Source organism: Etheostoma spectabile, unplaced genomic scaffold (genome assembly GCF_008692095.1).
Source record: "Etheostoma spectabile isolate EspeVRDwgs_2016 unplaced genomic scaffold, UIUC_Espe_1.0 scaffold00569391, whole genome shotgun sequence".
Classification (NCBI taxonomy): Eukaryota; Metazoa; Chordata; class Actinopteri; order Perciformes; family Percidae; genus Etheostoma; species Etheostoma spectabile.
The window spans coordinates 1-104,893 of record NW_022605104.1 but is presented as its reverse complement, the minus strand read 5'-3'; the positions used below and the strand labels follow the sequence as shown (position 1 = coordinate 104,893).

At 41.9% G+C, this 104,893-nt stretch overlaps 3 protein-coding genes and 3 non-coding genes across 7 annotated transcripts; 2 read left to right on the top strand and 4 right to left on the bottom strand.

The window, feature by feature from the left end:
* Positions 1-10,431: 10,431 nt before the first annotated feature.
* On the bottom strand, positions 10,432-68,109 carry LOC116684925 (zinc finger protein 658B-like). Its single transcript, XM_032510299.1, has 4 exons — positions 67,979-68,109; positions 63,249-63,940; positions 27,827-28,244; positions 10,432-12,425 (listed from the first exon to the last, which is right to left on the bottom strand). The coding sequence occupies exons 1-4, from the start codon at positions 68,069-68,071 to the stop codon at positions 11,799-11,801; spliced, it is 1,830 nt and encodes a 609-aa protein (XP_032366190.1). The 5' UTR covers positions 68,072-68,109; the 3' UTR covers positions 10,432-11,798.
* trnaq-uug (transfer RNA glutamine (anticodon UUG)) lies at positions 45,562-45,633 on the top strand. Its single transcript has one exon. It is a non-coding gene; the product is annotated as a tRNA-Gln (tRNA).
* LOC116684926 (complement C1q-like protein 4) lies at positions 46,470-49,680 on the bottom strand. 2 transcript variants are annotated; one of them, XM_032510300.1, is made up of 4 exons: positions 49,419-49,680; positions 48,570-48,641; positions 47,832-47,963; positions 46,470-46,953 (listed from the first exon to the last, which is right to left on the bottom strand). In XM_032510300.1, the coding sequence occupies exons 1-4, from the start codon at positions 49,573-49,575 to the stop codon at positions 46,676-46,678; spliced, it is 639 nt and encodes a 212-aa protein (XP_032366191.1). In that variant the 5' UTR covers positions 49,576-49,680; the 3' UTR covers positions 46,470-46,675. The 2 variants fall into 2 exon arrangements, with proteins under 2 accessions (XP_032366191.1, XP_032366193.1); XM_032510302.1 differs by lacking the exon at positions 48,570-48,641 and having other exon boundaries at positions 46,527-46,953; positions 49,419-49,677.
* A 693-nt stretch (positions 68,110-68,802) lies between the features above and the next one.
* On the top strand, positions 68,803-104,491 carry LOC116684927 (zinc finger protein 431-like; the record flags this gene model as incomplete). Its single annotated transcript, XM_032510303.1, has 4 exons — positions 68,803-69,078; positions 80,144-80,218; positions 83,139-83,265; positions 104,363-104,491. Coding segments are annotated over exons 1-4 (607 nt in total), but the record flags the coding sequence as incomplete, so codon positions are not given.
* Positions 88,818-88,899, bottom strand: trnal-aag (transfer RNA leucine (anticodon AAG)). The gene has a single exon. It is a non-coding gene; the product is annotated as a tRNA-Leu (tRNA).
* Positions 89,252-89,368, bottom strand: LOC116684928 (U5 spliceosomal RNA). The gene has a single exon (XR_004330874.1). It is a non-coding gene; the product is annotated as a U5 spliceosomal RNA (small nuclear RNA).
* Positions 104,492-104,893: the final 402 nt, after the last annotated feature.

Below are 104,893 nucleotides of genomic sequence, written 5' to 3'. Positions count from 1 at the left end.
ACATACACACAGATACACATACAGACACAGAACACAACACACACACACACACACACACACACAGACCAAATTGGGGGGCAAGTAGCTCAGTCCGTTTGGAGTTGGGCGGGACCCAGAGGGTTGCTGGTTCAAGTCCCCGTACGACCAGAGTCGTGGTGGTGGGCTGGTAGCTGGAGAGGTCCATGTTCACCTCCTGGGCACTGCCAAGGTGCTCTGGGAGCAAGGCACCGAACCCCCAACTACTCGGGGTTCTTCCATGGGCAGCCCCCCCCACTCTGACATCTCTCCATTAGTGCATGTATAGGTACTGAGCATGGTGTGTGTAGTTCAGGCCTTTGTGTAATGTTGTAATAACAACAGAGTGTAAATTGTAATTAACTAATAAAGTTTACTTCATGCACACACACAGATACATACATGGTTGTAGACTGGTGTAAGGACGTTGATTCTGGGTAGAGATCAGCTGATGAATAAAGACGTAGTGTTTGGTAAGAGAAGAAGAAGATCAGCTGATGAGATAAAGATGTCTTGGTTGGTAAGAGAAGAAGAAGATCAGCTGATGACGAGCGCTGCCATGGCAACCTAACGGCCACATCCGGCATGGAGATGTCAGCCGACGCAGGGACGTCTACAGAGACGCTTAACAGAGTAGAATAAATACATATATACTGTATAAATATTTATATGTACATAGAAATATATATATATATATATATATATATATATATAAACGACTACAAAGTTCTTTTCTCAAATGCCCCGTGAACTGGAGCCTCATACACACACACACACACAAAAATACATAGACACACACACACACACACAAAAATACATACACAAACACACACACACAGACACACGCACACACACAAAAATACATATACACACACACACACACACACACATACACATGAATACATACACACATAAAATACATACACACACACATAAACACACATCCACATCCACATGAATACACACACAAATACACAAACGGACACACACACACACACAAAAACATACACACACATACACACATAAACATACACACACACACACACACGAATACACACACACACAAATACATACACACACATAAACACACACACACACACATGAATACATACACACACACACGATTACACAAACGGACAAACACACACACACACAGACGGCCTCCCAGAGCCCGCTGATTATTTTCGGTGCTTTATGTGCTTTTTACATTAAAAGTTCTCTTTATTGCTTTTTTTTACCTTTTATTGTCGTTTCTTTCCAACATGTTGGTTGCTTTATTATATTATGAACCTTTAGACAAACGTTAATGAGACGTACACTAATGAAGCATAATGAAGTAATACAGTTTTTTTGGATTGCTTACACACCAAAGTTAAAAGTAGTACACTATTAGCAAAACCTTACACTCAAGAAGCAAAACATCAGCCCATATTTGCACAACTATAAGCACATTGTCAACCTCACACTTGTTGCAAAACTCTACACAGTGATTTGCAAAACACTAAACACACTTAACATACATTACACACAAAAATCTATTAGGAAGTCACTTCCTTGCAATACCAAAGCACTGACTGTCAAATTACCGCACCTTCCAACCAACTGATTCAACACAGTCATCAGGTGTGCAAACACTTGTTTGCTTAATTGTAGACACACCAATCAGGTGTGTAAGCACTATAAAAAGCAGCAGGTGAGTTCATCGGTCTTCAAGCACAATGGAAAGAGTCAGAGAAATAGTTAGACGAGGTGGAGGTGGAGGTGGAGGTGGAGGTGGAGGTGGAGGACAAGGAGGAGGACAAGGACAAGGAGGAGGACGACAAGGAGGAGGAGAAGGACAAGGAGGAAGAGGAGGAAGGGGAGGAAGAGGAATCAACAGAGGAGGAATCAACGGAAGAGGAAGAGATGGAGGCCATGCTGGAGGTAGAGGAAGAGGAAGAGGAAGACAAGAAGGTGCTCAAAGAGGACCGAATCTGACAAATGAGATCCGTGCAACACTGGTTGACCACGTTGTCAACCCCGGCCTGACGCTGAGGGAGGCTGGACTGCGAGTACAGCCAAATCTAAGCCGATACACAGTGGCAAGTGTGATAAGAACATTGCGACTGGAAAATAGGTATTGTAAAAATATCATCACATCAAAAACATCTGCACGGTTTCAGCAACTGCTTACAGTACTGTATTCTATGCACTATCAGCACTTCTGTTACCTTTTCCTGTGAAATGACTGTACTATTGTTTACTGTTTTTTTCTCTACATAGGATTGAGGGTCAGGAACGACGAGGGGGAAGGCCTCCTATGTTCACAGAACAGCAAGAGAGGGAGATAGTAAACATGGTTTTGGCCAACAATGCTATAACCCTCAATCAGCTCCAAGCTAACATTGTCAATAACTACGTCGGTTTCAACAATATCCATCAGGTCTCAACATCAACACTGGCACGCATCCTAATAAAAAACCATATTCAAATGAAGCAAATTTATCGAGTGCCTTTCGAGCGCAATTCCGAAAGGGTGAAACGACTGCGGCATGATTATGTGGGCGGCTGTGGCTCAGTGGTAGAGCGGTTGCCTGCCAATCGGAAGGTTGGTGGTTCGATCCTCGCCCCTGCAGTCATTGTCGAAGTGTCCTTGGGCAAGACACTGAACCCCGAGTTGGCCCCGGTGCTGCGCATCGGAGTGTGAATGTGTATGAATGTTTATCTGATGAGCAGGTGGCACCTTGTACGGCAGCCCCGGCCACAGTGTACGAATGTGTGTGAATGGTGAATGTTTCCTGTAGATGTAAAAGCGCTTTGAGCAGTTGTTAAGACTGGAAAAGCGCTATATAAATACAGCACATTTACATTTACATTATGCAGAGGTATGTATTCACCTAAGCATTGTGATCTTGCATACTGTCTCATAATCTTTTACTGTACTGTAATATGTATACTAGATCTACACTGAACACAATTTTGCCTGACACTGTTCTTCAGAGAGTTTTACAAATGGATGGAGAGGAGATCCAGCATGAGTTCATCTACGTAGATGAGGCTGGGTTCAACCTGACGAGAACACGAAGGAGGGGAAGAAACATCATTGGCCACAGGGCTATAGTCAATGTCCCAGGGCAACGTGGGGGTAATATAACACTCTGTGCAGCCATTACACAGAATGGGTCCTCCACCGCCATGCCCATATGGGCCCTTACAACACAGCACTCATACTTACATTCTTGGACCAATTGCACACATAACAGCAGCAAATCAAATCGATCATATGCAATACATTGTTGTCTGGGACAATGTGTCTTTCCACCGCTCTGCTCTGGTTCAGAACTGGTTTCAGCAACATCCACATTTTACCGTCCTATATCTTCCACCATACTCTCCATTTCTCAACCCTATAGAAGAGTTTTCTCGGCATGGCGGTGGAAGGTATATGATCTCCGTCTCCAGGCTGAGGTACCCCTCATCCAAGCCATGGAGGAGGCCTGGGACCAGATGGAGGTAGCAGCAATGCAAGGATGGATTCGTCATTCAAGACGTTTCTTTCCAAGGTGTCTTGCTAATGACAACATTGCCTGCGATGTTGATGAAATTCTCTGGCCAGATCCAGCTAGGCGAAGAGACAATGTCTAGTGTTTTGTTTTTTACAGTACAATACGTAAAGTGACATTTTGTTACAGTATTATGAATCTCCATGTCAACATTTTGGTCGTGTTGAGAAATAAATGAGTTTCTTCAGTCTGCAACATTGGTCTTGTGTAGTGTTTGGTGAGTTTACATTATATTTGTACTTTGTTGATGGTAGCCAACTCTAATCATAGGGAAGTAGAAGTGCTAAAAGTGTTTTAGGTTTATCACAGCAGAGTGTAACTCGTGCAAACAGAGTATAGTAATGTGAAACGTGTGTGTTTCATATGGTAACAAAGTGTGGTTTTTAAACAGAAGTGTATAGTTTTTACAAGAGTGTTTAATTATGCAAAGGATCTGTAGTGTTTTGCTAGTTGGGTGTGTGGTTGTGCTAATTGTGTGTAGTGTTTTAAAAACACGGGCCCTGTTTTGAAAATCGTGCTTAAGCAATCCAAAAAAACTGTAAGTTAAGTGTAATGTCTTGTTTGTGTTGTAGTATCTATAGAGATTTGTGGTGTAGAATGGAACCATTGTCCTGTCTTTTATGTTTTATGAAACTTATTGCCGTCTGTCTTGGCAGGACTCCCTGGAAGAAGAGTTACTGTAGCTCAGTGGGATTGTTCCTGGTTAAATAAAGGTTAAATAAAAATAAAATGAATCTGTTATATGTCCAAACATTCCTCTCTTCATTACCGACATACTGGAAGTCGGCCATGTTTAATTGGATGCTCTCCAGTTATTGTTGTTTGGTAGATTAACATTATATTTTCCTACTTTGGGGACTTTTCATTTCATATTCTTTGTCTGACATTTTCTATTCCCTGTTTGTATTTTCTGTGACTGCATGTGGTTTTAAATCTGTTGGAGTTTCTTCAGACTAAAGCAAAGACACTGATGATGTCATCCAAAAGACACATAAAGGACAGCAACCTGTCTCCAGAGGACACTAAGGAATGACGGAGCAGCAGGAAACAGAGCAGCTCAAATACCAAACAATCTGATTTATTCATCTGAGTCGTAGAATAAGGCCAATGATTGACTTGTTTTAAATGTCTGGGAATGTGGAACAGCTCCATGCTGACTACCTGAAATAAAACAAGGCCACATGCTGATTACTGGGGACTTGATTTGATGGATTTATTCTTCCTGTTGTGTCTCTGTTTAAACTCCTAATTTAAAGGTAAAGTCAGCGTCCACTAAAGGTTGTGTTGTTGCTGCTGACAGACTCAGATTGTTATTCCAAGTGTGTGACAACATTATAGAGAGATAGATAGATAGATAGATAGATAGATATTTAGAAAACTTTACTGTCATTACACATGTACAGGTACACGGCAACGCAATACCGTTTGCTGTTTGGTGCTGTTTTTGCTCGTGGGCGAGTCTCTCGGTTTCAGAGGGTTAATCTTTAGGGTCATTGGTATGCAGGTCACTTGATGTAATACAAGCAAATACATAAGGCCCCACCCAACAGTTTTGTGATACGTGGCGTGCAACTGTATGTCAATGATGAAGCTTGTTGCTGTGACCAAGAAACCACCAGCAAAATGACTGATACATCATCAGTTCAAAAAATTTCTTGGATGCCAAATATTTGAATTCAACTCAAGAATCCAATTGACATGTAAGAACAATACAATGCACGTCCAGCTTCTACATTTCCGCATGAGTCAGCTTCCCCAATTTCTGAGTAACAGGAAAATAGCCTGATAAGCGTACATGTGCTGCTCAACTTCAAAAAGCCACAAAGCAAATGCTTGTGGCTTAAAGATCGAGCTCCCGCCCATAAAACATCAGACAGGCGTAGTCTCTGTGGCGCAATAGGTCAGAGCAGTCGGTTGTTAACCGAAAGGATGGTGGTTCAAGTCCACCCAGGGACGTTTGTTGCTTAAATAACCTGGAGTGAGCTGACTCTGGGATTAGTCCTTCTGCAGAAGACCATAGAGCAGCCCAAAGATAACACAAGTGACCTTATGTCTATCAGAAGGTACAGTTCTGCAAACCATATACATACTAATCTTTAAGGTCATCAGAGATGGGAAGTAACAAAGTACAAACACTTCATAACCGTACTCAACTTGGTTTTTCAGATATTTTTACTTTACTCTTTATTTTTTTGGCGACTTTTTACTTTTACTCCTTACATTTGAACATGAATATCGGTATTTTCTACTCCCTACTTTTTACAAAATTGGCTCGTTACTTTAGTTTTGTACTAAAGGTCGTAAATCAGGAGTGATCGTTAGTCCAAGTCGGAGAATAGCACGGAGACACGCCGCGAGCGGGCGTGCACGCCACACAGAGAAAAAAAGTGAGAGAAAAGAAAAAGAGAATAGCTGTCTGGAGGATTATCAGCTGAGATTGTGTGCGTCTTTGAGAACTGGAAGTCTTATAACTGATGTTGTCAGTTCATTTAAGCCTGTTGTTGTATTGGTCTATAGATCTGGCAAATTTAAAAGTTAGCTTGTTTGTGTTCTTCACCTGTTACCTAGGTTACACCTGTTACCTAGGTTACACCTGCCTGTTGATTCGATATAATGGTGATTGTTGATTGCCCTTGCTCATTAAGATAATGTAATTAATAGTGGGTTTATTGTTATTATTTACTAGCATATATGATTCCTATGCATTGTGTATGGTAGCCTTTACAATGTTGTTTATTTCTTTTTTTACCACACACACAGCCATAGCAGAGCTACCCCTCCCACCCCCATGTTCATACTGATGCTTGATTGTAATAAATAAAAAAATAAAAAATATATATATATATATATATATATATATATATAAAAAAAAAAAAAATAAAGCATCAACAGAGAGAAGTTGTCTCCGTCTGTGTTTTAACAGACACACCTGGGCCGAAGTTGGAAACCAGAATCAGCTTTAAATCCAGTCCTAATCTAGTTCTCACTAAATTTCAAATACTTTCAGTGTAGTTACCAATACAAAAATTAACATAATTGGATGGGAACATACACAGACTTCTCACAAAATAACACTTGAATTCATATCTTGCTACTTGGTCAGAATCTTATTAACCTGGAGTCCCAGTCTCTGTCAATATAAATAAGCTATATGTTTCATATATGTTTATATATGTTTTAGGCCTATTGGCAGACAGCCATTTACAATGTAGCCAATGGCATATAAAGAATAAAGAATAAAGAGTATTTTCTCCATGTCCACTGTAGTTTCTCAGCGTGCTCTGTCTGGTCCAGGTAGCTTTGTCATTCATTAGGCTACTTTTACTTTGATATTTTAAGTATATTGCTAAGCCTGTACTTTGGTACTTTAACTTGAGTAAAGAAGTTAAATCCGTACTTCTACTTTTACCAGAGTACTTGTTAACACAATTATCTGTTCTTCTACTTGAGCACGGGCAGTGAGTACTTTTGCCATCTCTGACGGCCTCTGTATTGTTCTGTTTAGAGTACGTATATATTGTGTGTATAGACTAGTGTGTATATTTTTTTGTTTTGGTTGTTTTGTGTTTTGTGACAGCACAGGGACACGGAGAGCTCTAGACCCGGTAGCAGCGGCACAACCCCCCATGAGCCCACCGCCAGAGTTGGTGGAATAGCAACCTAGCGTTAGCGAACTAACCAACCAGCCCGCTTATAAAAAAATACATTTGAATTTAAAAGGCACGGATTATACCCACTGATGGTGGTCCGTCCGTGGCTGCAAGACCTGGAGCTCACCGGCAGTGTTTGAGTTTGACTGTTAAAAGCGTGAAGGTAATTAAAAGGTATTTATTTATAAGCTGGGTTAGTTTTCTAACGCTAGCTTGCTAATCCACCAACACTAGTGGTGAGCGGGTCTGAAGCTATCCATGTCCGTCTGCAGCTGCAGGACCTGGAGCTCACCGCCAGTGTTTCAGTTTGACTGTTAAAAAGTGTTGAGATAATTAAAAGTATTTGTTTAGAAGCAGGCCGGCTGCTAGTTAGCCAATGCTAGCTTCCATGCTACATAAATAAGCAGAGCTGTCCCTCTCAGAAAAAAAACACAGGTAAAATTAAAAAAACACTACATAAACTTTGCTACCGTGTGTTTATTTAAACATAGGTACACCTACATGTAGGGTGACGAGATTGCAATATAAGCCTTTATATTAATATTAGCAGCGGAAGCGTGCTGGGCCCATAACCCAAAGGTTAATGGATCGAAACCATCTTCTGCTATTTCCTGTGCTTTGTATCAGCAGTAAGTATATATCCAGTCTGTTGATGTTTAACACAGCATGTGTTGCTGCAAGTGTCTGAAGTGAAATGTCTCCACCTGCTGAAGAGTAAACTTAATGGCATGTTGAGATTATTTCACCCATAAAAAAAGAAACTACAGTGCTCATACCTTTTATTCCCGCTGTAATACCCATAAAAACTGGAGTGTAATACAGTAAATATACTACACTACAGGTAATAAATACTGTAAATAGAAACTGTAAAACATGTACGTTTAAAGTGCTTGTTGTCCTGTCTAGCAGTTAGATTACCACAGGAGGTAATATCTTTAGCAAAGACTCTACCATAACACCTGCTGGAGATGCCAGGTCCTCATACATGTAAAGCATGAGCTCTACCACTGAGCTACATCCCCTGAAGATATTCAGATTTTTTTGAGTTTTTTCTGAGATAGACTTAGACTTATCTTTATTAATCCTTTTGGGATGACACTCGCAAGGAAATTGAAATATCACTGAATAAAAGAAGAAACCTGGGTAAAACATGTCATGTTAATGTTGTATATGGCTTCAAAACCTGTAAATGCAACTGCAGTGGCTGGAAGTCAAACCTGGGCAAAATGATTGCACTGCTATGGTATAAATTATAGTCGAAAAGTAACACACCTGTTGCCTTTCTGCTGGACAATACAACGTTCACTGCAAATCTTGTAACAGAGTGAAAATAAATGCTAAGATATACATTGGTGGAGACGGGTTGCTTCCAGTACCTATGAGATAACACAATATTGTTCGTAAAGGCACATCTGCAATTTGGTATAATGTGATGTGTCATTAGTTTGCTACCACTTTCGTTGTCAGCAGGATTTGATACTGCTCGGGAACACCTCAACGGATTTCTAGTCCATCACCTTAACCGGTCAGCCACAACAACCTGAAACACAGCACTATACCTCTTTGCAGAATTTTCATAAACTTTTCTATTGGTTAGAAGTAGTTACCAGAAAAGGGCAAAGTGCAAATCGTAGTGCACTGCCTGTGTCTGTGGATCCTCGTGGAGGCAGCTTAATTGATTGATATGGGCCCTTATTTGTACCATAACAGAGATCTAATATTTTATCAAATTAAGTTGGGCAAGTAACTTTTCTGGTTACTTCTTGACAAATAAAGCAACAAAAACTACTGCGATGGCTGGGAATCAAACCCAGGTCAACTGCTTGGAAGGCAGCTATGCTCACCACTATACCACCATCCCTGGACAAAGCAATGCTGACTGCAAATCTTGTCATCTGGGCATTGAGACTGAAAATAAATGCTCAGAGATGCATTGGTGGAGACGGGTTTCCAGTACCTATGAGATAATACAATGTTGTTCATGAAGGCACAACTGTGATTTGGTATAATGTGATCCCAAGGGAAAGGGGGGGCAATTCATTTTCCCAAGGGGCCACATGAGAAACAGGGGCTGTTGTGGAGGAAGTATCAAGGTAGTAAGTAGTAAAAGCTAAATGTACAATGTATATGTGACATGGAGGCCACTTGGAGAGATACCTGCTGCTGTACAAGTTGCTGATCTTTAGCTCATTAGATGGTCAGTTAGCTCCATCTAGTGGCCAGATAGTAGAACTCCATCATCTGATGGGGGACTTCTCTCACACTGACTGGCTCTGGGAACAGGTTGGACTGGTTCTGATGTCTCTCTGACTCTGAAGTTATGAAGATGTCACGGCGTCATCGGATCAAATGCACATCGACACCAGAAATTCATACGTTGTAGAATTATTCTATTAATGTCAAGAAGTAACACAGATGTAGAAGAAAGACATCCCTTTATACGTATATCCGGTGAGGGGAAATTCACATTGTTCACTCAGTTTGGTTCATTTAATACATACTGGACAGTGAGGTATTGGCAGAGGTGGAAAATAAGGAAATTCATTACTTATGTTACTGTATTGGACAGTTTTGTTGTGTATTTTTCAAGTAGTTTTTAAAATGTACTTGATTTTAAAGTGAAGGATTGTATTTTGCTACATTACAAATCCTATCGTTACTGAGTAAAAAGAAGTTTGACTAATGAAAAATGAAAGGTAGAAAAAAAATAAAAAATAAAAATCACACCGGCTATAACCACTACACCAGACCTGGGCATTTTTTTTGTGCCACTGTATGCAGCTTCTTCTTCTGTGGTTGCAAGGCGCAATTAAAAAGAAGTAGAAGAAGTGTAACGTGTGGGAGCGGTCGGACCCATGGATGCATTAAGAGAACGGTCTGACCCCTGTGGCGGCGAGCTGAGACCTGAATGGGAGACATTAACATGGACGGGAATCAGCTGTTATCCCTCAAAAACATCAGCTGATGGGAAAGAAAGAGAGGTCGATACAGAGCGCCGAGGTTTTAACCAAACATGGACGCATAACATCGCCACAACACTACGCCATTTTCTGAAGGGGAGTTTCTAGTTACTTTTCAGGTTTTTTCCCTTCTTGTCCAATGAAAACCACGTATCTCCAGATGTGTGTTGATGTTGAATGTTTGTGATAAACTGAAGTATGATGTCATAAGAGTGTCATAAAAAAGAATAAATCTGTAAAATAGGAATAAACTAAATGTCAAAGTTCAACTCAGTTCAGTTTATTTATGAAGAAGACAGATCAAATTAATAAAACAAATGATTATACATGGGTTAAAAATCCCAGAATTAGCCAAAAGCTCGCAACCCCCCCCCAAATCCAATCAGCTGTTTTCATGTGTCTAATGGGGCAGAAGGTCGATCCACAGTTAAAGTCTTAATGTCTCGCTGAATTTCCAACTGATTTTCCAGCGATGTACTACAAATGCCAGATATGTATTTATAACAGGGCTGCACAATTAATCAAAGTTTAATCATGATCACGATTTGGGCTTCCCGCAATCAAATCTGCGTAATCGAGCAATATTTTAAATACGTCACTCCGTTCATAGAACAATGCGATTTTTGTTGCAAAAGCCAATCTTCCGATTTGTAAACCACTGTCTGATCATGAGCCAATCAGAGTTGTTCCCTGCACCGCACAGCTTAGTTTCTACATGGAGACAGTCCCAGAGGACAGAGGGACGGGAGGAAAACTCAACAGATAGCAGTCGGTAATTAGTAATTAGCTCACAGGGCTCTAGGGTACTAGTGAGCATCTGTTAGCTCACAGGGCTGTAGGCTGCTAGTTGGTGTATGTTAGCTCACAGGACTCTAGGGTGCTAGTTAGTGTCTGTTAGCACACAGGGCTCTAGGGTGCTAGTTAGTGTCTGTTAGCTCACAGGGCCCTAGGGTGCTAGTTAGTGTCTGTTAGCTCACAGGGCTCTAGGGTGCTAGTTAGTGTCTGTTAGCTCACAGGGCCCTAGGGTGATAGTTAGTGTCTGTTAGCTCACAGGGCTCTAGGGTGCTAGTTAGTGTCTGTTAGCTCACAGGGCCCTAGGGTGATAGTTAGTGTCTGTTAGCTCACAGGCCTCTAGGGTGCTAGTTAGTGTCTGTTAGCTCACAGGCCTCTAGGGTGCTAGTTAGCTCACAGGGCTCTAGGGTGCTAGTTAGTTCACAGGGCTCTAGGGTGCTAGTTAGTGTCTGTTAGCTCACAGGGCCCTAGGGTGCTAGTTGGTGTCTGTTAGCTCATAGGGCTCTAGGGTACGGCTAACATTTTCCCAGGTCGCACCGGTGCACCTAATGTCCTCAAATCCACTGCCTCTCCACAAACTAAGCAAATCGATATGGTTTAATTTTCTTTTTAGATTATGTCTCTCACAGTGGACATGCACCTACGAGGACTATTTCAGACCCTCCATGATTTCTAAGTGGGAGAACTTACAAAATAGCAGGGTGTTCAAATACTTATTTTCCTCACTGTATCTATCTAGATACTGTTGATAGATAGTTATTGTTGTTTTTTCCTTGAAGCTGCACTTTCATGTGTCTCTTTGTAGCTTTGCTTATTTAAAGCTAACGTACTTGTTCAGACTATTTTGGCTTCTCTCCGGTGTGAACATGCTGGTGGACTACTAGGTTAACCCTCCTAGAAAAGATTTTACCACATAGATCACAGCTGTACGGCTTCTCTCCAGTGTGAATGCGGTGATGTCTTTTAAGGCTACTACTCCGAGAAAACACTTTCCCACATTGTTCACACCAGTACGGCTTCTCTCCAGTGTGAACATGCTGGTGTCCTTTAAGGTAACTACTCCGAGAAAACCTTTCCCCACAGTGTTCACACCAGAACGGCTTTTCTCCAGTGTGAATGCGCTGGTGACATTTAAGGTTACTATTCCGAGAAAACCTTTCCCCACAGTGTTCACACCAGAACGGCTTTTCTCCAGTGTGAATGCGCTGGTGTTCTTTAAGGTTAATACTCCAAAAAAAGGTTTTACCACATAGATCACAGCTGTACGGCTTCTCTCCAGTGTGAATGCACTGGTGACATTTAAAGCCACTTTTAAAAGTAAAGGTCTTGCCACATTGTTCACATCGGTACGGTTTCTCTCCGGTGTGAACACGTCGATGGATTACTAGGCCATCCCTCCTAGAAAAGGTTTTACTACATAGATCACAGCTGTACGGCTTCTCTCCAGTGTGAATGCGTTGATGTATCGTTAGGGTTTTCTTCAGTGTGAAAGCTGCCCCACATTGATCACAGCTGTGTAGATTGTCTCCAGTGTGAACTCTCTGATGAATCTTTAAAGATTCAGATGTTGTGAAGGCTTTGTCACAGTGTTGACAGTGGTGACATTTTGGTCTCTCACCTCTTCTCTGTTTCTATAGCAACAGACAAACAAAGCAAGAGACAGAGGGAGAGTTAATGAACAACCTTCTTAAACTCTGGACTTGATCTCACTCATTTTCACTCTTCATACAATAATTTGACAAAATGAAGGAAAATATGTGTTGGTTGCAGACATGTTATTATGGAAGTAAATTTAATGCTCATAAATTAAATAAGTTCCGAAATATTCAAAATTTTCCCGTTTCCTCATTCAAATGATTGGCAATTTAAAAACTAAATCATTTCCACTCTCTTCACTTTTACTTTCAGTTAAAAATGCCATGGTAACTTTAAAATAACACAAACCTTTCATACATTCTGGGTATTTTTCATCCATTAAATCCCATTCAAACCTTTTGAAATACACACATTAAAAGGTCTTCTGGTGGCAGACATGTTGCTATGGAAGCCATGGGGCTCAGTGTTTCCCACAGGTTGAGAGGGTAGTTATTAGTGCTGCACGATATCAGGAAAATATGTGATATGCCTTAACGTTGAATATCGATTTAATTATAAAACTTGTGATAAATGAACAGATATTAAAATGTAGCCTTAGTTCGGCAGCTTTCGGTATTTTTCTAAAATACAAATTGCTCGTTAAATTTTAAACAAATGACAAAAAAAAAAAAAAAAAAGAGTAGCCATGATGTGCTTTGTCAATTAAATAAGTTTTTTGGGTCAAACGGTTGAGCAGATAAAATACCCATAATACTTTACTTCATACAGAAAATGCCTGTTAACGCTCTGGGCCCTGAGGCCATTTTTACAGTTTAATTTCCGTCTGGATTTATTTTATAAAAAAGCTTGTAAAACATCAACCCTGTTGTCTACAGTCAAGATATGAACATCATTGTTTTTAGGACAAACTGGGTTATTGGAATATTTGGGTTGCAGTGAGGTCACTTGCATGTTAAAAATGGTTGTAGGGCCTTAAAGATAAATAAATAAATAAATAAATAAATAAATCTTCCAGATATGAATTGATATGACAGACATATAAGTAAAACCTAAGCCATTTTCCTTTCTAAAACACTTCTCATATGTCTTGGGAGTCACACTGTGAAGAAATAATCATTATAACTTATACAGTTGACAAAATACATGCATTTTTTCCAAAAAAGTCCAGACGTTTTGCTCTCATGACATTTACCTATGCCAATAATAACATAATAATGTCATATTTATTGATATTACACCCACAGCAATGTTATACAAGCAAATATGTGTCTAAATATTGCATTATTTTGCCTTCCATAGAGTATATAGGCATTTTTGTCCCCTCTGGCCTTCCATACAAGAGGGGTGCTTTTATCTCCCATATATGGGCATGCACTTCCTGAAAAATAGACGGGACAGACAGAGAGAGAGAGAGAGACCAGAGATTAGACGAACGATTCAGCGGCTAAATTGAGCCAAAACGCGATGAATTATGGACATAAAGTGGATCAATCTTGGATATAACAGTATGGATTTAAAGCCCAAAGAGGCTGAAGTTCCAGGCTGGATAGAAAATCCCCTGTAGAGGCTAGAAAGACCCGGAAAAGACCGCCGTAAAGCCGAAAACGTCAGGATTTAAACGAAACCGAAAGTGACTAAATCGCTTGTATCGTTTAAAAGTTATTAAACTATGAATCAGAGGTACTTTTTTACTCGTGGGCGAGTGTCTCGGGCTCAGAGGGTTAAATCACAGTAGGGAATATCTTTTTTTAAAGACTATTTTTTGGGCTTTTTCCTTTATGAAAGTAATAGTGGACAGACATGAAAGGGGGAGAGAGAAGGGGTATGAAATGCAGCACAGGGCCGCAGGTCGGACTCTAACCCGGTCCGCTGCAGGATTCAACCAACATGAGGCGAATGCTCTTGCTGGGGGGGCTAGAGGCCGCCTAAATCTTTTTTCATTTTTTGAAGTGTATTAATCCAGGTTTTGGGATTCCTAAAAATAGCCTACAACCAGACTCTGATGAAAGATGTTCGGGGAGCTTTCACAGCAGCGTCGCCCTGTTCTTTCAACGGTTTTATTAGGACAGTTCATCCCATTGCAAGACCACCAGCAGCATGCTACTAACAATAGAATAGGGTCCATTTTTTAATAAACATAACATTTCCTTCCATTGTTTTGCTGACGATGAACAAATCTATTTGCCTGTAAAAATCAATGATAAGGACACACTTCAGCCTTTGCTGAACTGCCTGAGGGATCTGAAAATATGGTTGGATCAGAATCTTTTCCGTCTCAATGACAATAAGACTGACATTGTAATGTTTGGTTATGCTGAACATTTTAGTGCATGTGTAGAAGTTCTTTAGGTTCCCATATTCGTCCTTTTACCAAGAATCTGGGTGTGAGTTTTTAAATTTGATAAACAGATTTGTTCTGTTGTTAAAACCACTTTCTTCCAGCTGAGACTTTGAGCTAAGGTCAAGCCTTACCTGTTGCACAATCACTTAGAAAGAGTCATATATGCATTATTACGTCTGGATTAGACTACTGTAACTCTTTGTGTGTTAGAGTGAATCGACTTTTAACGGGGACCAAGAAGCGTAACCACATTACACCTCTTTTGGCCCCGCTCCACTGGCTTCCTCTGTTTTAGGATTATTTTAAAATTGTATCGCTTATTTTCAAGGACTGAGGTCTTACAATCAGATTCTCCTCAATCTGCCCAGATCCAGGTTAAAAATTAAATTAAATTGAGGCACCTGTCTCTTGTCCGCTGCAAAAAAAGCACCGTTGTTTGGAAAGAAAATGTAATTTTTTTTTTAAACCTATTGGAAACTGAGCTTCTGACCTCAGGATGTGAGGTGGAAACAGAGCAAAAGATTTTTTATGTAAATGTAACATCACTCATAGTGACCACAATTATCACGATTTTTGGTATTATCACAATATTTTCAAAAGTGTGTTCAATATGTTCAGAAAGCACTGTTTATTATATTACAAAAATAAAGGCAATAGGCAAGAAGAACTATTGAAAACTGGCTGTTGAAACTCCGGCCCACTGTAGGAGGGGTAGGTTTATTTACAACTGCAACATGAAGTTAACTATGAAGTTGTATTTGACGTTACATGTGAAGTTGGAAGTGGTTCTGAAATATAAAATGATAATAATGCACTGTGAACATTATTTACCAAACTAAATGTTATAGCCACCGGCATATAACAAGAAACAATATGAAGAATTATATTAATTTCTCTGTATTGATTAACATAAATGTAACATATTGCCCAGTAACACAAACTGAGAAAAGCCTCATCTATTATGGCACACATATCCATAACGCAGCAAACAGTGTAATACACCTTTAACAGTGAAGCGCGGGGCTCCACAGGCTGGTCTGTTTACTGGTGATTACACGTTGCTAGGCAACAACCTGAACATCAACAACCTGAATATGGAGGCTGCGCAAGTCATATTAAACAATCTGAAAATCTATCAGCTACGCAATAAGAAATACAGCAACAGCAATAACATCAAGACAATCTCTCTGTCTCTGTGTGCGCGTGTGTGTCTCTCTCTATATGTGCGTGTGTGTGTGTGTCTCTCTCTCTCTCTCTCTTTGTGACAGCGTCTGTGTGCATTCATTAATATTGAGATTAGATTCCTGGTCTCTTCAGTCTGGAGTACCCTCTTTCTTTCACTCACCTCCTCCTTCTTCCTCGTGCTCCCTCGCTCCTCTGAGTCTCCCGATTCCTCCCTGACACCTTTCCTATTGCCCTCCTTCTTCTCCTCCTCCTCCTCGTGTCTCTGCAGGTACTCGGTGATAAGGTCCAGGTCCAGGTTGTCTTGTGGCTCCCATGTGTTCTCCTCACTGGAAAGGTGAGTGCAGACAGAAGAACATCTCCTCACACTTTGTTTTTTAGGAAATACATTCTCACTCTAGCTGCTAATTTGGATTATTCCTTTTATCTGTTGCCATGGTGTAAGGTTATTTGTATACGTATATGTGTATATATATATATATATATACACACACACACAATAATTATTAATACTCTAGACTCATACTTACTCTGAGAACCCCTTCCATTTCAGCAGAAACTCTACTCTTCCCTTCACCACTCTGCGGTCCAAAACCTTCTCCACCACATGCTCCTCTTCATCCTTTACTGCTGCAGGCTCCTCCTCCTCTTCCTCCTTCACTTCAGCAGGCTCCTCCTCCTCTTCCTTCTTCACTGCTGCAGGCTCCTCCTCCTCCTCTTCCTCCTTCACTTCGGCAGGCTCCTCCTCCTCTTCCTTCTTCACTGCTGCAGGCTCCTCCTCCTCTTCCTCCTTCACTTCAGCAGGCTCCTCCTCCTCTTCCTCCTTAACTGCTGCAGGCTCCTCCTCCTCCTCTTCCTCCTTCACTGCTGCAGGCTGCTCCTCCTCTTCCTCCTTCACTGCTGCAGGCTCCTCCTCCTCTTCCTTCTTCACTGCTGCAGGCTCCTCCTCCTCTTCCTCCTTAACTGCTGCAGGCTCCTCCTCCTCCTTCACTGCTGCAGGCTCCTCCTCCTCCTCTTCCTCCTTCACTGTTGCAGGCTCCTCCTCTTCCTCTTCCTCCTCCTTTCCTGCTCCGGTCGCCAGCTTGACGTCTGCCCCAAGGGGGTGGTTTCAAATTGAGTAACCGGGGTAACAAGTGATTTTCCTTGATTGGGGTTCACTACTTAACTCTCAGAGGAGAAACCCTGGAAAGCAGAATCACGGAGTCAGTGAGTGAGAGAACGAACCGCCGTCCTCGTCTCCAAATCTCTATTACAAATTCTCTGAAACACAAAAGCATAAAACAGTCCTCAACAACAACATTCCCCTCGTGGAAACATGTTTCACTTCAATTTAAGGACCGTAACACCATTTTCTTTACTCCCCATTTTTCAGTGGGCAAAATCTTCCACACTCAAATTAATAATAATAATAATAATAATATATTTTATTTATAACGCACTTTTCATTCCAAGGAATCTCAAAGTGCTACACAGGAGAGTAATAATAATAAAAACAATCAGCACAAAAATGCCTTTCTGAATAAAAAAGTCTTCAGTTCAGCTGAAAATAATATCAACCTTACTGTACCGTTTCAATAATAATATATATATATATATATATATATATATATATATATATATATCTCTTCTTTCTACCTCCGAAACTCCTCCATTATACTAATGTCATCATGGAAATCATTAACCCTCTTTGGCTGTAAATAAATATTCAAACGACTTCAGAGTCAAAACATGAACCATCATACCACCTGGGGACAATAGTTCAACTTATAATACATTCCTTCTCTAATACTCTGTAGAACTTTTAGGAGGAACTCCCCTTTAAGAGTTAAACAACATTTTAACATTAACAATCCTGTCAGGATACGTTAAAAACACGAAACAACTCATTACATAGTTAGCACCAATTAGCCTGTGCCTATGTTAATGTTAACTAGCATGTTAGTTAGCAGTAATTAGCCTGTGCCTATGTTAATGTTAACTAGCATGTTAGTTAGCAGTAATTAGCTTGTACCTATGTTAATGTTAACTAGCATGTTAGTTAGCAGTAATTAGCCTGAGCCTATGTTAATTTTAACTAGCATGTTAGTTAGCAGTATTTAGCCTGTGCCTATGTTAATTTTAACTAGCATGTTAGTTAGCAGTAATTAGCCTGAGCCTATGTTAATTTTAACTAGCATGTTAGTTAGCAGTAATTAGCCTGAGCCTATGTTAATTTTAACTAGCATGTTAGTTAGCAGTAATTAGCCTGAGCCTATGTTAATTTTAACTAGCCGGTTAGTTAGCAGTAATTAGCTTGAGCCTATGTTAATGTTAACTAGCATGTTAGTTAGCAGTATTTAGCCTGTGCCTATGTTAATGTTAACTATAATGTTAGTTAGCAGTAATAAGTCTATGTCTATGTTAATGTTAACTAGCCTGTTAGTTAGCAGTAATTAGCCTGTGCCTATGTTTATGTTACCTAGCATGTTAGTTAGCAGCAATTAGCCTATGTCTCTGTTAATGTTACCTAGCATGTTAGTTAGCAGTAATTAGCCTGTGCCTATGTTTATGTTACCTAGCATGTTAGTTAGCAGCAATTAGCCTGTGTCTTTGTTAATGTTACCTAGCATGTTAGTTAGCATTAATTAGCCTGTGTCTATGTTATCTCCTAACATATACCTACCTCTCCGTCTCTGCTGATTGGGAATGATTGAGATTTCTCTTGCACAGCTACCAGAAGACTTACAACTTTCAGACAGGTTGCGCACGTCACATTTACGTCATCAAGCTCAGTTGGAGGCTGCGCAGTAACGCTCAGCATCACCGGGAAAGAGCTTCTAATAGACTTTGTCGGTACACGACTATCACGCATGCGCATAAATACGTATCTGAAAACCCAGCTTTCTCCCTGCACTATTGGTAATACGCATGCGTCGGAAAACTTGACGGCCAAGCATTACAATGGACAGCTTTTTTCTTTTTTTCTTTTTATTAACAAAGGACATTTATATCGCCAGTATGTAAATAGTCAAAAGTTAATTCCAGAGGTGCATAGATTACAAATACATCCGAAAATGCTTCTCATCTTCATTCACCTTAAGTGAATGTAGCCTTGGCCAGGTGGGGTTGATGTCAGCAGGTGGTACCCATCGTTCATTGGGTGTTTCGACCCTTAACCACAACACCCTCCCGATGGTGGGTCGGCAGTGGTGGCCAAGTCACTGCCCATCTTCCCCTCCTGGCTTCCAGCTCAACTCCTCCCTCCTATTCCATAACCAGCAAGAGGCTTTTTCCGCTGCCTCCCCCATCCTGCGAGTTGCTGCCTTTTTCTCTTTCCCTGTCATTCCAATGGCTGTGAGCATTCTCCACACTGACTGAGCGGGAAATCCTCTGCAGCCGACCTCGACAGGGAACAGCCATGCCTGCCACCCTTTCCCCCTGCAGTCATGCAGAAGTTCTTGGTATTTGGAGCTCTTCCTTTCAAAGGCCTGTTCACAGCCCTCTTCCCATGGGACTGTAAGTTCTATGAGGATGATCTTTTTTTCCCCTTCAGACCACAGTACCACATCCGGCCTCAGGGTTGTCTGGACAACCTGGGGGAACTGCAGCCTTCCTCCCAGGTCAACCTTCATTTCCCACGATTGGGCCTTTTGTAGCAGACTGGTTCTTGTTTTAGCTGTAGTTGGTGGCTTTTCCCCTTCTTTTATAAACTGGATAGATGTTGTTTTCCTAAATGTTTGGCGTTTCTTTTTCCTCTCCTGCTCTAAGGTGTTAGCGAGTGTCATGAGCACCTTGTCATGGCGCCATCTATACCTTCCTTGGGTGAGTGCTTTTTTACACCCGGACAGGATGTGTGCCATGGTGCCCCTCTCACCACAAAGCCTGCACAATGGGTCCTCTCTCATGCCCCACCTGTGCAGGTTTGTCGGGGTTGGGAGTGCATCATACACAGATCTCAGCAGGAAGGAGATGCGGAATGGCTCCAGTCTCCATAGGTCCGCCCAGGTGACCTTCCTCTCAGGAAGATCCCACCTGGTCCAGGCTCCTTGGGAGGCCAATTCCACTGCCCTTGACCTTCGTCTTTCCTCTTCCAGTTTTCGTACCTCTTCTTGAATCATGGCTCTTCTATCACTCTTCCCTGCCTTCCTCCACTGTTGGAACTGGGAGGTTCCAAGACCCTGTCTGCCCGTGCATGGTGCTCCAACGACATCACGCAGCCTCAACATGCTCTCAGCCTGTGCAACAGATGAATCAGCTGCCCACTTGCGTCCTGATCTTGTGATGATGCCTGCATGTCTGACTTGTTCATCCTGGGAGTCTCTGTACGTCATTACGACTCTGCACTTTGCAACTTTGAATTCCTCTACCACGGATGACAGGGGAAGTTGAAGCTGTCCTGATCTTATATACAGTCCTACTGCAGTGAAGCTTGGAGGGATTCCCAGCCACTTTCGAAGGTACTTATTGATCTTTCTTTCCATTCCTTCAACGCATGTCATTGGGACCTCATACACAGTCAGGAGCCACATGAGCCTTGGCAGCAGTCCGTGTTGATACAGCCAAGCTTTGAACTTCCCAGGAAGCCCTGATTTTTTCGATCCTCCTCAGCCATTCCTCCATCTGCTTTTCCGTACTGGCTATGCTGTTCCTGTCTGAAAGTGAGTTATCATACCACCTTCCTAGACATTTGATTGGATTCTCCTCTATCGATGGAATCACTTCCTCTTGCACATGCAGCTTGAATCTGTTGGTCAACTTCCCGTTTCTGATCACCATACTTCTGGATTTCTTTGGCTTGAACTTCATTCTGGCCCACGTCGCCATGTGGTCCAGAGCAGTTAGCACCCACCTTGCCTCCACATGGGTAGAAGTTGTCACAGTGAGTTCGTCCATGTAACCTCTTAATGCGTGTTGTCGGATGCCTGACTCCATTATTGGACCCCGGGCTTCCTTCTCTGCAGCTGTTATTAGGAGGTTCATTCCCATGACGAAAAGAATGGGGGAAATTGTGCAACCAGTTACGATACCCTTTTCCAGGCTTTGCCACTGAGTTGTAAAATGTGCCGTCTTGAAACGTAGCTGGATTCCTCTAAAGTAACTGGTGATCATTCCCTTGATGTGGTAGTGGTCTAACGCTGCATGGATGAGAACGTGAGGGATGGATCCATAGGCATTGGCCAAATCCAACCAGACAACAGTCAGGTTGCCTTTGCTGGATTTAGCCTCACGGATCATCTGACTCAGAACTCCGGTGTGTTCCAGGCATCCAGAGAAGCCTGGAATTCCACCTTTCTGGATAGCAGTGTTAATGTATCCATTCTCTGTCATGTACGAGGTCATCCTCTTGGCCAGTACCGAAAAAAAGATTTTTCCTTCTACACTTAGCAGTGAGATTGTTCTAAATTGGTCAATGGTTGAGGAGTTCTCCTCCTTTGGCACAAGACAGCCCTCCGCTTTCTTCCAGCTTGATGGAATGATGCCCTTTTTCCAGATCCTCCTGAACAACTTCCACAACTTCCGAAGGAGCATTGGGCATTTCTTATACACTTTGTAGGGTATACCACTTGGGCCGGGAGCAGATCCTGTTCTAGCCTTTTTTACCGCCTCTTGGACTTCCTTCCAGGATGGTTCACCGATGTTGAGCTCTTTTTCTGGGGTCTTTGTACTCTTGATGCTTGAGTTAGCATCCAGGGCCTGGTTTCTGGAAGCGTCATTATGGGTCTCCCTCAAGAACGCCTCCACATCTTCTCTTGGGCTGGTCAGTCTTCCAGATTTTGCTTCACCCAGCAATGTTTTGGTGAATTGGAAGGGGTCTTTGGTGAACTGGGATCTTTTGTTCTCCCTATTCTTCCTCTTCTTCAGAGTCCTTTCTGCTCTTCGGAGTCTGCAGAGGCGATTTCGGAGTTGACTCGTCAGATCCTTGATTCCTTCCCTTTCATCAGCAGGGGCTCTTTTGAATTGCTTGGTTAGAGTCTTGATTTCTCCCCTCACACGATGAATTTCCCTTTCTCTCCTACTTGGCTGGTATGCAGGCTTGATGTTCACTTTCATCTCCCGAACTCCAAACCGCTCACTTGCCAGGTTATAGGTTATTGTTGTAAGACTAACGACTTTCTGCTCAGCTGTCCCTGCTAGTGTTGTTTCTAGTACTTTGTCAAGATCTTGGTCTAGTTGGAACCATTCTTTGTTGTCGCTCATCTTGGGCCATTTAATTCGTTTCCTCGCAGGCTGGGGTTGGGTTCCTGGGGAGGCATCATTTGGGTCCCTCCTGAGGTCTTGAGGTGATACAGGTGCTGAGAGATCTCCAGTACTGTGGGGTGCTTCCTGCCCGGAGTTCTCCTGCGTCTCACCAGGTGCTAACACTGTGCGCTGCCCCTGTGACCCCTCTTTTCCACAGTTGGTTCGGCTTTGATGTATCTTAAGCCCTCTTTGGTTCTTACAGATCTTTCCGCAATGACACTTTACTCCCAATGCCTCCCCGGTTAATGTCGTTTGAATAAGCCGTCTCTGTGTCCGTAGTTCATTCCTGGCCGTTACCATTGTGTCTGTCCTGTTGAGTCTCTCATCCTCCCCCCCTCTCGGGAGACTCTGGGGGTATTGCTCTGTATTATTTTCTGTAGCTTGAGTTGGTGCCCTCTTGCAAGTGCCGTGAATGAGGTTGCTAACCTCATTCCCCCATGCCAGTCTTTCCTGGAGGTCATCTGTCTTTCCAGCGTCACCAAACTTCCTTGGTTGCCACCCAGACTTTCCTGGAAGTCACTGGTTGCCCAGAGTTTCTAGATTACAAATACATCCGAAAATGCTTCTCATCTTCATTCACCTTAAGTGAATGTAGCCTTGGCCAGGTGGGGTTGATGTCAGCAGGTGGTACCCATCGTTCATTGGGTGTTTCGACCCTTAACCACAACACCCTCCCGATGGTGGGTCGGCAGTGGTGGCCAAGTCACTGCCCATCTTCCCCTCCTGGCTTCCAGCTCAACTCCTCCCTCCTATTCCATAACCAGCAAGAGGCTTTTTCCGCTGCCTCCCCCATCCTGCGAGTTGCTGCCTTTTTCTCTTTCCCTGTCATTCCAATGGCTGTGAGCATTCTCCACACTGACTGAGCGGGAAATCCTCTGCAGCCGACCTCGACAGGGAACAGCCATGCCTGCCACCCTTTCCCCCTGCAGTCATGCAGAAGTTCTTGGTATTTGGAGCTCTTCCTTTCAAAGGCCTGTTCACAGCCCTCTTCCCATGGGACTGTAAGTTCTATGAGGATGATCTTTTTTTCCCCTTCAGACCACAGTACCACATCCGGCCTCAGGGTTGTCTGGACAACCTGGGGGAACTGCAGCCTTCCTCCCAGGTCAACCTTCATTTCCCACGATTGGGCCTTTTGTAGCAGACTGGTTCTTGTTTTAGCTGTAGTTGGTGGCTTTTCCCCTTCTTTTATAAACTAACTATGTAAACATGCAAATAACACCTAAAAGTATTTTCTTTGAACATTTATAACCTAAACTGTAGGGATGAGCGAGTACAGCATTATCTGTATCTGTATCTGTATCTGTTTACCATTAGCCGGATCCGGATCCGTACTCGGACTGGGCGGGGCCTAAACCGGAAGTGGTCATATTTAACCCGGAAGTGTGTCGGGTTCTCTTGAAAGGTGCGGGGCTTTAACCGGTATGTTATTTTAAGCATGCAATTGATATGAGTTGATCAAAAATTGTTATATTTATTCCTGATTTGAAAACTATTTACATGACCGCATCGAGCTTCAGATCAATGGTGTTGTCATGGTAACAAACAAACTATACACAGAACGTTTTGCAACAATTAATACAACACATGCGGTTGCAATCATGAAGTAAAATGTAATGAACAAGAGTTTTAATACTCAATATAACTTTCTTTTTTTAACTTTTTATTTTTTTATGATCAGTGTGATTTTCTTTTTTGGTTCTTTTTTATTTTTTTTATATCCACACCAGGTATATGTGTGTGTGTGTGTGTGTGTGTGTGTGTGTGTGTGTGTGTGTGTGTAAGAGAGAGACACAGAGAGAGAGGGGGCGGGGGCAGCTGACAGTAAAAAAAAAAAAAAAAATCTCCGATGGCAGAGACGCAACGGGAGTCACATTTAAACCGAGCAACACGTGTGAAACCCCACGAGCCCAGAAATCTACTGGTTACTAAGTCTGTAAGGACTATAAACCAAAGTTAAAAACAAACCTGAAGCTGAAGAAACCCTAAACGTTAACGGAACAGATCCGCAGACCCGACTGCCTGCCTGACGGAGCGGGAGCGCGCGCGCACGAGAGAGAGAGAGAGGGGCCGAGAGAGCGCATTTCTCCTTGTTCTGTGTGTGATTGATCCGAGCGGGTTTGTAGGCGGGGGGGGGGCACTGTGATTATCACAGAACGCTGCGCGGCCAGTTGAGGAGTTTTATTCAATCCGAGCACGGATATTGACTCATATTACTCGTAAATGTTCTGTATTTATATAGCGCTTTTCCAGTCTTAACAACTGCTCAAAGCGCTTTTACATCTACAGGAAACATTCACCATTCACACACATTCATACACTGCAGCCGGGGCTGCCGTACAAGGTGCCACCTGCTCATCAGATAAACATTCACACACATTCACACTCCGATGCGCAGCACCGGGGGCAACTCGGGGTTCAGTGTCTTGCCCAAGGACACTTCGACAATGACTGCAGGGGCAGGGATCGAACCACCAGCCTTCCAATTGGCAGGCAACCGCTTTACCACTGAGCCACAGCCACCCCTAGTGCTCGTATGATACTTGTACTCGGCAAAAGTGCTTTATCCGTACCGGATACTCGTTTCAGCCGGATACTCGGACACACAGACACACACAAACAAACACACCCACACACATACAGACACACATGGACACAGACACACAATCATACACACATAGATAGACCCACACAAACACATACACACAGATACACATACAGACACAGAACACACACACACACACACAAATACACACACACACACACACACACATACACATGAATAAATACACAAACAAAAAAACATACACACACATAAACACACATACACATGAATACACACACAAATATACAAACGGACACACACACACACACACACACGAATACACACACACACACGAATACACAAACGGACAAAAACACACACACACACAAACACACACAGACGGCCTCCCAGAGCCCGGTGATTATTTTCGGTGCTTTATGTGCTTTTTCCGATTTCTGCCGATGCAGGGACGTCTACAGAGACGCTTAACAGAGTAGAATAAATACATATATACTGTATAAATATTTATATATATAAACGACTTCAAAGTACTTTTCTCAAATGCCCCGTGAACTGGAGCCTCATACACACACACACAAACACACAAAAATACATACACACACACACACACACACACACATACACCTGAATACACACACACACACACAAATTCATACACACACACACAAACACATACACATGAATGCACGCACACACAAAAATGCATACATACACACACACACACACACACACATACACATGAATACATACACACACCAAAATACATACACACACATAAACACACATACACATACACATGAATATACACACAAATACAAAAACGGACACACACACAGACAAAAACATACACAAACATACACACACACAAACATACACACACATAAAAACACACACACATGAATACACACACACACAAAAAAATACATACACACAAATAAACACACACACACACACACAAACACACACACACACACACATGAATACACACACACACACACGAATACACAAACGGACAAAAACACACAGACGGCCTCCCAGAGCCCGGTGATTATTTTCGGTGCTTTATGTGCTTTTTACATTAAAAGTTCTCTTTATTGCTTTTTTTACCTTTTATTGTTGTTTCTTTCCAACATGTTGGTTGCTTTATTCTATGATGAACCTTTAGACAAACGTTAATGAGACAAACACTAATGAAGCATAATGAAGTAATAAAGCAGCTGAGGGGGAACGTTGAGGCTGCAGTGAGCGGACCTGACCAGCAGAGGGCAGCGTGACTCTTCCTGTCTCCCGTCTCTGCTTCCTTGTAAGTCTAATTAAGTTGCATAACAGGGAAACACACATAAATAAAGACCTTATAAATTAATGAAAGTAAATACAACAACAAAACACACTGTCACACCAGACTCCATGTAAATAACCACTACTTTTATCATCGTAAAACACACTTCATTAAAAGTGGACAGAAACTAAATAAATCTACCAAAAGCCGTCTTGGTTCATCTTTCCACTGTTCCAACAATCACCACTCTGATCTGGTTGGAATAAACTCTTAATTCAACCATTTACATGTGGAGATATGCTGCTCTATACACACTAAAAGTAGTGATTATTTACATGGAGTCTGGTGGAGATATGCTGCTCTATACACGCTAAAAGTAGTGATTATTTACATGAAGTCTGGTGGAGATATGCTGCTCCATACACGCTAAAAGTAGTGATTATTTACATTGAGTCTGGTGGAGATATGCTGTTCTATACACGCTAAAAGTAGTGATTATTTACATGGAGTCTGGTGGAGATATGCTGCTCTATACATGCTAAAAGTAGTGATTATTTACATGGAGTCTGGTGGAGATATGCTGCTCTATACACGCTAGTGATGAGCCGGATACTCGGTACAAGTATTATACGAGTAATGCGAGTCAATATATGTACTCTGATTTAAAGGCCATGTTGCAGGTTAACCACCACTGTTGATTATTAGGTTCAAATAGAGGAATGTTTGGACATATTACAGATTCATTTTATTTAACCAGGAACAATCTCATTGAGCTACAGTAATAATACATAAAAGACAGGACAATGGTTCCAGAAAAAGCTACTGGTTTGGAGTCCCTCCTAACAGAACAGGGCCACCATCAACATGGACAGAGCAGACAGAATCAACGGCAAGTGTACAATGACACATACGCTGATTTGAAGGTGTCTGAGATACCAGCACAGCCAAGAAATTTTTCAGGGGTCAGCAGTAAGGCCCGATCAGGACTCCAATGCAACGCTGCTTTTCAAGCCTGGCTACAGTGCTTTCACCGTCCAGCAGCGCCAGGAATGTATAGGAGTACAGCGTTTATTACATGCTAAAGGCGTCTAAAACTTTATTTATCCGCCCACCCTGAAAGTCCCACGGACGGAGAACGCTCACATTCACTACAGCCAAGAAAGTGGACATGTTCTGTTGGGAGCTGGATAAAGATGATGAAGGGACATCCATGCGAGGCGCTTCAGCAGCTGTGGATTAGTGGAGTCTGGAACACTGTGCAAGGTTGACTTGAGGGAACTGTATGTAAATTTGGGATCCAAGCTTTAAACATTTAACTAGGCTGACTGTTCAATTTATAATCTATATTTATTACTCTCACTAGGATGGTGTGCTTTTTCAGCTGTGGCCTTTGTGGTAAAAAACTATTAATTTATTAGAATGTCGGTAACATACAATAGAGGGCAGCAATACCCTATTGCAGCAACTAGTCTGCCTAATTCAAAGCAGAAGAATGTGTTTCCTTTGGTAGTGTTTTAATGCAAACACGTTATTTTCTAATCTTAAATGGTCATTACTGCTGGTCAGCCTTCAATGAGGAGAGAAGATCAGAATATAACAACACAGCTATCAGGGCATGAGGAGGAGGAAACAGCTTGGCTCTGAAACATCTTCACAATGAGGAAGAGTGAATGAGCTGGTGATTTTTAAGGTGACTACTGTGAGAAAACCTTTTCCCACATTGATCACACCAGTATGGCTTCTCTCCAGTGTGAACACGGCGGTGGCTTTCAAGGTTACCACTCACAGAAAACCTTTTCCCACATTGATCACAGCTGTACGGCTTCTCTCCAGTGTGAATGCGTTGATGCCTTTTTAGGTTATTCTGTTGTGTGAAAGCTGCCCCACATTGATCACAGTTGTACGGCTTCTCTCCAGTGTGAATGCGTTGATGTATTTTTAGGGTACTCAGTTGTGTGAAAGCTGCCCCACATTGATCACAGTTGTACGGCTTCTCTCCAGTGTGAATGCGTTGATGTATTTTTAGGGTACTCTGTTCTGTGAAAGCTGCCCCACATTGATCACAGCTGTACGGCTTCTCTCCAGTGTGTTTGAGTCGATGTCTTTGTAGGTGTCCCTGCTGTGTGAAAGCTGCCCCACATTGATCACAGCTGTGCGGCTTCTCTCCAGTGTGAATGCGTTGATGTGTTTTTAAGGTACTCTGCTGTGTGAAAGGTGCTCCACATTGATCACAGCTGTGTAGATTTTCTCCAGTGTGAGCTCTCAGATGAACCTTTAAATATCCAGATGTTGTGAAGGATTTCTCACAGTGCTGACAGTGGTGACGTTTGCGTCCCTTGCCTCTCCGTTTCTATAGCAACAGACAAACAGAGAGAGTTAGTGAACAACCTTCTTTAAACCCTGGATTTTCTCTTACCCACAATTTTAACTCTTCATTCAATAATTTATGACAAAATGAAGGAAGATATTGCTGACATGTTTTAATGAAAGCAAATGCACTCTGCATCTTCTGAAATATTCTAAATCTTTCAGGCAAACTTTAATGAAACAACTGCAACGCTGTAATGAAACAAGAAAGTGTGGCAGATGATGGTGGACCACCTGAATGCGTAAGCAGTCTACAAATATAATACGAGCACTTTAAAAGTTGGCAGAAGATAATGTTACTCAGGAAATTACAATTAAGATAAAATAAAAACACTTATCTACAATTATAGAATATGATGCATAGCCTACGTACCTCCCTCTAACTCTGTCTCTCTCTTGGACTCTGAAATCTAGAAACTATAAAAATAATGAAATTAATCAACTAAATGTCCACTGTATACATGACTGTTATAGTGTATTCATCAGTTTAAAAAACAGCTAAATATAATAGCATAAAGTAATAATATATAAAAACCATTGAGGTGTCCTTTCCCCTCACCCCAGGATGGCAGAAGTCTGTTCATTCTGTGAATGGGGGGGGACAAAAACCCCTCCCTCCTTGTTGTGACCTTTTTGACCGAGCACCTGAACACACATCACTACTTGACTATTTCCTGCCATTAAACTTCTCACACATTACCAAACAATCATCATAGTACACTTTGACTTTAACATCCTGTATGGCACCACGCCCTCTTCTCTCCCTCAAACCTTTACCATAACCTCACAGGGGGGGTGACTTCTAGCAAGCATAACCTTCTATGTATCAGTGGCCTCCCATTAAAACACTTCCTCAATTGACTGCACACAGCTTCTTTTTCATTGTGGCCAAATATAACTTTACCTGCTGAAATTCTATAATCATGTCTACAGCAAAAGAAATATCTCAACACAATATGCATTTAAGATCATTAAATGAATAAATCAGAGGCTGTGTTGCCTAGTCAAAGTGTAGGACTAACTACCTGTTTTAAAACTGCATCAACAGCTCACAATGTCTCGTTTTTACTTCATTGGCCTACATGAAATAACAAATAAGAAATGAGTTGATATGTGTGAAACATTACAATTTACCAACACATGAATTGATCATTGTGAATGATGTGGGATCTTCCAGCTGGTCACCCTAAAATGCACCAGAATGCGGGAAATCACATCTGCAAAATTCAAAAAGGAACCCCAGAACCCCCCCCAGCACAAACTGCCCTAAAAGGGATGTACTGTTATTCTCATGAATACAAAAAGAAATAAATTATGTAAAGAGATGTGCTGGTGTTGAACCATTATAGAAACACGTGTAGAGGACGTTATATATTATCCTTCATCACTGACTCATTAAGAACTGTATCAGCCTTTTCTAATGATTTCATCAACTGTCATATTATACTCACCAGACTTCTACCAACAATATAACCGGCAGTTTATTAGTCTTCATAGAGGCAACGTAACAGCACCAATGACTGTCACATGGATATTTATTTAAATAATGATCACAATGTTAAAATAATATCAGGATTTTACTGAACAGCAGAATGCTCCTGATGTATATTATATATTGCTAATAATAACAATAAGAAGGTAAAAGCACTGCTGAGTGAACAAAGGCTGTTAGCCTGGTCAGGAACAGGCTAGCTGTTAGCCTAGTTTATACATCCAGAAACCCTGGGAAACCCCGGCCTAATCCACTATCTAGGTTTTGTGAACAGGCCTCCTAGTTTAGACTGGTTGTTGTGTCCTGAACACTGACCTGAATATGGCTGGTACCATAGGCCGGGCCTGCTGCTGGTCCTCTGGGGACCTGGTTGGTCCACTGCTCCGGGTCCTGGTCCTCTTCCATTCCTCTATTATACTAAAATCCAGCAGATCTCCACTGTGGCAGCTGGACTAACTCTGGATTCTGTTGAGTACAAATCAAAGCAGGCAGAGATATTCAGATGCTTTCCTCACATCCACAGGGTCTGATACTGGGCTCGGTGTTGGTGTCCACCTAGTCCTGGTCTTCCTGGCAGGAGGGGGGGGGGGCAAACCCACTCAACCAGTTCTACAACAGCTTTGATTGCCCTGCTTCTGCTACAATGGCCTGCCCAACCCCCATCCCCCCCCCGCCAACATACTTGTATCTGTTCACGGCATGCCCCCCCCCCACCCTCTCACTCACCTCCAGAATCTGTACCCTCCCCCATGCTGCTGCTTACTTTTCCCTCAAGGGCGGTTCCATCCCACCCTCATGAGTAAAACCCATTCCTATTACCCTAACTTTAGCTTTAGCTTGACTGTTGAATTCAGTAAGTGCTACTTGTTGGGGCAGTTGAACATGACAATGCTACAGACTTTAAAAGAAGATGGATGTCATTGTAATCACATTCAGATCATCTATAATGGAGACACTGATGATTATTGTGTTCATAAGTGCTTCTCTTTGGGGTTGTCTTGGTAGTAAGTTCATCATCAGACATATCTCTGAATAAATGCAGAGACAGGCTATTTCACAATTCTTCCCAACACTAGTAAAATGCATTACTCTGGCACCAGAACTACACAAGCACTGACTTGAGTTATGTATGCAGTAAGTGCTACTTGTTGGGGTAGTTTTGCTGACCTCTGAAGTCCAGGATTTACTCCATGAAGAAATGTTTAAAAGGGATATTCTCCATTACTGGTTGAACATTGCTGAAATGTTTTCTAAGTTATTCTTATTAGCTTAACTTTAGCATTTACTTGACTGTTGAATTCAGTAAGTGAACATGATAATGCTACAGACTGTAACTGAAGATGGATGTCATTGTAATCACATTCAAATCATCTCAAATGGAGACACTGATGATTATTGGGTTCATAAGTGCTTCTCTTTGGGGTTGTCTTGGTAGTGAGTTCATCATCAGACACATCTCTGAACATATGCAGAAACAGTCTGTTTCACAATTCTTCCCAACACAAGTAAAAGGAAATCATCTGGCAGAAAAACTACCCAAACACAAACACTGACTTGAGTTATGTATGCAGTAAGTGCTACTTGTTGGGGTAGTTTTGCTGATCTCTGAAGTCCAGGATTTCCTCCATGAAGAAATGTTTAAAGATGCTGAAACAATGCTGAAATGTTTTCTAAGTCATTCTCATAACCCTAACTTTAGCATTGACTTGACTGTTGTGCTACTTGTTGGGGCAGTTGGACATGACAATGCTACAGACTGTAACTGAAGATGGATGTCATTGTAACCACATTCAGATGATCTGAAATGGAGACTCTGATGACTATTGTGTTCATAAGTGCTTCTCTTTGGGGTTGTCTTGGTTGTGAGTTCATTATCAGACACTTACAAATGTTGAGGCAGTACATTTCAGCAGTTGTCCACCGCTGGCTAAATAAATAAAAGAATGGGAGTTTTGGAATAGATATTCAGCACTAACTGGTACTTTCTATTGCTGAATGAGCTCTATCTGGAGGCAAAAGGAGTTGCCCCAAAGAAAGTCATTGGACTCTAATTGACCACTCATAGACTGTTAATGGCATACATTGGGATGATGGTTGTCTATTCATGAAGCCATTCATTACTTACAATAGTCAAGACCACTGACACTTGATCAAAAAGAAGGTGGGGTTGAGTGGAAATGGCTGCATTCAGTATTTAAGATGGCAAATCTGTGTAAGGAACCACTTCCACTGCTTCTATATCACAACACAGAAGATGCCGGAAGAAACATCGGGACTATGGAGAATATGATGAGCAAAGAAGGTTGCTTACTGTTAGACTTTGACGTTGGTCTAACTCAAGCATTGGCATTGGATTGATTTTTGTTAGTGCTAATCTATGGGGTGGTTTTTCTGACAACTGAATCTCAGTATTTTTTCTAAAAACAAAGTAACAGCTATTCTAAGTTGTGACACTAGTTGGAGCTCCACTAACATAGAACGTTCAGGGAACGTTCAGGGAACGATAGGGAACGTTAGTTTTTGGTTCTCTAAAGGATAGTTCAAACCAAACCAAAAACTAACGTTTAACCAATGCAATTTTACACTCAGTCATTTGCATGTAGCTTCTGTCTGGCCATTAAAATTCCAAATAGTGATACGTTTGACTCAGTGGTTATTCATATCTATTCAGAATTGTAATGTGTAGACATTCCAATGCTAAGAATGAGCATTGTGTGACTGATTGCGCCTCTATAAAGTTTTACGTTTGACTTAATGGGTATTCATATCTATTCAAAATAGTAATGTGTAGACATTCCAATGCCGTGTACGAGCATTGTGTGACCACGATTGCTCCTCTATAAAGTGATACGTTTGACAATGGTTATTCATACCTATTCAGTTCAGACAATGCCGTGAACACACTGCATTGTGGGAAACTTATGTACCGGAGAGAGCAACACTCCATTTCAGTTTGAAATTACTTTCTAAAATGCTGATTGGCCAGGTTTCCTGACGTCAAGATGTGTGACGTAACACGGACGTTCCTGATTGGCTGGAAGAAATGGATAAGTACAGAAGAGCCTAGTTCAGCGTTTACTGTCTTGGAAAAACAACCAACGGCAACACCAGTGACCAACGACCAACAACGCTTCTCACAAAAAAGTAAGTGATACAGTTACATGATGTTGTGGTTGTAACACTTTGTTATAGTCTGGCAACAGAGAAGCTCTGTTTACGAAACTGCAGGCTAACCTACTAGCTTTGTGCTACTAGCTAGCTAGCTGCTAACTAGCTAGTAGCACGGCCAAAGTGTCCTGCTGTATCAAGCATTGTGTCTCTAAAAATAGCAAGTTTGACACAATTATTGTAACGCTACGATAACTTTGGTTACTGTTACAGCCAAAAATATTGACTGAGAATAAATGGTCAATGTTTCAGATTGAACCTACATCCAGCTAATCACCACAACCAGTGTTACATGCTGTGCATGCATTCTATATTTTGTGTCATGTTAACCTGCTTGCGGTTTTTCTTTTTTACAAATAGGACCTGTTACTAAATTTAATTTATTTTGCTGGTTCCTGTTGGAGAATTGTTTGAGTGTCCTATGTAGCAGAATGACTCTAACCCAATTATTAATTTCACACAAGCACATTTATTCAATGCAGACAGACAAAAATGCTTTCCGGGCTTTTAAACGAGCTCGGTCCTAATGGGAACTTGTCTAGTACAGAGGTTCCCCAAAAAGGCACTTAGACAATGTTTGTGCTCATGTTTAAAGGTTCCCCTTGTGGAGCCTGATTGGTCAGCTATATGGTTGCTGGGGCACACTCTCTATCCTGCCTCTTCCCTCTTTCTTCTTGCCTATCTGTTTTTTACTCAGTTACCTTCAGTTATCATTTACCCAACAAGACAGCTATGCTCACTCCCTTCTCAGTCTGCACGTCCTGTTCTGAGTTATCAGACCGTCCTTGAACTTCAGTGTCCTTGTCCTCACCACATCCTCTTCTTGTGCTCACTGTAGCTTCTATCTGACTAAGACAGCCCTCCCTGTTCGCTCCTTCCTAGCTGCACCCCAGCTGCAAAGCATAATGTATAATATGTCACACATACACACACACTCTTTGGTTAATACAATTTATACTTTAAGCCAGCTTTTACGTGGCTGTTCCTGGGTGCCCTGCTCATCACCACCTCAGCCATTGTATTATTTTACCACAAATTCCCCCTTTTCGCACCTACTAGGTGCGACCACATTTTACACTATCTGCAGTGCCTCAACGTCCTCCCCGTCCTCAGGCATGGTGAGTAATGGCAGCATCCCAGCGGAGTAGGGAGGCGGCGCTTTTTCTTTGGACAAGGCAGTGGTGATGAGCCGGGATATCATGGTCCGCAGGCAGGGCACACAGCAACACCCACAGGTAACTAGAATAGCGAGAAAAACAGCGATAGATGTCAAACAAGCAGTGATAAGATTCTTCCATTTGCCAAACATGGTTATCATCCACCCCTCAAATGGATTTGATACACCTGAGGCGTCATGCATCTCCTGGGAAAGGGCTCGAAGTTGGTTCAAAGCCCTGGTGACCTTCCCGTCTGGGGCAGTGTTGTTAGGAATGACCGTACAGCACATCTCTCCGAACATGGAACAGACACCTCCCTTCTCGGCCAGCAACATGTCCAGGGCCATCCGGTTCTGCAGCGCCATCAATGATGTAGGAGCCATCTGCTCTGCCAGCCCCTCGATTGCATCCCTAGTGGCATTACTCAAACGCAACACATTATAATGAACAAAATTTATACGGTCAACATTTTTGTTTGGAGTTACTGGAAATAAGGCTGAGAAAATTGGGATATTTTCAAACCCAGCGGCAATTTGATCTGCTATCTTATATTCATTGGGGACACCTCTGGGGACTCCAATGCTATCCATATAAGTGGGGGTTCCTAGGAATGGATCAAATTTCGGTTTGTAAGCTCCTGCCGCTAGCACATGTCTTCGCCTCCTAACGGTGAGTTGCACTGCCCTATGGGGTGTGTACTGTATCTTGTTGCCCACTAGGGAAATGGGCATGGCTAGCCGGATCATGGCACATACTCCGTGTGTTCTGTTTGGAAACTTTATCTGTGAATAGATGCGCAGGCCTCCACAGTAATAAAACAATCCAATTCTAGCTTGGGGTCCTATCTGTCCTTGCTCTTGAGTCGTTATGTTACACCAATCCGGGGGAATCTTTCCTAACTTTACAGTGGGCTTAACCTGGCCTGTGAAATTATAACAGTGATATCTTGCACCTTCCCCCTTTAGAGCAGTGAAATACCCAGGTTTTTCAAATCCTGGTGGAAAAACCGTACCTAGCGCACTGCAATTAGGAGTCGGCACCTTGGTTCGAGTTATATTTAGCATGCATTCATATCCTAGTGGGTCTGTGTCTGGATAGAGGGGAGCTGGGTTGGTGAACATAGAGGGCCGTGCCGCTGCACATGCGACACATCCCCCCATGTATTGGTCCTTTGCATTTTGTATAAGCCATTTTACCCACAAATTGTCATTTCCTGCTCCTGAGGCTAACTCTAACAAGTCTTCTGGATTCATTCTGGAAAAATCTTGTATTATTACATCTCTATCCCTGAGGGGCGCTCGGTCTATCTTATTGGGAAGATCTGTGGAATTTGTCTCGGGTGGAGGAGGTACTATCTCAATCTGGAGGGGAGTCAGTTGATCGTCTCCTGACTGATAAACTCCTATTGCAAACATCCATACCTTATTTCCCTTTCTGCTTTGATGTGCTTTATTTATGGACAAAGTCAAGGGGTTCTGACTTGTACTCTAGTCTCTTTGTATGGTCAATATGTTCCAGTCATATTTGTCATCCACCCACCATCTTGCTTTTGGAGCCCAATTTCCTGTAGTCCACCCTACTCTATTCCAGCTGTCACACAAGTCATATACTTCCCCTCTGTTGTTGTCTTTTTCACACGCCGCCATTCTGCCCCCGTCACAAAGATATACATCTTTCCCTCGGTATGAACTATTCCGTCCCCCGCAGTCTATGGCCTGACACAAGTCAAAAGTGAATGCAGTGGTCGTTCCTTCAATATATTCTAACACTAACCGGGCTCCGCATCGTGGCCTGGGGCTAGGTGTAGTTTGAGTCCGGGTCTGTCGTTTGGTTCTGTTCAAGGGGGGATTCTGAATTGGTATAAGGGGCCCTTGTGTCTTGTTGACCTTTTCTGCCAATCTTTCTAACTCTTCCAAGCCCCAAACTAAACATGCCCCACCTATTATTATTAGGATCACTGCTCCCACAGTTACCCTTCTCCCAAATCCCATTTCTTTCCATGTTGGTGGTCTATGTTGGGGGCCCATTGGGCCCCCAAAACAGCGCTTCCAATTATACATTTTTAACAGATTGCCTAATTTCCGCCAATGAGCGTTCTGGAGGAGCGGCTGGGGCACAATGTGTCAGGTGATGCCAAGGGGCCCCCTTTTTGCCTTTCACCTGGACCGAGTGTGAAGTAACCTCCTTCACTTCGTAGGGCCCAGTCCACCTGGGGTTAGTCCACTTTCGTTTGTGAACCTTAACCCTGACCCAGTCGCCTACCTTAACCGGTAGTGGGCGTTCCTCCTCTGGTCTCTGGTACGCCACCTGCACCTGGGTAGAGAGGGCTGAAACCAGAGATGTTAGCTTTTTCATGTAATCTGACATTTCTACCTGTTGCACATCCAATGAGGGCATATGACCTCCATCATTGGGTGGCCCAGGCATCTTTCTTCCTGTCAGTATCTCATGCGAGGAAAGATGTGTTTCTCCCCCTTTTGCGGACCTCATAGCCATGAGGGCCAGGGGCAGAGCATCTACCCACTTCAACTTACTGTCTGCACACACTTTGGCTATCTTAGCCTTCAACGTCTGGTTTGCTCTTTCCACCAGTCCCTGGGACTGTGGATGATATACCGAACCAAATGAATGTGTGATCCCTAATGCAAGTTCCACCTCCTGGAGCAGCTTGTTGTTAAAATGTGTCCCATTGTCGGACCTGATCTGCCTGGGTACTCCGTACCTTGGTATGAGCTCAGTCTTGAGCCACTTCACGACTGTTTTGGCATCTTCATGTCTGGTAGGAATTGCTTCTACCCATCTGGAAAATCTGTCTATCATTACCAACAAATACCTTTTTCCTTGTACTACGTTCTCTGCCCCCATGTCTGTGTAGTCTATGCTGATGTCTTGGAAACATGCTGACGGGACCGGGAACGCTCCTTGTAATGTGGTGAATGGTTTTCGCGGGTTAAAATCGCCACATACATTGCACTCCTGGCAAAAGTGTGTGACCATATCTCTCATATTGGGGTGCCACCACAGCTGAGAAATGTTTTCCAAAGTCTGTTTTCGGCTTTCGTGTGTGGGTCTATGCGCCTCTGGCAACAACAGTCTACACATTTCAGCTGAGGCCGCCAACTTTCCTTGGTGAGAACGCCACAGCCCTTGTTGATCTTTGGTGGCCCCATGTCTCTTCCATTGATTCCACTCATAGGCTCCTGCCTTTGTCTGCATTTCTTCAATGTCCTTGGGCGTGAGCGGAGTAACTTGTTGCCTCGGTTCTACTACCGTCACCATCTGTTTTGATGTATATCCCCCAGCCCTTTTTGCTGCTCCGTCTGCTGCTTCATTTCCAGCGCTTACTCGCCCCTGGCTACTATCATGTCCTTTGCACTTCATTATTGCCAGTTTTTGGGGTAATTCCATTGCCTCCACCAAGTCCATTACTTCCTTTTGGTGTTTAATTGGTGCCCCCGATGAAGTCAAGAATCCTCTTCTTTTCCACATTATAGCATCCAGGTGGGCAGTTCCATGTGCATATGCTGAGTCAGTGAATATATTTACAGTTCTGTCTTTGCTCAGTCTTAATGCGGCTGTGAGGGCCATGATCTCTGCTCTTTGTGCGGACGCTGGCTGTGGTATTACTCCTGATTCCAACTCGACGTGGTTCCCGTCTGGAAGTTGCTGCACCACTGCATAGGACGCCCGATTTGTGCCTTCCTCTGTTCGATAACAGCATCCATCTGTGTACAGCCACATGTCTGCGTCCATGATGGGTTCATTTTGCAAGTCATCTCGGACTTTACTTTCCACTGCTGCTTGTTCCTCACACACATGCGGGTGTCCTGTGGCTGTTATGGTGTCTGCCATGTTGATGCCTTCTGTGGTGTAACTGATATGCGGTTGTGTGCATGTGGCTTGCAATTTTGTCCGTCTGGCTGCGCTGTATGAGAATTCTTTGCTTGTGAGAAAGGCTGTAACACCATGTGACGTATGTATCATCAATGGGTGACACATCACTACATGAGCAGTCTTGTCGATAGCCTTTGCCAGTGCAGCCACATATCTTGCACATGATGTTTGTCCTTTTTCCACCGTGTCCAGTCTTGATGAGTGGTACATCAACACGTGTCTCTCTCCCCCTTTTTTCTGAAAAAGCACGGCGTTGAGAAAGCCGTGTTTTTCAGAAACATCCATGTGAAAAGGGAGGGTATAGTCTGGTGAAGTGAGGATGGCAGCCTGCGAGAGTGCCTGTTTTAGGTCAGACTATATTGGTAGGTGGGGGTTCCTGGACGGCGGGTAGCTGTTTTCCCTTGGGTTTCTGCTTAGTCAGGTCTTCCAGCTGCTGTTTCAATACCTTGGCCTGTAACTGCTTTAGTTCATCATCCTGATTGGCTGATGTTCTCTGGTATTTGGACAGGTAATGGCGGACATGTTCTGACCAGTGGGCATCAGTCATGGTTTTCAGTCCCACCACACCATCGAGCTGAGTCTGGACTGTGGGTGGCAACCCTTGTATGACACCATGCCTAAAAAGTGCAATCGTGGTTTGCGAATGATTCCAGGGTTCGCGCATCGCCTTCTGCCAAACTCGCTTAGCACGATCAATATAAGCGTCATAATTTTCATCTGTATTTCTTTTTAAATCATGCCATGCGGTCTGATCTCCGGTAGTGGGATATCTAGCGTGTAGTTCTCTCCACAAGTAGGGGGCGAAAGTAGCTGCTAGTTGTGAAGAGGGAACTGTGGGGCCTACACCTGCGGCTGCTAATGTGACTGTAGCTTCGTCTACGCCCATGACTCTCGAGAGAATCGCTCTGTAATCTCCCAAACATAATTCAACGCCAGCCGTAAGAGCTGCCAGTGTGTTTTGAAAGTGTTCAGCCCCTCCTGTGAGGGCGGGAAGTTTGGCACATAAAGTGTCCAAGTCCCCGAAGGCGTATGGAGTATACACCATGACTCCTCCCCCCTGTCCTGCCATTGGGCGCAGAGGAAGCTGTGTCACAATCATAGCTGCTTTGTCTTTGTCAGTGTCCTGCTCTGCTGGATTCCTTTCCCTTTCTTCTTGTACCTCTCGTGCTAGCTCTAAAATGCTCTGGTTCAGAGCCCTCTGGCATCTAGCAATGTCTTCATGCTCTTTCCTGAGTCTGTCCTGTATTCTAACTGACCTCCTGAGGGCTTCTCTATCTGGGTCTTTGTTAGTCAACTTGCCTTTAAACGTTCCCGCTACAAAGACATCATCACATTCTGTGTTATTAGACTCTCTCTTCCTACTTCGGTTCCTGTCTTCACTTCTTTCCTTAGCATCATCACCTGAGTCCTCATCACTGGCTAGATCAGATTCTACACTGGACTGTGGGGTTGATTGGACAATGGTGGGTCTTTTTGGTCTCACTACTGGCTCTGTTTGTGGGGTTGACTGATGGAAATGTTCAGGATTGTTGGTCACAAATTGACTATCAAAAGGATTTGAGGTAACCATACTGGGGTCAGGCATGTAATTGCTGGCAAGAGCAGACGCTCGTGCTGTGGGAACTGATTTCGCTACTGTCTCCTTGGCTACAGCCTGTAAATAACACTCAACGCTTTGCAATCTATTAACAATGTCGGGTATTTGGGGATCTTGGGGTATGTCGAGTTGTAATGCGTTTGGCTGAAGGCGCGCGGTAACTACTGGAGCCTGTGTTACTGGTTGGGGCGCAGTCGGTGTGGGACCGGAATATGCCGGTGGATGATCATTAATGGCTAGAGTACTCAAGTCAGGGTAAAATGGGTTATTTTTACTGAGAAGATTTGGGTCCAAATTTGGGTCCTTTTTTTCGCGGTCAGGTTCTTCGGTTGATACAAGTTTAGGATCAGGTTTTTTTGTTATCAATTGTTTTTCCATTGCCTTCGTCAGCTGGTTTCCAACCTCCCATTTGTGTTTTTCTTCCTCATACTTTTTCTTTTTTGGTTTTGTCAGCTGCAGTCCCTTTTTTCCTTCCTCAATCTCTGACTCTCTCCTCGCATGTTCTAATTTAGCTAGTTCATAGTTCACTATTTTGCTAACTTGGTCCGGAGACGGCGCTCCGCGAACAGGTATCCATCCAGCACGTTCCCATTCAGCTATTAACAATTTTCCTTTCTTCACATCTCCCTTTTTCCTTCCTTGCTTCAAAGCCTCTTCTAGCAACTTTCCATATGTGGTAGACATGTCTCACTTCAAATACAGCAAACACATATATCCTATAAAATATGACAATAAAAATATCACAATGGCTATAGCGAGTGTTCTCCACAATCTGCTAGCCTGCTTTGCTTTTTTGCTTAGTTCAGCATAAGATTCACAGTCGACAAAGTGGCCCGCCTGGCCGCTATAATCAATATGTGGGGGCAAATCTGCCCCTCCGCAGAGACAAACAGGCAACACCAATTCTACTTCAGGAGTGGAAATCACAATAGCACCCTCATCATTCTGTGAATTATTGTGTTGTCTAGACAAATATGTAACTTCTTCTAATGAGTCTATGGATAATTCAAAATCAGGCATCTGAACTATCTGTCCATAGCAAGCTCCTACCCAATTCTATGTTATTCTTCTGACTGTATGTCCCTTTTCTTCTCCTACCTCATAAATATTTTATTATCTGAACTATCTGTCCATAGCAAGCTCCTACCCAATTCTCTGTTATTCTTCTGACTATATGTCCCTTTTCTTCTCCTACCTCATAAATATTTTATTATAATTCCTCAGACCTCGTCACACAATACGACCTATAGTTTTCCACTTTATCTCAATTCTTTCAATCAACTAAAACACCTTTGCCCAACATTTTAGTCTGTCTTTAATGCAATTCATCAGCAGGAGCAGGACATGCGAACAAACAGTTCTGATCACATTCAATTTAGCGTCTTCAATGACAGAATTTTAATTAAAAAGGCTTCTGCTCACCTGTTTTGTTGAGAGCGCTCAGTGATCAACCCAGTCCGTCACTTATCCTGCATCCGGCGAATCTGCAAAAGCAGCGTTGGTGCCGGACAACGGTACAATACCGCGTCCTGGCACAATTCTCCTGTTCACTCCTGTCCCGGGTTTCGGCACCAAATTTTGTTGGAGAATTGTTTGAGTGTCCTATGTAGCAGAATGACTCTAACCCAATTATTAATTTCACACAAGCACATTTATTCAATGAAGACAGACAAAAATGCTTTCCGGGCTTTTAAACGAGCTCGGTCCTAATGGGAACTTGTCTAGTACAGAGGTTCCCCAAAAAGGCACTTAGACAATGTTTGTGCTCATGTTTAAAGGTTCCCCTTGTGGAGCCTGATTGGTCAGCTATATGGTTGCTGGGGCACACTCTCTATCCTGCCTCTTCCCTCTTTCTTCTTGCCTATCTGTTTTTTACTCAGTTACCTTCAGTTATCATTTACCCAACAAGACAGCTATGCTCACTCCCTTCTCAGTCTGCACGTCCTGTTCTGAGTTATCAGACCGTCCTTGAACTTCAGTGTCCTTGTCCTCACCACATCCTCTTCTTGTGCTCACTGTAGCTTCTATCTGACTAAGACAGCCCTCCCTGTTCGCTCCTTCCTAGCTGCACCCCAGCTGCAAAGCATAATGTATAATATGTCACACATACACACACACTCTTTGGTTAATACAATTTATACTTTAAGCCAGCTTTTACGTGGCTGTTCCTGGGTGCCCTGCTCATCACCACCTCAGCCATTGTATTATTTTACCACATTCCCATTTCAAAACTACAATTAGAAATCCTGTCACATGTATTGTTAACACTGCACATTTTTTGATTTCAGTAGGAACACATTTGTTGCATAACAACTGTCCACGATGAAAAGGAAAGATTGGCAAGATTACACAAAGCGCTGGAAGAGGGCCCAACGAGAGATGCTACTACTGGACCGGGCTCTTCTTCAACAACAACAACCACCACCACCACAACCACCACCACCACCACCTTATCAACACCCACTGAAGCAAATGCCTGAGGAGTGTGAAGAGGAGCCAGAACTTGCTGTGAATAATGCCAGCAGCTCTAAGGGGGACAGCAGCAGCGTTGCTTCGGCATCTTGTCAGGAAATGTGGGAGACGCCCATGGACAAACTTATGAATGAGACAAGTGACTCCTGCAGCGAGTAACGCAAGCCACTAAGTTCCCTCAGAAACGTCTTACAACACTGGGCCTTAAAACACCAGATTCAGCACTCTGCTCTTGATGATCTTCTTGTGGGACTGAAAGCCAATGGGCATCCAGAGTTACCTTCAGCAGGTACAGTTGCTTAGAATTTCGCATTTGCAATGAAGTACAATTTAATGGTAAGGATCACTAGAGTAACATAACGTTTTTGTTGTTTCAAACAGAAGAACTCACACAGAGGGAGGTGAGTCATTCCACAGAGGGAGGTGAGTCATTCCACAGAGGGAGGTGGCTCAGACAGGAAGATGGAAATGAGAGGTAAGAAGACTCAAGTTGTTCACATGCATGTGTGTGTGTGTGTGTATGATAACTGAGTACTAAACAAACACTTTTTTTTCCCTTAGGGATGAGGGCATCCATAAACGGAATGAGGGCATCCTTGCACCGCATGGCACAGGTCATCCATGATCTGAAGGATCAGACAGATGAGCTCTTAAAGCGCTCCCTGTCACCTCCTGCTCCTCCTGTTGAAGACTTTGTGCTGTCACCCTGCTCGACTGTCACCGAGCTGCTGGAGTTTGACAGGACTCTTTGTCAACCGGAGAGGAGGACCAATATGGTAATTAAGTGGCCATAGTCCGGCCCTAAGATGAACACTATAAAATTACATAAAATCCAATATCTTAACTGAACTGACTTCTCTTACAAAATGAGATTGTACAAGCTCTGCACTATATGTATAATTTGTTACTATATGTTTTACAGCAACTTTTCCTGTCAACCCTCGGTGGTTGTGCTGGAGGTGATGCCATCCGCCGCATGCTGCGGCGAGTTGCAACAAACGAGGTGCTGAGACAGTACAGCCTGCGGGGAAGAAAAACCAAGAGGGCCTTCCAGGACCTGGCTGTATGCAGGGTTACAACAGGCAGGTGTTATTTTATTGTTCACATTAGTGTTGTGCTTAACTTGGCTGACAAGAGGTTTTAATTTGACTTATAACTTTGCTTCATTTGGACTTCTACTCTAGCGGCCTGCCAGAAAAACTTCCCTGCGCTGACTGCTGCAGAAGCGGAGGATTTGATTGGGCAAGTCCTGAAGTTTGCCCCACACAGACGGTAAATTGAAGTTCTTCGGCGTGATGTTCATAAAAAATTGCTTTTGTCAATGTGTTCATTCTTAGTATTGCATGTCTAAATTTTGTTTATTTCTTTAAAGGCCAGCTGAGAAGGACTGACCGTGAAACCATGGAGCCCCTTTTTTTTTATATATTTATATATATTTTCTTTTTTTTTTTATTGACTTATTTTGCACACACTTTACAAACACATCTTTATACATCTTGCACTACATTTACACTACACCCTTATCTTTTTTGTATTTATTTTGTTTGAATATTAAAGTTTTGAAATGCCATCAAGTTTGCCTGTTCATTCATTCTTACTAATATAACTAATTTATGTATGTATGTGTATATACGTACATACACAAAATTGGTATGGGTGGTTGTTTTTTTTTAAAGTTAGGGGAATCCAAAACGAGAATGTTCCCTGAAGGTTAGGTTAGGTTTGGTGGTATATTGGTTAATCAAAAAGGTTTTCTTAACGTTCTGGGGACATTTGTTTTTGGTAACATCGAACGTTCCCCCAACGTTCTCTAAAGGTTGCAACTTTAGAGAACGTTGGGGGAACGCTCCGAGAACGTTCGCTGTAACTAAAAACTAACGTTCCTTTAACGTTAAGAAAACTTTCCAATTAAAACACCACACAACCAAACCCAACCTTCACGCAATGTTCCCGCAACCAAAAACAAACGTTTCCAGAAAATTGTTAGCTGGGAGAATGCTAAAATGTGTTATAATTCCTTCTAGATTGTGTCTCTGAATAAATGATTGTTTTCTAAGTCATAATTATTAACTTTAGCATTGACTTGACTGTTGAATTCAGTAAGTGCTACTTGTTGTGGCATTTGAACATGACAATGCTACAGACTAACTGATAATAAATGTCATTGTAATCACATTCAGATCACCTCAAATGGAGACACAGATGATTATTGTGACCATAAGTGCTTCTCTTTGGGGTTGTCTTGGTTTTGAGTTCATCATCAGACACTAACACATGCAGAGGCAGTACATTTCAGCAGCTGTCCACCGCTGGCTAAATAAATAAAAGAATGGGGGTTTTGGAATAGATATTCAGTACTAACTGGTACTTTCTATTGCTGAATGAGCTCTATCTGGAGGAAAAATTAGTTGCACCAAAGAAAGTCATTGGACTCTAATTGACCACTCATAGACTGTTAAGGGCATACATTGGGATGATGGTTGTCTATTCATGAAGCCATTCATCACTTACAATAGACAAGACCACTGAAACTTGAAAAAGAAGGTGGAGTTGAGTGGAAATGGCTGCATTCAGTATTTAAGATGGCAAATCTGTGTAAGGAACCACTTCCACTGCAAGCACATTGCCACCCTGGTGACTTTCTTCCATGTCTCCATGAACGCCCATATATTTGGGCTGACAGTTGAGAAACCTTCCCTTGTTAACTATGACATGGATGACTGAGAACCTACTATATCATGACGTGTTTAATTTACCATGTTATAATTTTTGAGACAGGTCCTACTGAGCATTTGTTGAATCAGTCAGGATGGCCGAGCGGTCCAAGGCGCTGCGTTCAGGTTACAGTCTCCACTGGAGGCGTGGGTTCAAATCCCACTTCTGATAACTAGTGTTTTCATCTGTAACTAATGTCTTAGACATGATTTTGGGAATAAAGAACATAGTTCTTTGTATTTAAGAAGACATGAATGTGCGCAAGAAACGCAATTGCAAGTACAGCATTTTGTGAGCATCTTTATTGTCAACACATGTAAAGTTACCATGTGTTTGTACACAGTAGACATATCTACTGCTGTATTCACTGTCTGTGGCAAGTCCTTTAAAACCTGTTCTTGACTTGCTTTTTCCCACATCCTCTGAACGCTTAGCTAACTAAATGACTTAAGTTTGCGAATAATTTTTGCTTTGTTGTGATTGTTGTGTGCCTTCAATAGCATACATGTGGATATTATGAAAGAAACTGTAAAGTAAACACTTGCACCACTTTTAAAGGTTCCATGGTGTAATGGTTAGCACTCTGGACTTTGAATGCAGCAATCTGAGTTCAAATCTCAGTGGAACCTGTTTTTAACCACAGCACAGGTGAAAAAGATCAACCTTTCAACTTTCCACATCTAGTTTAAAGTGAGCTTACGGGTTTAAGAACATAAGCTGTGTTGTCGAGCGATGGTGGTATAGTGTTGAGCATGGCTACCTTCCAAGCAGCTGACCTGAGTTTGATAACCCAGCCATCGCAGTAGTTTTCATTGTGTGGTTACTTGATTTATTTGTCAAGAAATAAACAAAAGGGTTACTTGCCCAACCTTATTTGATAAAATATTAGATCTCTGTTATGGTACAAATAAGGGAGCATATCAATCAATCAAGCTGCCTCCATGTGGATTCACAGACACAGGAAGTGCCTTGAAGACTGTTCGCGTGGTCCAGGTTTCTGTTTTTGGGCCAATGGCGAATGAGGTTTGCCGGTCGAGACCTGACGAGGTTGTGGTTGCTTGGCAACAAACTTCTTGTTTTTAGGCAGCGCCCTCTAACGGCGACCAGTATAACAACAATTTAAATGTTACATATTTAAATATTATAGGCCACTTGCTTCCAATCCCTGTGAAACCAACTCTTTGACATGTGGAAACTGATCTGCGGTTTGAAGTGAGGGGTCAGCTAATCTAGAGACGTGATGTTTACTGGGAAACAGGCACCGTTTGTTTAGGGTTAGAAACCAAAACTACTCATTTAAGGTTAGAAACTTCCTGTTGTGTGCTTCATGTTAGAAAGAGACTGAACCAGACCAGGTCCAGAGAATCTCATGTGGATGTCGTGTAACAGCTTAACTCTCTGACCTTGAGTTTGATTTCAACAAGTTAGAAACTAGAAGAAACGTTCACAGATGGTTGCAATAATAAATGTTCATGTTGATTTCATTATTTGATTAAAATGACAGAAACAAGAGAGAATCAGAAACATTAACCACTTTATATTTGAAGGAAAAAAGACTCCTGTCTACAATTATTACTCATTATTATTATTTGGATGCAGGTGAAATCAGATCAAATCTATGAAGACGTGTCTGAGACAACAACAACCTGTCACAGAGTTGCTGTGTCTGTCTCACATGGGGAACAGCAGGTGTCCACTGAAGGTGGTGTGGTGATTGAAGTTGTCAAACACATGACTTGTAGCCGCCAGACGCACAAACACCTTGTCTCCCACCTCCAGCAGCAGGGTGACGCCGTTAGAAGAACTCATGAAATGGGCCGGCTGGGACTCGTGTGCCGCAAAAACATTCTCTGAGTTCTTGACCAGGAAAGCTGCTGTACTGCGGCTGTTTGCTGAATTGATATGAAACTCAAAGTGGTACGCTCCTCTCACCGGGGCAGTGAACACACCTGGAGGACGCACAGGACAGATGTTCAGCATCAGGTAGAAACAAGCTGTAATGCTACCCTACAGGACAGATGTTCAGCATCAGGTAGAAACAAGCTGTAATGTTACCCTACAGGACAGATGTTCATCATCAGGTAGAAACAAGCTGTAATGTTACCCTACAGGACAGATGTTCAGCATCAGGTAGAAACAAGCTGTAATGTTACCCTACAGGACAGATGTTCATCATCAGGTAGAAACAAGCTGTAATGTTACCCTACAGGACAGATGTTCATCATCAGGTAGAAACAAGCTGCAATGTAACCCTACAGGACAGATGTTCAGCATCAGGGAGAAACAAGCTGTAATGTTACCCTACTGGACATATGTTCAGCATCAGGTAGAAACAAGCTGTAATGTTACCCTACAGGACAGATGTTCAGCATCAGGGAGAAACAAGCTGTAATGTTACCCTACAGGACAGATGTTCAGCATCAGGTAGAAACAAGCTGTAATGTTACCCTACAGGACAGATGTTCATCATCAGGGAGAAACAAGCTGTAATGTTACCCTACAGGACAGATGTTCAGCATCAGGGAGAAACAAGCTGTAATGTTACCCTGTAACCCTAAATAGAAATAGATATCTTTTACATATTCAATGTTCATGTTTGTTTTCATATAGAAACTTGATCCATACAGACCATATCAACAATGCTAAATATTGGCATTCTGCCAATACTTTAACCCTAAAATGTGTTGTTAAATCCTAGTAAATGTTAGTTTGTTGTTAGAATATCAGAGCTACCTGTGGTTGAGTTGATATAAAATATATTAATAGAATATCAGAGCTACCTGTGGTTGGGTTAATATAAAATATATTAATAAAATATCAGAGTTACCTGTGGTTGTGTTGTAGGCGTTTCCGATGTTGGTGGGGACGTGTCTGTAGATCAGGGGAGTGTCCGAGGGAACAGGTCCAATATGTAGTTCACCTTCAACCGCTAGAGAGGCTGAGAATGCAACCGGTTGGACTGAGAGAGAGACATAGAGAAAGAGAGAGAGAGAGAGAGAGAGAGAGAGAGAGAGAGAGAGAGAGAGATACAGAGACAGAGAGATTTTGATTTTTCAAGGAACTGTCAATCTATCAATGTTTTATCTCATTTTTTACAAAATAATATGTTTTCAACAGGCCAATAAATAACGTAAATACATACATATACACTGAAGTACATGACACCACCTCCTGAGAAGAGATGAGTTGCTCTCAATAGAGCACAGCACAGCCCACATCCTGATTCTGGCTCTCTTCATGCGAATGAACAGCAGACTCACAATAATACAATCAATGCGTCCACCTTCCTCTTCCTGCTCACATACACAGCGAAAGATAACTCTCCATCTTCTGTAAAATGTCTTCCTATGGAGGCCCTTAAGGACAAATGTTGGTTTTGTCAGTGTCACAGTCCACGTTGTGTGTATAGAAAGCTTTTAGTTTGCTAAACTGTGTCTATTACTGTGTAGATTTCTTCTAAATTCACCTGAAGTTGAAAGTGTTTGGCCACCATATTTTTTTTGTAAAAATTAAATATCTGAATTTAGATCTCTCAGCAGCAGAACGAAAATGATGAGAACAATACCTGGCGGTTGTTCCTTCATCTTGTCCATTTCAGTCTTCATCTTGTTCACTTCAGCCTTCAGCTGGGCTCGTTCTGCAGGATCAGAGACAGTTTCTTTGTTAGCTTCATTTGTCTGAACCTTCAGTTCATTTAGACATTGCTGTACAGCTGCATGGATCAGTTGTCATTTATCAAAGGAATCTCAAACTGTTTTTTTATAATCGATGAATTGGTTTGAGTCATTTTTCAATGTAAAATTGGTAAAACTTGAGTGATGTCAGTTTTTAAAATATGAATATTTTCTAGTCTACAATCTCATCCATTCATCTAGAAGATATTCTACATATTAATCTACAATCTCATCCATTCATCTAGAAGATATTCTACATATTAATCTACAATCTCATCCATTCATCAAGAAGATATTCTACATAATAATCCACAATCTCATCCATTCATCTAGAAGATATTCTACATATTAATCCACAATCTCATCCATTCATCTAGAAGATATTCTACATATTAATCTACAATCTCATCCATTCATCTAGAAGATATTCTACATATTAATCTACAATCTCATCCATTCATCCAGAAGATATTCTACATATTAATCTACAATCTCATCCATTCATCCAGAAGATATGCTACATATTAATCTACAATCTCACCCATTCATCTTGAAGATATTCTACATATTAATCTACAATCTCACCCATTCATCTAGAAGATATTCTACATATTATTCTACAATGAACATAATCAGTAGTCTCAGACCTACTTTGTTCCATTACATAGTAAATCCATATTTCTCTCCTTTTGGATATTTCTGCCCTGCTGTGACCCGATGTGAAGAGATCCTGACTGTACCTGTAGCCATGTCGGCCTTCAGCTGGACCAGCGAGGCGGTCATCTCTTTCAGAGCAGCGTAGAGGTCTGAAGGAGTAGGCGGGTTGCTTTCAGAAGTTTCCTGTGCGGAGACGGAGCCGAGCAGCAGCAACAGTGTCAAACTCCCAGAGATCTTCATTTTGTTGTTTTATGGCGTTGTTTTCCTGTCAGGATGCAGCTTCATATCATCTGGTTATGGTGAAGGTCCTTTTATTCAGTCAGGCTGTTGGATTCCAGGAAATGGAGAGGGGGGGGGGGCAGTTTGGTTAGTTGGGCTGATAACCTTATGGGGTAAAGTCAGTCAATGGATTTTGGTCTGAAGGTAAACAGTTGGTCAGTTAGTGTAAGAGACTGAGTAAAGGTTCATCCTTTCTGTCTATAAAACTAATGAATAACAGAGAGGGACAGTTGTTTTCCTCAGAATATACTCAGGACTTTTGAATTCTTGTTATGCTGTTGTAATAAAACACATAACTATAATAAAGAATTTCCCCTCTGGAATAATCATCAGAAACGAGACTACCTTATATTTACAGATTCAGTACAACTTAACCAATGACCTGACATGGTGTATTATCAAATTAATAGCAACCACAACAATTTGTATTTGGCGGAATCATAATTTGTCATAAAAGAACATATGATAACCTACCTGGGAAACTGTTGTACATCTGTTCCACACACACACACATACACAGACACATACACACAAATACACATAAACACACACACACACATACACATACACTGTGCAGGAACATACAGTAGGCTAACGTTACTCGGATTTGGTAAGGACGTCATATTGAGCTTTTTGGGAAACTCTGATTAACGTTTTAACAACATCTCATCCACTCATACCAGGGTTGATATAAAATATTTTAAAAGAATATCAGAGTTACCTGTGGTTGGGTTGATGTAAAATATATTAATAGAATATCAGAGCTACCTGTGTTTGAGTTGATATAAAATATTTTAAAAGAATATCAAAGCTACCTGTGGTTGGGTTGTAGGCATTTCCAATGTTGGTGGGGACTTGTCTGAAGACCAAGGTCGTTGACGTGAAAAATGGTCCGATATTTTTTGGGTTACCTCCCCCAACCAGCGATGCTGAGAAGGCAGAGACAGAGGGAGAGAGAGAGAGAGACAGATAGAGTCGGCCATTTTGAAACACTCTACGAGCTATTACCAAGAAACCCAGACCCAAATCAAAACCAAATTGTAACTAAACTGAATGAACTAGAATCAGCTGTAAAAGACAACCAGAACCCTCTGGACCCCCCATCAATGAACAGGAACTAAGAGACAAACTTGGGGCCCTAAAACCCCGAAAGGCCAGTGGGCTCGATGGCATCATGAACGAGATGCTGAAATACACAAACCCTCAATTCCAACTGGCCGTTCTGAAACTCTTTAACTTGATTCTGAGTGAAGGTTACTTCCCTGACACCTGGAACCACGGTCTCATCACACCAACACACAAGTCTGGAGATACATCTGACCCAAATAATTACTGAGGCATCTGTGTGAACAGTAACCTGGGGAAGCTCTTCATCATCATCATCATCATCATCATCACTTCCAGACTCAGAACCTTCCTTACCAAACACAACGTCTTGAGTAAAAGTCAAATTGGATTTGTACCAAAACACCGCACTTCAGATCATATTTACACCCTACACACCCTGATAGACAAACACGTTCACCACAACAACAACAACATCTACGCATGTTTCATAGATTTCAAAAAGGCATTTGACTCTATTTGGCACAACAGTCTATTCAACAAAGTTATTGAATCTGGTGTAGGGGGAAAAACATATGACATCATTAAATCTATGTACACTAACAATAAATGTAGTATTAAAATTGACAAAAACAGAACAACATTCTTCAGTCAGAAGCGTGGCGTGAGACAGGGATGCTGTCTGAGTCTCACTCTATTCATCATCTATATTAACCAACTGGTCTCTATGCTGTCTGAGTCCAACTCAGAGAGAGAGCAGTGCTATCTGACCCTAAAGAGAGAGAGAGAGAGAGAGAGAGAGAGAGAACACAGAGTGGCAGACTACCTGACCACAGTTACTGATGTCACACTAAAAACTACGTTAACCAGGTACAGACTCAGCAAGACAACCTGGCCATCGAGACAGAGAGAGAGAGAGTCAGAGAGAGAGAGAGACCAAGGACAGACTAAGTGAGACAACTTTACCATTGACACAGAAAGAGAGAGAGAGAGAGAGAGAGAGAGAGAGAGAGAGAGAGAGAAAGAGACCAAGGACAGATCCAGTTAGACAACCTGGCCATTGAGATGGATTTGATGGATTAGGAGGAGAATGACCCACAAGCCATCTCTCGGATGAACAGCTGACTTCTGACCCACAGTGTCAGGTTCAGTTCTGGTCCATAACCCAGTAACACGGTCTCTACAGCACCTGCTCATTGGTTTCACTTATTATTCCACTTATTTAGTATTATTCATCATTTTCATTCTCATATCTCTCTTATTTGTTATTCATTCATCATTCTCATTTTCTATTTCAGAACTGTCCATAATGTTCATACTGTTCATATTGTAATATAATAACATAATACTATTTATCCCAGTATCCTTGCACTATGCTCCACATTTAAATTATTGTATTGATCTCTTCATTGCACTCATGAGCAACAATGCTCCAAAGAAAAATTCCTCGTATGTGTCCTCATACCTGGCGAATTAAGCTGATTCGGATTCTGATTCTGAGAGCTGCAGTCCAGCAGCACAGTATGTCTTTACTTGTCTCCCCCCCCCCCACACACACACACACAAACCTGTAATGTTGTCATGTTGATGCTGATATGATTGTTGATGTAAATGTGATCAATGTCTCCCTGTGTATGTGCTTTAACAATACTGTATGTCACTATGGGAATGCTAAGAAAGCTTCATTACGTTGGATTGAGAGAGAGAGAAAGCTGCTTCAACATCAGTCTTCTGCTGGTCCACATCAGTCTTCTGCTTGTCCACATCAGTCTTCTGCTGGTCCACATCAGTCTTCTGCTTGTCCACATCAGTCTTCTGCTTGTCCACATCAGTCTTCTGCTGGTCCACATCAGTCTTCTGCTTGTCCACATCAGTCTTCTGCTGGTCCACATCAGTCTTCTGTGCTTGACTTGCAAAATCTGAGACAGTGTCTTTGTCAGCTTCATTTATAATAATAATAATAATACATTTTATTTAACAGCGCCTTTCTAACACTCAAGGACGCTTTACAGAGAATAAAAGACAGATATAGGGAACATAAAAGTGTAAGTAGTAATAACAAAACAGATAAAACAAAAAACAAAACAAACAAAACAAACAAACAAAACAAAACAGGAACAGTGTATTTACAGATAAGCGAGCTGGAACAGATGGGTTTTTAGTCTAGTTTTGAACAGAGGGAGAGAGTTGATGTTGCAGAGGTCGGGTGGGAGTGAGTTCCAGAGCTGGGGAGCAGAGCGGCTGAAGGCTCTGCTCCCCACGGTGATGAGTCGAGCATGGGGGACAGTGAGGTGGAGGGAGGAGGAAGATCTGAGGGAGCGGGAGGGGACGGCAATGTGTAGGAGTTCTGATAGATATGGAGGGGCAAGGTTATGGATGGCTTTGAAAGTATGGAGAAGGATTTTAAATTGTATTCTGAATTGAACCGGGAGCCAATGGAGCTGCTGAAGAACCGGGGTTATATGATGAAATGAGGGGGTTCTGGTGATGACACGAGCTGCTGAGTTCTGAAGAAGTTGAAGTTTATGGAGGGATTTTTGAGGAAGGCCAAAAAGGAGAGAGTTACAGTAGTCAAGGCGGGAGGTGACGAGGCTGTGGATAAGGATGGAGGCAGTGTGAGTGGTAAGGGACGGACGGAGGCGGTTTATGTTGCGTAGGTGGAAGTATGCAGACCGGCAGATATTATTTATGTGTGACTGAAAGGAGAGGGAGGAATCGAGGATGACGCCCAGACTCTTGACCTGAGGGGAAGGGGAGACCAAGGAGTTGTCGATTGGTAGAGAGAAACTATTGATTTTGGATAGGGTGGACTTGGTGGCTACGAGGAGGAGTTCGGTTTTATCACTGTTTAGTTTAAGGAAGTTTGCGGTGAACCAGTCTTTTATTTCAAGTAAGCAGTTAGTAAGGGACAAGGGGGGGAGCGAGGAGGTGGGTTTGCTGGATAAATAGAGCTGGGTGTCGTCTGCGTAACAATGAAAATGAATGTTGAATTTGCGGAAGATATTGCCAAGGGGAAGTAGGTAGGTGATGAAAAGGAGGGGGCCAAGAACTGAACCTTGAGGGACGCCAGTAGTAACAGGGGAAGGGTGGGATGTGAAAGATTTGAGTTGAATAAACTGAGTGCGGTCGGAGAGATATGAGCGGAACCAGTCAAGAGGGGTGTGAGAGATGCCGAGGGAAGAAAGTCTATTGAGGAGAATGGAGTGAGAAATGGTATCAAAGGCCGCACTGAGATCGAGGAGGATGAGGATGGAGATGAGTCCGGAATCAGCAGCTGTGAGGAGATCATTGGTGATTTTTATAAGTGCAGTTTCAGTACTATGGGAGGGGCGAAAACCAGACTGGAAAGGTTCATAAAGACAGTTAAGGGTAAGAAAAGCATGGAGTTGAACAGACACTATTTTTTCAAGAATTTTAGAAATAAAGGGAAGATTTGAGATAGGATGAAGATTATTATAGTTGGTTGGGTCTGAGCCAGGTTTTTTCAGAATCGGTGAGACGGATGCTGTTTTGAAAAGTGAGGGGACAATACCAGACGAGAGAGAAGAATGAATAATGGTAGTTATGAAGGAGATGAGGGAAGTGAGACAGGTTTTGACCAGAGCTGTGGGGAGGGGGTCAAGAGAACAGGTTGAGGACTTGGATTTACGAATGAGATCAGAAATTTCGGAGGGGGTGGGCAGTAGAAAGCAACAAAATGACTGGCTATTGGGGAGGGGCAAAGGTGGAGGGGAAGGCAAGGGGGTCAAATGTAATTGCTGGTGAATGGAGTTGATTTTTTCATTAAAAAAGACAACCAGTGAATTACAAGTTTCAACTGAGTACATGTGAGAAGGCAGAGAATCAGGGGGATTAAAGGTTTTATGGATTATTGAAAAGAGAGACCTGGAGTTTCCTTCGTTGGAGCAGATGAGGTCAGAATAGAAGATTGATTTAGTTACGGCTATTGAGTTTGAGTAATGAAGAAGATGAGATTTATACATTTCTTTGTGAATGGAGAGACCAGTTTTTTTATAGAGGCGTTCAAGTTGGCGACCCTTGGCTTTCATGAGGCGGAGCTCAGGTGAAAACCAAGGGGCAGAGCGGGAAAAGGACACAGATCGGGTTTTGAGAGGGGCAAGGAAGTTGAGAATATTGCAAAGTCCAGAATTATAATGGGTGACAAGGTGGTCTGGAGAGGAAAAATTAGGAATAGGCAAATTGTCAATGTGGGAGGATAGGATGTCTGTATTTATGTTTTTGATATTACGAAAAGAGATCTGGCGGACTGGCTTGATTACAGAGAGAGACAAAGAGATATTGAAGGACAAAAGAAAATGATCCGAAATGTGAACATCATCAGCAGAACAGTTGGAGGGGATTAAGCCAGAGCAGCAGATTAAATCCAGTGAATGTCCTTTTATGTGTGTGGGGAAGTCAACATACTGATGGAATCCAGAACTGTCAAGACAGGAAGTAAAGTCTTTGGTGAGTGGGAGATTTATATTGTCAATGTGAATATTAAAATCACCAAGGAGAATGACATTAGGAGAGAGAGTAGAGAGGTGGGTAAGTAGTATGGAGAATTCGTTTAAAAAGTCGCTGTGTGGTTTGGGGGGGCGGTAGACTGTGGCAATAACTGTGGGAGTAGGACCAGGCAATTTAAAAACAAAGCATTCCATAGAGCGGAAAACTGGAGTGGAAACTGGCAACATCTTCCACTTCTCGCGATAGAGCAGCGCGAGACCTCCCCCGCGGCCAGAGCCACAAGGATGAGAATGATAAACAAACCCAGGTGGAGTGGAGGCGTTGAGCTGAGAGAAGTCGCTGGGTTGTTGCCAGGTCTCCGTGAGACAGAGGAAGTCCAGCTTACGGTCAGTGAGGAGATCCTGGATGAGCTGACCCTTGTTTGTGAGAGAGCGGACATTCAGGAGACCAAAGTTGACAGCAGAGGTGTTGAAGCCGGGGCGGGGCTTGCTACCCTAGCCAGGTTAGCAAGCGAACCGCGGTCAGCGGCCCGGGAAGAGCATCGGCGGGAACGGCGAGAAGTGGACCAGAATGATGTTATTGGATTGGAGTCGTCAAGGTGGAAATTCCGGCGAGATCCGCGGTGGATGTATCTCCGGCGGGGAAGGAGCGCGATCTCAGGGTGTAGCTGAAGATCTAGCGGGGGAGGCACAGACAGAAGCCCGCGGAGCAGGAGGAGATCAGCCGCTGAATACTGGGTCAGGACTGCCCCAGGTTGATGTACAATTGAAAGGACAGTCCAGAGAAGGATAAACCAAGTGTAACACTTGGAAGCCCACATAATGAACGGCAGCGGGGAGCGGAGAGCAGCGGCTGCAAAACGCGCCAGCGTCCACTTCCGACAGGACACCATTTGACTGCAGCTTGAGTTTATTTTGACGTTTTCTTTAGAGCTGCATGAATCATAAATAAATCTCAAAGTATTTTGATAATTGATCAATTCGGTCTGAATTTGTTGAATATGAATATTTTCTAGTCTCTTCTCTCCTCTGTGATAGGAAACTGAATATCATTGAGATGACAAAACGAGACATTTGAGGACGTCATCTTGGGCTTTTTGGGAAACTCTGATCAACGTTTTAGAGACAGAACAACAGCTTCCTGTTGGTCCAGGCCGTCTGTAACCTGTGTGTGTTTTATATATAGGACTACAGCAGACAGGTGTGCGTGTTTATATAGAACACTACAGCAGACAGGTGTGTGTGTTTATATAGAAGACTACAGCAGACAGGTGTGTGTGAACACTTACCAATCATACGTCAGCATGAAGAACAAAGACAGGAAGTAGATTAATCTAATGTTGAAATTATTTCCTCTACAGTAGAAAACATTCATATGAATCCATTTTAAAGGGAAACTTATGGATTCTTCTACCTGGGGTGTCTGGTAGAGCAGTGTGGAGATGTGTGTGTTGTGGGGGGGGGGGGGGGGGGGGGTATTATTATTATCATGTACTAAACACAGAAGCAATGCCAAAAATCATATTTCACTAATGGTACAACTATTTCCTGAAGATGATCTGTTTCCATCTTGCCTTGAAGACACAGTTCTCGTGGTCCAGGTTTCTGTTTTTGGGCCAATGGCGAATGAGGTTTGCCGGTCAAGACCTTACGAGGTTGTGGTTGCTTGGCAACAAACTTCTTGTTTTTTAGGGAGCGCCCTCTAACGGGGACCAGTATAACAACAATTGAAATGTTACATATTGTTGGAGCTAAATCCTGCTCCATTCTCAGGGTTCTCAGGGGATATCCTAGAGACAACTACAGAGTCAACCTAACACGGCTCTCCCCCAAATTTGTCTTACTCTCTGGCTCTTGGACCCCTAGTCTTATCCACAAAGGGTGGGGTCTTTAGAGCACAGTGATGTGATGTGTGTGTGTGTGTGTGTGTGTGTGTGTGTGTGTGTGTGTGTGTGTGTGTGTCTATTCGTTATCTTTCAATTGGAATGTGACTTAAGGTTTATGACCCTCAGTTCAGGAAAAGATCAGTGGGGGTGAAAGAGACTGAAACCAGACTCAGGAAGCATCCCGAACAATCAATTCTGCTTCTAACACATTTGTAGAGCTGGATTATAACAAAATATACCAGAACATCTTATATCATAAAACAGAAATATTGCAAAACAACTCAATGTGACAAACAACAAACAACAAGCTATATACTTATAACAACAAACTTAATACATGACCACCATGTCTTCATTTATGCTGAAATAATGCTTTTACCTTTTATCTTAAATGTATAAATGCAAATCACACATAATGTTTAAGCACATATAACATTTTAAATTCCAATATTTCCCTCTTTTGGTCTCACCTTTTGTGAGACCACCTTCATGGAGATCCTTTTCAGTGAACACAATGAAATGACAAACATCCCAGCATTAATCATGGAGCACCCCGGAATAAAGCATGGAGTTTTACACTCCCTCTTTCTGATCTCAATCTGTGAGATCATCAACTAAATGTTTACTCATCCTGAGTAACAGATCAATGTTTTCTAACTATTGAATCACAGTACTTTGCAATTTATGATCTATGCCTACCAAATCATCTTTTAACACTTTATTGAAAATGTGAGGACTATGTTTAATCCATCTGAATTAACACAGTTGCCACCAATTTTGCTCAAAACTATAACAGGAAATTTAATGCAAATGTTACAAAATTCATAAGACCCTACAAAATGTAATTTCCCATACCAAATTGCTTATATCTTTGAGGCACTTAACCTTCTTTGTGGAATTAGAATAAGTCATTCTAAAGTATTAGTTGTTCCCAGCATTGTATGTCTGGTTTCAGAATGTGAATTTGTGAGTACAACCTGCTCTTCACATGTGCATCCGAAGTACCAGAACCAGGACGGTCTCTCGCTCCCCCCTTCTCCTTATCAGTCCATCTGCTGATCGTTGGTCCGTACCTCAGTCTTTGTTTATGGTGAAGCAGGCCACAGGGTTCTCAGGGTTGGCTCTGGAGGTTGACCCCTGCAGAGCCCTCTCACCTCAGCGTCAGCAAGGCCCCCGCCAGAGCATGTGGACCCCACTCCTCGCTCTGCGGTCCAGCACAGCACATTTACAGATGTTGCAATCATTATCAAACGTTTAGCCCTGGTCCACTTTCATGTCACTTTGGGCCAAAAATCGCAGCCAGACCATGAACCTTTAAGGTCTTCAGCTGTGCTGTGGTCTGAGGTGCTGTGATAGTTGTTGTCAGTCTTCTGTTCCAGTTTGTGACTGATCCCGCAGCTGGAGGAGCGAGATGGACCTGGTTCTGACACAACGAGGCTCTGTGTGGCACAAAACAGAACTCCAAAAAGCATTATCTTTTCTTTTATCAATACTCATTTAGTGCATGTCACTCATTATTATAAAACAGCATTTCTTTCCCTCTTGCTGGTTTAACTCTATAAAATCCATACAAACATTCTAAAGAGAAAAACTAGTTTTGGAACTTATCTCCTCCAAGCCTCAGTTTACATTACGGGTCATGTTTTCTGCATAAATTAAAACAAAATTGTAGAGTAGTTTTAATATCCTTAATGCTATGGACACTGTATTATTGCTACTGTATCCCTCTTTTTGAGTTATGTCCCCTACAGCATTCCTATTCCTAATTATGTAATCGTTTTAGCCATTAACACTCTGTCCTCCATCTTGATCTTCAAAGAAACAAAACCAAAAAGGAAAAAAGGAAAAAAGAAAAGAATCACCCAAATAACATATTTCCACATCAACTCAATAGTTTAAACAGTTTGTCATGTAAAAACTCAAAATACAAACAAAATCCACAAACAAAATTAAGCTTCACTAAAAGCTCATTTTAACACCACATCAAATACACTTAGAATAGAATCCTATATCAGCTTGGATTGGTTTTAATCTTATCTCAACCAATAAACTTAGATGACTTATAACAAAAAGAATGTTTCTTTCATTTTCTATTTTCAAGTTGCAACAAAAAATTTGTACTAATTAATGTCTAATGTGTTCTTTATGACCTGTAGTCCTTGTAACAGTAGAACCCACTTTAGCACCTAGTGGTTCAATCTATCCAGTTTGTTACCTGACATGAGAACATATCTCATTATACTGTGTAATTTATGATCAAAATCTTCACTGAGCTGCAGGTCTACTGCAACCCCTCTTTACTTTATGCACAACTTTTTTTTTTTTTTACCTTAACCTCCTCTATACTTGTGTGTGTTTTCTTTAAAGAACCCACACTTCAGCTGTCCTCTACACCTCTGGAAAGAAAGATTTCTCTCCTTTTTTCTTTTCACTTTACTTCAAAGAAGTCCTAATCTAGGACATTAATTTCAAAAACGTTACAACAGTAGGGTCAGCCATAGTAATAGAAAGAAATATCATTTCACTGTTCTAAGTTTAAAGTCCCAGTTCCAAACTGTAAATATCTTTGTATTTCTGTTACCAACAAAATTCCCGTAAAATATCGCCCAATTAAGAAAAGTAACACAAAAGCACTGCATGTACCTAAGGTATGAAAAGGTAACATTATAGGAAGCCTCACATTTTTCTTTTATTTAACCTGGAAATGATCAAAGCCGTTTTCTATCAATCAACTAAGTAATTTAATCAAGTAACTCTTTCAAGTGAATTTTTCAAAACAATAATTAACTTAATTTTGATTCTTCGTTTACCTACATCTTCCTCTTTCTCACAACATCATTCTTAGTTTTATCAGATCTCTTTTTCTTTTTTACCAATTTAACCCTTGTGTTACCTTTTGCCTTGCAGAGGCATTTTGGTTAATTACCTCTTTTCTTTTCAAATGAGTCCCTCCTGCCAGACCAAACCTGTTTCTTTATCTGTGTTTTTTACAACTCCCTCTGTGGAAGGGTCAAAAGGGCAGCCTGCTGATGCAGCACCCTGTGTCCCCCTTCCTCCACTTCAACTCATGTTAACATAGAATGTTTACATAAGCATTTCTCTTTTAGTTATTCTCCATTATTTTCTTTACCAACATTAGTAGGACACTGCACAACCCTTAAATCCCATACCTTAAAACTTCTGTTATATAAGATGGATCCCACATTGGATTGACTACTTTTATCTCTTTGTTTTGGTTTTTAAACCGAATGTTCCCTCATTTAAATCTAAATTATTTTTCTTAAACCGTTACACTATTTCCCTCTTTTCCCATGATGGACTTCTTTTCTCAGCCTCCTTCAGTACTACTAGGATCTGAAAGGACATTCTACTATAATTTTGATCCATCTTCAAATTGCAGACATACAAGACAAGACATACAGACATACATATAAACATTTATCAACTGTACCCAATCTGAACATTGAGTAACTATGTCCCTCCATCAAATACACTAAACCTTCTATGTCTTATTTCTTAACTTGGCACGTAATATGAGACCCACGGTTTATACGGTCCTGATTTCAACAGACCCTCCTCCTGTGTCTTAGCCTCCGCCATACTATTCCCTTTTTTTTTTTTTTCTTTTTTTTTTATCAGACTACCTTCATTTCTTTTATCCAATTTAGAAATTACTCTTCGTGTCACCCGAACACTACCCCTTCATGTATTCTCTGTTTAGAATACACTACCTTTTATCTGATTCAGACTACCTTCATTTCTATTATCCAATTTAGAAACTACTCTTCACGTTTCCCGAACGCTACACCTTCATATATCCCCTGTTTGAGATATACTACCTTTCATCTGATTTACCAGACTACCTTCATTTCTACGGCCCAATTTAGAAACTACTCTTCACCCTCCAGACGCTACGCCCTTCCTGTATTCCCTGTTTGAAATACAGTACCTTTCATCTGATCTATACACAGACTACCTTCATTCCTATGTCCCAATTTAGAAATTACTCTTCACGTCCCTTTTGGAGGCTACACCTTCATGTATTCCCTCTTTGAAATACACTACCTTTCGTCTGGTTTACTAAATACTACTCTTCCCGCTACTAATTTTCCAATTTAGCGGTGCCCTTCATGCTTACTTCATGGAGAAATATCCCGCGCGCAGGTGATATTCTACTGTAAGCACTACATCTTCATACCTATTTTTTGCAAGTACTACGTTTTCACACATTAAAATTTAAAACTTTTTCACACATCAACATCTTATCAAATTTGTCAATTTTAGCACCTAGGACACAGGCACGTTCCACATTCAGATTTTGTACATGTCCAATGCTGCAGATTTGATATCAACAGGTTCTGCTTTACCTTTCCTTAGTGCCCGGGCTGAATGTGGAGACGCATCTCGTCCTAGTTGTTCACTTACTCAAGGATGGGTCCGTGCCTTCCTCGAGCCCCACGTTGGGCGCCAAATTGTTGGAGCTAAATCCTGCTCCATCTCAGGGTTCATTCAATTAGTAGTCAAAATCTCAGATGTGGATGTGTGAATCCATTTTATTACATAGGATATCCTAGAGACAAATACAGAGTCAACCTAACACGGCTCAACCCCAAATTTGTCTGACTCTCTGCTCCTGGACCCCCTGGTCTTATTCACAAAGGGTGGGGTCTCTTGGCCACAGTGGTGTGTGTGTGCCTATTCGTTATCTTTCAATTGGAAGGTGACTTAAAGTTTATGACCCTCAGTTCAGGACTGGCAAAGCAAAAGATCAGTGGGCCATAAAGAAGAACATCATCAATTTAACTTCTGACACATTTGTAGAGCTGGATTATAACAAAATGTAACAGAACATCTTATATTATAAAACAGAAGTATTGCAAAACATCTTAATGTAACAAACAACAAACAACAAACTACATACTTATGACAACAACAACAACGCATGACCAACATGTCTTCATTTATGCTGACATAATGCTTTTACCTTTTGACTTGAATGTATAATGCAATCACCCACAATGTTTAAGCACATATAACATTTTAAATTCCAACAGTTCCCCCAGCCTGCCTATGGTCCCCCAATGGTTAGAAATGGCGTTACATGTAAAACAAGCCCTAGGTATCCTGCTCTGCCTTTGAGAAAATGAAAGCTCAGATGGACCAATCTGGAATCCTCCCCTTATGATGTCATGAGGACCAAGGTTACCTCTGCTTTCTCTGTTTTGCCTGCCCAGAGAGTTTGTTGCGTGCATGAGAAAGAGAGAGACATGTTTTGCAAACAAGCAAAGCATGGCAGTTGGTCTGAACAGACCTCAACAGATTTAAAACCACATTCAGTCACAGAAAATATAAAATGTCAAAGATTATTAAATGAAATTCCGCAAAGTAGGAAAACATGACGTTAAATTACAAAACAACAATAACTTGAACGCGTACAATTAAAAATGGCCAACTTCTAGTATGTTGGTAATGATGAGAGGACTGTTTGGACCAATTTACATTATAAGGGTGACAAAAATGTATTCCTAAAATGAAAATTACACTGACATCCTGTCAGCCCAAAAAAAATTGTATGTTTCTAGAGATGAGAAGAAAGTTTTTACAAAATAAAACCAAAATCAAAAAAGTTTCAAACATGTCTTTAAACGTCTTAATGTTTCTCCTTTGGGCCCCCTCCTTCCCACGGTGGTACATTGTGGTTAGGGTTGGGAACTGAAACCCGGTGCTAGTACGGCACCGGTGCCTTAACACCCGGTATCTATCGGACCGAATAGTAACGGGGATTTTGGGGCCTTATTTCGGTGCTACTGAAATACCAGCGCTGCCTTTTTCCATCTAGTGGTTGTTTTTGTCATTTAGCAGCAATTTACTGGATTATTATTACATTTTTTTTACATTTAATTTGGACCATATAGAAATAAAAAAGCCGTTCTTAAATGTTGCTGACTGTCTTTTTGTGCTCCTTTTTTTTCACATTCATTTAAAAAATATATTTTTAAAAGGATGGGTTCAGGCACCAATACTGGTGCCTAAATGGTAAAGGGTTCTGAGGAAAGGCAGAAAACAGTCCAGCTGATCCACAATAACATACATGTTGCTCAGAAGATAAAGTTACTGCTGGTCAGCCTTCAATGTGGAGAGAAGATCAGAATATAACAACACAGCTATCAGGGCATGAGGAGGAGGAAACAGCTTGGCTCTGAAACATGTTCACAACGAGGTAGTGTGAATGCGCTGGTGTCTCTTAAGGGTACTACTCTGAGAAAAGGTTTTCCCACATTGTTCACACCAGTATGGCTTCTCTCCAGTGTGAATGCGCTGGTGAGTTTTAAGGTGACTACTATGAGAAAAGGTTTTCCCACATTGTTCACACCAGTACGGCTTCTCTCCAGTGTGAATGCGCTGGTGAGTTTTAAGGTTACCCCTCTGGGAAAAGGTTTCCCCACATTGTTCACAGCTGTACGGCTTCTCTCCAGTGTGAATGCGCTGGTTTCTTTGAAGGCTACCACTATGAGAAAAGGTTTCCCCACATTGTTCACAGCTGTACGGCTTCTCTCCAGTGTGAATGCGCTGGTGTCTTTGAAGGCTACCACTATGAGAAAAGGTTTTTCCACATTGTTCACAGCTGTACGGCTTCTCTCCAGTGTGAATGCGCTGGTGAGTTTTAAGGCTACTACTCTGAGAAAAGGTTTTTCCACATTGGTCACAACTGTACGGCTTCTCTCCAGTATGAATGCGCTGGTGAGTTTTAAGGTCACAACTCTGAGAAAAAGTTGCCCCACATTGATCACAGCTGTAAGGCTTCTCTCCAGTGTGAACTCTCTGATGAATCTTTAAATATCCAGATTTTGTGAAGGATTTGTCACAGTGCTGACAGCGGTGACATTTGACTCCTCTTCCTCTCCGTTTCTATCAACAGACAGAAAAACCAAGAGAGTGAGTTAGTGAGGTGCCATGCTGTAGAGCTCCATCTTAAACTAGAAACAACATTTAGAGCATGTCTATGGAACATTGTTTGACTGACGCAATACTTTTCTTAATTATCTGCCAACATCACTATTATGGAGTTGCATTATGGGAATCCATGCATCCATTGTTGGTTAGTTTGTGATAAATAAACTACTTTTGATCAATTTATGTGTGGCCTCCATTTTGCTGCCAGCCTTTAGCCAGCCGGTAACAAATTGGGGACCATCCGGGATTTTTTGTGGCGGGAAAGTTGTAAATGTAACATTTTCCCACAGATTTTTAGCTTTCACTGGTATCTGTAGGGGTTACCGTGTTGTCTTCATGTTGCTGGAACAGCTCTACTCCAGTAAAGTAAATTGGAACCATTGTTCCTGATGGCATTAGCAATGAGGGGCACCAGTTGACCTTTGACCTTTTGTTTTAGGTTGTTGGGTTAGGGTTACATTTCCTCAAGCATTTCTGAAGCTCAGCAGAGCTTTCTGCTGTGCTCTGGAATAAAACTGCTGAGCATCACTGACTCCTCTGACAAACACAGGCCAAACCAACAGTCATGACATGCATGCTGCTCATTCTGTGGAATTGAATCTGTAATTGAAAGGAGCATGTTCATAATAATAGCAGTGTTGTGTTCAATTAGTGAGCTGATTGATTCTGTGAAGAAACAGGCGTCAGTTATGGCCCATATTTAATCTATATACTGTATATATACATATTTAAGGAAGGAAGGAAGCACATGTTGTGCATGCTGGTTATAGTGCATTTCAAACTGAAATACTCAGCAAAATGGCTCGCTCCAGACATTACTCTGAGGAACAAAGGACTTTGATTAAAAAGTTGATATGAGAGGGGAAAACATATAAAGAAGTGCAGAAGATTATAAGCTGTTCTGCCAAAATGATTTCAAATGCCTTGAAATGGCATCCAAAGCCTGACCGACGTGGGAAACAACCAAAGGACACATTGACTGGCCAAAGGAGAAATGGAGCAACATTCTGGGGACTGATGAGAGGGAAACTGTTCTTTTTGGGTCTAGTAGCTGCAGACGGTTTGTCCTCCGACCCCCCTGCACTGAAATCAAGCCCCAGTCCACTGTGAAGACAGTAAAGCATGGTGGTTACGGGATGTTTCTCATACTGTGGTGCTGGGCCTGTTTATCACATACCAGGAATCATGGATCAGTTTCAATACATCAGAATACTTGAAGAGGTCACGTTGCCTTATGCTGAAGAGGAAATGCCTTTGAAACGGGTCTTTCAACAAGACAAGGACCCAAACACACCAGGAAGGAGCAAACTCTTGGTTCCAGATGAACCAGATGGATGTTATGGAGCGGCCAGCCCAATCCCCGGACCTCAATCCCAGAGAACACTTGTAGGTTGACATCATAAATGCTGTTTCTGAGTCCAGACCCAGAAATGCAAAGGAGTTATGGGATGTAGTTCAGTGGTCCTGGGCTGGAATACATTTTTACAGGTGACTCCATAATGGTTATGCAACTAAATATTAGTGCAGGGATTCAAACCCTGACACATTTTTCAGTTTATACAGTAAACATTTGAGTTTGTAAAGAAAAATGCAAATACTGCTAATATTCCTTTTTCTTCATTTCCCGTACAGGTAGAACACAGACTTGATCCATGTTGGTCATGTTTTGATTTGGAAATGAACGGCCACTGCTCCCAATATATTGGTATTATGGAATTAAAAGCTATTCTAAGGATTTAGAGCATTATTCACTTCTTTAAAAACACAGCTCTTATTCTGAACACAACTGTATTTAAGGTTTTACATACAAAGATGTAATGATTGGTCAAAAGGGGGGTGGCCTCCTACACCCCCCCCCCCCCCCCCCCAATACATGCATGTCCATTGATCTGCGTTTGTATATCAACAGACAGAGTGAGTGAGTTAGTAAGGCGCCATGGTGGAGCGAGCTAAGTAAAACCAGAAGCATCGTTCACAGCATGTCTGTGTCCAAGTTCCACTGCTGCATTACCATGGTTACGCTCTGTATGTGTCTGTTAATAAAGTTTGGATTGAATATCTGCGTGGCCTTTTTGTTTCCGGTCTAGTCCTGCTCTTTATGGAAAGACCTAGGAGATAAATAACATCCCAGAGTCCGGTCTACTCTGCTCTTTATCTTTATGGAAAGCGCAAAGAGAAAACTGATGTTGTGATTTAGCGCTATAAAAATAAAACTGAATTGAATATCTGCCTGGCCTTTTTGTTGCCGGCCTTGAGCCAGACGTGTAAGTATGTCTGTAATATGCATGTCCATATTGTAATGACAAGAGTCATTTATATACAGTATAAATCCTAAAAGACATTTGTGAAGCATTCATTAATATTGAGATTAGATTTCTGGGACTCTTCAGTCTGGAGTACCCTCTTTCCTTCACTCACCTCCTCCTCCCTGACACCTTTCCTCTTGCCCTCCTTCTTCTTCTTCTCCTTCTCCGTCTCCTTGTGTTTCTGCATGTACTCGGTGATAAGGTCCAGGTCCAAGTTGTCTTGTGGCTCCCATGTGTTCTCCTCACTGGAAAGGTGAGTGCAGACAGAAGAACATCTCCTCACACTTTGTTCTTAGACAATTCATTCTCACTCTAATTATCATTCCTATTCCATTTTCTATTTCTAAGGTTATTTGTGGGTCTGCAACTTCGAGTCAAAATACCAAACTTTCAACTTTGAGGGCATGATACCATGCTGACATTTATTTGCAATATGTAAATATATTATATATCTCTCAGGAACAAGAACACCAAGTATTAATATTATAGACTCATACTTACTCTGAGAACCCCTTCCATTTCAGCAGAAACTCTACTCTTCCCTTCACCACTCTGTGGTCCAAAACCTTCTCCACCACATACTTCTCCTCCTCCTTCACTGCTGCTGCAGGCTCCTCCTCCTTTCCTGCTCCGGTCGCCAGCTTGCCGTCTGCTGAGGACGCCTTTGGTAGACCCAAGGAGGAAACATGCAGAGATAATGATACAAGGGTTAGAAGACCTAATGGGAGGTGTGAGTGAATTCTAGTTGACCATGTTTTACTAGATTCAAATCTTCTTGTCCCTAGTTTTCTTCATGACAACACAGAACGTGTCTGTGTGTGTGTTTTTTAACAAATATTCTTATGAATGTTTTTGGTAGATAGATTTCTGTGTAACTGAGTGAATACTACATTATGATGTGATATCTCTTGGAGGATCAGCCACCGTCACCCTGTCCCACTGTACAACTCCACAATGTCTCTGACTGGAGGACTGTGCTCACTGAGAGGGTCCCTGCAGTGGTCAGACTGGATGGGCAGCCAGAACACCCAGATTTCATTCAGCGATATGTTCTAAAAATGTCAGAAGTTGGTGACCAGCCTCTACCTGTTAATGTGACCGGGGTAATGAACATTTTAGCTTGATCAACAACAGCCATGCCTCCACCAATCAGCTGTCCTAAATGCTCTCGAAGAGCCTTCACACTGGTGAAGTTAACCCAGCACATCGGACTTGTCCATGCACATGAGCCACATTTTACCATAACGTGTGGCAAAGTCTTTCCGATGACATATTTACAGGAAGCATAAAGACATTATAGCGAGACGAGCCATTGCTCATGATATGTTCATAAATTGAAAGATAAATAGTGCTATTGTATTTATTCTTTGCTGTTGTTGACTGTTCTCTTTGTTTTTAACATGGCAGTATGAAGATGTTAATAAAATGTATTTAAATGTTTTTTATATTGGACATGACATCCTAAAAACATTTTTGCATTTTATTTTGGGATGTTACATGTTATGTTTGAGATCCTGTGAATGAAACATTTCCATTTTAAGGACTAAAATAAATGTCTAAAAGTCACTTCATTGTTTGCATTTTTTTTTCTTTCACTTAAGGAGTTTTGACACGAGCAAGCATTTGGGTGAACAGTGGCAGACACCAGGGCCAAGCCAGTAAGGTTATATGATAGGAGAACACTGACCTGAACGTGGCTGCTATCAGAGGCCCAGTCTGCTGCTGGTCTTCTGGGGACCTCGTTGCTCCGCTGCTCCTGGTCCTGGTTGTCCTCCTCCATTCGTCTCTGGTCCTGATGTCCAGCAGATCTCCACTGTGGCTTCTTACACCGGGAATAAATCTAAAGGGAAAACATGGACTTTGGAGTTAACACACACAACTTTATTAGGTCATTTCCCCTCACACTGCTACGGTGGCCCACACGGTTCAACACACACGCACACACACACACACACACACACACACACACAACAGATACAACACACACACAAAAGATATAAAACACACACAAGCTGGAGGAGTTGACGGCGCTGACCCGGCTGCAGAGGGAGTAGCGGGGGTGCAGCCTCATGTGCTTCACCGAGGCGTGGCTGTGTGAACGTTTGCTGCTGCAGCTCCAGACAGATTCACACTGTTGTCTCTCAACTATAAAACCAGCACCCCCATTCCCTCCTCCTCATCTCCAGGGACTTCAATCATGCTTCCCTGTCCTCTGCTCCCCCCCCTTCACCCAGTATGTTAAATGCCACACCAGGGACGTCACAACTTTGGATTTACTGTATGCAAACATCAAAGATGCATACACCTCCCCCCCCCCCCCCCCCCACTCGGCCGCTCAGATCACAACCTGGTCCACCTGGTCCCAGACTACCCCCCTGTGGGGACCAAACAACAACCTGTGGAGAGCAGTGAGAGCAGTGGTCTGAGGAGGTCAGTGATAGGCTCAGAGACTGCTTTGAAACTACAGACTGGGAAGCACTCTGCACCCCCCACGGCACCGACACTGACAGGATGACCCAATGCATCACAGACTATATCAACTTCTATGTGAAGAACACTGTGCCCTCCAAGTTGGTCCAGTGTGTTCCCAACAACAAAACCTGGGGGATCTCTGAGATTAAGGCCCTGGTGAATGAGAAGAAGAGGGTCTTTGCATCAGGGGACAGAGAGGAGCAGCAAAGAGTCCAGAAGGAACTCCGGCTCAGGATCAGGAGGGGGAAGGTCATCTACAGGAGGAAATTAGAAAGCCCTGGAGAGGGCTGCAGAACATCTCAGGCCACAGCAGAGGTGGGGGGGGGGGGGACCAAGCCAGCGGAGACCAGGACTGGGCAGATGAGCTGAATCTGGTTTTAACAGATTGGACTCTGCCTCCTCGCCCTCTTCACCCCCCCCCCAGCCCCCTCTTTCACACCTCCCCTAACCTACTCCCCCCCCCCAGCCTGTCACCTTCAACGACCCTCAACATCAATTACAATAAGCCCACCAGCCCCTCCTCCCCCCTCGCCCTGCTCAACACACACACAAAGGATACAACACACACTTACACAAAAGATACAACACACACACAAGCTACAACACACAAAGACACTCAAGCTACAACTCACACACAAAAGCTCTACATTACTGCCTTGCCTTGCATCACACACACAAATGCTACAACACACACACAAAAGCTACAACACACACACACAAACGCTACAACACACACACAAACTACAACACACACACATGCTACAACACACACACAAAAGCTACAACACACACACAAAAGCTACAACACACACACACACAAAAGTTACAACACGCAGACACAAGTTACAATACACACAAAAGCTACAATACACACACAAAAGCTACCACACTGGCGTGTAAAGGGCAGTTATCAAAGTGTTTACCTGAGTGTGTGCGGGTTCACCTGGAGCTCTGTCTTCTTAAAACTCACTAATAACAAAGAACACAGCTCTCCCGCCGCCAGCCCGAGATCACAGTGAAGCAACAAGACTTCCGGTTTCCTCCAAGTCAGGGTTTTTCAGAATAAAGTTCAAAATGAAAGAAGGTCGCCGCCTGGAGGCCAGGAGGGGAACAGCAGCTCCACATTCACTTAATGAATCAGAGGTGGACTGGGACTGAGGACAATTACTCAAGTACTGGACTTAAAGCCCATGTTGCAAGTTAATCACCACTGTTGATCAGTGGGTACAAAAAGCACTCAAGATATGTATATAATTTTAAAAAATGTCTCCAAATAGTGTTAAAAGCTGGTTTTTGGTCATTTTTGGTATTCGCGGGTTTATTAAGTCAATTCGGCGATGACGTCACACTGGGGAGAGAAGTCTCAGCCTGGCACTAGAACTACGGAGACTGACTGGGATGAGGAAGAGGAGGAAAGGCCAGCAGCCGAATAATTACAAACCTGACAGACGTGAGAGGGCAAATGAGGAATTGTCAAGATTGTGGGGAAGTCTACTTCATTTATCTCCTTTATTTAGCAACGCAACAGTGCATACGATGACTTTACTTTTTAATGTCAGTGAATAGCAGCGAGTGAACGTCAATGTTTTCTTTTGATCTAGTGACAATGATCATGTCGTTAGTTCAGATAAGTACTGGTACACTTATCTAGATATAGGAATAGAAGGCATCCCCCTAGTGTTATTTCTAAGTGTTTACCTCTAACCTCCGGTAAAAACGTGTTGCTGTTTGGCCGGTGCTTGTGTGTGGTGGTGAAGCTGCGGTGGAGAGCGGGTGCTGTAGGCAAGTGAGTCTCTGGTCGGGAAGCTCATACCGCGCACACTCGGGCTACTCTTCATTTATTTTTAACGTCATAAATGAAAATAATGTCCAAGATCTCCGGGAATAGAAACGATATGCGTGTTTCTATTTCAAACACCACTGCAGGTTGATTGTGGGCGACAACGCTGTTGTGGTTAGCTTACCGAAACTCTACTGCCGTAGTTACTGGCTAACTACGCAATGTTAGCTTTATCCGCTAGCATCCGTACAGGCTAACTATAGCCAGTTAGCTTTGTGTGTAACGTAACAAAAACCCACCCATCTCGTAGGAGTGAAGATTACTATTCCATTCAATACAATTATGGTACAAAAGGTGCACTAATGCCACATGTATGATGTTGACAACATGGACGCATATATAGGCAACACCAAAGGCAGTCGTAATATTTACCTAGCAGGCTAGGCTAACGCTGTTGTGCTAACGTCCGGCGGCGTAGCGTTAGCTAGCTCTAAACTTGTGAAAAGCTGAACAAAATCCCCCGTCTAAGCTGTGTTTCACTTTCAGATCTTTGAGTTCTTGGTTACGTCCGTCTTTGAAAAATCTGCCCGCCTAACATGGACAAATTGTACCCACCTTCCTACCTAGCTAGCTAACCTACAGCTAGCTAGCTCGCTAGCTATACCGGTATGCTAGCTAGCTATAGCTATAGCTCTATCTCTCTCTCTTTAAATATATCTATCAATACTGTCTATCTGTCTATATGTCTAGCTATATATATAGGCTATCTATGTATATGTATGTATTATCTATAATCTGTTGCTGAACACTCTTTCTTACACTGTTATCTTCTATCTCTCTTGTAACTCTCAATGGTCTCTCTAAGCTGGCTGGCCTATCGTCTCCCTTGTGTGACGTCATGCAATGCATTGTGGGAGAAAAGCAAACCACTGTAAAATATGACCTACTTTTTTGTGTTATTTTATGTTATGTGATACTTTTCAATATCATATACAGTGGATAACAGTTTGAATGTTTATTACCAACAATCAATAAGTGCAAATTCGTTGGAAAATTAAACCTGCAACATGGGCTTTAAAATCAAGTACATTTAAAAAAACTTAACACTTGAAAAACACACAACCAAACTGCTCAATACAGTAACGTAAGTAATGTAATTCCTTATTTTCCACCTCTGCCAATACCTCACTATAAAGTGTGTATTAAATGAACCAAACTGAGTGAACTATGTGAATTTCCCCTCACCGGATATACGTATAAAGGGATGTCTTTCCTCTACATCTGTGTTACTTGTTGACATTAATAGAATAATTCTAAAACGTATGAATTTCTGGTGTCGATGTGCATTTGATCCGATGACGCCATGACATCTTCATAACTTCAGAGTCAGAGAGACGTCAGAACCAGTCCAACCTGTTCCCAGGAATCTTCTAGTTTGCCTATAATCTGCATTTATTTTAGAGACTGATATATATATATATATATATATATATGTTTTGTTTTTTTTAAATTAAAAAAAAAAATCAAGTATTTTATTCTTTAGCATGATAGTTGATGTGAGCTTTTACATTGAAAAGTAAGAGATAGAGCCTATTGTTTAAAGTTTTTATTCCAGATGCAAGCTTTTATTTTGAAATTTAGATCTCGGGGACGGCACCAGGTGGGATGGCAGAAGGAATTTTTTTAGTTTGCCTGTAATTTGCATTTATTTTTTAGACAGAAATATATTTTGTAAGTATTTTATTCATAGCATGATAGTCAACGCAAGCTTATTTTATTCCAGATGCGAGCTTTATTTTGTAAAGTAGAAGCTCGGGGATGGCACCAGGCGGGATGGCATGACATGGGATGCTCCAGGCTGCAGCCATACACTCTTGGACCCAGTCAGTGTGAGAGCAGTCCCCCATGAGATGATGGAGTTCTACTATCTGTCCACTAGATGGAGCTAACTGACCCGGCCCAGGTTTAAGTACAGATGGAATGGTGATGATGATTATGCTCAGCTGTGTAGTCAGACGGAGGAGGGGGTGAGTGGAAACTCATCTCATGGGACCGGATAGGAGCGCCCTCTGGCGGCCGATGAAAACACAGACAGACAAACAGGAAAAACAACAACAAGGAAGACAGCGGACCCATAACACTTTGGTTGGTCTGGAGTCACGTCTACCCGGCAGCACCAAAGCTCAGGATGGGATAGGAGCGCCAACCCTCTAATACGCACCCCCCCGCTGCTCTCTGGCCGCTGTCGCCAGTTTGGTGATTCTGGTGAAGCGTGGTGTTGAACATCAGCTCCTCTTACGTTACGCGTGCAATGGAGCTGGCCAGCAGAGTTAAAACACTTTTATTGGAGGATTATAATATATGGTCTACTGGTGAAGCTTCATTAATCACTTTAAGGGGGGGGGGGGGCACATTTTGTCCCCACCGGGCATAAAGTAATTCAGCAGAGTCAGGGACATGTAGACCAGAAAGGGGGTAATCCCATAGACCAATAATATTAATAATATAATCAATATCTGTACAGTCTATGGGTAATCCCATGCATCCCGTTATTTCTTTCAGCTAGAATATAAAGTGCAGCTTCCAGCATGAAGCGTATCCCACAATCCACTGCAACATGAGGTCACACAGGTGGGACGCAGCCTGTGCTCCAGAGACCCGTTGACAAATGTGAGAAGATATTAAATTAATTTCTAACACCGCTGCTTTTGCTGTGTTGATTTGTGAGCTGCAGTTAGGAGAAAGATGCTTTTATTGTTTTAATTTAGAGATATTCTCCTCACCCAAGAGGGAGGGAGCGGTGCATGTAAAGGTAAATGTCAGACAAAAACAAGTAGGGTTAAAAATATATATTAAGGTAGTAAATATTAACAGCTAAATGTACTTAAAGTATCAAAGTAATATGTGACACGGAGGCCCCTTGGAGAGATACCTGCTGCTGTACAAGTTGCTGATCTTCAGCTCATTAGATGGTCAGTTAGCTCCATCTAGTGGACAGGTAGTAGAACTCCATCATCTGATGAAACTCAGTACACAGAGACCTCAAACTGTCTGACAACAACAGGAAGGTGACAAAAGTGATGGAGGATCAGTCATATCCTGATCATCCAGACAGATTTGACTGGTGGTCTCAGCTGCTGTGTAGAGATGGTCTGACTGGTCGCTGTTACTGGGAGGTCGAGAGGAGAGGAGAGGTTGAGATATCAGTGAGTTACAGAGGAATCAGCAGGAAAGGAGGCAGTAGAGACTGTGTGTTTGGATGTAATGATCATTCCTGGAGTCTGATCTGCTCTGATGAACATGGTTACTCTTTCTGGCACAATAACAGAGTAAGTCCTCACTTCCTGCTCTGTCTCTAACAGAGTAGCAGTGTATGTGGACGTTCCTGCTGGCTCTCTGTCCTTCTACACAGTCTCCTCTGACTCACTGATCCACCTCCACACCTTCAACACCACATTCACTCAGCCTCTCTATCCTGGGTTTATGGTCTGGTCTGGTTCCTCAGTGTCTCTGTGTCCTCTGCAGGACTGAGAGTCTCTCCTGTGGACAGAAACACTGACTGAAGATCAGCTGCTGAAATCAAAGTTCAGTCTGTTCACCATCACACACACTCTGCACTGTGAAGCAGATCTGAGACTCAAACACAAAAACATTCCTCTGATTTCATCTCTGATTATCAACATTTGAACTGTTTGACTAAAACACTTCATGATATGTCACATCTAAAAAATAATCAACTGGTATTGGTCACTGTTATGTCATTTATATATTAAATCATATTGTAATATATTTAAAATGTGGTAAACAAATGTTTCTATAAACAATCATCATATAGTCTAATGTTTCTAAATGCTTTTAATAAAATCTATATGTTTCATCATTTGTTCATTTGATCATATCATGATTTCATTCATCAGTTGTCTCTCTTTTCATGTTATTTTGCCTCACAAAGTCATAATTAAAACCAGAAAGTCAAAGGTATAACTACTAGGGGGGGGGGGGGGGGCAGTAGCTCAGTCCGTAGGGTGTTGGGTTGGCTGATTTATTCATCTGACTTGTACAATAACGTCAATAATCAACTTGTTTTAAATGTCGGGGAATGTGGAACAACTTAATGCAAAATGAGTTCAATAAAACAAGGCCACATGCTGATTATTTGATTATGTATTCTTCCTGTTGTGTCTGTGTTTACACTCCTAATTAAAAGGTAAAGTTTCCGTCCACTAAAGGTTCTGTTGTTGTCTCTGACAGACTCAGATTATTATTCTAAGAGTCTGACAACATTATGGGATGGATCCCTACAGAGATAGACCTTTAGTTAAAGAGTAAATCCTTTTAGTTTAACATGAAACAGCATCATAATCACCATCACCAAACCCACCAGACTCCATGTAAATAATCACTACTTTTAGCGTGTATAGAGCAGCATATCTCCACCAGACTCCATGTAAATAATCACTACTTTTAGCATGTATAGAGCAGCTTATCTCCACCAGACTCCATATAAATAATCACTACTTTTAGCGTGTATAGAGCAGCATATCTCCACATTTATTTCAGCTTGAATGTGTGATACACCCTTAAGGGATAACATAATAACCAGCGTAGCGTTTAGTATGAATTTCAAATTTCATTGGTAGGCAATATTAACGTGGAAGGGAAACAAAGAAAGCGGAACCAATGTGCGGGTATCGGGTATGGAGTTTATGATGTGTAAAGGCGAGCTAAAGAGCCGCGTTTGTAACCGGAAACGGGTTTCGTAAACAATAGAGCTCGCGGCTAGCTAACAGGTGTGTGGGATCATTGACAGTTAAAGAAATGGACCAACAGGTCCCGTTGGACAGTGGACGGAGACCAGTGAAGTCTATTTGAAGCTCTTTCCCGGTGATGCTGAGCGTTACTGCGCAGCCTCCAACTGAGCTTGAAGACGTAGATGTGACGTGAGCAACCTGTCTGAAAGCTGTAAGTCTTCTGGTAGCTGTGCAAGAGAAATCTCAATCATTCCCAATCAGCAGAGACGGAGAGGTAGGTATATGTTAGGAGATAACATAGGTACAGGCTAATTAGTGCTAACTAACATGCTAGTTAACATTAACATAGACACAGGCTAATTAACATTCTAGTTAACATTAACATTAACATTAGACACAGGCTAATTAACATTCTAGTTAACATTAACATAGACACAGGCTAATTACTGCTAACTAACAGGCTAGTTAACATTAACATAGACACAGGGTAATTACTGCTAACTAACATGCTAGTTAACATTAACATAGACACAGGCTAATTACTGCTGACTAACATGCTAGCTAACATTAACATAGGCACAGGCTAATTACTGCTAACTAACATGCCAGTTAACATAAACATAGACACAGGCTAATTACTGCTAACTAACATGCTAGTTAACATTAGTATAGGCACAGGCTAATTACTGCTTACTAACATGCTAGTTAACATAGGTTTGTGTGTGTGATTCTGGGTGGTGGTGCTTCCATTCCCTGGTAATTCCCTGGTAATTAGTTATTTTGTGGTTTTTAACGTATCCTGACAGGATTGTTAATGTTAAAATGTTGTTTAACTCTTAAAGGGGAGTTCCTCCTAAAAGTTCTACAGAGTATTAGTAAAGGAATGTATTATAAGTTGAACTATTGTCCCCAGGTGTATGATGGTTCATATTTTGACTCTGAAGTTGTTTGAATATTTATTTACAGCCAAAGAGGGTTTATGATTTCCATGATGACATTAGTATAATGGAGGAGTTTTGGAGGTAGAAAGAAGAGAGATATATTATTATTGAAACGGTACAGTAAGGGTGATATTTATTTTGGTAAGGTCGAGACTATTTCTGGGAATTTGAGTGAGGAAGATTTTACCCACTGAAAAATGGGGAGTAAAGAAAATGGTGTTACGGTTCTTAAATTGAAGTGAAACATGTTTTAACGAGGGGAATGTTGTTGTTGAGGACTGTTTTATGCTTTTGTGTTTTGGGAGAATTTGTGATAAATAGACAGAGATTTGGAGACGAGGATGGCGGTTTGTTCTCTCACTCACTGACTCCGTGATTCTGCTTTCCAGGGTTTCTCCTATGAGAGTTAAGTAGTGAACCCCAATCAAGAACAATCAATTGTTACCCCGGTTACTCAATTTGAACCCCCCTTGGGGCAGACGTCAAGCTGGCGACCGGAGCAGGAAAGGTGGAGGAAGAGGAGAAGCTTGCAGCAGTGAAGGAGGAAGAGGAGGAGGAGGAGGAGGAGCAGCCTGCAGCAGCAGTGAAGGAGGAAGAGGAGTATGTGGTGGAGAAGATTTTGGACCGTAGAGTGGTGAAGGGAAGAGTAGAGTTTCTGCTGAAATGGAAGGGGTTCTCAGAGTAAGTATTAGTCTACAATATTAATGCTTGGTGTTCTTGGTCCTGAGATATATAATATATTTACATATTGCAAATAAGTGTCAGCATGGTACAGAGGTGGGTAGAGTTGCCAAAAATTGTACTCAAGTAAAAGTACTGTTACTTCAGAATAATATGACTCAAGTAAAAGTAAAAGTAGTCATCCAAATAATTACTTGATTAAGAGTAAAAAAGTACTTGATGAAAAAACTACTCAAGTAGTGAGTAACTGTTGAGTAACGTCTGATTAATTTCTTAACACAAGCATCAATCAGACAGACAAAGATATAAAAATAATCATCTTTAGACAAATTATAGTTCATCCAATCAATAAAATGAATTTAAATGAATTTATTAATTACAAAATAGCTTACTTGAGAGACTTGTCACATCAAATTTGGATGGATACTGCATGTGCAAAACATACTGTATGTAACCTAAAAGACAAACATTCACCTCTCCACAGCAAAAACTACAACCACGCTACGTCTCCTCAGGTTAGATGTTGAGTTGTTGAACGCTCACATGTCCGTTTGTTTTGGTCGACACAGAAGACACCGCATAATGTAGCTGCTGTTTCTCACTTTTCCTAAAAGGTAACCATGCTTTCACTATGAGGCGGGGGGGGTGGGGGGTTTCCTCCCGGTCTGCGTTGCCTTGGCGACGTTTGATTGTGACGTCTTTGCTTTGCTACGACTGTAAAGCTAACCTGTCTTGCTGCTGAAACGAGTATGGTCACGTGACTGCACAACAACGTGTGATTGGTTAAGCACAGTCACGTGGTAGAGCCTTCAGCGGGAGACTCTCTCTGTCAAAATAAAACATTAAAATGAGACGTACGCGGGGGTAAAAACAATGACGCGTAGTAACGAGTAACGAGCTCATCGTAGCCTAATGTAGCGGAGTAAGAGTACAGTTTATTTTTCACTAATCTACTCAAGTAAAAGTATAGTGATTTAAAACTACTCCTAGAAGTACAATTTTTTCAAAAACTTACTCAAGTAAATGTAACGGAGTAAATGGCACTCGTTACTACCCACCTCTGGCATGGTATCATGCCCTCAAAGTTGAAGGTTTGGTATTTTGACACTACGTTGCAGACCAACAAATAACCTTACAAGATGGCAATAGAAAAAAGGAATAATAGGAATGATAATTAGATTGAGAATGAATTTTCTAAAAACAAAGTGTGAGGAGATGTTCTTCTGTCTTCACTCACCTTTCCAGTGAGGATAACACATGGGAGCCACAAGACAACCTGGACCTGGACCTTATCGCCGAGTACATGCCGAAACACAAGGAGACGGAGGAGGAGAAGAAGAAGGATGGCAAGAGGAAAGGTGTCAGGGAGGAGGAGGAGGTGAGTGAAAGAGAGTACTCCAGATAATCTCAACATTTATGAATGCACACAGATGGCTTCACAAATGTCTTTTAGGATTTATATATTAATGACTCAACATTACAATATGCACATGCATATTACATACATACATGCAAAATAGTAAGGCTAGGCAATTCCAGTTGCTTTGGCGAAAGAGAGCGGATGACAGTTGTCTTGAGTCCAGTAGAGCAGACGGCTCTGCAGAGTCGCTTAATTACGACTTCATGACTTTTCATGAACAGCTGAAGGAGCGGCGGTGTACATAGCAGAAACCCTGTTGTGCGTCTGCCCTATACCGTGGCGGGCCGCCATCAACATATCAACACTAAAAGATGGTGGCTGTGGCTCAGTGGTAGAGCGGTCGCCTGCCAATTGGAAGGTTGGTGGTTCAATCCCTGCAGTCCTATGTCAAAGTCGAAAACACTGAACCCCGAGTACGGGGTGTACTTGTACAGCAGCCTCGGCCACAGTGTTGTTATGTGTGTGAATGGTTCCTGTATTATGTAGAAGAACTTTGAGTAGTTGTTGACACTAGAAAAGTGCTATAGAGAACAGTCCATTTATCGTTTTAGTCCAAAGAGAACTTGGGTATCTTAGCCAAGTTTTAGTCAAACCATTTTTGTCTTTTTTTAAATATTATTTACACAGACACATGTTAGATAAACGCCAGGGCTCCTGGGCTCTACAGCACGTTGTTGTGCGACTCAGGCAGAGGGACCGCAGAGTTAGCTAACGTTAACTTTTCCCTGACAACGGAGTTGGATTTGCACTTTTTGCAGACCAAACGCTGCTGTGGCTGCCCTCCTTCTAACATCTTTACTCGTGCTGAGTTTTTAAATTCCACTGGATGCCTCCCTGACTGCTGAGAGGTTTTATGGCTTCGGGAAGGGCAGATGTGCACATGCGTGTGTCATTCAGAACACAAGACAAAATAAGAGTGTCCTTCAATACAGAACCTTTTTTTCTCAATTATACTATATTTGTGATCGCACAGCCCTCGCTAATGGTAAACATATTCTTTGTGAATCTTTACAGTGATTCCCTTAAAGAAGCGACCAGGCCTGCCTTGTTGCACCATCAAAATGTCTTTCTGAACTTTCCATTTTCACACAGGAACATCTGGAGATGTTCTGCTAAATGAAGTGTGGTTGGTCCAGGCTACTGTGCATGTAGCTTGTAGCTCCAGTTAATGACTTTTGGGCCTTACATTCCATGTTCTCCATTCAAACAGAAGATTTTAATCTAGTAAAACATGGTCAACTAGAATTCACTCACACCTCCCATTAGTTCTTCTAACCCTTGTGTCATTATCTCTGCATGTTCCCCCCCCCCCCCTCCTTCTACTAAAGGCACCTTCAGCAGATGGCAAGCTGGCGACCAGAGCAGGAAAGAAGGGCAAGAAGGAGGAGGAGGAGGTGGAAGAGGAAGAAGAGGAGTATGTGGTGGAGAAGGTTTTGGACCGCAGAGTGGTGAAGGGAAGAGTAGAGTTTCTGCTGAAATGGAAGGGGTTCTCAGAGTAAGTATGAGTCTAGAATATTAATGCTTGGTGTCCTTGGTCCTGAGATATATAATATATTTACGTATTGCAAAAAAGTTGAAGGTTTGGTATTTTGACACTAAAGTGCAGACCCACAAATAACCTTAAATAACCTAAGATGGCAATAGAAAAAAGGAATAATAGGAATGATAATTAGCGTGAGAATGGATTGTCTAAAAACAAAGTGTGAGGAGATGTTCTTCTGTCTGCACTCACCTTTCCAGTGAGGATAACACATGGGAGCCACAAGAAAACCTGGACCTGGACCTTATCACCGAGTACAGCCAGAAACACAAGGAGACGGAGGAGGAGAAGAAGAAGAAGAAGAAGAAGGAGGGCAAGAGGAAAGGTGTCAGGGAGAAGGAGGTGAGTGAAGGAAAGAGGGTACTCCAGACTGAACAGTCCCAGAAATCTAATCTCAATATTAATGAATGCACACAGAGGGTTTCACAAATGTCTTTCCAAAGACAAACCGGTAGTCAATTAAACTGCGGCCCTCTGATAATGGCCGGGGGGGCAACACGGATAAATAAAGGCCGGGAAAATCAGTGTGAATAATCTTCTCGGTGCCTTTCATATAATGTGGAGTCACGTTTATCGTAATGTACATTTCTACCAATTTAACTTAACAGATTCAACAAAATATTCACACTTTGTTTTTCTGGATTATGGTTCTCATGAAACACATTTTTTTTATCACATTTTTATTTTTGATCTAATTAAGAAACAAAGAGTGCCAACCAATCCCCTGAGTCTGAGAGGCTGATGACCCTACAGATACTAGATCAAGTTCAACTGGGAATCAAACACTCCCACAAAGAAAAGTTTCCAGCACTACCAATCCCAGACCGTCCCCCGGTTGTTACCGCCTGGCTCAAGGCCGCCAACAAAAAGGCCACGCAGATATATCAATCCAAACTTTTTTAAACGCACACACACACACACATACAGCGTAACCATGGTAATGCAGCTGTGGAACTTGGACACAGACATGCTGTGAACAATGCTTCTGGTTTTACTTAGTTTGCTCCACCATGGCCCCTACTATCTCACCCACTCTGTCTGTTGATACACAAACGCGGATCAATGGACATGCATGTAATGTTGGGGGGGGAGGGTTGTATTAGGCCACCCCCATTTCCACCAATCATTACATCTTTGTATGCAAAACCTTTACATACAGTTGTGTTCTGAATAATCACAGTTTTTTAAGAAGTGAATAATGCTCCAAATCCTTAGAATAGCTTTTAATTCCATAATACCAATGCATTGGGAACACTGCCCATTCATTTCCAAATCAGAACATGACCAACATGGATCAACTCTGTGTTCCACCTTTACAGGAAATGAAGAAAAGGGAATATTAGCAGTATTTGCAGTTTTCTTTACAAACTCAAATGTTTACTGTATAAACTTAAAAATGTGTCAGGGTTTGAATCCCTGCACTGATATTTAGTTGCATAACCATTATTTCTGAGAACTGCTTCATATCTGTGTTGCATGGAGTCACCTGTGAACAGGTATTCCAGCCCAGGACCATTAAACTACATCCCATAATTCCTCTGCATTACTGGGTTTTGCCTCAGAAACAGCATTTATGATGTCGCCCTACAAGTGTTCTCTGGGATTGAGGTCCAGGGATTGGGCTGGCCCCTCCATAACATCCATCTGGTTCATCTGGAACCAAGACTTTGGTCCTTCCTGGTGTGTTTGGGTCCTTGTCTTGTTGAAAGACCCGTTTCAAAGGCATCTCCTCTTCAGCATAAGGCAACGTGACCTCTTCAAGTATTCTGATGTATTGGAACTGATCCATGATCCCTGGTATGTGATAAACAGGCCCAACACCACAGTATGAGAAACATCCCATAACCAGCATGCTTTACTGTCTTCACAGTGGACTGGGGCTTGATTTCAGTGCTGGGGGGGTCGGAGGACATTTGAAATGATTTTGGCAGAGCAGCTTATAATCTTCTGCACTTCTTTATATGTTTTCCCCTCTCATATCAACTTTTTAATCAAAGTCCTCTGTTCCTCAGAGCAATGTCTGGAACGAGCCATTTTGCTGAGTATTTTCAGTGTGTGTACAAAATGTACTGTACATCAAAGCTATTTTTTAAACATCCATGACCACGACATATGCGCCTGGGTTTGTCAGTTTGTTGAGGCGTCAGTGATGCTCAGCAGTTTATTCCAGAGCAGAAATGCTTGAGGAAATGTAGCTTGTGTGGACAATACCACATTACACTACCATATGACTTACTTACACAATACTGCTGGCTATACAAGTTTGATTTAGCAAAAACAACAACCTAAAACAAAAGGTCAAAGGTCAACTGGTGCCCCTCATTGCTAATGCCTATCATGAACAATGGTTCCAATTTACTTTACTGGAGTAGAGCTGTTCCAGCAACATGAAGACAACACAGTAACCCCTACAGATACCAGCGAAAGCTAAAAATCTGTGGGAAAATGTTACATTTACAACTTTCCCAGCACTAAAATCCCGGATGATCCCCCATTTGTTACCGGCTGGCTAAAGGCTGGCAACAAAATGGAGGCCACACATAAATTGATCAAAAGTAGTTTATTTATCACAAACTAACCAACAATGGATGCATGGATTCCCATAATGCAACTCCATAATAGTGATGTTGGCAGATAATTAACCCTCATGTCGTCCTCGGGTCAAAATGACCGTTGTCCTACATCAGTGTTCTTTTTAATTACCCAAAATAACATGATTGATTCCACACAACGCTCTTGCCAAGTACAAATCTCTACTTTCATTAATTTTGGGGTGTATTATTCAATTAAATAGCATTTGGAGGAAAACGTTGAAGTGTTTTTTAAATAGTTTTGAGTAAAAGTTGAAATATTCCAGTCTGTGATTATCATCAACATCCATTCCTTTAAGTTTATTCTAAATAATTCCTAATTTATGCTTTTCTCACTCAAACATTATGTATAATTTCCTATACATGAGGTTTATTGACCATAAATTCCAAAAATAACTGTAAAAAAGTAAAAGTTAATAAGTTGGTGTAATGTATTGTTAAATGTCAAAAAAGTGACAAAAACTGAAAAGAAATTAAAAACATTCCTACAAAGCCTCAACAAAAGTGTTAATTTTCAATTTTAACGGGAAGACAACACAAGGGTTAAGAAAAGTATTGCGTCAGTCAAACAATGTTCCATAGACATGCTCTAAATGTTGTTTCTAGTTTAAGATAGAGCTCTACAGCATGGCACCTCACTAACTCACTCTCTTGGTTTTCTCTGTTGATAGAAACGGAGAGGAAGAGGAGTCAGACGTCACCGCTGTCAGCACTGTGACAAATCCTTCACAACATCAGGATATTTAAAGATTCATCAGAGAGTTCACACTGGAGAGAAGCCGTACAGCTGTGATCAATGTGGGGCAGCTTTCACACTACAGAGTACCCTGACAAGACATCAACGCATTCACACTGGAGAGAAGCCTTACAGCTGTGATCAATGTGGGGAAACCTTTTCTCATACTGGTAGCCTTAATACTCACCGGCGCACTCACACTGGAGAGAAGCCGTACTGGTGTGAACAATGTGGGGAAACCTTTTCTCAGAGTAGTAACCTTAAAACTCACCAGCGCATTCACACTGCCTCGTTGTGAACCTGTTTCAGAGCCAAGCTGTTTCCTCCTCCTCATGCCCTGATAGCTGTGTTGTTATATTCTGATCTTCTCTCCACATTGAAGGCTGACCAGCAGTAACTTTATCTTCTGAGCAGCATGTATGTTATTGTGGATCAGCTGGCCTGTTTTCTGCCTTTCTTCAGAACCCTTTACCATTTAGGCACCAGAATCGGTGCCTGAACCCATAATTTTAAAAATATATCTTTTAAATGTATATGTTTAAAAAAAAAAAAAAGGGAGCACAAAAAGACAGTAAGCAACATTTAAGAATGGCTTGTTTATTTCTATATGGTCCAAATTAAATGTAAAAAAAATGTAATAATAATCCAGTAAATTGCTGCTAAATGACAAAAACAACCACTAGATGGAAAAAGGCAGCCCTGTTATTTCAGTAGCACCGAAATGAGGCCCCAAAATCCCCGTTACTATTCGGTCCGACCGGGTGTTAAGGCACCGGTGCCGTACTAGCACCGGGTTTCGGTACCCAACCCTAACCACAATGTACCCACCGTGGGAAGGAGGAGGCCCAGAGGAGAAACATTAAGACGTTTAAAGACATGTTTGAAACTTTTTTTATTTTGGTTTTATTTTGTAAAAACTTTCTTCTCATCTCTAGAAACATACACATTTTTTTGGGCTGACAGGATGTCAGTGTAATTTTCATTTTAGGAATACATTTTTGTCACCCTTATAATGTAAATTTGTCCAAACAGTCCTCTCATCATTACCAAGTTATTGTTGTTTTGTAGTTTCTTATGTTTGTATTGTACTGCTAAAATTGCATAAATGTTTAATAAGGGCAATAAAGTGCAATTTGTTTACCTTTTATGAGTGCAAGCCTTTTTCTCAGCTAAAAGAAAACAAGGTGTTCTTCTGAAAATGCAAAATCTAAATCAGTTCATCTGTCATGTTGTCGTCCTTCCTGGTCTTGGTGTAGCTATGTATGTTTTCAAAAACTGGCAGATGATCACTGACATCATTTGTTATTAGTCCACTTTCAACTTTATAGACAGTGACGTTGGTAAATATATTATCAATTAGTGTAGCACTATTGGTTGTTATCCTGGTTGGTCGAGTAATTGAGGGATACAAACCGCTACTGTACATCAGATTGATCAGAATCAGCTTTATTCGCCAGGTATGACATACAAGTATACATACGAGGAATTTGACTTAGGTTGGAGCAAGCCTCCGGGCGGCAGCTATGGAACAGCGCCACCACACGCTTATCTCGAAAAGAAACAATGCAGACAGCAACATGGTAATACAACATCACAACATAACACACAGTTCTTGTGGACACATGAAGGAATTTTTGAGGTGGAATTGAGAGGGAGCGAGAAACACGAAATTGAGGGCAGACAGACGGATAAGGGTGCGGGATGGGGGGGGGGGGGGAGTGTATGGTGTGTGTGTGAGATAATGAGTTGTGTGTGCGAATGTGTGGGCGTCAGACTGACTATGTTGATAAAAGCTTAGTTCATCGGCGTGACCTTGAAGAGATAACCAGAGCACAGGACGAGATAGAATGCCCAGCTGCTGGTTGTTTTCCTGCTCGGTTGAAGGGTTGGGGGGGGGGGGGGGGGGTAGTTGATCAGTTGCAGTCCAATTTAGGGTGACTCGGTAGAATTTATTCGAATCAATGTCCATCACTCAATTGTTACCAACCTCAGCGTCATGCGAGCATCCATATCACCATATCATCATATCCATATCAATCCCCTTCTGCGCTTCCACGGTCCGGTCTGAGATGTTACGAGACAGTTCACAGGACTGGTCAGCCCTGAGATGTAAAACCTTCATCCTTTCAACCACTCCATGTAGGCACTCTTTAAGTTCCCCAGACAGCTTGTGGGTGAATTTGCTGGCGGCTGTCTTACCAATTTTCCGATAGGCCAGCGAGACCCCAAGGCCGATGATCAGGAGCCCCGCCAACAGAATTACAATTATCCAAATGTCTACAACGTGCATTTTTCTTAGGCGGCATATTCTCCTGGGCCTGGTGGTGGCTGGCTGCACCAGAGCCCCTGAGATGTCAGGTTTTCATTTTCCACCTCTTAGTCGGATCTGGCCATATCGTAAATAGAGGCGAGGCCTCAAAATTGAGAATATATTGGGGCGTGATATTTAAATTACAATCGTTTCCAGCTGCTGCATTTATCAATGTACAATCATTCTTACTCTCTGATTGGAGTGATACGAACGTTTCATGAATCTCATGTAAAGCCTGTTGTAAGAGAATTTCTGTGCTCATGTCTGTGCTGGTTTCTACGTTAGGTTGATAAATGAGGGCCATTAGCTCTAAAGATTTGCTTCAATACATAACTGAAGTGAACACACTAATGAGAAGCACAATGGTGTTATGTCATAAGCTAAAGCATTTTCCCAAGCTAAAAGAAACCAAGGATCTCTTCTGGAAACGCACAGCTGGGAGTGCTTGAGAGCACTTTTGAGGTGCAGTGTGATTTTTCGGCTTCGGGTGTGTTTAGGTGTGAGCCCAAATAGTTGTTGAACGACAAAGACAGGACAGCGATCAGGCGGTAGAACCAGGGTATTGAAGTCCCGTCCATGCAACCAATGGATGTGATTTAAAACCTGTATACAGCCCAACCAGCAAAGATATTAGCAGAGAATGGTTTCAATCCATCAACCTTTGAGTTATGGTCCCAGCATGCTTCCGCTCCGCCGCTCTGCTGAAGTGCACCCCAGATGGGACTCAAACCCACACTCCACCGGGTCTCCCGCAGGAATTCTTGAGCTAAAACGCCCTAAACTGATTCCTAGTCATTTCCTATGGTACTGCTAAACCACTACGGATGTAATATGTCCTTGGACACTAGAATGCGCACTGGAGGCGTTTGGCACCCTGGAGCAGTTTAGCGAGTGAAGCTTCCGGCCCCTCTCAGTGCTCCTGTGGACAGTGGATTTACAGCACACAGCGACTGAGCTCCACTGAACATTACGCTAAAAGGTACGTTATTTATATGATTATGAAGGAAAAGATGTTAAATGACAAAACGTGTAATTAAATGTTATGTTGTCCCTGTCTGACGTTTTCTGTTTTAACGTTACATGAATGCTATAAAGTTAGTCACTGTTCCTGTTTATGCCACTTTCGGATGGATAACATGTTAACTACAGTTAATTTAACGCTAACCTTAAACCGTGGGTTGATTTATATGTTTGTTTATTGTCTATTTACCTTTGTGGTGAGTAGAAATTGCCATTGTATTAAGTCAAAATGTAATAAGTCGAAAGCATTACTATGTGACTTAACGTTAATGCTCATTCAAGTTATTATCATATAATTTAGCATGAACTCAGTGCTACGTGAACATTACCGTTTAGCTTTAACGTTATCAGCCCGTTGGATACTAATGTCAGCTAATGTAATGACACACTATGAATGGACATTCTTAATTTGAATTATGTAAATTTGTTGTATTTTCTTCGCCGTTGACGTGACATCGGTTGTTGCTATCAGCCACCGTTGTAATTCTGCAGCTTAAACATGTCTTCTGTTTTCTGGCAGTTTTACACTTAGCTAGTGTTTAGATCCAGTGGTAAAATGTAACTAGTATACATTTACTTAAGTAGGCTACTGGAACTATACTGCTACTCATACTCTAATGTCACATCTCAGAGGGATTTGTAGGCTACTTATTAATTGCTCTACAGTTTTTTACAGCTTTGCAGTTTGAGGTTATTATTAATCTACACATACATTATGATGTATTATTATAGATTAAACTACCCAACTGGTGATAAAGTAATTAAAATCAGCTCCAACTTTACCAGCTGCAACATTACAGTGAAACGTCTGCCCAAAACTTGTCTATTGTTGTTTCTGAGATCAACAATAACTTGGGAAGTTGAATAGTTATGGCTTACCGGCAATATTAGAGAAGAGCTCTCAATGCCACTGTAAGGGGAAATTTTAGAAAAAAAGTTACTTTACACTTTAAACTGTTACATCTCCTCTGAATCACCATCTGCAAATTTTCAAGCCTCATTGGCATGCCAACCACCATCTACAGCAGGTAAATCACTGGCTAGCTATGCATGAGTACCTCATACCTTTTACCAGGTTCAGGTGGTTAATAGTTATGGTCAAATGAAGCTTCATTAATCTTTCTGAACAATGTTCTTCATTTTATGAACGCATTCACTCAGTAGTGTTTTATTATTGGTTGTGCATCTGTGTAGGAATATGAGCCGAGTATTCGGCTGAAACGAGTATCCTGTACGGATAAAGCACTTTTGCCGAGTACAAGTATTATACGAGTAATACGAGTCAATATCTGTGCTCGGATCGAATACAACTCCTCAGCCGACCGCAACTCGGCTCACTCACACACACAGAAAACGGAGAACAGCGCTCCCTCTCTCTCTCTCTCTCTCTCTCTCTCTCTCTCTCTCTCTCTCTCTCTCTCTCTCTCTCTCAGTCAATCAGGTCCGCGGGTCTTTTCCGTTAACGTTTAGGGCTTCTTCAGCTTCAGATTTGTAATTTACTTTTTGTTTGCAGTACTTACTTTACCAGTAGGATTCTGGTAAACATGGGGTTTCAAAAATGCTGCCTGGTTTAAATGTGACTCCCGTTGCGTCTCTGCCGTCGGAGGTCTTTTTTTTATTTATTTATTATTTTTTTACCGTCTGCTGGCTTCATTAAAGTCAATGCAGATCTGAGAAACAGCATCTGATCAACCCATATCAATTGCATGCTTAGAATAACATACCGGTTAAAGCCCCTCCCTTTTCAAGACAACCCGACCCACTTCCGGTTAAATTCTGTCCACTTTTGGGTTAGGCCCCGCCCAGTCCGAGTACAGATACGGATACAAATACAGATACAGATAATGTACTCGCTCATCCCTAGTATAAAGGTTGTGTAATACAGAGAAAGACAGAGATGACAGAAAGACAGACTCAAACGGTACATGGGTTTTATTGGTTTTATTTCTTTAATGTTTAATTCCTTATGTAATAAAGAGAAAGGCAGACTCGAACGGTACATGTGTTTTCTTAATTGATGTGAATAAGAGTCCAAGGAGACGAAAGGTAACGTTTTTAAAAATAGAGTCATGAAGGGTAGTGACACTGAGGGTGATCACGAAAGTGCCTAAGGAGTGGCAGACCAGGGTGGTGGTTCCCCTCTTCAAGAAGAACAGCATCTGCCCATTCCAGGAGTATCACACTGCTCAGGCTCCTTGGTAAACTCTACTCCAAGCTGCTGGAAAGGAGGATTTAGGCAATCCTCAGCAAGGAGTGTACCAATGTATGTAACATTTCAGCAAATGGCAGTGGTGGGATTTGAACCCACGCCTCCAGAGAGACTGGAGCCTTAATCCAACGCCTTAGACCACTCGGCCACACTACCTATAAAAATCAGATCCCCACATTGTGACAAACACAGGGAACGTAAATAACGGATTACAGCACAGTTGTTCATTTACCATTCAAAAACAAAAGTGCAAACATGAAACACATACTACTTATATATTGCAGCCATCCTGATCACAGCCACGGGGGAGGGGATCGGCATGTACTTTCTTACCAGCAAGTTTCTGGAGGTCCAAATGGCATCTTTCATGGTGGCCAGGGTGAGCCACTGATTTGCAAAGTCACATGCTGGTATCTGTTTCTTTGGCCTCGCCCCATATAGCACTAGCTGTGCTGTGAGGACACTGAGTCTAGTTAAGGACAGCATATTTGTTTTTCACAAGTACAAAGGCTCGGCCATACAGCAAAGCCCACCCAAACTAGTTTTAGCTCATCTGTGTTCCCCTCCAAGGAAGTCTTTAGTAAAAGGCAAAAGACTTATGTGTTATGAAGAGAAACCAGAGTGAGTACAGCTGTCTGCTCGAGAGCAGCTGAAAACCCTAGTCGACCCAGTTAAAACCGTCGCGGTAAAATTGACTTGGTGTGCCGCTTTCCAAACTAAAATGATAAGAGGCAACTTGGTAGACTCCTTACTGATGTTTATATCTGTACTCACAATGCCCTGTTTTTAAAACACCAGCCAGTCACAAGTGTAACATGTCAATAATCAATTTGTTAGTAATCAGGAAGTTCAGATTACCACAGCAGAGTGGCACAGCGGAAGCGTGCTGGGCTCATAATCCAGAGGTCGATGGATCGAAACCATCCTCTGCTAATTCCTATGCTTTGTATCAGCATGAAGTCTATTTCCATGTTTAACATAGCATCTGTTGCTGCAAGTGTCTGAAGTGAAATGCCTCCACCTGCTGAAGAGTAAACTTAATTGCATGACAAGTTGATTTTCATCCATAAATATGGAAACTACAGTACTCATACCTGCTGTAACACCTATAAAAACTGGAGCATTACAAAATAAATATACTGCACCACAGTACAGGTACATAACAAACTGGAGTGTGATGCCATATACTACAGTACAAGTACATAAATACAGTGAAACTGTAAAACATGTACATTTAAAGTGCTTGTTGGGCTGTCTGATAGCCTGAGGTATAAAAGACCACTGAGCTACATCCCCGGAAGATTTTCAGTTTTTTTTGGATTGTTTTCTGAGATATACTTAGACTTATCTTTATTAATCCTTTTGGGATGACTCCCGCAAGGAGATATAAATATCACTGAATAAAAGAAGAAACTGTGGTAAAACATGTAATGGGAATGTTGTATATGGCTTCAAAACCTATGGTATGAATTATAGTCGAAAAGTAACACACTACTGTTGCCTTTCTGCTGGACAATACAACGTTCACTGCAAATCTTGTAACACAAACTGAAAATAAATGCTGAGAGATGCATTGGTGGAGACTGGTGGTATCCAGTAACTATGAGACAACACAATATTGTTCATGAAAACAAATCCCCAGTTTGGTATTCTGTGATGTGTCTTTGATTTAATACTATTCTCATTATCGGCAGGATTCGAACCTGCTGGGGAGACCCCAATGGATTTCTAGTCCATCGCCTTAACCACTCGGCCACGACAACCTGAAAAGCAGAGCAATACCTGTTTACACAAATGTTCATAATCTTTGCAATTGGTTAGTAGTAGTTACCAGACACGGGCAATGTGCAAATCGTAGTGCGCTGCCTGTGTCTGTGGATCCTTGTGGAGACAGCTTGATTGATTGATATGCTCCCTTATTTTTACCATAACAGAGATCTAATATTTTATCAAATCGGGTTGGGCAAGTAACCTTTCTGGTTACTTCTTGACACATAAAGCTAGTAACCACACAATGAAAACTTCTGCAATGGCTGGGAGTCAAACCCATGTCAACTGTTTGGAAAGCAGCGATGCTCACCACTATACCACCATTGCTGGACAAACTTGGATTTTTTCTTTTTGTAAATTAAGGCATTAAGATCAATTTCCAAAAGATGATTGTTTTAATTCTTCTTTTTAGTCCACTTCAGCATGGGTTCCTAAACGCATGCATACAACTGTACGCATGTATACCTGCATGCATTTAAAAATGTAGGCCAAGTATGTACTTAAAATGAAAAGAAACAGAGCCGTATCGACGCAAAAAAAGAATTTCACAGCAGAAAGCACCACTTTAAGGACAAACAGTAGACTTAAAATGAAATTGTAATTGCACTGCTTTGAAAATAGTAACAACCTTCTTCATCACAAATCTTGGTGTAGTCTTGGACTCTGACAACAGCCACATTAAGACAATTACAAAGTCAGCCAATTATAACTAGGGTTATCGTTGGGCTGCTCTATGGTCTTCTGCAGAAGGATAAATCCCAGAGCTTGCTCAATCCAGGTTATTTAAGCAAGTGCAAGCATTGCAAGTGCAATGCAGTGCAAGCATTTGAAGCCATATACAACATTAACATTACATATTTCACCCAGGTTTCTTCTCTTATTCAGTGATCTCAAAAAAAGTTTTTAAAAATCTCAAAATCTTTGGGGGATGTAGCTCAGTGGTAGAGTGCATGCTTTGCATGTATGAGGACCTGGGTACCTGCCATCTCCAACTAGTGATGTTGTCCAGTCTGTAAAAGAGAAGAAGATCTTATTCTGACAAAGGAAGCAAATTGGACAGTATTGACTGGAAGGTTCCGTGGTTTAATAGTTAGCACTCTGGGCTCTAAATCCAGCGTTCTGAGTTCAAATCTCAGTGGAACCTGTTTTTAAGCCACAGCACAGGTGAAAAAGATCAACTTTTCAACTTTTCACATCTAGTTTAAAGTGAGCTTACAGGTTTAATGTCCTTGGCCATTTAGACTGTAAACAGTATGTTGGTGGGGGCATGTTGAGGAGTCACCTGGTCGTTAATGTAATCAGAAGGAGCTCCAAAGACAGTACTGACTGGAGGTGATAGGCTTTGAGTTACATGGGGGATACACACTTTGCATTCAGTCTAGTAATCACCATAAAAATTAGGGATCACTGAAATTTGAACTTGTGTTGCTGCAGTCAGAGTATACAGTGCTCATCCTGAATGGACCAGTATAGTACATCAGAACTGCTTGTTGAATGGTCTATTAGCTTTGGAACCCCCCTTTCCCCACAGCTTTCAATTGTCAGATATGGGTGTGGGAGTGGGCACTGTGTCCAAATCTTTTTGTGTAAAAAAAAACAACTAAAGAAGTCTCTTGGATGAGAGACAAAACTTCTGCGAAGAACCTTTTACCAAGTCCAGTTGCCCTTGGCCTTGTTGTAAACCTTTGCAGTAACAGCATGGATCAGGAACCAAAATGGACACATCTGGACTCAATGTGGGCATTGTACGGCAATATTTGACACTGTTAGACCATGAAGACAGTTATCAGTTTATTTCCCATCTGGCAGGTATATTTGTGGACTCAGTTGGACATTTTGAAGATAATTGCACAATGTTGACCCAATTGTCAGTCTATTTCTCATCTGGCAGGGACATTTCTGGATTCAGGTGGACATTGTGGACAGTAACATTGGTGGATCTTGATTCCCACCATAGGATTTGGCCTGTATTGCACATTGCCTTCACATCCCGCGCAATGTATTGCCATTGTCAAGCACATTGCCACCCTGGTGACTTTCTTCCATGTCTCCATGAACGCCCATATATTTGGACTGACAGTTGAGAAACCTTCCCTTGTTAACTATGACATTAGACTGAGAACCTACTATATCATGACATGTTTAATTTACTATATCATAATTTTTTGAGACATGTCCAAGTGGGCACATGCTGAATCAGTCAGGATGGCCGAGCGGTCCAAGGCGCTGCGTTCAGGTTGCAGTCGCCTCTGGAGGCGTGGGTTCAAATCCCACTTCTGACAACCAGCAATTTCATCTGGAACTAATGTCTGAGACATGATATTGGGAATAAAGGACTTAGCAGTACTTTATATAAGGAGGACATGAATGTGCGTGTAAAACACATGTAAAGTTACCATGTGTTTGTACACAGTAGACATATCTACTGCTGTATTCACTGTCTGTGTCAAGTCCTTCAAAACCTGTTCTTGACTTGCTTTTTCCCACATCCTCTGAACGATTAACTAACTAAATGACTTACAGAATATGAGTGTCAAATAATGGTATTGTTGGATTCAGGTCCAAATTTGGACATTTTAGTGCAATGCAAAGGTGCATAACAGATTGCTTTCTACTTACCTGGAGCGATGCAAAGCAGGGGTGGCCAACTAGTCAAGGAACAGCAAGAGACTTGGTATTTAAGAATACAAACTGACTATGTGACAGATGTGCAATCTGTCATGTCCTGCCTTCTGAAGCTCTAGCCAGGAGCCATTCCTCTTCTAAAACAATATGAGTCATTCCAGTAAGTGAAAAGGAAACTCACATCTACAAAGATAAATTTTAACAAAAGTGACTCCCTGATGGTCTAGTGGCTAGGATTCGGCGCTCTCACTGCTGTGGCCCGGGTTCAATTCCTGGTCAGGGAATGGTCAGGACTTGACAGATTCAGGTGAAATATTTAAAAGAGTAAGTTCCTGGACTTGTTTTTAGATTTGTCAGATTCTTCCTCATTAGTTTAACGTTAAACCCCAACACTTTTAAAGAGTACCATTTCCTTTAAATCAGACCCCCGACAGCGGATGTCTCCTTTTGTCATCATTGATGGGTCATAAACACTTCATCTGCCTCTATCTCAATAACAATTCTTTTCAGTTTTTCAAACAGTAACTTGTAATGAAAAATTACATTTAACCACTGATTTTAATATTAATTATTCATAATAAGATCTCCAATGCCTCTCAGAGTATATGACTTCTGTATCTGTCCTCAGTGTGTTCTCCTTGTAGGAGACAACAGAATTTGTTATGTCTTTGCATTTTCCCACCAAGGAGGGCTCGCTGATTCCACTCGGAAATCCAAACGACAAGGAAGGAATTTCAAACAGCGGGGGTAAGTTTAAGTTTCAATTCTGTTGGATAAATTATTTAAATTGGACATTGAGATGGTTTGTGAGACAAATATTGACTGTGATTTAACTGAGGGATTCGGGGAAAGTTATATTTTGTTTTGTAAAACTTTGGCTTGTATACAAAACAGGAGAAAGAGAAGCTAGTTTTTTTTCTCCAATTCTTCTGTTCACACTTGGCACTATTTCACATCTTTTGTCTGTAGTGCTCTATTCTGTCAGGACTTAACTCTATCTCCCCGACCTCTTCTTTTTTTTTCTTGTTCTGTCTTGGCAAGAAGTATTATGCTTTTGGGTCATCTGTCCATCTCTAGATCAGAAAGACTTTATTGATCTGTGAAGGGAAACTCTTGAAAAGACTGCTCCTTTGAGCCAGATTTGAACCAGCGACGTAAGGATGTCAGATTCATGCTACAGTCTACAGTCCTCCGCTCTACCAACTGAGCTATCGAAGGGCGACAAAGTATATGAACACATTTCCCATTGTTGTTGATGTAATAACACCCCCCGGAGGGATTTTCTGACTCATCAGGGGCTGTAGGAAAAAGCAAGGAAGGGCAAGGAAAAAGCCAATAGCTACATCCCCTGAAGATTTTCAGATTTTTTCTTTCTTTTTCTGAGATAGACTTAGACTTATCTTTATTAATCCTTTTGGGAAAACTCCCGCAAGGAAATTGAAATATTACTGAATAAAAGAAGAAACCTGGGTAAAACATGTAATGTTAATGTTGTATATGGCTTCAAAACCTGTACATGCAACTGTTGTGGCTGGAAATCCAACATGGGCAAATTGCGTGCACTGCTATGGTACAAATCATAGTCGAAAAGTAACACACCTGTTGTCTTTCTGCTGGACAACACAACGTTCACTACAAATCTTGTAAATCAGACTGAAAATAAATGCTAAGAGATGCATTGCACAACACTGCTTGCTTCCAGTACCAATGAGATAACACAACATTGTTCATGAAGGCACATCTGCGATTCGGTATACTGTGATGTGTCATCTGTTTGCTACCACTCTTGAAGAATGCTTTTCATTGTTGGCAGAATTTGAACATGCACAAGTAAAATCCCAATGAATTCGTAGTCCATCGCCTTAACCACTCGGCCACAACAAACTGAACATCAGTTCTAGACCTATTTGCACAAATGTTCATGAACTTTTCAATTGGTTAGTAGTAGTTACCAGACACGGGCAATGTGCAAATCGTAGTGCACTGCCTGTGTCTGTGGATCCTTGTGGAGGCAGCTTGATTGATTGATATGCTCCCTTATTTGTAGCATAAAAGAGATCTAATATTTTATCAAATCGGGTTGGGCAAGTAACCTTTCTGGTTACTTCTTGACAAATACAGCAAGTAACCACACAAAGAAAGCTACTGCAATGGCTGGGAATCAAACCCATGTCTGCTAGGAAGGAAGCTATGCTCACCACTATACTATACCACCATCGCTGAGCAAAGCTGCTTGTGTCCTTACAAGTTGGATTTTTCCTTTTTAATTAATTAAGGCATTAAAATCAATTTCCAAAAGATTATTTTTTTAGTGAGATGGTGGAACCTTGGTTGCCACATTCCGTCAAAATGTGAATAACAGATTTTCCAGCCCCTGGACACAAATAACAGAGCAGAGTGGTGCAGCGGAAGCGTGCTGGGCCCATAACCCAGAGATCGATGGATCGAAACCATCCTCTGCTATTTCCTATGCTTTGTATCAATGTCAAGTCTGTTGAAAGCATCAGGTGCTGCAAGTGTCTGAAGTGAAACCAGCAGGTATTATGGTAGAGTCTTTAAAAGAGCTGCAAAAGATATTACCTCCTGTGGTAATCTGACTGGTAGGGTTATAGAACATAGTGGTAGACTAAGACCTCCTGTTACACAAACTAAGCGGTATGCTCTCTCTTTTATACCTCAGACTATCAGACAGCACAACAAGCACTTTAACAGTACATGTTTTGCAGTTTCTATTTTACTGTATTTATGTACGTGTACTGTTGTGGAGTATATTCATTGTATTGTGCTCCAGTTTTTATAGGTGTTACGGCAGATATGAGCACTGTAGACATTTCACTTCAGACACTTGCAGCAAGAGATGCATCGTTAAACATCAACAAACAGGAAACAGACTTATACCTGAAAAAAAGCATATGAATTAGCAGAGGATAGTTTCAATCCATCGACCTCTGGGTCATGGGCGCAGCACGTTTCCGCTGTGCCACTCTGCTCTGTTAGTCGGACTGGAAAATCTGTGATTCACATATCGAGAGAAGGTTTGGGAACCTCTGGCAACCAAGGTTCCAACATCATCAACCCAAAGGATTTCTAGTCCATCGCCTTAAACACTCGACCACGATAACCCAAAAAGTGGTGCTGTACCTTTTTGCACGAATGTTCATAACCTGTTTGCAGTAACTTAGAAAACATTTCAGCATTGTTCAACCAGTAATGGAGAAAATCCCTTTTAAACATGTGTTTATGGAGGCCATCCTCCAGGTCAGCAAAACTACCCCAAAAAGTAGCAGTTACTGCATACATAACTCCAGTCAGTGCTTGTGTTTGGGTAGTTCTGGTGCTTTACTAGTGTTGGGAAGATTTGTGAAATAGACTGTCTCTGCATTTACTCAGAGATATGTCTGATGATGAACTCACTACCAAGACAACCCCAAAGAGAAGCACTTATGAACCCAATAATCATCAGTGTCTCCATTTGAGAGGATCTGAATGTGATTACAATGACATCCATCTTCATTTACAGTCTGTAGCATTGTCATGTTCAACTGCCCCAACAAGTAGCACTTACTGAATTCAACAGTCAAGTCAATGCTAAAGTTAGAGTAATAGGAATGACTTACCAAAACATCATTTACCCAGAAACACAATCTAGAATGAACTATAAAACATTTTAGCTTTCTCCAACTAATAACACAACGTACTGTTAAGACTTTAGTTAAAATCCTGGTATTCAGTTGTCAGAAAAACCACCCCATAGATTAGCACTAGCATTAGTAGGAATGAATGAACAGGCAAACTTGATGGCATTTCAAAACTTTAATATTCAAACAAAATAAATACAAAAAAAGATAATGGTGTAATGCAAATGTAGTGCAAGATGTATAAAGATGTGTTTGTAAAGTATGTGCAAAATAAGTCACTGTTTTTTGTAGTATATATATATAAAATATATTTTAAAAGAGGGGCTCTATGGTTCCACGGTCAGTCCTTCTCAGCTGGCCTATAAAGAAATAAACAAAAGTTAGACATGTAATACTAAGAATGAACACATTGACAAAAGCTATTTTTTAGTAACATCACGCCAAAGAACTTTAATTTACCGTCTGTGTGGGGCAAACTTCAGAACTTGCCCAATCAAAACCTCCGCTTCTGCAGCAGTCAGAGCAGGGAAGTTTTTCTGGCAGGCCGCTAAAGTAGAAGTCAAAATGAAGCAGAGTTGTAAGTCAAATTAAAACCTCTTGTCAGCCAAGCTAAGCACAACACTAATATGAATGTCACAAACCCGCCGCGAGGAGGGGGGTGTTCTTTTTTTAAATTAAAGGCAGTCTACCAGAAGTTAGAATCTTCCCACTGACAAAATAGGACACACTACACAGCTTGGTCTAAATGTAATTCTTTATTCTAAACTAAAAACAGGGTTAGGGCTATTAAACAACAAATATAAAAGAGACAGCAAGGAAGGGTTAAAATTCATATACTATGCTAAGAGTCATGTCCTTATCGTTTATGGTTCAATGTTCGTTTCAGTCCAAGGCAGCAATGATGCAAACGGCAGCCACGTTTCACTCCCGGAAGCGGGGTCCTTCTTCGGCTGGTTGGCGTAGCGTCTTTGTTGCTCCGTAGCTGGCACTGGGAGGGAACAGAGAGAGAGAGAGCTCTCAGAACAAAGATCACAAGCAGTACTTCACGCCACACACTCTCCGAGGTTAGCCGGCAGACGTTCCTTTACTTATCTGCTTTCTCGCGTTTCAGTCCTTCTCGGAGTGTCTATCGTAGACGCTTCTCCCGTCCGTCCACTCGTCTCAGCTACCGCTCTCCTCCGTGTCTCTTTGGCTTCACTTCCCTTGCTTCGATTCTGCTCTGCTCTCCTCCTCTTCCGCCAGTTCCTCTTGCCCTCGCCCGTTGCTTCCCCGTGGCTTCTCTGTCTCTTCTCTGTGGCTTCTCTCCTTTTCACCGCCTTGTTCTCACACACCTGCCCTCCTCAAGCCCAGGTGTGTCCACTTATGTAATTCTGAGCTTGTTAAGTCCGAGCGACAACAACAAACAGGGGGGAGGGTCTCCAGTCTCCATAAAGAAAACCCACCTACAAACAAGGAAATAAAGCCACCACAAAACCAAACATGCAATTCAACAAATATAAAAGACATGCCACAATAAACCCAAACAGAAAACACAGCAAACACGTGCAAACATATCACAGTGTAATCTACCTTTGACATGAACAATAAAATAACACCTGCCTGTTATAACCCTGCATACAGCCAGGTCCTGGAAGGCCCTCTTGGTTTTTCTTCCCCGCAAGCTGTACTGTCTTAGCACCTCGTTTGTTGCAACTTGCCGCAGCATGCGGCGGATGGCATCACCTCCAGTACAACCCCCGAGGGTTGACAGGAAAAGTTGCTGTAAAACATATAGTAACAAATTATACATATAGTGTAGAGCTTGTACAATCTCATTTTTTAAGAAAAGTCAGTTCAGTTAAGATATTGGATTTTATGCAATTATATAGTGTTTGTCTTAGGGCAGGACTATGGCCACATAATTACCATCTTGTTCCTCCTCTCCAGTTGAAAAAGAGTCCTGTCAAACTCCTGCAGCTCGGTGACAGTCGAGCAGGGAGACAGCAGGAAGTCTTCAACAGGAGGAGCAGGAGGTGACAGGGAGCGCTTTAAGAGCTCATCTATCTGATCCTTCAGATCATGGATGACCTGTTCCATGAGGTGCATGGATGCCCTCATGCCTAAGAAAAAAAAAAGTGTTTGTTTAGTACTCAGTTATCACACGCACACACACATGCACGTGAACGACTTGAGTCTTCTTACCTCTCATTTCCCTCTTCATGTCTGAGCCACCTCCCTCTGTGGGATGACTCACCTCCCTCTGTGTGAGTTCTTCTGTTTACAACAACAAAAACGTTATGTTACTCTAGTGCTCCTTACCATTAAATTGTACATCATTGCAAATGCAAAATTCTAAGCAACTGTACCTGTTGAAGGTAACTCTGGATGCCCATTGGCTTTCAGTCCCACAAGAAGATCATCAAGAGCAGAGTGCTGAATCTGGTGTTTTAAGGCCCAGTGTTGTAAGACGTTTCTGAGGGAACTTTGTGGCTTGTGTTCCTCGCTGCAGGAGTCACTGGTCTCATTCATAAGTTTGTCCATGGGCGTCTCCCACATTTCCTGACAAGTTGCAGAAGCAACGCTGCTGCTGTCCCCCTTAGAGCTGCTGGCATTATTTAAAGCAAGTTCTGGCTTTTCTTCACATTCCTCAGGCATTTGCTGCAGTGGGTGTTGATGAGGTGGTGGTGGTGGTGGTTGTTGTTGTTGTTGTTGTTGTTGTTGTTGTTGTTGTTGTTGTTGTTGTTGTTGAAGAAGAACCCGGTCCAGTAGTAGCATCTCTCGTTGTGCCCTCTTCCAGCGCTTTGTGTAATCCTGCCTATCTTTCCTTTTCATCGTGTACAATTGAACTGCAACAAATGTGTTCCTGCTGAAATCAAATAATGTGCAGTGCTAACAACGCATGTGACAGGATTTCTAATTGTAGTTTTTAAATGGGACACAGCAAAATAAACTAAATTTAGTAACAGGTCTTAGCCTATTTGTAAAAAAAGAAAAACCTTAAGCAGGTTGACATGACACAAAACACATAATGCAGGCAAAGCATGTATCACTGGTTGTGGTGATTAGCTGGACGTAGGTTCAGGTTGACCATTTATTCTCAATCAATATTTTCGGCTGTGACAGTAACTAAAGTTATCATAGCGTTACAATAATTGTGTCAAACTCGCTATTTTTAAAGACACAATGCTCAATACAGCAAGAAACTTTGGTCGTGCTACTAGCTAGTTAGTAGGCTAACCTAGTAGCACAAAGCTAGTAGGTTAGCCTGCAGTTTCGTGAACAGAGCTTCTCTGTTGCCAGACTATAACAAAGTGTTACAACCACCACATCATGTAACTGTATCACTTACTTTCTTGTGAGAAGTGTTGTTGTTTGTTGGTCGTTGGTAGTTGGTGTTTCCGTTGGTTGTTTTTCCAAGACAGTAAATGCTGTACTAGGCTCTTCTGCATTTATCCCTTTCTTTCAGCCAATCAGGAACGTCCATGTTACTTCACAAATCTTGACGTCAGGAAACCTGGCCAATCAGCCTTTTAGAATGTAATTTCAAACTGAAAAACTCATGAATGGAGTGTTGCTCTCTCCGGCACATACGTATCACACAATGCAGTGTGTTCCCGGCATTGTCTGAACTGAATAGGTATGAATAACCATTGTCAAACGTATCACTTTATAGAGGCGCAATCAAAGTCACACAATGCTTGTACACGGCATTGGAATGTCTCCACATTACTATTTTGAATAGATATGAATACCCATTGAGTCAAACGTAAAACTTTATAGAGGCGCAATCAGTCACACAATGCTCATTCTTAGCATTGGAATGTCCACACATTACAATTCTGAATAGAGATGAATACCCATTGAGTCAAACGTATCACTATTTGGAATTTTAATGCCCAGACAGAAGCTACATGAAAATGACTGAGTGTAAAATTGCATTGGTTAAACGTTAGTTTTTGGTTTGGTTTGAACTATCCTTTAGAGAACCAAAAACTAACATTCCCTATCGTTCCCTGAACGTTCCCTGGATGTTCTGTGTTAGTGGGGCTCCAACTAGAGTCACAACTTAGAATAGCTGTTACTTTGTTTTTAGAAAAAATACTGAGATTCAGTTGTCAGAAAAACCACCCCATAGATTAACACTAACTAAAATCAATCCAATGCTTGAGTTAGACCAACGTCAAAGTCTTACAGTAAGCAACCTTCTTTGCTCATGATCTTCTCCATAGTCCCGATGTTTCTTCTGGCATCTTCTTTGTTGTGATGTAGAAGCAGTGGATGTGGTTCCTTACACAGATTTACCATCTTAAATACTGAATGCAGCCATTTCCACTCAACTCCACCTTCTTTTTGATCAAGTTTCAGTGGTCTTGACTATTGTAAGTAATGAATGGCTTCATGAACAGACAACCATCATCCCAATGTATGCCATTAACAGTCTAAGAGTGGTCAATTAGAGTCCAATAACTTTCTTTGGGGCAACTCCTTTTTCCTCCAGATAGAGCTCATTCAGCAATAGAAAGTACCAGTTAGTGCTGCATATCTATTCCAAAACCCCCATTCTTTTATTTATTTAGCCAGCAGTGGACAACTGCTGAAATGTACTGCCTCTGCATGTGTTAGTGTCTGATAATGAACTCACAACCAAGACAACCCCAAAGAGAAGCACTTATGAACACAATAATCATCAGTGTCTCCATTTGAGATGATCTGAATGTGGTTACAATGACATCCATCTTCATTTACAGTCTGTAGCATTGTCATGTTCAACTGCCCCAACAAGGAGCACTTACTGAATTCAACAGTCAAGTCAATGCTAAAGTTAGGGTTATGAGAATGACTTAGAAAACATTTCAGCATTGTTCAACCAGTAATGGAGAATATCCTCTTTAAACATTTCTTCATGGAGGAAATCCTGGACTTCAGAGGTCAGCAAAACTACCCCAACAAGTAGTACTTACTGCATACATAACTCAAGTCAGTGCTTGTGTTTGGGTAGTTCTGTTGCCAGATGAATGCATTTTACTAGTGGTGGGAAGAATTGGGAAATAGCCTGTCTCTGCATATGTCTTAAGTTATGTCTGTTGATAAACTCACTACCTTGAACAGATTGAAGTATGTGTGTGTTTGGGGGTGATGGGGGTTGGGCAGGCCATTGCAGCAGAAGCAGGGCAATCAAAGCTATTGTAGACTGGTTGAGTTGGTTTGCCCCCCCCCCCACCCCCCTCCAGGACGACCAGGACTAGGTGGACACCAACACCAAGCCCAGTATCAGACCCTGTGGATGTAGGGAAAGCATCTGAATATCGCTGCCTGCTTTGATTTGTACTCAACAGAATCCAGAGTTAGTCCAGCTGCCACAGTGAAGATCTGCTGGAATCCAGTACAATAGAGGAATGGAGGAGGACCAGGACCCGGAGCAGTGGCCCAACCAGGTCCCCAGAGGACCAGCAGCAGGCCCGGCTTCTGGTACCAGCCATGTTCAGGTCAGTGTTCAGGACACAACAACCAGTCTAAACTAAGAGGCCTGTTCACAAGACCTAGATAGTGGATTAGGCCGGGGTTTTCCAGGGTTTCTGGATGTATAAACAAAGCTAACAACTAGCCTGCTCCTGACCGGGCTAACAGCCTTTGTTCACTCAGCAGTGCTTTTACCTTCTTATTGTTATTATTATTATTAGCAATATATCATATACAACTGTAGCATTCTGCTGTTCAGTTAAGTCCTGATATTATTTTAACATTGTGAGCATTATTTAAATAAATATCCATATGAGTCATCGGTGCTGTGACGTTGCCTCTATGAAGACTAATAAACTGCCGGTCATATTGTTGGTAGAAGTCTGGTGAATAGAGTATGACAGTTGTTGAGATCATTAGCAAAGGCTGATACAGTTCTTAATGAGTCAGTGATGAAGAATAATGTATAACTTCCTCTACACGTGTTTCTATAACGGTTCTAACAGCAGCAGACTGGCCAGAGACCAGCACATCTCTTTACATCATTTATTTCTTTTGTATTCATGAGAATAACAGTATATCCCTTTTCCATGTGCATTGTATTTGCCATTCTTAGCACACAGTGTGTTTTCTTTCCAATAAACCAGGACTATAATTTGGGATGATTCTACAATTCTTTAATGTCCAATCCTCCTTATTTATAGTCTTAGTTCACTGGACCAGTAACTATATGGCGGAGACTACTGTACACTCATGTGCAACAGGACGAGGACACCTCAAGGGTTTTTGTTTGTATTAATATATCACAGTGGCGGCTGGTGAAAAATATTCTTGTGATTTCCCGCATTCTGGTGCATTGTACGGTGACCAGCTGGAAGTCCCACATCATTCACAATGATCAATTCATGTGTTGGTAAATTGTAATGTTTCACACATATCAACTCATATTTGTTATTTCATGTAGGCCAATAAAGTAAAAACGAGACATTGTGAGCTGTTGATGCAGTTTTAAAACAGGTAGTTAGTCCTACACTTTGACTAGGCGACACAGGCTCTGATTTCTTCATTTAATGATCATAAATGCATATTGTGTTGAGATATTTCTTTTGTAGTAGACATGATTATAGAATATCATCAATTAAAGTTGGCCACGTTAAAAAAGAGCTGTGTGCAGTCAATTGAGGAAGTGGTTTAATGGGAGGCCACTGATGCATAGGTATGCTTGCAAGAAGTCACCCCCCCGCTTGTGAGGTTATGGTAAAGGTTTGAGTGAGAGAAGAGGGCGTGGTGCCATACAGAATGTTAAAGTTAAAGTGTACTACAATGATTGTGTGGCAATGTGTGAGAGGTTTAATGGCAGGAAATAGTCCAGTAGGGATGCGTGTTTAGGTGCTCGGTCAAAATGGTCACGACGAGGAGGGAGGGTTCTTGTCACCCCCCATTCACAGAATGAACTTCTGCCATCCTGGGGTGAGGGGAGAGGACACTTCAATGGTTTTTTATATATTATTACATCAGTTTTAAACTGATGAATACACTATTACAGTCATGTATACAGTGGACATTAGTTGATTAATTCATTATTTGTATATTTTCTAGATTTCAGAGTCCAAGAGAGAGACAGAGTTAGAGGGAGGTATGTAGGCTATGCATCATATTCTAGCATTGTAGATACGTGTTTTAATTTATCTTAATGGTAAGTTCTGAGTAACAGTATCTTCTGCCGACTTTTAAAGTGTTCGTATAATATTTGTAGACTGCTTACGCATTCAGGTGGTCCACCATCATCTGCCACACTTTCTTGTTTCATTACAGCGTTGCAGTTGTTTCATTAAAGTTTGCCTGAAAGATTTAGAATATTTCAGAACATGAAGAGTGCATTTGCTTTCATTAAAACATGTCAGCAATATTTCCTTCATTTTGTCATAAATTATTGAATGAGGAGTTAAAATTGTGAGTAAGAGAAAATCCAGGGTTAAAGAAGGTTGTTCACTAACTCTCTGTTTGTCTGTTGCTATAGAAACGGAGAGGAGAGGGACCCAAACGTCACCACTGTCAGAACTGTGAGAAATCCTTCACAACATCTCGATATTTAAAGATTCATCTGAGAGTTCACACTGGAGAGAAGCCGTACAGCTGTCATCAATGTGGGGCAGCTTTCACAGTGCCGAGTCACCTAAAAAGACATAAACGCATTCACACTGGAGAGAAGCCGTACAGCTGTGATCAATGTGGGGCAGCTTTCACACGACAGAGTAACTTAAAAAAACATCAACGCATTCACACTGGAGAGAAGCCGTACAGCTGTGATCAATGTGGGGCATTTCGCAGTGCAGACTAACCTTAAAAACACATCAACGCATTCACACTGGAGAGAAGCCGTACAGCTGTGATCAATGTGGGAAAAGGTTTTCTCATAGTGGTACCCTTGAAAGCCACCGGCGTGTTTCACACTGGAGAGAAGCCGTACTTGTGATCAATGTGGGAAAAGGTTTTCTCACAGTAGTCGCCTTAAAGATCACCAGCGCATTCACATGCCTCGTTGTGAACATGTTTCAGAGCCAAGTGTTTCCTCCTCCTCCTCATGCCTGATAGCTGTGTTCTTATATTCTGATCTTCTCCACATGAAGGCTGACAGCAGTAACGACCATTTAAGATTAGGAAAATAACGTGTTCCA

Excerpts from the sequence above, each read along its gene's own strand:
- LOC116684925 (XM_032510299.1), bottom strand. The coding sequence starts at position 68,071 with ATGGAGGAGGACAACCAGGACCAGGAGCAGCGGAGCAACGAGGTCCCC. Across the intron at positions 63,941-67,978 it reads CTGATAGCAGCCACGTTCAG|AAACGGAGAGGAAGAGGAGT; the intron begins GTCAGTGTTCTC and ends GTCTGTTGATAG. Across the intron at positions 28,245-63,248 it reads CAGCGCATTCACACTACCTC|ACATCGACTCAAACACACTG; the intron begins GTTGTGAACATG and ends ACACCTACAAAG.
- LOC116684926 (XM_032510300.1), bottom strand. The coding sequence starts at position 49,575 with ATGAAGATCTCTGGGAGTTTGACACTGTTGCTGCTGCTCGGCTCCGTC. Across the intron at positions 48,642-49,418 it reads GAAGGCCGACATGGCTACAG|AACGAGCCCAGCTGAAGGCT; the intron begins GTACAGTCAGGA and ends CTGATCCTGCAG. Across the intron at positions 47,964-48,569 it reads GATGAAGGAACAACCGCCAG|TCCAACCGGTTGCATTCTCA; the intron begins GTATTGTTCTCA and ends TCTCTCTCTCAG.